Raw genomic sequence first — 144,179 nt, 5'->3', positions numbered from 1 at the left:
TGCTTGCAGTATTCAAGTACCAAATCATCAGAAATGCTTAACAGTTTGTATCCTGGTACCCATGCTTGTCTCATCACTCTTCCCATCAATATCTCATGGGGGCTCAGGCCTGTTTTTCGATCTGGAATGCTCCTGAGTCCCATCAGAACAAGAGGTAAGGCATTTACCCAGTTTACGCCAGTAGAGTTACACATCTTTGCCAATCTATTTTTTATGGTGCCATTGATTTGCTCTACCACTCCAGAAGCCTCTGGACGATGTGCACAGTGCAGCTTTTGTGTGACCCCAATTGCTTTGCAGAGTTGAGACAATATTTCATTCTGAAAATGTCCGCCTCTATCTGATTCAATAAAGACTGGAACCCCGAACCTAGGTATCAACTCTTTTAGTAACAGTTTGGCTACTGTTATGGCATCATTCTGTGTGGCAGGGTAAGCTTCCACCCATTTTGAAAATAGGCAGACAACTACAAGGACATATCTTTTCCCCTCACAACGAGGCATGGTGATGAAGTCAATCTGTATTCTCACAAAGGGACCCCCTGACTTCCCAATTTTCCCTAGTTCGACTACTGTCTTCTTGCCAGCGTTGAACTGCTGACATGTCAAGCACCTCTGACAAAGGGACTCTGCCACCTTCCTGAATTTCTTGTTGTACCAAGTCTGTTGAAACACCAGAACCATGGCATCCCTACCAATGTGTGACCCTTCATGTATCAATCGGGCCATAGGGGCAAGCAGGTGTCTGGGTAACACAGGCATACCATTTGGGCCCACAATGACACCATCCTCACGTCTCGGTCGACAACCTTGCTCCTTCCATTTCTCCTTCTCCCCCCATGGCGCAGCATGCTGCCACTCTCTCACTTCATCCCATGTAGGCACTTCTTCAAACATCATAAGTTGGCAGCTGTTTCCAGTCCCACCCAGTCTGATATTCATGGACATGCGATCCTTAGCACATTGTTTTGCTACCCGATCAGCAAAATCATTTCCCAATGACACAGGGTCAAGGCCCTTTTTATGAGCAACACATTTGACCACTGCCAATTCCTTTGGTAATTGAATTGCCTCTAGAAGGTCTTGGATAATATTCCCATTTCGAATGGGAGTACCCGATGAAGTCAGGAATTCCCTTTGTAGCCATAATTGGCCAAAGTCATGCACAACCCCATAACAGTACTGGCTGTCAGTATACACTGTTATTCTTTTGTCCTTTCCCAATTTACAAGCTCTTATCAGGGCAATCAATTCGGCTACTTGTGCAGACTTTACTCCGAATAAACAGGATGCTTCTGTATTTCTGTCTAAAGCAACCACAGCGTAGGCAGCACTTAGACCCACCTGTTCGTGTCTCATGCATGAACCATCCACAAACCATTCCTCATCATGTACAGGCAAGGGTGTTTCTTTAATGTCTGGACGGGGCTTGGTACTGAACTCTGTCAAATCAATGCAGTCATGTTCGTGGTCTCCCCCATCTTCCAAAATCATTGAATCAGGGAGTAGAGTGGCTGGGTTCAAGACATTACACCGAGTAATGGCTATATTTGCAGCACCCACGAGAATCCTCTCGTATTTAGTCAGCCGACTAGGGGTGAGGTACTGAGTCTTGGTTCGGGTCAACAGGATCACAACTGCATGTGGAACATACACAGTTACAGGATGTCCCATGACAATGGATTCACTCTGCTCTAAGCTTGTGCAAGTTGCAGCTACTGCTTTCAAACACCCAGGTAATCCAGCAGCCACTGGATCCAAAGTGGCAGAGAAATATGCCACAGGCCTTCTGGTCGTGCCATGTTCCTGAGTTAGGACTGACAATGCACAATTGTCACGAGTGTCACAGAACAGGGCAAACTCTTTGGAATAGTCTGGCATCCCTAGAGCAGGGGCTGTACACAGACAGTCTCGCAATTGAGTGAAGGCTGTTAAGCTCTCATCATTCCATTCCACTGTGTCCTGTGCTCCTTTCTTTGTCATTTTTATCAATGGCTTTGCAAGGACTGCGAATCCCACAATCCATTGCCTGCAGTATCCTACAACTCCAAGGAACATTCTGATTTCTTTCTGAGTACGGGGTAACTGCATATTTTGAATTATTCTGACTCTCTCTGAGGTGACTTTTCTGACGCCTTTTTCTATCTGGTGTCCCAGATATTTCACTGATTTTGAACAGAACTGCAATTTTTCAGGGGCCACTTTATGTCCCTTTTCACTCAGGTGATTCAGTAGGGCAATGGTGTCAGTCACGCAGTCCTTATGACTTTTGGACGCCACCAATAGGTCGTCAATGTACTGCACCAAAACAGATTTTCCAGGTAAGAGTAAAGATTCAAGGCATTTTTTCAAGATCTGATTAAAGATAGAGGGGCTTTCTGTGTACCCCTGGGGGACCCTATTCCAGACATACACGTGACTGTTGAAAGCAAATGAGAAAAGAAATTTGCTGTCTGGATGCAATGGAATTGAAAAGAATGCGTGACATAGGTCTATCACTGTGAACCACTCAGCATCCCAGGGAATCTGATACAGAATCACTGCTGGGTTCGGAACAATAGGGCAACAAGGAACCACTATCTTGTTTACCTTTCCCAGGTCCTGCACTACTCTGTACTTGCCATTAGGCTTTTGGATGCCCATAATGGGTGAGTTACAGGGGCTGCTCATTACTTCCTGTATGATGTTTGCTTCTAGTAATTTCTGTATTTCAACGGCAACTCCTGCTCTTACTTCGGCACTCATTCTGTAGGGCTTGGTATTGGGGTACACTGCGTTTTCTTTCATTGCTATTTGTATGGGGTCTACGTTTTTCATTAGTCCTACATCCTTTCCTGTAAAGTCCCATACTTCTGGTTTCACTGTCTTTTGGAGTTCTTCAGGTAAGTCCTGTATAGTCATTCGTTTGATTTCTGAGTCAGGTCTGATTAACATTAGCTTGTAAATTCCATCCTCGTCTGGGGTTTGAATTTCGACGCCCTTTGGTGTGCAAAAGATGGTACAGTTCATTTTGCACAACAAATCACGTCCCAGTAAGTTCACTGGACTAGTATCACAGACGACAAATCTGTGCATTTCTTTAAAGTTCCCTATTGAAATCTCCATGGGTTCTGTAACGGGGGTACTAATCAATTGATTAGATACCCCTACTACCTGGATTGCTTCTCCCGAGATGGGTAGGTTTGGAACGTCCACTGTTCTCACAGTAGAACGGGTAGCACCAGTGTCCAATAGAAAGGTGACATCATTTCCGTCGACCTTTCCTTCAATGTATGGCCCTGACTGGTCTACCGGCAAGGAGGCGCCAAGTACACACTCCTCGTCCTCCCCTCTCAGGCCCCGTCAGTACTGGTCGTCACAGAAGAAAGTGTCATTCAGTAGATACTGCGAAGTTGCTGTATTTCTATTTTCATTGCCTCCCCAGATCTCTATGTCGTCACCCTGCGGTGATTTACCCTTTAAAGTTGGCTTTGGCGCTCGGGGTACTTGAATTGTTTTTACCTGCTGCTGGGTCTTTCTTGGCTTTTCATTCTGCGTCTGTGGATTTAAATCAGGTGTTTGGGCATTATCAGACTGTAAATATGGACACTCGTCTCTCCAATGTCCAATTTCTCCGCACTGGTGGCAGGGAAATTTCTTTTTCGCTTCCTCTCTGCTCATTTTAGCTCGTGGTTTTCCTCCACCCCCACCCCCAGGGCCTTGGTTCTGAGTAGTTTTGTTTAACTTACTCAATTGCTTCTCCTGCTGTTCTGCAAGCTTTACTTGGGCCCACATCACCTTTTCCTTGAGAGCCTTTTTCTTCTCTGCCATCTCATCCTCACAGTACTTTGCGTACCGTAAGACCTCATCCATCTTTTTGGTATGCCAACAGATTTTATTATCTTTTATCCACTGACAAATTTCGGGTCTTAAACCGTTTACAAACCTGTAAATGAAGTGGGTCATGTCCTTCATCTCGATGTTATCTATACCACTGTATGTCTTAAATACCTGCAACAGCCTTTCATAAAAGGAGTGCACAGTCTCGTCCCTTTCCTGCGTTGTTCTATCTATCTTGGTCCAATCAGTTTCCTTTGCGGGCACTTTTAGCTTTAGATGCTGAATTACCTGTTCATATTTTCTCATCACTTCTTTAGAGGGTTCTCCTGTTTTAGAATCTCTCGGGTATTCCTCACTGGGCCAAGCTATGGCAATTTTACACTCGGTCCACAGATCTACAGGGACACTATGTCGAAGAACCCATCCAGGTCCTTCCACAGGCATTTCTGTACTTTTACAAACCTTTCTACCTGTCGGTACCAATCCACGGGCTTCTCGCGTAATTTTGGGAAGTCATTAGTAAAGGACACAATATCCTGTCTGGACCATGGAACGTGTACATATTTTCCACCTGGCACTTCGCGCATAGGGCATAACTGTTCTGGTTTGTCAGCTTCCTTTAGAACAAATTCGGGAGTTGCCTGCTTAGTCCTGGCCTCATCTTTTTTCCTAGCCCATCTGTCTTTCCATCTTTCTACATCTCCCCATTTCTGCAATACTGTCAATAGTTCTTTGACCTGTACTTTCTTTCCGGACACATTCAGGTTTTCTAAATCTTTGTCTGAAAAGTCTGCAATGTAGGGTTTCTGCAAAGGTTTCGATTTTGAAATATCTATTCCCATGCTAGCAGCCGTGTCTGTCAATTTTTCATGGAGTACTCGGGCATTTCGGGTAAGACTTTTGCAAATAAACAGCAGCTCTTCTTCAGAGTAGGTATTTAATCTGTCTAATCCTACATTTCCTGCCATCAGTTCTTCTATTTCTACTCTCAATTTGTAGAGATCTAGAGGTTTCGTCTGTGGAGTTTGTTTCTCTAATTCTTGACTCCATCTTTCGATTTCCTCAGGAGTCACCAACGTGACACTTTTAGTACCCGAAGTTTATTCCATTTGAATCTCCCTCGTGTTAAAAGGATTATGTCTTTTCGGCATCCTTCTCCCTGTATTTCTAATGGGCAGATCCAATAGTGAGACTTCAGATTCGCCCTCACTTGTCTGTTCATCTACAATTAGGGGTTCTGGTCTGGGCTGTGCTATGACGGGAGTAATGACTGGAGTTTTCGGACTCCCTTGACGGTCCCCATACAACGGAACCACCGGTCCGATAGTTACTGGGATTGTCAAGGCTTCAGGACTGGTATTTAACTGAGAGATTTTCTGAATGATCTCAGCTCTCTGTTTTGCTAGAACCTCCCGCTCCTTTTCTTCCAATATTCTCTCTAAGGTTTTGTCATGTAACACCTGCGGGGTCAGAGTGGGAGCATAACTCGGGGCAATGGGATGTGTTTCACTTGGTCCCTCACCATAATTAGGTCTTGGGAACAAACTTCCTGTGCCTAGGGATCTTGGTTCCTCCTCATGATGAGGGTGTAGGACGGCATCCCTGAACCTGAGGGTCTTGCTTCACCTCCGTAGGGAGGTCGAAAGCAAAAATCTTTTTCACGGGAGTATCTTGCCTCCCCACTAACGGGTATCTTTGGATAAATATCCCTCTTCTCTACAGGTCCTAGATTTTCGGGGTAGGGCGGTATGAAGCAACCCCCTCCTGCACTGGCAGATCTGGCCTCCTCCGGGGAGGAGGTCTTCGGAAAATTTCCCCCTCACTAGAAGGTCTACGGTCTTCATTATAAGGAGGTGGGCTTCTTGTAAATATATCATCTAACAATTCATCATCCGACTCTCCAATGGGCACCCAATGTTTAAATTTTTCTGTCTTTTTCTCCCCTGTAGGAGGGCCACATGCTGGCATCATTGGAAACAGCCCTTCTACAATCATATTCTGTCTCCACTGTTTCATCTTTTTGGCTCGGGCTTCCTGCTTCAATTTTGGATAAAATTTTGTTAACCCTTTATCCATCCGTGGCTTATCCCTTTCGAAAGCCTCGATTTCCCATTCCTCTAGTGCTTCGTACTGCTTTAATCTAGGTCTGGGATGTAAATCATTCATTCGGGTTCTCAAATTAAATAGAATTCTGCTGTTAAATGTTCCGTCTAACGGAAACGCCAATACTCCGTCATCTTTTGTGTATTCCGCCCAATTTTCCAACCATACACATGTGTTGTACCCTTTATCGAACATCATGAAAGAAGCGGGAGTATTTGGTGGTGGAATTACAAAACCTTCTCTAGTTTTAATTGGTTTGTCTTTTTTGAAAAAATTCTTTACTTTATTTACAAGGGATAATTTTCTCTTATTTCCGTACATAATGTCGGTTTTAACACCTTTCCACTGATCGTTTTCAAATCCCATATGCCGTGGATCGGGTCGAGTATGCGGTCTATACGAATGCCACATACGATTCCTACGAGTGACTTTGTTTACAAAATCACTTCCAATCAAAATGCGTCTTTTATTTTCGTGCGGCCAATAAAATGCACGAGTTCAAATATTTTCGACCAATGGGTGCGCGGCCCTTTCGCGAGAACAGTTCTCACGCTTCGGCGCTCACCCCTCCTTTACAATTCCAGCCCCGCTACCCGCCCGCTGCGTCTACCAATCCCAGCGTGGCACAGAGTGACGTCAGAGAAGCTTTGCGACTGACTCCCTCCTTTACAAGGTAACGGAAACTTTCTTACTTTCTAAAGTGCTTAGTGCTTGGTTATTTCACAACGAATACACATTCGCCACTGTGCTCAAGTGTCTAGACAGGAAAGAATTTTTCACTGCAAGTAAACTACTTCCATTTACTTTTCATACACTACGGGTAGATCTCTTCTGCCTACCCTTCACTCAAGCATTAGAGAACCTGTTACTTCCCTAGACTCATCCACCTTTCCGGGATATATCCGAGCCTAAAGTTTCCCCAGCGAACCCCTTTGCCTTCACCCGAGCTCCGATGAACCTGCTACTCTTCCGGTGTGACCCTCACTAGGTTATGCCACAATAGGAATTTTACCAATGAACCTCGTTGCTAACATTTATTCAAACATACATTCAGAAAAAAACCCTAGTTAGTGCTTCCAGTTCTGCCTAACCTGCACCAACTTTCCTAAAAGCCAGTGACCTCAAACGAATGGATTCTATTCACCACTCGCTATTCAATTCCCCGGGGATTCCTAACAACATAAAAAACGTTTTACGTACGAATGGATTAATACATATAACAGTATAATAACAAGAATAACAATTTTAAAACATTTCATAATTTTTTCAAAGTAAACAATTTTCAAGTGAGTGATCAATTCCCTTGAAGCGCCTACTCTTATAGCAGCATCCGACTTAGCTAGACTAACTAGATCTACCTAACCTTTAACTATTCCCTAACCATCCTCGATGCTACCAGAAAACTACTGATAGAGATCGCAGGTCACCCGACCAATAATTTCGCCACTCTGGCTTCGGGCCCATATACTCCAATTCACTATATATACATTGATCAGATGACCTTACAATCTACTACCAATAATCATTGAGTCCCTTTCGATTATTTCCAGTGTACCCAACTTACCATCCACCGTTATGGGTACTTATGACCACGATGGGTCAGGGAGCTAGCTGTAAAAGGAAAGGCAGCAAAATACAAAACCTCGCTTATTGTACTTTTAATTTTCATGAAATGACCACGAACAACTGGGAAGTTTTTAAAACCTTTATCTAAAGTTCAAATTCAGTGAGCATACAATTTATTGCGAGCAGACAATCAATAACTAAGATGACAAAAATAACATATCCATATAGGACAAATGCTAAAATAAACATTTATGAATGGAAATGTGAGAAGTGAAAAACAGCGATATACTAGGTAGATTCAGAAGTGAGATCTACTAATGGACATTCCTAAACTTATGTACGTACTAGGGTTATACTATTGGAGAAGTGTTTTATACTAAAGGAAAATTCAGGGATCCTATACATCTATAGGAAGAGCGAGAAAAGAAAAACACTATGCATCTAGGAACTATCTTAGTCAGATTTATATGAGAAAATTATAAACCACATCAGCGATTTGGAAAAAACAATGGAGAAAATGATTTCTAAAAAGTTAGGGTAACATAGGAACATGCTATGAAATGCAAATGTAAAAAGGACTTTAATGAGATGCAATGATTGCGGAGAAAAGCATGGAAAATTTACATATGCAAAGGGTATGTCTTTATTGAAGCAAAGACAGAAAATAGGAAGGTGCAGTTTCAGAGATTTCAGCAAGATATTTACCTAGACTGGTGTGAAAACCAACCCTGACCACGGGTCAGTTAAGGGCAGGAAATACCCCCAGGAAGGATAGACATCAACGGGACAGCAGGTGCAGAATGGACACCCCAGGACAGGACAGGAAACCCAGATTAGGATCAGGACAGGACCACCAGGACACGACCAGCACCCGCAGTTCGGAAGCAATGCCTGCGCTCCACCCTCTCTGCAGCTATCAGTCAGGACCCCGATTGGGTCAGCGAACTCCCAGCAAAAGTGCTCCGCCAGCACTTAAGGTTTAGTAAAAACCTTAGTCTATGGTCAATTTCGGACAGAGTGCTCCGCAGCGCTCTGTATCTTTAGTCACCTATTGAGTGCGTTGGGTCAGTGACAGGTCAGCTATTCGGACAAGTCGGACAAATTCCCTAGGTGAACCTAGGCTAGATATACTGTTTTGGGACGGGGTACCACCCCCCAAATGTAGCAAAGTATCAGAATCCCCAATTTCGATTGGTCCTAAGGTAGGATTTGGTTAACACACCAATCAGAACAGACTATTCTAAGGCCTATTTTGCATTCTAAGGTGTCGCCTAGCAAGATTGGGGTTCTCACGGAAAAGTGTCACAGAAAACAAGGCATATATACATTTGTTTCAACAAGGGAACACATTTTCCCATTCTCCTGGGTCAGAGGTGGCTTTCTCATGAGCATCTTGACTGTGGCTGCCAGCTGGCTGAGTTCCACTGTCCAAGGTTGTTTCTTGCCTCGCATCATGAGCATGCGCGGAAGGGACCTTCAAGATGGCTCACGACCCATTCGGACCCCCATTTCCCGCGATACATGAAAAGTAAGCGAAAACAAATTAAAACACAGGAAATAAACGAATGTATTACATGTCATGATTTCGTACTTCAGTTTTATCATTATAAAAATATACTATGCAATTAGATATTAGTACAATACTTAACGACACGAGAGCAAAGGCACGAACTTCAGCACATGGTTATGTTTGAGCAGCCTTTCTAGGCTATTACGCATGCGCACCCTTTCCCTCTCAAACTGTGACTGCATCATGTCACATGACTATGCCTAACGCATGCGCAGAAACAGAAATACAAGCAGCGGCCATTTTTAGGTACAACGGTTATTTATATTAGTAAAACACATAGGCAAGCTTCGCTACCACATACGCATTTTCAAAATAAAGATATTAGTAAAACGTACATCTTTGTTATGAGGTTACAACCGATTCGAGGTTCATGAATCGAGCAAGTCGCGATGCAAAATCTTGCTCTATCAGGTACACTGCCCATAGCGCAACAAAACCAAAGATGGGTACACTGCCCATAGCGCAAAAAACAAAGATGGGTACACTGCCCATAGCGCAACAAAACCAAAGATGGGTACACAGCCCATAGCGCAACAAAACAAAGATGGGAACACAGCCCATAGCGCAACAAAACAAAGATGGGAACACAGCCCATAGCGTGACAGAACCAAAAGTGGGTACACTGCCCATAGCGCAACAAAACCAGAGATAGGTACACTGCCTATAGCGCAAAATACAAGATTCACTGCCCATTGAGCACAACAATCTAATGAGTGAACTCAAAAACCGTAAAGAGAAACAAACAACTCGTACCGCTACATGAGCACATGTAAATGGTGATGTGAGAGAGAGTAGTAAGTAAGGCTTAAGCTGCTAGACACACAAAACTAAGGGGAATGAAATCAGTGAGAAGGGTGTGCACTACCCCCACTGAAAGAATAAAATAATTATAAGGAGACCAGCTCCTATAAAATAAATCCCCTAAGTAGAAGTCCTAGCACCAAGAAAATACTAGCCCTAACATAAACTAATTATGACAAACTCTCACTAAGGCACCACAGCTTGGAAAAAACATAGTACAAGTAAAAACTAACTCAGTACGCTTGACATAACACACAATGTACCTAAAGAACTATGCATGACTCTCATAACTGCAAGGTAACATGAGAAGTAACTCAGGTGCCAAATAACAAAACAGTAAGCAAGCTGTAAGTAACCCCTTAAACATTGTTTAGGAAGAAAACAATGTTTAAAACAATATTATGCAGTAAGTAAACACATATGTACATTATATTTGGTACTGTAAAGGAGAAATAGGTTCATATAGTACTCGGACAACAAAATAGTTAATGTCGAAATCATCTGAAGTTACTGTTCCACATGTCGAAATCATCTGCAGTAACTGTTCCACCTGTTGAACTCATTTGAAGTAACTGTTCCATATGTTGAAATCATCTGAAGTACCAGTTCTACACGAAAGCTAGAAGGTGCTGGCGAGCAGTGTCTCACTTGATCCAAAACGGAGGCAAAGGATCTTCGAAAAACGAAAAACTTTTATTTGTCAAAACCACTTTGATTCCTCACTCGCATACTGGACTGATGATTGTTTCTTAGTGACGAGATCGGGAACAGGCACAACAGCGAGTGAGAAAATTATGTGAAAATGATGCTCTCACCATGACACAGTGTGGTTGAGTCTGTCCGAATCTTCTGAAATACTTCAGGAATGCTGCTGTAAATAAAGATGACTGCGAGGCTGAAGGATCTCTCAGCTTCAAAACGGTAAGAAAACACGAGCACATAAGAACAGACAAACGTTTCTTCGAGTCAGGTTCTTTAGATCATGGCACTACTTCCAAATCAAATAAATGGTGTTAGCTGATCTTGTTGGTGATTATTGACAGCTGGGCTAAATATTTTCTACGAACGTTTCTCCGAATCAGGTTCTTTAAATCATGGCACGACTTCCAAAACAAATAAATGGTGTCAGCTGCATTATAAATCTAATTATTCTTTCAAGAGGTGAAGTTTGTCAGTCTTCATTGTAGCAAAGTACAGCTGGGTTAGCACCAAACAGGTAAATCGATATTACAGCAAGCAGGAAAATGTAGGCTTATAAAGGAACATGAATCGCCCTGGGCAGGCTGTCCAGGTGGTGGAGGACACTGGTGGGACTCGGGAGGGAGTTTTTTTCCTTGTTATTATTTCTATAATTGCTTTGTTTTGTTTCTTGTGCGAATAATGTTCAGTACAATTGTAGGTTTCCTCTCTCTTTTATTCCTTTGCCAAAACACGCATGGTTTCTTCAAGACTGTCGCCAACAATGTTGTATAGTGATTTGTACAGATGACTAGAGGTAGCCAGGAGGTATATTTTCATGTAGAGGGTTTATTCATAAGATGTTACAAGTTTCAATAGGTCAAAAGGGAATCCCACCAGGAGCAGCATCTTAGCCACTCAGCCCACTCAATCCAACTGTCATTCTCTCTAACCAGCAGGCACGTCAACATTCTACACACTCTCTCATCAGGCATTCTACATTCCACGCCTACACCACATCCATCTTGGCTGAGCAGCTAAGGGGAAGATACAATTAAGATAATTAAGTTACAACAGTATCCAAGAAGGCCCTTATGTAAAAATATAATTTTCCATTTCTCCCTCTGTTTTCAAAGCGTGCTCTGGGTGGCTTCCTGTCAGGCCTTGGCTTTGCTTTGCTTCCTTCTTTTTGGTGTCAAGTTGTAGCCACCTGACTGTATCTTCTGTAAGGTGGGTAAAGCTGGCCAAGCCACAGCTGTCTATTACAGACACTATGTAGTTCGCTTACATGCAGTTCCGACGCCGTTAATGCTGGATTTTGACATAAGCTATTTTGGATGTCTGAACGTGTATAATAAATTCTTTACTTCCGGGTGACTCGTTTTCCTGGGTATTAAGTCCTTTCATAATATCACTTGTGAAATCCCCACCAAGTCTGACGTGACTCCCCACTGTCCAGGAGCACCCCCGATCACCCATGCCTTGTGAGGGCTTTACTTATACATTTTTAGATCTAGAGCACAATATGAATGTTTTAACGCCTTAACTGCAGCGGTTTTTCCGCCGCGGTGCGGGCTTTCTAAAGGGTGGGCGGGGCTGTGTCGCCGTTGGTCTTACGTAGCACTGGGGAGGGAGTGCTCGCGACGGCCAACGTCCGACGGCAGCACATAACGGGTTAAGATACGAAATGTAATACAACATCTAGTTTAGATTGATCACACAAGTGGTCTCTGTTTTATTTTGAATAATTCCAATAGTCAATCGTGTAATTAGGAAAGATTTCACATGTGCCGTGTTAAGCAAACATTGTACATAGAAATGATCATGATGTTCGAGCCGTATTAAGCAGACATAATACATAGAGATGGCAATGATGTTCTTTATTTTTTAAAACCTCTTTTTATTGAACATAATACAGGCTTCGGCTCAACATCATTTTCAAATTGACAATGCAGGAGAGACATGTGTCACAGGTTTTGTAGTACATGGTGCGTAACTCATCACAGTTACAGGCTATTAGACAACCTCATTCTCTTGGAGTATACAATAACATCACCTCTCCCAAGCAAATGTGAAACATTCCTCATGGTGTCTACCAATGGCCTCTATACTTAGCTCAAGCACCCCATATCTTTTCAACTTTACGTGGGCAACCCAACTCTGATATATCACCTGTTCTGCCCCATAGCAGCAGTCTAGATATTTCTTCCAAGCTGCTAGTGTTGGGGCTGACACTGCCCCCCCATGCTCGGGCGATGTTTCTCTTGGCCACCCCTCCCGCAAAGGCCTGCCAAGTCTTGGCCCATTGCTGCCATGCCGTCTCTCCCGTCACTCCCAGGATGAGCCACCTCAGTTCTAGCAGGACACTCTCACTTACCACTGTCGTCATCACTCAGGTTATGCCGTCCCAGTACGTTTTAATCCTGGGCAAGTCCATGATATATGGAAGAAAGACCCTTTCTCACCACAGCCCTGCACACATTCGTCAGTCACACAGTTGCCCATGCGAACTTGAGCCATTGGGGAAGCATAGGATCTGTGGAGAATACGGAGCTGAATCAGCCTGAACCGTGCCCTTACAGCTACTTCCCAGGGAGTCTGTAGGGCTTCGGCCCAGTCGTCGTCCTCTAATAGGCCTATGTCAGATTCCCAAGCCTCTCGTAGAGGGCCCAAACAGTCTGGGGAGTTGTTAATCAGTTTCCGATAAGTCAGAGAGAGTGCCTTATCGATCATGGAGGAGACGATCCTCAAGTGGCGAGTATTCTGGTATTGTGGAACCCTCTTTCTGATGGCAATAAAGCACATGGCGTAGCAGTCGGTGGCAGAGATACTCCTCCCCCCCCATTTGGAACTGCTCCCGCAGGGTGTTGAAGTCCAACATTTTCTCGCCCTTCCAGACGTCCCCCAAGTGGTCAATCCCAATAAGGCTCCATTTCCGAAAGCCTGTTAGTCGTTTCAGCTCTCTCCAGTGAAGTCAAGTGAAACTCTGGATTTTCTTCAGTGCTATCCTGGGGTTACCTCTCCCCCCACAGCAATAGGCGCTGCTTGGCCTCGACAGATCGAAAAAATGTAATGATGTTCTTTCTTAGTCTGACTACGGTTGCACACTGACTGACAAGAGTCTTATCTTTAAGTAACTTTGAAGTAGTCTCGAAATACTGTATCGTCGCTGCGTTCATTTTGTGCGCAAACGAATGGTGCTATTTCCTCCTGTAAAACATTATAGTTGTCTATATGTATTTTGAATTACAGTTTTCTTTCCATTATGTGATATTACAAATGAAAGGCTCTGATAGACAATGCTTTTAAATTCCAAAAATGTTTTCTCCTTCAGCACATACACGAAAGTTAAGCAGTTTATTAAGGCCGATAACAACAAGGTAAGGCAGACTTTAATGTTCTTGTTTTTCTTTTTAATTCTTTGGGGTTGTCTGTTTACTGTGGTACTTCTTTATAGTGAAGATATGTGTGCTTTTCTTTCTAAAGATTATTCGTGAACATAATTATGCTGAATAATTTGTCCGAAGGCATTAGAGCACTTACCATAAGAATAGGGATTTGGGGGGGAGGCCGACCAGCAGGAGGCTCTCTCCCCCGGGGAAGTTTGGGGCACCAAGGGAGGGGGTGGGGGGGAGGGAGGAAGCTTGTCACCCTGGGCTCGCCGTAGCTGGTGTTATTGGGCTGGTTGGGCTGGTGGGCTATCTTTGGGCTCCTTTTGGGCTGGCTGGGTATTTAGCCGGCCATTTTGTGTCACTGCACACTGTTCGTGGTGCAGTGACACAGCAGCCAGGGCTCCAGTCATTTTCTTGGTGTTGTTTGGTTTCAGTGTTTGTAACCGCGCGTTTGCGAGAGTTTGGAGCTTTAATAGCTCAGTTGGGAGAGCGTTCGTCGTCGGAGGTGGTGGAACCGGTTTTGGCCCGGTCTGCGGCGCGTCTCCGGCTCTGAGGTGCTCGTTACGAAGGCAGCGTGGTGAGACAAGATGGCGGAGGGGGATGACCCGCGAGTGGCAGAGGCTTTGAGGCTCCTGCGCGAGGCGGGCCGCATGGACATCGTGCGGCCCGACCTCAAGGTAAGGCCGCAGCGGCGCGCTGCCAACGGCGTCGCTGCGGCTGTGGCGGCATGTGAGCCGCCTCGGTCGCGGCCGGCTCAGCGGGGGGTAAGGGGGGGCGGAGGAGCGCGGAGCGGAGGTCGGCGCTCAGAGGCTGGGCCGCGGGGGCGGGCACAGGGTGGCGCCAAGAAGGCTGGTAGGAAGGGGAAGAAGCGGCCTTTGGAATTCGTGGAGGCGGTGGGGGGAGGGGGGAGCGGGGACGGCCCATGAGGCAGTGGTTGGGTTGGGGGGACAGGGGGGGGGAGGGCGAGGGGCCCCAGGCAGTGCTGCAGGGGGAGGGGGGGCAGTGGGGCGCTGGGCAAGGGAGGGGCGGTCTCCCCGCTTTTGATTGAAAAAAATGAGGTGGACGAAGAAGTGGGAGGGGAGGACACAGAGCTTGACTGGGGTTCGTCGACATCGGAGGAGGGGGGGCGTGGGGGGCAGTGGGGGGTCGGCGCCGCCGGGGCTGCGGGGGAGGGGTGGGGGGAGGGGCCAGGCGGAGGGGCGTGCCAGACCTGAGACCCTGGGAGGAGTGCGCGGAGGCGTCGGGGCGGCGGGTCGGGGACGGGGGGAAGCAGGGGAAAGGGGGGGCAGTGGGAAGTGGCGGGCATTGGGGGGGTTGCGGTGAGGGGGGGGAGCGGCGTGTGGGGGGCCTGGGGTGCTGGACGTGGGGGGGGGTGGGGCCGGGTTGGGGTTCCGGGGTGTGGGGAGGGCTGGGCCGGGGAGGGGGGGTGGGACCTAGGGGGCGGGGGAGTACCGTCGCGGCACGGTGGTCATTCGGTGGGATGGGGGAGGGGAGCTGCTCTGGGATGGGGGAGTTGGGGGGGGAGCGGCACGTGGGGGGGAGACGGGGGGTTTTACCACCCTGGCATGCTGGACTCCACCTTTTTTCCTTGGCAGGAGCTGTTTGCGAGGCGCTCGGGGGAGCAGCATGCGGCTCCCACCCACCGAGAGGATGGGCCGGGTCTGTCTGGTGCGGGCGGCCGAGCTCCAACGAGGGACCTACATAGTGACCGCGGCGAATTGAGGCGCGATGCGTCTCCGACAGCCCCTCCCCGAAGGGTCTTTACGGCCGCCGGGGGTGGGGGAGTGAGGATGGATGTGAATAACTCTGCGTTGACTCCGAGTGTGGAGGAGGGGGGGCGAGTGTGGATTTGAGAGAGCGAGTTTGAGCCGGCTGGAACCCCAAGTGGGGGTCCGGGGTGGTGTGGAGCTGGCTGATGGAGAGTCAGAGGAAGAGGGTGAGATTCGGGAGGATGGGGGGGCTTGTAACGTTGTTGACAGTGTGTTACAGGTGCCAGCAAGGCAGGTTGAGCCCAGAGCGACGGCCCCCTCGGTTCCACTGGTTAGGCAGCGGGATCCAGCAAGGACGCCGACCTTGACGCCAGGTAAGACAGATGTTGGTGCGGGGAGTGGCAAGCGGCGTTGTGTGGAGGTTTCAGTGGGGACGGGGGGCGAAGGGGGGGAGGGGTGGCGGTTGGTGCGGGGACGATATGTACAGGATGCGGGAGTTGGCACGGACGGTGCGGCGCAGGGCAGTGATGGGTCGAGCGCGGGCGGCGGGGCAGCGGCGACTGGTGTGCCGGAGACGGCGGGGGGGAGGGAAGGAGAGTTGCGTGGTGCCGGTGCGTAAGTTACCGTACATGGGGCTGACCAAGCCGCTGGGGGCCCACCTTTCTGTTGCAACGAAGGAGAAGATCTGGAAAGGGGAGTATGTTGACATCTTGAAGCTTTTACACAGGGAGTTGACGTCCAAGGAAGGGTCGAAGGAAGAAGAGCAAGAGTTAGCTAGGCGCCCAAAGGTGCCCCTGACGTTAGACAACTGGTCAGCGGCGTTCCTCATATACGCGAGCGTGTATTGCGAGAAGTTCCCGGATCGGTGCGTCGTGCTGTTTAAATACATGGATGTGGTGCGGAGGGCTCAGGTGACTTACGGCAGTTATGCGTGGTCACACTATGACGAGGAATTCCGGGCGCGCATGGCGGCGGACCCGGAAGCGCAATGGGGGGAGCTGGATTCGGACCTGTACCAGCAAACGATGGGAGGGGCCAAGTTTGGCCGCACCATTTACACGGCGAGCGGTCTTCTGCTGGTGCCACACCCCTTTGCGGCCCGCCCCACCCGTGGGGGGGTGGGGCAGGGAGACTCTGGCAGTCAGGCCTCGGTTGGGGCCTGCTGGGACTTTAATAGAGGAGCCTGCGGGCGGGCGGCGGGCTGTTTCCGGCACGAGTGCTCGTCATGCGGTCGAAAGCACCCGGTGCTGCGCTGCTAGGGGCTCGGGGGTCCGCCGGGCCAACAACCCGGACAGAGCGGTGCCCCAGCCAGAGGGGGACAGAGTGGGGGGAGGGGAGGAGGTAGAGGGGGAGGAGCGGGGGCTCTGGGAAAAGGCTTGTACGCCGGTTAGGATTGACCGGATGGAGCCCTGGTTGGCGGCGTATCCGCGTGCGGAAGACGCTGCGGTGCTGCGTCGGGGTTTTCGAGAGGGTTTCAGGCAGGGGTACGAGGGCCCTCGGATTGCTCGCTGGGCGGACAATCTGAAGTCGGTGAACGCACATAAGGGCATTGTGCGAGAAAAGCTGTTCAAAGAGGTCAGAGAAGGCCAGATGGCGGGCCCCTTCACGGCGCCGCCGTTGCCGGGCTTGATCATTTCCCCCATCGGGGTGGTGCCCAAGAAGGAGGAGGGGCAATTCCGACTGATACAGCACTTGTCCTGGCCGGAGGGGGAGAAGGTCAATGCCTACATCTCGGCGGAGTTGGCGTTGGTGACTTACTCGTCGGTGGACGTCGCGGCGGCGGGACAGGGGGGCGTTGATGGCAAAATGCGATGTCAAGTCGGCGTTCCGTCTGCTTCCGGTGCACCCAGCGGATCACCAGTTGCTGGGGATCCAGTTTCAAGGTCTCATATTTGTGGACAAGGCGCTGCCAATGGGGTGCTCCATTTCCTGCGCGCTATTTGAGCGCTTCAGCTCCTTCTTACAGTGGGTTTTTTTCCAGGCGCACAGGCTCGGAGTCAGTGACGCACTATCTGGATTACTTTTTCCTGGTGGGGCGGCCCGGTGCGGAGGACTGTCAGCGGCAGCTGGATGGTTTGGCCGGGTTAATGGGGGACTTTGGGGTTCCCCTGGCGCCAGAGAAGACGTGCGGTCCCAGTACGGTGTTGTCCTTTCTCAGTATCGAGCTCGACTCGGTCGCCATGGAAGCGCGCCTACCGGAAGACAAGAGGTCAGCAATGTTGGTTTTGGTGGATGAACTGTTGTGAAAGAGAAAGGTGACGGTGCGAGAGGTACAGGTGTTGTTGGGGCATTTGAATTTTGCTTGCCGAGTGGTGCGGGCGGGGTGGACGTTTTGCCGGCGTTTGGGTTTGGCGTTGTCTGGTTTGACTTTGCCGCATCATCACGTGCGCCTCTCGGCGGGAATGAAGGAGGACCTGCGCATGTGGCGGGCGTTCTTGGAACGGTTCAATGGTGTGCCCATGGCGCCGGCGGAGGACTGGGAGTGGGACGTCACCATGTTCTAGGATGCGGCGGGCGTCGGCGGTTTCGGTCTGTACTGGGAGGGAAAATGGTGTGCGGAGCAGTGGCCGGAACATTGGCAGGCGGGCGGGAGGAGCATTGCGTTCTTGGAGTTGTTTCCTTTGGTGGTGGCGGTCACGGTGTGGGCGGGGGCTTTGGCTCACAAGCGCGTGCTGTTCCGCGTGGATAACATGGCTATAGTGCAGGTGGTGAACAGGCAGTCGGCTAGGGACCCGCAGGTTCTGAAGTTGATGAGGGTGTTTGTCTTGCGCTGCTTGGAGAATGACATACTGTTTCAGGCGCGCCACGTACCAGGAGTGGACAATGACATTGCCGATGCCCTGTCTCGTTCACAGTGGGAGAGGTTCCATGGGCTAGCCACGGAGGCGGAGGAAGTCAGGACGCCGGTGCTGGAGGAACTGTGGTCAGTGGGCGAGGTCGGGTCTTTCAGTTGGTGAAGACGTCGTTGGCGGTGTCTACGTGGAAGGCGTACGAACTAGCGTGGGAGGAGTTCCTGCAGTCAGGTGCGGTGAGGCAAGGGGACCGGTGGCGGCGCGAGGAACAGGTGGTAAGGTTCATGCTGGCGCTCATGGATAGGGGGTTGACGCGGGTGTCGATCGCGGGCAAGTTGTCGGCGGTGGCCTTCATGGGCAAGTTGTGGTGGGGTTACCCCCCGTCGGCGGGTGAGTTGGGGACCCGGCTGCTGGAAGGATGGGCGAGAGAGAAGGGGGCGGAGGTGCGGCTGCGCCGTCCCATCACGGTGGCTTTGCTGGAAGGAGTAATTAACGCGCTCCCGGCGGTGTGCAGGGACGAGGGCGAGGCAGTGCGTTTTTCTACTTTGATGTCTTGGCTTTTCTTTGGAGCGTTTCGAGTGTCGGAGTTGCTGGGTGCGAAGGGGAGGCAGGGGGTGTTGTGGGGGGAGGTGGAGGTGAGAACGCAGGAGGTGGCGGTGCGCCTGCGGCGATCGAAGACGGACCAGCGTGGGGTTGGGACTTGGGTGGTACTGGGACCGGGCGGCCGGGAGGGGGTGTGCCCGGCAGCGTGGGGTAGGAGGTTTATGGCAGGCAGGAGCGAGCAGGAGGGGGAGGTTTTCGGCCGGGGTGGGGGTGACGGCGTGACGGCGTCTCAAGCTTTGGGGGTTCTGCGGCGCGCCCTGCGGTACATGGGAGAGGACCCCCTGGCTTTCGGGACGCATTCCTTTCGGATCGGGGCGGCAACGGAGGCGGCACGGAGGGGTTGGGGTAAGGAGGAGATACAGAGGCTGGGTCGGTGGAAGTCCGATTGTTACAGGACGTACGTGCGGTTGAGGGAGGTGGAAGGGTTGTTGTAACGGTGATTCCCGATCTTGATATGTGTGTCTTTGCAGGTGCTGTGGCGGGGCCGGAAGCGGCTGTTCTGAATGTGTATATTGTGGGACATTCCTTCGTCAAGAGGGCTGAACAGGCGGAGTGGGACAGGACTCGGACACTCAATTTGGGATTGGATGTGGGACTGTATCGTTGTCATTGGAGGGGGAAAGGGGGTAGGCGTTGGCATGAGTTATTGCCTTTGTTGAACACAGTGGTGAGAGGGGGGGTGTGCCCTGACGTGGTGGTGATTCATCTGGGCGAGAATGATTTGGTGCAGTGCAAGGGTCTGGCGCTCCTCAAGCAGATGAAGAGGGACTTGAGGGAGATTAAGAAGCAATGGGCGGGCTGCCATGTCATCTGGTCTGAGTTTATTCCCAGGCGTGTGTGGAGGGGGGCGGAGCGCCCGGGAGCAATAGACAGGGCGCGGAGGAAAATTAACCGGGAGATGCGGGACTTCTGTGCCAGGGAGGGGGTTGGGAGGATGGAGCACCCGGAGTTGCGCTATGGCGCGATATATTTTTTCCGGGAGGACGGGGTTCACCTGTCCAGGTATGGCATGGAGTTGTACTTAGTCCAGCTTAGGGAGGCTTTGGATGGGGCTTTGGGGGTGCTCAGGTATCCCAGGAGGCAGGATTCCTGAGGGGGGGGGGGTCGAAAGGTGTAAGCGACTTTCGAGTGGCGCTTTCCTAAGGAGATCGGGTGGTTTTGCGGGAGGCCTGGGAATGTATGGTAGGCGGGGTGAGGTCATGTAGGTCACTGTGGCATTCAGTAGAGGGGTAGGTTGCTGAGCGGATGTGTGGTATTTCAGTTGTGATGTTGGGGTTAACTTTAGGGGTGGGGGGACTGTCAGGCAGTTGTTATTTAGTGAGCAGTAGTTTTGTTCGGCACAGGCCAGGTGGGATTGTTTTATAGGTGCACCTGATTCCAATAAAGCGGCCTTTTTCACACAATTTGGTTGCCTGTGTCTGTGCTTCCCCCCCCCCCTCACCTACTGGTGTGCCCCAAATTACGAGTGACAGTTAGGCGCAAAAACAGTTCCTTTTCGTAGAAGGGAGATGATGTCATTAACATCAGAAAGAAGGGCTCTCAGGCGGGGCCAGCAAGATGGGCGGACGGGTGGGGGGTTTCGCACGGGTGTGGGGGGAGTGTGGGACAATAATCAAAATTAAATTTAAAAATTACCTTCCTGCCACTGCTTCCTCTGGGTCACGCGCCGCCGCCTCAGCTCCTGCTGCTCCCAGCCGGACTGCGTTTAGCCTAGGCAGCCTCCCTCCCGCTCCCCTAAGCCAATCACAATGCTGCAATGGCAGTGTTGTGATTGGTGCGGCACAGCGGACGGCGCCCAGCCGGGCGCCTGTAGGCCAGGAAGCCATTTTCTGAGCCTGTGTGTGAGGTTTTAAAATGCAATTACGACTTGGCAAAGTAAACTTTTTGTCAGGCCAAACATAATACATATATGTCACCCCTAAGGTAGGCCCTGGACTGCCACCCTGGCCTCTTCAACCATGCACGACAAATATTGACGCTACTCACTTCCATCTCAAAAGTGCTTTGAGGCCCCATCAAAAAGAATGAAAACACCGTAGAAATACAACACAATACAAAGGGAACCGACTATGGCAAGGCAGCACACAGCTACAGCCTGCTAGGGACAAAATGCTTCCGTATTTTTGTGAGGTGTTGTGCCCTTAGACTTCGGGCTGGGCTGTTTTTTTAGTGCAGGAGTGACTTACCTATGTATGTTTCTTCTCCATTAGTGCGAGAGAGCTAATACCCATTGGTACAGATGTTACCCAGAGGAGTCACCAGTAATCAAGCATTGGCCCAAGCAGTTTATACCATCACTTTCTCATGTTTGAATTGTAAAAGCAGAGCAAATTCTGTACATTCATTTTAATCAATGTCTTGTAAAATACCAAAAGGAGCGGAGTGAAAACACTTGGGCAGAACTTTTCAAAGTTCTTAACAGAACAGAATAATGAACTTATCCCTGTCTATCTGTGCATACGCGATAAAATGGCGAGGGGGGCGAAGCGTACGATGAAGGTGAGAAACCATTAGGATGAGACCATCGCAAGACTCAATGTGAGCAGAAGTCGAACACCAAGAGGATGAAGGAACCACGTGAGATGAGGCTCGTCAAGCAAGGACGAATAGAAGCGGATAAGGCGGGTACACATTTCCTGGTTATAAACATTGAAGCTAGTCTCATAAAGTTTGGAAACACAATTGTGTATAACAGTAGGTACTGTCTTGAGTAAATGTATTCTGTATTAAGAAGGGGACCATGCAAACATGCATTTCCTTTACTTATTTCTGTAGTACAAATAAATAGATCCCAAAGGATTCATGATGCTACATGTTAAGAAGTGAAGTTGTTTTGTATACAAAAATAAGAGCAAACTCACCCAAATGACAAGGAGGAATATTCATTATTCAGAGAGGCGGAACAGAACTGATTCATGTGAATTAATTCCAGCTGTTAGTATTTTGATTATAGTAACTAAATTCATCTTACTTTTTACATTTTAGGAAATGTATTACACAAATGCATTATTTAGGCAGAGAAAGACCACTACACCAACCTTTTGTAAGGGATCAAAACGCATTGCTTCTTCAACATATGGTGTGTACGCGTCTTTGTGGAAAGAATTTGTTATATCACTTTGAGGTATAATTGATATAAATTCTGCTTTGAATTCAAATGGGGACTTCACATTTATGCTACTGTTTACCTTTGTTGTGCAAGAAAGTTGTCAAACAAAAAACGGAATAATTGTATTGCGCTTATAAAGGTTGAATGCAACTATCTTTCACCAGTATTTAGTAGTGGTAGTCTTTTAGTACTAATACAGCATTAGTGGTTTTTAAAGAATGGTTACCATGACACTGGGAACACAAGGAAAGTGAAGAGCATAAGCTTTCCATTGTTACCTATTTGTGCTTACGGGCCGATTGAATACAACTGAAAATAAAATAAAGGACTGGATGTACCAAAGTGTTTTGTGTCATACACGAATGACGGAGTAAAATATCTATCTATTGTTTCCACGACTCTGAAGATCAGTTTTATCTTGGGGAAACAAAGTTGTCATGTTTATGCGGTTGTCAGAAACGAATCCCTTCTTGTGAATTCGAGAAAGTTTCTAGTGACCTTTAAGATAGCTGGCACTCACAATTAAGTCTAATATATTTGATAGAGACCTAGTAGACACAAGTCCTACGTCACATCTATAGGATATATTATTCCAATGTGAAGAGCCTATTGGGAATATAGGAACTAAAGAGTATACACTTGCAGCAAACATTGTCTGTTTTTTTCTCATTTGATATTGTAAAAGCATGGTATGATTTCTAAGCCATAAAATACATACAAGAATAAATAAAGACTAAAAGTACTCAACTGGTGCTTCTAAAATACGCCTACCCCGATGTACCTAACCTAAGTCTAGTACGAGGGAAGAAGTAAGTGTGGTGTAGCATAAGTTTAGTATTCTTTTGCCAAGAATCTATCCAAGATTTCTCCTAGGGTCTAATCAGCTCCGTACCTTGGTTTAGAATGAAGGAGGTCTGGTCTCTCTGTCTCAGGACTCGATTTCCCAACACCCTGCAAGGGGAGCTTAGAAACACTGGAGCTGGATTTCTTGGCAGGAGAAAAGACAGCGTCTCTCCTAGTGCGTCTGCTGGAGGGTCGGCATCCTTCGGCACTTGCTGTAGCAGGATGCGTCGGGCAATTAGATAGTCGAACTGCTCCAAACCACCGCGTGTTTGCTAGGGCGAGTGTGGGCATATTTATACCTTGAAGGTGCCAAGTGTGACGTAAAGGTGGACATAATAACGCCATCAAAGAGTCTCCGTTCTTTGAAAACTCCATGAGTTCTTGGACAAATCAATATTCAAGCAAGGGGAAGTCCCTAACTGCTGAAGCTGAGTTTTCCAAGAAATCTTTGTGGATTTTCGGAACTAGTGGAAGTAGCCATGCCGTATTTGGACTGCATGAACTATGTCTATATATGGTTATGATTTCTATGCCTATATAAGGATATGGTGATTTATACCTATATAAGAGCATGAATCGGCAACATTACACTAGGGTCCTAAAATACTATACTGTGATGTATTCCTATAGGTTCTGTATCGATCCCCCTATTCCTGACCCTGTTCTGGTTAACAAGTTAACTAGCAGCCATCCCATGATGCAGAAACCGTTATCTGATTAAGCCACACCACGGCACAGGAACGTGTTATCTGATTAGGTCATAACGCTTGCCATCTAATTAGACAAGCAATATTCCTCCAGCCCCTGATAAGGCATACGGAGTTCTCAAAACAAATCAAACCTATGACCGAGAACTTCAGCAAAAGAATGTGCTAACGACCAGTTTGTATGACATCCTTATTGACGTATCTATGTCCATCCTTACGTCCATCTCGGCACCTTACAGGTATAAATATTACCGGTATTGCCTTAAGCAAACACACGCAGTGGTGACGAGATCGGAGCAGCCAGACTTGCCGAAGCCCAGAGCAGAGCAGACCCCGCTGGCGCAGCCCCGCCTTCCTGACGCGCTGAGAACGAGACGCTGCTTTCTCCTGCCGAGAAATCCAGCTCCGGCGCTTCCGAGCAGCCCTCGCAGGCAGCTTGGAATATCGAGACCAGAGACGAGAGATACCATCCCTCATTCATCCTAAATTCCAGGTACAGAACTGAATAACCCCTTGCAGAGAATTCTTGAGTCAGTCACTTGGCAAAACAAACTTAACTGCTACTTTCTATTCCCGCCCACGTATTAGGCTTAGGTCAGGTACACCGGGGTAGGCGTAGTTAGAAACACCAGTTGAGTACGATTAGTCAAATGTAAATGTGTATGTATCTATTTTATCCATTTTAAACCACCTTATGGCTTAGAAACCATATAAATGTTTTTACAGTATTATTTTATACTTCTGATTTTATTGTATGCACTTTACTTAACCATAAGTATTGCGATAATATCGATCCATTTCTCTTGTACGAGAAAAGAGACTGATCAATAAATACCATCTTTTATTGAACACGCCCGTCTCTTCCTTTTCTCTACAATCTGGTGAGACTAAGAATGCACGTACTGACTGAGTAAAATAAGTTGTCTTTTGTTTTCACACGACTCTAGAGATACACTCTTGATTAGGGGAGAGCAAAGTTGTCATGTTCTATGGTTGTCAGAAACTAAATCCCTTCTTGTCTATCCAGGGAGGTTCAACTCCTCCTTGCCTATTCGAGAAAGTTTCTAGTGAACTCTGAGCTAGCTGGCAAACCCAAAACTTTAAGTCTAATATCGACAATAGAAGACCTAGTTAACGTCTGGTCTAGGCCTATACTATTGAAGGTATTATTCCAATGTGCAGAGCCTATTGGGATAATAGGAACTACACTACATGGCGCCCAACGTTTGGAAAGGCGATAAAACTAACGCAAGACATTAGAGTAACTCAGTCGTGCTTTTTCACTCAGACCCTTTTTTTCCAATAATACTCCAAAGACGTCTGGAGTGGGTGAAAGGTAATATCCGCCAAACCTCGCAGGAGGAAACTCCTATGTATGGTTCTTGGTTTAGTCAACGTTGAAGGATACACTGTTCCAAAATATTGTGCATCTAATCTTTGTTTCCATAAGAAACCTGATCTGCAAACAAACGGAAAAACCTTCCTGTCGGTAAAATGGTAGACAGTGATGAAGAAAGAGAGACAGCTAGATTAGCAGCTGAACTCGTAGCAGCTGATAATACTATGCAAGAAGCAGACCCGGATATAATACTCATCCCGGTCAACAAAAGGAAATCTATAACTTTAAAACTTATAGAAAATGGACTGACACCTAGAGGTGGCACAGTCATATTCGTAATAGAGGCACACGAATATCGGCAGACAGAGGTATTCTATTCATGGATAAACTTTCCAGCAGCTAACACTGTAACAAAGCACTTCCACTATTACAAAACAGAGGAACCTCCTGATGAATACACTCCTTTCGAGGAGGTGGAAATACCACTTAAATTTCAAGAGCACGTGCTCTTGTTTGATGGCGCCCTAAAACACAATAATCACATCACCAGGCTCGGTCCATTAGGCAGACCAGGAGCAACGTGGCCGGTCCTAGCCGGATACACACCACATCCAGACATCGAAATAATGTCTGCAGCAGATCTTTTAATACAACTAAAACAATTAATAAAAGTACATAGACAATTAGTCCAATATGTAATGCGGACTTCAACAATCCAACCAGCAGTTAAAATTCCACAGCTGACCCCTCATCAGGGGAACACAAATAAAATTTCACCACAGAACATACAATCCTGCCTAGGTAAAGTACCAGCTAAACGGAAACAAATACCATTCTGGTTAGCACAAAAAATCACCCAAATAGAGGCGGTGTTTCCAGACACCACCCCGTTAGAAAAACACAGGATTCTGACTATCTGTCTTCCAATGGGAATCGCACCACACGTGGAGGACTGTGACACTTGGGGTACAGTCTTTGCTTCCATCTACACAAAAACGCATGGTGTTCCATCCATCTCGGTAATACCAGATGTGCTAAAACAAATTCAAGATGAATACGGTCCAGAACCCGCTTTAACTCTTGGTATGAAATTACTGAAAGACTTCAAGCAGGTCTCGGCTATATTACTAGCCAATATAAAGGGAGAAGCAGCAAACGTGGCGATCCGCCAAAGGTTAAAAGAAACAGATATAGCAGACCAACCAGCTGAAATTGCCAGAATTATAGAAAAATCCTATGAGGAACTAGGTAGAGATAGTTTAGGTGGAATACCAGTAAAACCCCAACTGATTGAAAGTCCTGAAAAAATATTTATTAAAAATAATCTAAACAGTCAAAAGAAGAACTGGGATGGAAACAAACAATCCAATCCAAAAGAAAAGAGATTCCAGTCCAGAGGAAGGTCTCCTCGGCGGAGAGAAAGATCTCCTGACCAAGGACGCAAGTCTCCCCAAAGGGAGCCCTCTGTGAAAAAATACAACCTTAGAAATAGGGATAACATAAAGAAACCGGATAGATATCAAGATTTTGATACACGTCCCTCTCAATCTTTTCAGACTTCCTCGCAGAAATCGGAAAGAAGAGGACGATCGGAACCCAGGGAAGGGCACGTCAAGTCCAAAGACAAGGAACCTGCTCATCCAAATAAAAAATTACAGTTTCCAAAGAAGAAGGTAGCCAGTATTAAAGTATTTAACAATGCCGAGAATACTGAGGACACAACTGAAGAACGGAGAGTGGGCTCAGACAATGCTAGACAGCGCAGCAGAAGTGAGCATAGCACGCAAAGTCCTTATGAATCATCTGGAGACAGTGGACACGAATGAATACCTTCAAGTGGAAACTGCAGACACCAGAGTTAGCAAACCTCACAAAATATATGAAATAACATTACGTATAGAGGGGGATAAGACTAGGAAAATAAGGGGACTATTTTGGGATAATCTCTCCAAGGGCTATGACATCCTTCTAGCTGAAAAAGACTGGCCACCAGAGGTTGTCAGGGACTGCCCTCATGGCGAAGAAATAATTATGCCTGCCTTCTCAAATCATATCGCAATTCATAAAAAATACACACTTGCTAGAAAGTGGGCAGTAGCTCAAGCTCCTGCTTTATATAAAAATCATGTAGGATGGGATGAGGACTCTCCTCCTCACAAAATCCAGTTAAAAACACAACCTACTGCACAAAGACAGTACCCAATTAAGCAAGAAGCTAAAAAACAGGTAAAAGAAATCCTAGATCAACTAGAATACCAGGGGGTGATTGAAACTTGCACCTCACAAATGAACAACCCTTTGTTTCCGGTTTCCAAACCAGACAATTCATATCGTCTAGTTTTGGATTACAGACACCTTAACTCATGTTGCAAAACTTTTGCAGTGCAAAACTCGCATAGTGCTGCACTAATGAATAACATAGTGCGCAAAAAATACAAAACAACATTAGACATCTCTAATGGATTCTTTTGTCAAAAAATAGCACCAGAGAGCAGATATTTATCCGCGTTCTCAATAAATGGCGCTCAAAAACAATTCTGTCGGTTACCCCAGGGGTTCAAGAACAGCCCTGGATTATTCTCAGCGAGGGTAACAGAGTTACTACAAACATATGATGACGAAGCATTATCTTATGTCGACGACATATACCTAACAGATGATGACTTGGATACTCACTTGAAGAGAGTGAACACCATAATACTTGGGTTCGCAGCAGAGGGTTACAAATTCAACTTTAAAAAATCTCGAATTGCCCATCTAACAGTCCTGTTCTTAGGATATGAATTATCAAGTGAAGGCAAAAGCCTGGCTGACAATTTCCTAGAGAAATGTGCCGTACTCCAAGCACCTAGAACACTAAAAAACCTACAGTCAATTCTAGGCTTCCTAAATTTCGGAAGAACTTACATTGCAGATTACGCAGAAAGGGTCAAACCCCTTTATGATCTAATAAAACCAGATTTTAAAAGAACCAATTGGACTCAAAAACACACAGAAATTTTGAGATCTTTACAAACAGATATGTTAATTAAAACAAAATTAGAAACACGTGATAACACACGCAACCTTGTGATTCGAGTCATCCCAGGAAGATGCGGATTCACATACCTGACCTCTAATGAGGGAGAAAAGGTACCAATTGCATTCAAATCACACTTGTACACAGAAGCTGAAAAAAAGTTCAGCATTAAAGAAAACATTGTTCATGCAGTTCAAACCGCAATAGCTAGAGAAAAAGATAAAGCTGACGGTAGACGTATCACAGTCAGAACAGCAGAATCAGCCTTTGAGGCATTAACAACACCGTGTAATTTACCAACAACAGCATTGAATCCGGAATGGATACAATGGGTGAATTCAATTACAACGGACAGAGTAAAATACTACTTTGATCCAGAATTAAAAGAATTGAAAAATCTAGAATATGAAAGAACATTCCCTCTGCCAATCGACATTCTGCTATTACGACAGTACGCATGTGTAATCTATACAGACGGACATGCTCAACCCTCTGTTTGAGGAGAACAAGCATACAACCCCACATGTGAGATTACAAAAGAAGTGTGGCGCGGAGGTAAACTAAGACCTCTATTAACAAAAACACACTCATTAGAAACTAATTCAGAACAACAGACTGAAATAATAGCATTGAAAATGGCGCTAGATAATGCAGATCGCGAATTCCCGACACTAATAGTGTCCGATTCATATTACTGCGTCAAATCATATAACAACGATTTGCAGAAATGGATTCAGAACGGTTACAAAGATGACACAGGTGCAACAATAAAGCAAAAAATGCTTTGGGAACAAATAGTTCTGTTACAAAAAGAACTACCAAAGACTCATGTGATACATACACTGAGTCATCAGCGTTATGGCGTTCACGTTGCAGGGAATTCATTGGCTGAGACAGCCACAGCGGTAGCAACTAAATCGGCTTCCGTAGCAAGAAAAAAGCGTACAGTGAAATACATTGACGGTGAAACAGTGCTGGCGGTGAAAACGTCATTAAAAAGGCGACTGCTCAGCGCTACCGATCAACTATCCACTCAATTATACATACATAATCAATGCAAACTCCGTCCCTTTTGCTCGAATCCCTGGAGTGGGGGATAGAGTAATTCCAAACATGGACAGGAGAACTTTGTTAATAGCAGACGCACATATGGGCGAGGGTCTCAGACACCTCAAACTAAAAGATTCTCTGGAAGAACTACAATCAGTGTACTGGTGGCCAGGCATGAGCCTGCATCATCACATTTTTGTAAAAAAATGCCCGGGCTGCAACAGAGATCGCAGCGGCGAGAGGAACGGGGTAATACCATGGCGTTTCACTCAATAAAGGCAAAACAATAATCAGTAATTCCAGTGTTAATAATGCGTCCGATTAACAAATAAAGACTAGTTTCCACTTATAAATGTAGACCCCAGCACTCGGCTGACGTCGGGACTGTTATACAAAGATTTGCGAGTCTAAATGGCATATACGCTAGGAGCATGCTACGTTTGATCAATGTTTTCACTTTAGCCCTCAAGCCTGTGGGGAAACATGGCCAAATGAGCATAGCACAGCGGGATTCTTCTCACTTCCTTCCTGAGGGATACGGGATGGTGTAAAGAAAAAACCAAGGCATAAAGCTATCTATAACGGAAAGGATATTAGGTTCGGGAGCTGGGTGGGTCAAACATCTAATAAGTGTCCAACGTAGTCTAAACAACCTGCCAAGAAATTCTCTGAAGGGATTCAGTCCGTACGAATTATTGTTTGGAACTAGGATGTTGGTCTTAGATCTTGACAGTCAGACTGCAGTGGTAAAGGAAAAAAGCTTTGATATCAAAGATCGTTTGGCTATTTTGCAGGACTTAAACGAAACAAGAAAAGACCTGAGCAACATAAAGTTGAAACGGCAGCCAACAACCACTGAAGAACCACCACCTGTCCCAGCAAGACCTGTCTGGATTCCAAAAGTCGGGGATCTAGTCAGAGAAAAGATCGCGGTAAAGAAGGAATTTGGGCCTTCTTACAGAAAAGCAGTTCCTGTCTTGTCTATCAACGGGACAAGATCAGTTGTACTACCGCCGCTTGCTGGTAAAAAGGAGAACCGAGTTGTATCCATCGACCTGGTAAAACCACAATCATGTGGCCGATAACAAACAGTAGGCCAAGTGGACTCCCGATAAGTAGTAGAACACCAAGGTTTGCTACCAATACAGAGGTCCTAACTAAGAGGCTAATCACATTCAAAACGCCTACAGAAGAACAACAAGGACTGTGCAACAATGCAATGGAACTTAAACCTCTGAAAACCCAAATAAAAACATTTAGTACAGACACACCAACCTACAATGAAGTAACAAACGAATATGCAAGAAACAGTAATCCTGAAGCAATTGGAACAATTGACAGAACTGCATCCGGCTACTTCATAAACTTCGATGATTCCTCTGAAGACCTCATTGAATCAAAAACACAGCCATCAACAAAAACCTTTAAAGATAAAGCTAAAGAACTTTTGAAACAACTTAAAGAAACCTATCTGATTTCTCCATGGATTGAATTTTGGGTGGCCTTTGGTGCATTTATCCTCATACTTTGGCTCATCATGGTACTATGCTTGGGACGCTTCATTGAGGGAAAATATGCTAAAATGGACACAGCAAGTCAGAAAATCAACTTGATCCTCAAGCCACACACATCTTCACACGTCGAGAAAAGAGAACTTTCTTCTGTCAACTTCACAGCCAATCCTATACCGGGTGGGGAAGCATGGGACAATACTGACTACGAAATTTATGGTCCGGTTGAGATCCTGAAATATCCACACCAAATCAAGATCTCGTTGAGTGACTTTGTAAAACCAAGCTCAATTGCTGATGATTGGGACTTTGAAAGCGTTAATAATATGATGTCTGACTTAGTGATGTCTGCTAAATTTACCAAACATGATTATTTGCAGGGTTCGACTAATTAGGATAGTATGTACTGTTACAACCACTATGGTAACCATTTTCTACATAAATCGGCACAACCTAGAAATGTTTTAAATTATAATCAATGGGAACATTGTGCAACCCCTCCAAAAGGAAACTCAAGAACCTTTTATAACAAATATTCATACTTTTCAGGGTTCAACACAAGTAATGCTGAAACATTTTATTTCAAATTGTCAAATAAGACAGGGACAAAGAACATGCTAACAAACACGAAATTGATATATTCAGACTCATTTTTTGAACAAATGAATACTTTTGGTTTTGACTATTGGGACAAAAATGTTGAAGTAAAAAATGTTTGGGGTACAAAAGAATGGCAAGTACAAGGTATAGAATCATTGTTTAGAGCCTGCATGATCCCAGAACAAATTATATTTTTGAATGACACTGTTCAACAAACTACCTGTCTTGGCCTAGCCAAAATCAAAGACTTAAAAAAACCGTCTATTCCAAAGCCAACAATGAACAGCAATAGCTCTACAGATGAAGAGATAGACGTAAACTATGTATTAAACCAAAACAGAACACATCCTGATTGGAAACAATGGTTAATCTGGCCCACAGATACTAATAACTGTCAAGACAGATTCCTGAACAAAACACAGGGGTTCACATTGACCAGGCCAGACCCTAGATATTCCCAAAGACAACACCCTGGGATAATCACCACCTACAGTGTGGGCAAACTCTGCCTTCAATGGCTACAAACTTCCACACTGGCAGATATTAAGCAACACCTAACCTTACTTACTGATGGTGCTGACTTGCGTGATTTCATTATGGGACCGCGCAAACAGCGTCAAAAACGTTTCATAGCAGCCTCTGTATATGCAGCTTACAACGAGGCCTGGAAGGTGACTCAAATTGAGACAGCAGAAAGTATACGGGAAATTGACCGTATTAATTTGGAAAAATCACTTTCTGTAGTGGACAATGGGTTAATGACTCTGTCCTCCAGAATTGTTTCTCTGGACAGCATTGTGTCTTCAGCAATCGACATAATATCGCAAGACTTACTGTTGTTACAACACGGTCAGTCTCAATTGCGTTCTATTGTACAGCTTGGCTGGACGTTACAAAATCTGCGTTCAGGCTATGTGCCTTGGCGTTTAATCAACACAACGTCACTATTCAATATTTTTAACCTTACTGATAAACAAGTCAGTATGGCACAGAAGGGTGCTGATTATACAATCCTGAGCATTGAGAAACTCGAGAGATTACCAGTGACAATGTCAGAACGACCTGTCAGTGAATGGATAATACATGGGATAATTAATATTCCAATATCAACCTTCAGGTTTCAATACTGCCAAGAATATATACAGGCTGGCATGTACGAAAAATTGGGAAAAGGGTACATTAAGTCAACTTGGAACTTGCCCTATTCACATGCATGTGTCAGTAATAAAGGACAGAAAGTGTTTCTTAGTGGCAATAATTGTGCGATGTCACTAAGCGGTACACTTCTGTGTAATGGAATTAGTTTGCATGGAGTCTGTGAAGGGAACTCAAATAACCTTTCATGTCACCAGCTAGGCGCACCTGCAACAGAGATAGAACCATTCTTTAAAAGACTCTATAATGGGAGTTACATTCTAATTGTGGATCGCAGATGTTGTAGTCTTCTACCCGGGATTCCTTATCTCATAACTACGACTGCGAAGGTCATGTGCTGTGGACACTCATTGTTCCCCAGCTCCTTTCCAGACAGGGAGGCAAGGGCATGGCCTAACTTGAAAATTACTTCTATACGAATAGATACTTTAAGCAGAATGAAAACAGTGCTTCTTCAGACGCCGACCAGACTCACGTCATCAAAAGAAACGTATGATCTCCTGGTCGCAAGGACGACTGCAGAGATTCACTCATTGTTATCAACTAATTCCCCCATACATTTCGCAGAAATCCTGAATGAAATCTTAAATATTTCTGATACCAGTGGAGTCTCAAAAGTATTTAAGACAGTATTTTCGATGGCATTAACACCATTCAAAGCCATACTGGGTATTTTTCCAGATTTCGTCCATTCGATTTTTGGCGGACTTCCCCTCATTTTGGGACTAATTGCAGGAATCCTATTCTTGGTCCTTATATTTCGTTATGGCAAACCATGTCACAGACAAAACATGGTTTTGTCTGTGACAAGGGAAGAAACAATCCGAGCCATTGGATACCGGGACCGGATATCAAAAATCCTGGGACTATCCCGGCTTAGAGACCTGAACATGACTTGGTTTCTTTCATTTCGACCAATGTGGCATCGATGTGTTTTACCTGTATTAAGGTGCTTGCTGTGCGGAGAAGAATGCGTGTTGGACACCTGTCTGACGCTACAATCGGATGCGCCAATGGATGCAGAAGCATTGTTGGGTCCGGTAACGGCCCATGCATTGTGCTGCCCTCAACGGCTGCCAATCCTGATGACGGCATTCGTGGAAACTTCACCACTACGATTAAGGGGTAGTGAAGTTCAAGATGAAAGCAGCATCGATCAGGTACGACCTTCTGTCAGCAATACTAATCAAAACGTCAATGGAGACAATCATGCACACGAATGCATGGTTACATCTTTTTCCGAGTTAGTGGAACTTTCACAGGAAGCTGTTGACAGCTTTTTCGACAGTCTCAATGATATGATGTTCTCACCAGAGCAGAAATAACGACTTTTGAGCAAGCTAGCACACGGCGTTCCCAACACCCTGATTTGGCCTTCAACTTTAATAATAAAGTAACATGAACAATTTTCCCTCCAGTTCAAGGACAGCAATTTTTTCAGCAGCCCCAAAATATTTTTACGATTTTTCGGGACACTTATCTTCTGCTTAAAGTAAGAACTATTCTTAGAGAACAAAATTTCTACTTTTAGAAACTTTATAGACATTAGCTGCCCGCTGGTATGTTCATAATTATTTTTATTCTGTGATGAAATGGTCTCGAACTTTTTCTTCTGTATTAAGAGCCATTTCATGTGTTATTCTCATATTCAAATAGTAATATTGCATACATGTGCATGATTACTTCAGCATTATTCTACAGCTTGAGTGCATATAGTACATGTGACTATTTTCGAAATGCATTATATGTATTTTGGGGTGGTAAGGTATACACGATACTCTACAGTATGTTTTACTATGCCTAGATTCGTAAACATGGCCATAGTTAGCGTGGAGTGGGTGTGATGTATTCCTATAGGTTCTGTATCGATCCCCCTATTCCTGACCCTGTTCTGGTTAACAAGTTAACTAGCAGCCATCCCATGATGCAGAAACCGTTATCTGATTAAGCCACACCACGGCACAGGAACGTGTTATCTGATTAGGTCATAGCGCTTGCCATCTAATTAGACAAGCAATATTCCTCCAGCCCCTGATAAGGCATAAGGAGTTCTCAAAACAAATCAAACCTATGAAAACCTGGGAAAAACCCTGCGGCCATTGTTTTGATTTCACCGAGAACTTCAGCAAAAGAATGTGCTAACGACCAGTTCGTATGACATCCTTATTGACGTATCTATGTCCATCCTTACGTCAATCCCGGCACCTTACAGGTATAAATATTACCGGTATTGCCTTAAGCAAACACACGCGGTGGTGACGAGATCGGAGCAGCCAGACTTGCCGAAGCCCAGAGCAGAGCAGACCCCGCTGGCGCAGCCCCGCCTTCCTGACGCGCTGAGAACGAGACGCTGCTTTCTCCTGCCGAGAAATCCAGCTCCGGCGCTTCTGAGCAGCCCTCGCAGGCAGCTTGGAATATCGAGACCAGAGACGAGAGATACCATCCCTCATTCATCCTAAATTCCAGGTACAAAACTGAATAACCCCTTGCAGAGAATTCTTGAGTCAGTCACTTGGCAAAACAAACTTAACTTAAACTGCTACTTTCTATTCCCGCCCACGTATTAGGCTGAGGTCAGGTACACCGGGGTAGGCGTAGTTAGAAACACCAGTTGAGTACGATTAGTCAAATGTAAATGTGTATGTATCTATTTTATCCATTTTAAACCACCTTATGGCTTAGAAACCATATAAATGTTTTTACAGTATTATTTTATACTTCTGCTTTTATTGTATGCACTTTACTTAACCATAAGTATTGCGATAATATCGATCCATTTCTCTTGTACGAGAAAAGAGACTGATCAATAAATACCATCTTTTATTGAACACGCCCGTCTCTTCCTTTTCTCTACAATCTGGTGAGACTAAGAATGCACGTACTGACTGAGTAAAATAAGTTGTCTTTTGTTTTCACACGACTCTAGAGATACACTCTTGATTAGGGGAGAGCAAAGTTGTCATGTTCTATGGTTGTCAGAAACTAAATCCCTTCTTGTCTATCCAGGGAGGTTCAACTCCTCCTTGCCTATTCGAGAAAGTTTCTAGTGAACTCTGAGCTAGCTGGCAAACCCAAAACTTTAAGTCTAATATCGACAGTAGTAGACCTAGTTAACGTCTGGTCTAGGCCTATACTATTGAAGGTATTATTCCAATGCGCAGAGCCTAATGGGATAATAGGAACTACACTACAATACAACAAAGACTCCTTTCATGACACACAACAGTGAATACTAAACAAGCATTAGTAAATGCATTAGGTTTCGCCTATGTGATTAATAATTAGTTTTTTTGTTGTAAGCTGTAACTTGCTCAGTTTCAGAAAGTCTGTTAAAGTGTTATGACTTATGTACAAAAGGGCAATATATTGTGATGTTATTAGTGGTATTATAAAATGGGAAGATGGTAAATGGTGGGGGACAAAGATTAAAACAAAACACATGTGCCTAAAATGTAGGCTGAAAGTGGTGCAGCTAAGGGAGAATAGGTAAAGGATGGATGAAAAACCATACAAGTACAGTGTAGACACTGTTTTTGCAAATTCAAAAAATCTAAATTACGATAGCTAAAGGAAACAGTGCTGTTTGGTTATTGTCTATGGTTAGGATAAACAAATACAAATGAACTTTACATTTTTCAAAAGAGCATTTGAGCAGTTGTGCAATATAAGTAAAAGAAACACACAAAGTGAGATTATTGTTTTATTGAGATAGGAACTTTTTTCATTACATATTTCTTACAAAGTCTTTTTTATTATTTTGCAGTGCACATTTGTTTTTTATAATTGTGAAAAAACTTAAGCATGAACATGAACTCTGAAACAATATTGAGATTTCTCATTGGCATTGTGTTACTTATGGTTTCACAATTTTATTTTTTTAAACAGTACACTGTGACATTTTCAATGATTGTGCTATATACTTTGAACTTTGCATGATGTAATAACTACTGTATTTGTTATAATAAGTGCCAGTGCCACTGCACTGACTTCACTATTGAAATCATTACCCTAGTGCATATTAGATAACTGCACTTTATCTGTTTTTGGAATGTGCAGTTGCAATACTCTATATTATATAACAACTAAATAACAGGAGGCTGTTTGAACTACTTCGGACAACTCAAACCCTTAACTACACGTTAAAAGTATGTAAAAAAATATGAATGCATTTTGCATCCACGGAAAGATGAAAGGCAACATTCTCACTATTAGGAAATAACTCCTGCTTCAGTTCACAGAATATTGCTAAATTACCACCTTGCTTATTTATATGGCCAAAGAACAATCCAGCAAATGATTTAACATGTTTCTGGTGCTAGAACAATACAATCTGCCCAGTAAAGTCCAGTTAAACAATAGGCCAGTCTCGCCACCTAACTGCTAGATGCTCGCTGTTAAAAAAGTGGACAACTCACACCAAAGAAGAAAAAAACAGTTTCTTTTTTTAAATTTAAAAGTATTCCAAAATAATAGATACCTTCAGCATAAGAACAGCAGCACAAATCCCATAAGGTCATCAACATTTCTTGCTCACAAAGACAATCTTTGACGCAATCGGACAACAATGCCCATCAGCTGGAATTTTCGAATTCACTGCTCTTGAAACTATACAGCCTCTCTTCCCGGCCAGTAGAAGGAACAGCTGTATTCACAAAACTTGAGGAATACTTTTAGAACAGGCACTAAACAGTGTTTACAATCCAAGTAATGTTATACAGAAACTGTTTCAATGGATAAAAGAGGTTAAAACATCCCTTCGAAGCACCACGGAGCGTGCTCATGTAAAGCACTGCAACCACTTCATTCGGATTTATGATATATGATTTTCCAACAACAAACACATATACCAGAAAAAAAGTTCATTTTATTAGCGACAACCATATGATATAGGAAAAAAAATGCTATTTTATTAGCAAAACAATATTATAAAGAATGTGAAAATGTGTTAAATGTTCCACCCACTAAAGCAGAGTTGAACAAGCACATTTTAAATGCATGCAGCCAGTAAATGCTGTGCAGCCTTAATGTAAGAAAAAAAGTTCCACAACTTTTAGGATGGTGCCACTGCACCTCTGCACCATTCAAATCATAACCCTACTGCCTGCACGATAATTGCACTAGTGACTGTCTATTTGTAAAATATAGCAATAATCAGTTTTTAGCGGGGTGTCTAGAGCTTTTGGTCACGGTGCCGCTGCACTTTTGAAATCATGGCCCTAGTGCCTGCTAGACAACAGCATTTATGACTGCCTGTTTAGTGGTAAAACATATCAATATTTGGTGTTTAGAGGAGTATTGGCACCTTTTGGCCCCGGTGCCACTGCACCTGCTACCCGATTCAAATCATGACCCTTTTGCCTGCAAGGTAACTACACTTGTGACTGTTTAGTAGTAAAATATAGCAATATTAAGTGTTTAGTGGTGTGCCTAGAGCTTTTGGTCCCGGTGTCACTGTGCCTGCTGCACCACTGTAATCAACCCTATTGCCTGCACAGTAACTGCACTTGTGACTGCCTGTTTAGTAGTAAAATACAGCAATATTTGGTGTACAGAGGAGTTTGACAAGTTTTGGCCCCGGTGCCACTGCATCTGCTACACCATTCAAATCATGACCCTAGAGCCTACAAGATAACATTATTTGTGACTGCCTGTTTAGTAGCACAATATAACAATATTTGGCGTTTAGAGGAGTTATGACAACGTTTGTCCCCAATGCCACTGCACCTGCTGCACCATTTCAATCATGACCTTATTGCCTGCTAGATAACTGCACTTTTGACTGTCTGTTTAGTAATAAAATTTAGCAATAATCTGTGTTTATTCAAGTCCCTAGAGATTTTGACCACGGTGCCACTGCATCTGCTGCACTATTCAAATAATGGCCCCTTTAAGTGCAAGATAATTGCGATTGTGACGGCAGGTTTGTAGTTAAATTTAGCAATATTAGGTGTTTAGAGGAGTTCTGACAATGTTTGGGCCCACTGCCACTGCACCTGCTGCACCACTTAAATCATGACCCTGTTTTCTGCAAGGTAACTGCACTTGTGACTGCCTGTTTAGTTGTAAAATATAGCAATAATCAGTGTTTAGTCGGGTGCCGAGACCTTTTAATCCCGGTGCCACAGCACCTGCTGCACCATTGAAATCATGACCCTATTGCCTACTAGATAAAAGCCTTTATGACAGCAACGATTGGTGTTTAGTAGAATACCTAGAGCTTTTGACCATGATGCTATTGAACCTGCTGCAGCATTCAAAACATGTCCCTATTAACTGCAATTGTGGCTGCCTGTATAGTACTAAAATATAGCAATATTAGGTGTTTGGAGGAGTCCTGAAAACATTTGGGCATTGTGCCCCTGCACATCTGCACCAGCCAAATCATGCCTGCAAGATAACTGCATTTGTGACTGCTGGTTTAGTAGTAAAACAGAGCAATATTTGTTATTTAGAGGAGTTATGACAACTTTTGGCCTTGGTGCCATTTCAATCATGACCCTAGTGCTTGCGAGACAACTGCACTTGTGAGCAGTTGGTGTTTAGAGGGGTTCTGTGAACGTTTGGCCCTGGTGCCACTGCACCTGCTGCACCATTCAAATCATCACCCTAGAGCCTGCAAGATAAGTTGCAATATGTCAATAATTGCTGTTTAGTGGGCTGCCTAGAGCTTTTGACTATGGTGCCACTGCACCTGCTGCACCATTCAAATCATGCCCCTTTTAACTGCACGGTAACTGCAATTGTGACTGCCTGTTTAGTACTAAAATATGACAATATCAGGTGTTTAGAGGAGTTCTGGCAACTTCTGCGCCGGGTGCCCCTGCACCTGCTGCACCATTGTTAATATGATCATACTGCCTGCAAGATAACTGCATTTGTGACTGTCTGTTTTGTAGTAAAATATAGACATATTTTGTATTTAGCAGAGTTTGACAACTTTTGGCACTGGTGCCACTGCACCTCCTGCACCATTCAAATCATGACCCTAGAGCCTGCGAGCTACCTGCACTTGTGACTCCCTGTTTGGTTGTAAAATATAGTAAATAATCAGTGTTTAGTGGGGTGCCTAGAGCTTTTGGTCCCAGTGCCACTGCACCTGCTGCACCCTTTGAAATCATGACCCTGGTGCCTGCCCTTATGACTGCCTGTTTAGTAGTAAACAATGATCGATGTTTAGTGGGATCCCCAGAGCTTTTGTCCGCGTTGCCACCAAACCTGGTGCACCATTCAAATCATGCCCCTTTCAACTGTGAGGCAATTGGAATTGTGACTACCGGTCTAGTAGTAAAATATTGCAATATTTGATGTTTAGAGGAGATATGACAACTTTTGGCACTGGTGCAAATGCACCTGCTGCACCATTTCAATCATGAACCTATTGCCTGCAAGGTAACTGCATTTGTGATTGCCTGTTTATTAGTGAAATATAGAAATATTAGGTGTTTATTGTTGTCCCTAGAGCTTTTGGTCCCGGTGTCACTACACCCGCTGCACAATTGTAATCATGACCTTCGTGCCTGCTAGATAACGGCACTTGTGAATGTCTGTGTATTAGAAAGGTTTAGAGGGGTCCCTCTTGCTTTTGGCCCCTGCACCACTGCACCATTTAAATCAAGCCCCCTTTAACTGAAAGGTAACTTCAATTCTGACTGCCTATTTAACAATAAAATATAGCAATATCAAGTGCTTACACTGAATGATAACAAAATGTTATCAGTAAACGGTATGCATCATAAGCCCCCCCCCCCCCCCCCCCAAAAAAAAGTTAGAACCTCCAACCCGGATGGGGATGATTAGTTAGGCCACGGGAATCTGATAGGAGAGACACAGAAGGGAGAACAGGCCACAGCCAATAGAAACGGAGGAAAGAAAACTGGCATGCAAACGAACCAATAAAAAGTGAACGCAGGATGTAAGTCCCTTTTAAGATATATTAAAAACAATAGATTTCACAAGCACAGCGCAAGAGGTGAAATCTAAAAAGGCTGAATTAATGGAAGTGTAAAGTCCAGCACGATTTCGGCTCCAACATCTGTCCTCTACATAAAGACGCGTACAGGAGATCAAACCTGCCAAAGTCTTATAGCGTCAGGGAGAGGAGACAGAATTTGTTATATCACTTTGTTGAATAATTATTATAAATTCTGCTTTGAATTCAAATGCCGACTTCCACATTTGTGCTACTGTTGACCTTTTCTGTGCATAAAAGTGGTATTGCGTTTTTCAAGAGTAAATGCAACTATCTTTCACCAGTATTTAGTAGTGGTAGTCTTTTAGCACTAATACATCATTAGTGGTTTTTAAAGAATGGTTACTATGACACTGGGAACACAAGGAAAGTGAAGAGCATAAGCTTTCCATTGTTACCTATTTGTGCATACGGGACGATCGATTACAACTGAAAACAAAATAAAGGACTGGATGTACCAAAGTATTTTGCGTCATACAAACTGCAATTTGCAAAAACACAGGGTTTGTGACCGCAAAATGACATCTGACTGGGAAACTCTTTTGTGACTAGGAAAAATCTTTTCTGAGTCGTGAAAGGCATTTTGCAAACTCGTTCTGAATTATGATAAAGAGGGCATGTGAAAGGGGCATCTCCTATTTTGGGTGAAGTGTAATAACATATAATAGTGGTTTACAACTGCAATTTCAGTAGCAAAACACAGAAATGCTACTGCATCCTTAAAAGAAATATGATGTGCATAGGGGAGGATTGTCCTCATTAGAAAAGGGAGACTTTTTTTTTTTTTTTACAACAGCATATGTTTAGGTCGAGCTGACGTTAGCATTCATGCGAAGCATGAATGCTGTCAGCTCGACAACTAATGTGATCCGTTTTCAGGAGAGTGGACACCAAAGTGTTACGAGCGTCGGATTTGACCTCGGGAGCGAGCGTCTGGTAGCTGCGCATGCGCAAAGCCGCTGCGCATGCGCAAAGCCCTTGCTCACACACAGGCAGCCCCCACCTCTCTGCATGCACGCACGCACACACACACACACAGGCGCGCGCATGCACACGCAGGCATACAGCACCCATACAGGCACACATACAGGCACACTATCCCCTACCTCGCATTCTCTCTCAATCACACACAGTCACGCATGTGCACACACGTTCCCTCGCGCACACACGCACACACTCCCCCCCCCCCACGCATACAAACAGGCACGCACGCACTTTACATCAGCCCTGGGCCCCACTCACCAACTGCGCTCTTCCGGCGGGGCTCCTCACGGCGCGTCTCCATCTAAATCGGGGCTCCCTCAGGTCAGAGGAGCCCCGCAACAGGCGCCACACTCCTCCTTCTCCCCGGCCCCCTCCTGGGGACCCGGGCTACACCGGACGGCAGGGCGCTCCATGCGCCGGCAGCTCGCGGACCTGGGGAGGCGGGACTTCCGGTCAGCCGCGAGCGGATTGGCCGGCCGGCCAAGAGCTTTCCGGGTGCTTGTGTTAAAAAGAGTAACCAATTGTAATTTTGCCTCCGAGATTTTTTTAAAATATGCATTACCCATATTTAATCATCTTCTTTAGGTTATGTTTCAAGTCAAGAAAAAACAACAAATATCTTGTTGAAAGAATGTCGATGATTGAATTTTAGATATTGCCTTTCTGTTTTGGTGAATGCTCCCTATAATAAGCTATGATGGCGTGATTTACGAGTCTGTACCGCTTTTATCAGACTGAATGAATATCGGCTGATCAGTACTTGCAGAAAGAATCATTTAGTCTTATTGGAAGCAGGAAAAAAAAAGTTTCGTTGATGCAATCTCCACATTGCTCAATAAGAGGAAAAAGATCTGACATTTAACTGGCACGCTAAGAACGTAGCGGGAGGACCACTGTAATGTGTCACCGGTTTCACAAATGGGAAATGCCAATCTTAAAGGGTCCGTAGAGTGAATGATGTTAAGTGGACCTCATAACCACCGCTGACATCATCAAAACAAGCAACATCTTAGACTTTTTGCTATTGGTCATTGATAAACCTGCAGGGCTTGGCAAAGAAACTGTTTCGCTCTACACTCGATGGCCCCTTTAAGAGCACTTTATCCATGTTCACGTGTGTTACGAAGAGGCCTTCGCCGAAATATAGAAAGCAGTCTCTCCATCACTAATTGGTCATTACAGTGGACAAAGGGCCTGCTTTAAGATTCTTATTTATAAAGCACAATGTGAAACCCAGAACAGAATCCATTGGGTGAATTTTCTCGACCATAAAGATTGCACGATCAAGGAAAATTTTCCAGGGTATTTACCTCCATATTTATTATTCTACTCAAGAAATGTTAAGAATTTTCAATATCAACAAAGGAAATCAAGCTCAAATTATTAAAATGTTACCATGCCGAATATATCTTCTGCTATCTTAAAGCACAACTGAAAGCAGCTGCCTTAAGAATGCAGGAACAAAATGCAGCAAATCAATAAAGCATGAAAAGCCAAAGCACAGTAGATACTGGATCCAAGAAATAGGAATGAGCCAGAAGCGGAACTAGTTAGTTAACCTGTGCCCTAGACCTGTCAATCTATTCACGCAGATGGTCCGGAACAGCATCAGTTGTGGCAAACATACATTTGGTAGGCTGTCCCGGAATTTTTTTTGGGTGGGAGAGGGTTGTTTAAGAAAAAATACAATGAATAACCAGATCTTCGTGAGTTCATTCACAATTATATTATTTACCTCCAACAGACATATCTGACGGGACCCAAGTATGTAGATGGATTTTAATGATTTGATCTCAAGACTAGCTAAAACTTGGGCCCAAGGTCCCCTTAAGGGGGCAGTTTTTTCCTTCATCGATACGAAAATGGAATTAAATACAGCACAGTAGTAAAGGAGGAGCTGTAATGTCCGGATATTGCAACTGGAAAATTAGGATATTACTGATAAGTCCACAATGTTATTATATAATTTATAATATTCCTCCCACATTGGAACTCAAAACAAACATGATACCATAATACTAGAATTAATCCAGAAGATGTCAGAGGAATTCCTTTGTGGTCACATGATAATAATAGATGATTTTGACTATAATATGTTATATGACCAAGCGAACAATGAATGGTGTGTCAGGCAAAACCATACCTGGGCTATCCCAGATACAAGTATTGGAAAGAACAAACTTAAGAGCCCTCAATGTCAGAAAAAAAATAGTATATACCAATAAAGTTTACTGCTCACTCAAGCTTTTGAGAGGCCGTCCAAGACTATTTGTTTGTTACTACACCTTTATTCCAACATTGTCTGGACTTGATGATACGGGGTAGCATAGAAAGCGATCATAGACCTCAAGTCATAACAAGCATTTACAATGCAATAGGTCTCGGGTTAATTAAGCTTAAGCTATTGGCATTGCTAAATATTGCAACACCAACTGCAACAAAAGCGATTGGTGTTGCATTATTTAGCAATGCCAATAGCTCAAACTTTAATAATGCGAGACCTATTGCATTGCAAATGCTTGTTTTGTTTAACCTGTTAGCACTGGTTGCATTAAAAAAAAACATCCCTTGTAGGTCGCCATACATGTAATTTTAGCCAATCCAAGGGGATGGCAAATCAACCTGCCTAATTAAAATTAATGTATTAATCATTAATATTCATTAAGTAGGTCGCAATGTCCTGTGACTGGAGATTTTACAACACAAATAGTTTTTCCAAATAGGCCTGGGGAAATTTTTTATTACATTGGAGCCATTTTTATTACATTAGAGTATTTGCTATAATAATGGTAACTTTGTGTAACAATATTTACAGAAATTACGGTGATTACGCCACATACTTGAATGCAAGAATCTATTCCGGTAAGTTTTTAATGCAAGTAGCACTTTAGGTACATGTTTTACCCGAGTAGACCGTTCAGGTCATTTTTTTAGCACAAAACTACAAATTCGAAAATAAGCAGGCTTGTTTTTAGTGCGATCAACCGGAAATGAACTCAAAATTGAATTTTCGAGTTGAATTTTTATCCAAACAGACCTTACTGGTAATTTGTCAGTGCTATATGCATCTTGGTACAATTGTATAATCACGCAACAATTCTTTTTACGATTTATGCCCACCCCTATTTGTAAACTGTCTCTCAGTACAAATCTGGCCATTTGACACAAAGTCCTTCGGTGTCAAATCCTGTTTGGAGAAAAGAAATGTAAGAGACACAGAGAACAACTCTAACAGAGCATCACAGCTGGGAGGAAAATTCTGGGCAGGTTATCCAAAATTCTTGATGAAACTGAAGCTGAATATGTTTATTTCAGATATTTTCCATGTTTTGTGCTTTCACTTATCAGAGTAAGGATTTTTCTCAAAAAAGAAATACCAGCAAGCTTCAGGGGGCTCCGCGCATTCAATTGAAGGAGAAAAGACAATGCTAGACACCTTCAAAGTTTTAGTGTAGATCAGTTTTCTATGAAGGAATTTCTGTTAAAACCCTGAGAAAGTCTTTCAGCAAAGAATTGAGGCAGGTGCAGTTAAGGCCCCACTGGTTACAGAAGAATTCATAATGGCTGACTATGTGTGGCTACTGCTCCTTGCCCGTGGTCCTCTGGACGAACTGTAGGTCAATCGGCCTGTCTGCTACCATGACGATGCGAGAGATGGCTTTCACATCCACCCCTTTGGGGTCAGGTCTCACCTCGAACATCTGTATTATCTGCAGGATGAAACAGACACAACAATGGTCAGCTGGAAGTGAACACTAGGGATTGCTCCAAATGTATGGCCTTCAGTTTCACATTGATAATAAAAAGACATACCTGGCAGTCTCTCAATCCTCCCAGAGCCAGCTTAACACTAGAGTTAATAAGTTCATATAGACATTCTCTCACTTTTATGTCTTTCCAGAAAATTGTGAAATGTATTTCAAACGCCCAATACTGGAGGAGAGATGAAAGATGTGTGGATGTTTGACACCCTGAAACAATAGCACACTGGCAGGTTTGAAGAATACCTTACAAGCTCTTGCTTCTGGTAGGCTGGTAAATTTGGAAATGCTCGGAATCTGTCAGACTACGTCAATTTGTGAATGAGTCAATCTGGGGAGAGGAGTTGGCTTAACAGCTAGGGCGGTCGACCTCGAATCTCGGGAACCGGTTTCGAGTCTCGGCAACGACGCTGAACATCCTGTGATTCTGGGCGAATCACTTAGGGCCAGATGTAGGTAATTCCAATTTACCTACTCTTAAATACCGAATCATACCGATTCGGTATTTAAGAGTAGGTAAATTGGAAGTAGGCAGATGTAGGTAATTTTTATTTTTCAATTACCGAATCTGTAAGATTCTGTATTTACCGATTCTGTAAATACCGAATTGGTATTTCCCATTGATTCCTATGGGCCTTGAAGCCCATAGGAATCAATGGGAAATACCGATTCGGTATTTACAGAATCGGTAAATACCGAATCCTGGCAGGGGGAACGGGGGTCACTTTGACACCCTGTAGCACCCCAATTGCAGGCTTGTGTGCCATGTGGCACACATACGTGCCCTAAGGGCATGCCTGTGTGTCACATGGCATAGGTGTACATGTACAGATGTGCATGTACACTGGAATTCGGTATTTTACCACCCAATAGGATTGGGTGGTAAATTAAGAAATCCTAAGGGCCTGTGGCACTGCAAACTGTGCCACCTACATATGTATTAACAGAATCGGTATATTTACCGATTCGGAAAAATACCGAAGTGGTAAATTTACCGAATCGGTAAATATACCGATTCTGTAAATTCCGAGCCACCTACATGTCAAAAGCCAAATACCGGTCGGTAATGGCCGAAATCGGCCGTTACCGACCGGTATTTGGCTACCTACATCTGGCCCTTAATCTCCCCGTGCCTAACAAAAAAAAATGAATGTGTCCTCGTGTAACGCAACTGGTGCTCCAGTAAAGTGCTCTGATACGAGATACCTTCGGGTGAAGTTCGCGCTATATAAAACTCTGTAAACTAAAAAAATAAATAAAAAATCTGCGTTTGGTTCTATGTACACAACGTATGCACCATGAGTTTATGTGGGGATCTGGTCAGTGTAAATACAACTGTAAATGTTTCACAGTGGAGCTGAGAGGATTGAGACTTAAAGGGATCAACAATTCTGGGAGCAAGTGTATCAATCGGGAGACATTTATAGGGTATAATTTGGGGAAAGGTGAAAATGAAGATATGGTCCTGGCAATTAATATTCTATAATAACAAGAGTGAAGGTAATGCTGGGGTCTAGCAAAAAGTGCACTAATAGCCCTTAACTAATTTGGCATGCATTTACTGAAGATACATTGAGGCTTTAATCATATCCAAAATCAAACTCTTGGAAATGGCATTTTATGGATAACTCTAGTTATCTAAAGGAAAACTAGTAACAATATGTGCTGTAGAAGGGCACATGCCACCTAGAAAATATCAGAATGGGTCAAAACCACCTCATCATATATTTTAGTCTGAGAAAACAACATTCCTGATGCCTCAGGCAATATGAAGATCCTTCAGATTCATTGTTTGGATGCGCCTGACACAGGTAATGAGAGTTTGATGGTTTAACTCACCCGCGAGAGGGCCAAGTGCATCTCCAGCTCCGCGATCCGCCGGCCAATGCAGGCTCGGACCCCGTACCCGAAGGGAATGGAGCTGAAGGCATGGTGCTTCATGCCACCATCCCGCAGCCAGCGCTGGGGCAGGAACCGGTCTGGATCTGGGAAGTTGGTTGCATCTCTAGAGAGGGCAAAGTGGCACAGGGTGAACATTGTCTGTGGAAAGAAAGAACAAAGTGAGAGGGAGAACCCAGGCTTCACATGGGCCCATTATGACTATTCCTTCTTGCAAACTATGCATTGAACTAACGCAGCCTTTGCCACTTCCCTGTCTCTTCATCAGTGTGTGCCTCAGACTGACCCAAATGATACCTTGCAGCTGGATTTAGAGTTTGACAGTTCTGAAAATACTCTAATTTGTGGACCAAGTGACATTTGAGGACTCTGTGTTACTGAGGACTATTCACTGAAAGAGCGGTCTCTACCAACAGAATAATATGTACAAGGTAAGTCCGCCAGCAGCTTCTTCAGACGAGAAGAAGCTTCCAGTGCATGTAGTAGCACTTGCTCCACAATTCAGATATTTTTACATTAAATACAACAACTATTCAAGCCTTTAGACCTTACACATTGCGGGTATCCTGGAAACTGAGTCACATTGGCCCACTGGAAGATCTGACCTTCTAACACATCATTACAGACGATAGACTAATAGATTGGGAGAGAGTCAGCTACACCTGATATTTACCACTAACTCTGTCCCACCCCTGCCCACTTTTTCATGTAAACGTTCAGAAATATTACTATCCATCCGTAGGCCCAAGCCGTTCTAGATATATAATAATATATACAGATTTAATTTTTCCTGGACATGTTTATCAGTGTTCTACCAAAAATATCAACTTTAAAATATCAACCTGCACAACAATGCTAAGATAAGCATATATAGAGTTAGAAAAATAGCTCTGAACCCCCTATGTATGCTTGCCACGACAATATTGGCGAGTGATATCTTGTAGTCGATGTTACTGCAGATCGATATGTTGACATGAAACCGGTTCAGGGCATACCCCAAAGCCCATTGGAAATGTTCTGATTTAGGCAAGAGATTCACTAAAGACGTGTGGTTTCAGCTGTAGTTAAAGACTGTTGCTTGCCCCATGTGACCAAGCAGTCATGTAATCTCTGGTTACTCCCACCATTGTTGGTGCAGGAGTTAGAGTTCACCTATTGTATTGTAATTAAGTTATCCTGGCTTCCCCAGTTATTAGTAGAACTCTGCTAAGCTTTACAAAGGTCCTAGGTTGCATTATAAGTAGTCCTTTGTGAGAGCTAGGTTAGCACATGCCACCCTGGCGCCCACCTAGGATATACCTGCTCCCGGTCCTTCAACCAGGCAAGGCCCTTTCAGACCCCACTCATCCCTGCTCAGTTTCACTCATCACTCTCACTCATTTCTGCCAGTTTGCCTATCACGTGTGCTCGCACTGTCACCAATTACCAGAGTTTTTTTGCCTCTTTGCTCTTTCTGCCCACTTCTCTGACCTCGTTTGCTCTTTTTCTTCCATTGCTGCCACTTTAGCTCTCTGTGGCCTCTTTTTTAGCCTCTTTAGTCCTTTGTCGGCCAAAATCTTTGTCTTGTTGCTCTTTCTACCAGTTTCCCTTACCTCATTTGCTCTTTTTCTACCTGGCACCTCCTAGGACCAACTTAATGAAGGCTGCACGCTGCAGACACACCAAAGGCAAGCGCATCTGCACCCATTCGCAACCTGCTCATGGCCAGCGCTAGGCACTCTGTTCTCCTCCGAACCACAGTGGGCCTTCATGTTCTCAACCCTGGCCGCCTCTCACCGCACTGCTGCTGCACTGTGCAACAATAAATGAGCATTCTCCTGCACCTCATGAAATTTCTCAGGTATCCCCAACACCCTATACTAGCCACGCCCACACCAGTAGCACCCTCTGCCCCGCTCTCACCTTCACATGGATCAGTCATCATCCACGTCACACTCCACAGTCTCATGCATGCTCTTCAACACCTGCTTACTTATCAAACATGCCACAGAGACATGGTACATGCACATCCCGGATCTGCTGTTCTTGACTGGAACCTGGCTGAATCTGGCATCAGCCCTTGACATTGCTACAACCATCACCACCAACTAAAAGAATGCCAGTTAGGACCATCAGTACATGTCCTGTGGCAAAGTCGCTATCATTTTCAAGGATGCCACCAGCTGCTTCCCATCCTCCAGCTAGGTGGCTCAATGGTTAGAGCGGCAGACCCTGATGCAGAGGTCTGGCCCGGGACCAGGGTTCCATTCCCGCCTCGGCGGCTCTTGGACTCAATTTCCCCGGACCTGATAATTCTCGCCTCGGTGCCTACTCTAATCATGGGTCCCACTCTGTGACTCTGGGCAATAGCTTGCTTAATCTCCACAACGGCCCCAGCAGCGCTTGGATGCCTGGCTTCACCTTGGGGGTGCCCAGGAGTGGACATTTCACAGGAAAGCCAGGATGGGTTCCACAGCGGTATGAATACAGCGCTACGAGACCTCTGGGTAGAAGTGCGCTATATAAATACAAACACATTTACATTCACATTTACATGACAAACAACTTCACCGTGCACTGAGACCTCATCCATAGATCACCAGGACCATGCACCAACTTCGCCAGTGCCATCACAGGTTATGCTGCGACCCTCAACATTGACTCCAGCCCCTTCATCCTTCTCAGAGAACTGAACATCCACAGATCCAAAGTCACAGCTCTGCTAGAAAACCTCTGAAATCTCGGCCTCATCCAACACGTGACTGCACCCACACACTCTACCAGACATCTTCTGGACCTGATTTTTACCTCTTTTAACAACATTGGAGTCGACAAGCTATCACTGATCAACTGGACAAGGTGTCCTTATCAGAGTCAGCATCCCCATCCCACTCCACTATAGACTAGCCACCACTGGACCTGCCCGCTGGAACAGGAACAGTATCCCAGAGAAAAACTGAATCACTGCTATCTCAAAAACCCTAGCCCAAACACACCAACAGCCTGCCGGAAACCATCAAAAGTGCCACAGTTAGATCACTAAATGAGCCGACACCTTGGCCGCCCTCAAATGCAGCAAAAGCAACAAAATCCAGACTGCAAGCCGGTTGGTACACAGAGGAACTCAGGATGAAAATGCATCATTTCAAACATCTAGAGCATATGAGAATGACTCTGGACATCGAATCTACCCTGAGATGCTACCGCCAACAGATCCAGAACCCCATGCACACCACACTTGCAGACCGAATGGGCACCAGCCCCAACAGCAGTAAAGAGATCTTCACCATTGTGAAAGATGTCCTCTCACCAACTACCACCTGCAACAACAACATCCCCTCACAGGACCTCTGCAACAAGCTCTCAGGATTCTTCAACAGTAAGATAACCTCCAAAAACAGCAACTTCATTCCTGAACAGGACCTCACAACTCAACTAGCCATCTCAACCAAAGAGGAAACCTTGACTGCATGGCTTGCCATCACCATGGACAAGATTGTCCTCATCATGAAGGCATTCCATTCTGGGGTCCTATCGGACCCATGCCCCATCATGCCTTCACCAGACGACACCAACACATCTGCGAAGCACTCCTACAGCTCCTCAAAGCTTAATTTCTAGAAAATGCCACAGTTCTCCTACTACTCAAGAAACTGTCCGCCAATGGGTCTACACTCACAAATTACAGACCTCACTGGCCAAAGTCTTAAAGAAACGTATCAACCGATGCCTCACCAACCACCTAAGCAACCACCAACACCACACAGTCAGACTTCAAACCCAACCACAGCACTGAAACAGCATTCATTGTCACTACAGATTAAATCCACATGAAACTGGGCTGGAGTAGCTGTGCGCTTTAGTACTTAATTTATTAATTCACAAGATACAACAGTCCTCATCCTCCTGGACCCCTCTGCACTGCAGCATTCAACACAGTCTCCCATGCCATCCTGATCTGACGCCTACACAAGATTGGAATCCAAGGACCTGCTCTTTGCTGGCTTTGCTCTTTCCTTACTGGTAAAACTCATAGCAGTAATCCTTGCCCCTTACTCTTACCTTTGCTCTTGGGACACCCACAACCTCATCTTTGGAGTTCCAAAAGGTTTGTCTCTCAGCCCTCTTAAATGTATACATGATCTCTCTAGCCAGTGTCATCCGCTCCTACGACATTGACATCCTCTCCTATGCCGACGACATGCAACATACTCTCCCTCTTGGATAAGACTCCCAACACACAGCACAAGTTAACGCCTGCATGACTAAAATCACCAACTGGACAAAGTCTAGCTGTCTCAAACTCAACAATGAAAAGACAGAAGTGATTTGCAACAAGAACACCGCACCACAGGACTCCAACTGGTGGCTGACTGAACTAGGAACCACCCCCAGTACCCTTGCCAGGAACATCAGGCTCATCATAGACAGAAAATTGGACATTACCACACATGCCATCGGTGCCACAGCATCCTGCTTCCACTCTCTGAAGATGCAGAGGAAAATATTCAAATCGCTCCTGAGCAACACCAACAAAACTCTTCAAATAACCACTCCTCAGCCTGCTCCTGACAAAGCTAGAATCACACAAATTCAGCACCACAATACCCTCCCAGGTAACAATGCACACTCAACATTACAAGACATTACATGACATGACAGGATATAACATAATCAGCAGTCTCTTCTACAGATGGAGGGCACAATTTGTGCTTGGCTGATGTTCAGGTGACTTTTCCATACCACTCATTCTTCAGCATTGTAGTTTATCACCACCCAATGGCATTATAAAACCATAGTACATGGGTACCCAATATATATTCTGCTTATTAAATAAGAACAACAGAGCTTTACCTGACGGTCATATAGTCCACAACTGATCCTTTCATAGTTCACATAAGGCTTTCACATAATCCATGAGAGAACTTCAACCAGCCTACAACAGATCATTGCACAGGCCTTTGCATAGTGCTAGATTCTTAAATGCCCTGACAGACTATTCCATATTCTTAAACACAACATATCTAAGTTAGGCCCTACAAGCCATGAAATATTCAGACCAATTCTCATATAACCCTCCCACAGCCACAGAGGTCTCATGTTTCCCTCAAGAGCACCTCACCTAATAAACAACAAACCATCAACTCATCTACCCTTCCAAACAAACATGCTAACACAAATCAATCCTCTAACATACAACACTTACAAAACTATCACAGATGCACCGACAGATTCTAATTTAGCCAACAAAAATACCGCATATTGTCCTTGCCAGACTCTCACATCGCTACAAAGGACTATCACATAGCTTCCAACAGAAGCTCACATATCACTGAAGATATCCTCATCCAGTCCCAACAGACCATCAAATATCCATCAACTAGTTGCTCAAGTAAGTCTCAACAGCTCATCGCATAATCACCAATGGACCCTAAACTCACATAATCACCAACTGACTCAACTACAGTCCTCACAAGATCATCACATTCCCACTGTCTGACTATCCTATAGATATAACAAAACAATAATCAGATAGCATTTAACATAACAAAATGCAATCTTACACTCAAATAGCCCTCAGCACAACATTCACTAATATAAAATCCAGCATACACTTACATATTCACTGACTAACTCTCATATTGCCCTCTCAAACCATCACTTAACCTCCTGACCTACAGCTCCTATGTCCCCCAGCAATATCCACTGATTGACTCTCAAATTTCCCCACAAGGCGTTCACATATGCAGTGAATATCTCTTTTAAAGCCCTAAGGAAGCCTTCACATACCCACCACTTGAGTATCATAATGAATTCAACAGACCACCAAACTTACACAGCTCGCAACACAATATTCTCTAAAACAACCCACAAACCATTACCACATATCCATTGACTGACTCTCACTTTGTCTATTCACCAAACAGCCACATATCCAGCCTCAGACACTCATGACCACCAAGGACTTTTACAAACCCACATAACAGAAAATGACAGATCTGCAAATAGGTCCTCAAACACACACCAAAACACTACCAAATATCAGCCAAATGACTGCTCATAGAACTGTCAACAAACCCTCACAGTCATAGCCTTTCAACTCTCACAGGCCTCAATGCAATCTACCCTAATTTAAGCACACCCTCCTTTGACACTTAAATGCCTCTCAACAGTAAGCCATTACAAACCCTCAACTCGTAGCCCTCCCCACAACCAGCCACGGTCCGTGCAGGTTACAGCGGTGGGGCTGTGTAAGGGGGGATTTCAAGGGACCGTGCAGAGGGAAAATGCATTATTTATTTAATTCTCCCTCTGCATCGTCCCTCGAAATCCCCCCTTATCCGGCCTCACCGATGTTACCTGTACGGACTGCAGCTGACAACAACATACTATCAATAGACCTATACATAGTCAACTTACTCTTATATAATCCACAAAACAGCCTTCCTAACCTACCCACCATCAAATACACTCCCTACCACTCATATAGCTCTCGATAAACCTTCAACACACATAGCCATCATCACACCTTACTCTAATATAACCCGCAACAGACCATCACATATCTACCCACTGACCGAGGTATAACCCTACATATATCATTCTCATCACTTAGCTCTCAGATAGTCGCAAATGACTCCTGAATCATCTCAAACAGATCTTCACATACCCCTTAAGATATCCTCAAATAGTCCTTATTTGTCCAAAGCTGAGCCTTACATGCCTGACAAGGCCTTCACATAACCACCACCAGACCCTCACCTAGGCCTCATAAGACCCCTTATATGCCTCAATAGGCAGTCATGTAACCCTCAAAAGACACACACCTATCCAACAACTTTCCATAGTCCTCAACAAATGCCCACATATCCCATATGTATTATGCTTCTGAGTCTAGCACCAAGAGTGAGTGGGAAAAGCAGACTTACGTTTTTGGGAAAATAATATTCTCCGATACTTATGTCTTTCTCAGTAGAAACCCTGGAATTAGTTGGAATAACAGGGTACAGCCTGGCAAAGCAAACAAAACATCATTATTGAACAGGAAAGATCATAGAGTTCAACTACATTACTTCTCATAGTGAGATTATTGCTTTTATATTGATTGTTTTCACAATAAATTATTTTGTTGTAGGTTCCTTTGTAGCAAATCATAAGAGTTAGTGGAGGAGCCAGGGAGCAGGCTGGCAAATGTTTCCAGTTAGAATATTAGGCATCCCCTTCAAATCTTGTTGTTGTTGTTACAGAAATAGCAACCAATGTTGTACAAAGACAAAAAGAGAATTTGCTGAAAAAGTGCCTACGCCCACCACAGATTCATGGGTTTGGTGGCTTAGTGTACTAATGCGTCCACTGCAGGGGCCTGTGTTTCACCTCATGGTAACAGGTTCAAATCCCGGCGGATCCACTCAGCCTTTCTTCCTTCTGAGGTCTATAAAATGAGTGCCAATGATTTGAGTAACAATGAACATCTGTCATTCAGCACCGAGATACCTTTCTGGGTGAACGTGTGCTTTACAAATACACGTTACGCACAATTTACATAGAAATATAGCTGGGCCTACTGCAGCTCCCGGTCAAAGGTGTAGTTTATGGGCCGAAGTGTGTTACTTTTGCATAATGGTTGGGACAAATGCATAACCTATATATATGATGTGCAAAGGTATGCAAAAGGTGGAACTGATCTTCTACACCTCCAAAGGGTGTAACTACATTACTTTTGACTGTATTTCTACACATGAGCAAATGTTACTATAAATTACCTGTACCAGCACAGATACACACACACACACACACACACCCACAGACAGAGAGAGAATGAATACATAATTAGTAACTGAGTAAGATTGTACATTACTGCCATCAATGGGTTCTAGTTACATCATAAATTACTAGGCCGAAGGTCCAGTGGTTATTAAATGTCATCAGCGCCCCAAGATCGCAACATAGGACCATATTATACATTCTACCATTATGTATTTTTTATATTACATGTTTGTTTTGGAGAAAAAAGCCTTAAAAGGTCAAAACAAATATATATATATTCACAGGAAAAAACTATTTTTACAGAGAAGATATAGTTAGGTTCACTTTTGACCCACACAAAACCATAGAAATTCAGCAGTTATAGTTATACTTACAGTTATACTTATGTTAAAAAACTATAACTTGTAGCCTAAAGTTACTTAACGACACAAGTTATAGTTTCTTTCGATTAGTTCAACTATAAGTATAACCATACCTGCTGAATTTCTATGGTTATATGTGGGTAAATCATGAAGCTAACTATAATGTCCTAGTAACCTCTGGGTTTTCAGTGAAGTTCTATTTTTTTTTACATAAAGTAATATATAATTACCATACATTAATAGAATAACTGCCATGCACAGCCTTTGCCCAGGTGCGGCGGGGTTTGGTTAACCCCATTGGATTACCCAACCACACACTGCGTACGGACTTCGGTGTGTGAGTGGGCGCACTTTTTTTCCATTCGGTTTCGGATCTGCTGATCCATCGCAGATTTACACTGGGGTCATGCTGAGCGCCGCTTTGGATCCACGGGTTGGCCCCAAAAAAAAGAATACGGACACTTTTTTGCCCATGAGAGGTCCCTCAGAGACTCTTTTAAGTGTCCAATGGGGTCAGGACTCCTTTATCCTCCTGAGCCCTTATGATTGTGTGTTTTTTAGGGTATCTCCTCAGTGGCCCAGCCAAGAAACAAAATGGCGGCTTCAACTTCCCTTGTAAGTTGCGTCCAGCCAAACGGGGCCTGGCTCTTGGATTTGGATCCGTAGATCCCCCATGAGTGGATCTGCTAAGGATTGCTGATTGATTGTGGATCTGCGTCACTAGATATAAACATTTCTTTTTTCTTTAATAACTCAGACTAATGAGCAGATTTGCAGCAAATTACAAAAAGCACTCTTTCTGGACCAAGATCGATCTTTCTCTCAAATTTGGTTTAAATCCATTCAGCAGTTTGGGCTGTAGTCAAATAAAAAAAATGCAAAATCCCCATGTACATTGCATTGGGAACCTCCGTTTTTATTGGCCCCCGCTTGACGAATCACCCTGAAACTTTACAGTCATCAAATGGTGCCAAATTTAATTGGAAAACAAAAATGCAAATTATGCAGCACATTATTATTTGTATCCATTTGAGATGTCATGAGCGTTGTAATATGTGAGGTCATAAGAAGTGCATTGCGGGGGCGTAAGTTATAGTGAGATCCGATAACTATAACTGCTGAATGTCACTGGTTTTGTACGAGTAAAATCTGAGCCTAACGTTAATTCTTAACTATAACATCCCTGTAACCTTTGGTTTTTTTGGGTGAATTTCGAAGGTTTTTTTATTATTTAGTTATTAACTGTGACCTGTAACCTTTAAGAGTGTGTGTGTGAGTGGCTGTACAGATCGGTGACTGGGTGTGTGAGTGGCTGTATGGGTCTGTGATGGGTGTGTGATTAGTTTTGTGGGCGTGAGTGGCTGTAATTGTCTGTGGGTGGGTGTGTGAGTGATGGTACGGGTCTTTGAGTGGGTGAGTGAGTGCATGAGTGTGTGAGTGGGTGTGAGAGTGTCCAAGTGGGTCTGTGAGTGGATGTGAGAGTGTCTGAGTGGGTTTGTGAATGCCAGAAGGAGTGGGTGAGTCAGTCTGTGAGTGAGTTTGTGAGTCTCTGAGTGGGTCTGTGAGTGGGTGTGTGTGTCTCTGGGTGAGTCTGTGAGTGGGTCTGTGAGTTGGTGTGTGAGTCTCTAAGTAGGTCTGTGAGTGGGTGTGAGAGAGTATGAGTTGTTCTGTCAGTGGGTGTCTGAGTGGCTGTAAGGGGTTGTGACTGGGTGTATGTGTGATTTTGTGGGTGTGAGTGGCTGTATGGGTTTGTGAGTGGGTGTGTCTGAATGGGCATGAAAGTTACTGTGCGAGTGTCTAAGTGGTTCTGTTATTGGGTGCAGGATTGCCCGAGTGGGTTTGTGAGTGGGTGGGACAGTGTCTGAGGGCATCTGTGCATGGGGCATTACTGTCCGAGTGGGTCTATGAGAGCATGTGAGAAGTTCTGTGAGTGGGCATGTGGGTGTCTGAGGGGATCTGTGAGTGGGTGTATCAGTATCTAAGTAGGTCTGTCAGTGGGTATGTGAGTGCCTGAGTGGATGTCTAACCGTCTATGTGGGTGTGTCAGTAGCTGTGAGTGACTCGGCCACAAAGGTACTGCACTTGCCTCTTTATCCAATAAGAGTCCACAGTTTTTAACAAAATAACTACCCAAGTGGAGAACTTTCTACTGGTTAATCACTAAGTGCTTCCTCCTTGGGTGAATGCTCAGTACTTAATCTACACTACAGCTGCGTAAAGGACCATGAGGAAATGTCTCCAGTGACCTTGTGTGCGTTCCTCATATGTCTTTATCCGGAAATATGTGATAACATGAACACTCCTGTAGAGAAGACAACGAGTCTACAAAAAGGCAAATCTCCAACAAACAAGGGTCTTTCTACTATATGAAGCTAGTGGTTCTTTGTTTGGAAGAGATGTCCTCATACTCCTCGGCATCAAGAATGCGTAACCAAAATCGGCGGGGAATGCACTGAGGGCTACTTGTTAAGCTGTTCATTATACTGGCAAAAGGAAGGAAGACCGTTGTATACTACTAAGGTGGGCAGGGCCAAACTTCGACACTTCCAAGTGATTTGTACATTTGAATACTCTTAGAATTTAAAGGGAGAGCCATGAACTCTGCTCTCACCAGGTAAGTACAAGCAGGGCCGGACTGGGAACCAAAACCAGCCCTGGCAAAGTGCTCGGTCGGCCCCCTCCCCCCCCGGGGGGTTGGGGGTGCCGCCGAGCTCTTTACCAGGGCCTGTTTTCGGCTGATTTTGTTACAGGGCTGATTTTGCAGCTATGCTGCAAAAACGACCCTGTAACAAAAACGGCCCCAGGGGCTCCAAACCGGCCCCCCACCTGTGCGGCGCACCGGGGGATTGCCCGGTGCCCGCTACGGCCAGTCTGGCCCGGAGTACAAGAAGGACTCTCTTGTCTCAGTCACTATGGATTGCACTCCAATACAATGATGCATTCACCTCCACAAATTATTTCAGATCATCTTTCAATATGGAAATTCTGAGAAAGCATACTCGCTTTACCCTCGCCAAGCCAGGGAGTTAGGATCATTTGTCCTGTACAGTAGTGGAGGTTCAGCTGGGGCACCTGCTATGTTTATATTTGTACGTGCTTCGTGTTGAGGTTTAATTTCTGTGAAATGAACATCAGGGCCAGAACGGTCCATCGGACCCCATCCACAAGGGCCCGGCTAAAAGTCAATGAGGGGAGGGGGCCACATGGGCCCCCTCTCCTTGCCGATTTCAGCCCCACAATTCTATCCTCCAGAGCCTGGCCACATCTACCTAGGTGCCCTGGCCCCACCCTGAATGCCAGCTCCTCACCTCCAGCGGGAGCCGGCATTACTGCCGCTCGTATGGCGCTGCTAATTATGCAGCTTCCCGCATGTGGGAGCAGTCTTTCATCTGCTTCGATACCCACTTCACAGCGGGCAGGGAAGCAGATGAAAACTCCGCTCCCAGCAAGAAGACTTAGTTTGACAGCTATCCCTTGCTGGGAGTGGAGCTCATGCTTGCTATCGCATGGCGGGAAGCGAAAGCATATTGCCATCTCCTGAGGGTGGTCACCTCTGGCGATAGCAGGAGCCAGCCTTGGGGGGTGGCGGTCCCCAGGGCCTTGAATGACTCCAGGAGGGGAGCTGCGAGGCACCTCTCATTTATTTTGCATGGGCCAGCCCCTGGGAGGCGGTGGTCCTCGGGCCGTATATGGCCCGGAGGGGGTTCTGCGGGGTACTCCCCCTGCATGTTTACATTTTAAATTTGGCCCTGGGAAGGTAGTGTTCCCCGGGGCTTCTAAAAGCCCAAGGAAGGGGATCCATGCAGCCTCCTTTTTTTTTAATAAGCCCCTGGGAGGTGGTGATCCCTAGGTCCCGCGGGGGGTCCACGTGGCCCTTGCATATGTAGCCCTGTGGAGGTGGCTGTCCCCGGGGCATTAAAATGCCATTGGAGGGGTGCCACATGTGCCCCCCTACATTATTTTAGTTAAAATATGCATGTCACCGAGACCTGGCCCACCCCGGGTGCTTCACTGAAACACAAGCATGGGAGACCATGCTTTCTTTTCAAAATTCACTGTGATATTTAAGATTATATTTTGAACAACGCCATGGATTTAAAAAAATGCTGTTTTGCCCTGGTGGAGTCCCTGGGCGACTCCAAGACCAATGTTAAGGGCTTAGGGTATTCGTACCTGGCCCCCATTACTTTTTTCTTGCCTTTTGTTTTGAGACTCGGCTGCCAACACTTCCTGGTTGAAGTGTTGACAGCCAATCAGAGCTCTGCAGATCTCTGCACAAACTCGTCATTATTCGCGAAGGCTTCGCGACCCTAGATATATGAATTTGGATTTCCTTTAAAATCTCGAAAACTGCTAAATGGTTTTACACCAAAAAAGTATACATGATACTTGAAACTGTTTATTTCAAGGATGGGAGAGACAATCGCAAATACCTCTTACAGTGAGAACTTTATTGGATTAAAAAAAGGGATTCTTTGATGCTACATGGATTAAATGACCGTGTTGAATATACTTGTTTTATATAATTTTTATAATTGCATACTTTTGTTGCATGGACTACGTTTTTCGTTGTCCTCTACTTTTGAATACTGTTTTATGCCTTCATTTTTTTGAGCTGTCGGTTTTCTATTCATATTACTATGACTTCTTCACTCATTCTAATCTACTCATTCTCGACATGACTATTAATTTCTAGAGCAACAAGGGAACAGCCAACCTATACAAAAACTCCCTAGTTTTTGTGAAGCACCTCCCTCCTTAGATAGCATCCTCAATAATTTAAACCTAACACAGAGCCTGATGCTCGCACTGTGTGCAACTCTGCTGCCCCAGCCGTTCCACTAGGGGCGGTTAGAATAACCAAATATACACTTGTAACTGCAGGTTGCACCACCTTACAGGGAAGTCCATAAAAAAGTAGATATACGAATGTCCGTCCAGTGTTGAGAGAAATCAAAAAAATCTTTATTCTTCTTTACAATATTGACAAATGTACAGCAAACAGCCAACGCCTTTAGTTCTATACCAAGAACTTCATCAGGGCAAGTCTATTAGATGTTTTCAAATGTTGAAATGTTGTAATAAAAGTGAATGCCTTAAAAAAATGTTTTATTAAAAAAAATTTCTAAGTCTATTAAAAAAAAAAAATTAAGCTTCAAAAGCAGCCATAGCATCAACCACAAGGGGGTTCTGCACTCCAGATGAAGAGCATAGAGCTTCAGGTAGGAGTGCCTTAAACAAATAGGGTGAGCTCTCCTGGGGTCATAGATTTAACGACCCTGGAGATTTACAGTATTTCTTTAATGTTCCTGAGGGGCAGCTACACTCCCTGCAGCCCCCCATAGCATTAAGCAAGCTCCCCAAAAATAAACAAAATGCCCTCGCAAGGCATTACGGGGCCCCCCGTAGCGGAGCAGTAAATAATAAACAAACAGCTCCTGAGCCACTCATTTATTATTCACCTTTTTTTAAACATTATAAAAATTTTTGGGTGCTGTTGTGCTCACCCGGGGCACCCAATTCTTTTTTTTAATGTTGTGGGTCATGGGGGAGCTAGAGGGCCCCTGCGGCCCTGGCTGGCTCCACAGATACCTCAGTCATTTTTTAGTTGCTGCCGGGTGCCCACATGGGGCACCCATAAGCTAAATTGTGTTGAGGGCTGTGGAGGGAGCCCCAGTACCCAGCTTCCCCAGCTGGCTTCCCTGGCGGGTGCGAGCCATTTTTTGATGGTAGGTGGGTTCCCCGGTGCCCACTCAGGGCATCCACAGTGCTGCCTACATTCATGCCACGGGGGAGCCCCAAAGCCACTGTAGCCCCTACTGCCTCCCTGGCCAGCACCATCCTACACCAGAACCTTTCCTTCTCTCTAGCCTAGATGAGAGCAACATTTTTTAGTTCTGTACCTGTTAGACTTGGCATCTTTTGGCGTGTTTCACCTGAGTTTTTGCTTTCTGACATCCCAGTTTTGACCTGTTTTTGCTGGTGTAACGTTTCTGCGCACTTTTCGCACTCCCGATGAGTAGCAAAGTGCAGGCGCTCTCTATGTCAATTGTGGTATTGATTGGTGTTTCCATGATTGGATATTTGATTTACCTGTTAGCCCCTTGTAAAGTGCACTGCGTGTGCCAGGGCCGGTGAATCAAATGTTACCCGGGGGCCTGCAGCACTGGTTGTGCCACCCCTGTGAGTAGCCCTGAAAACGATAACTCAGACCTGCCATTGCAGAGTCTGCACACAGTTTGTAACTGTCATGTCTACTAGGCCAGTTCACACACTGGCCGGTCCCGAACCTTCCCTTTTTTTTACATGTCAGACATCCCTCAGGGAGGCCCAAGGTACCCCTGTGGGCAGGGTGCAATGCATGTGAAAGGGTGGACATGCCCTGGTGTGTGTGGCATGTCCTAATAGTGAATTACAGCTAATTTCGTTTTTTACTATTGCAAGGCTACCAGTTCCCCATAGGATAGAATGGGAGGGTTGTTTATAACATCTTATAAACATAACTGGCCCAGGGAATTTGGTAAGAAAAGAACATTTAGTATGCCTGAACTCAGAATCTAAAGATGCATCTTTTAGTGAAGGTGATTTTTACATTCTGCTTGTGAAAATACCACTTTTAGAAAGTGTGTATTTTCTTGCTCCGTCATCCTGTGTGCCTCTGCTGGAATGTGGTTTGCCTGTCTGGGTTTTAGATGACAGACGGCTGTGGGGCCTGAGGGGCTCCAGATAGTCTAGGTAGGTCAGGAAAGGTCTGAATAGAACTGGGCTACGATGGGGGAAGGGTGAGGAGTTTTCCTTGCACCTCAAAGGGTCTGGTCTGCCTCTGACAAATGTCGTTTCCACCTCCTGCCAGGAATTCACAACAGAGAAAGCCCAAATGGTTCTGGCCAGGCACAGACACCCTCTTCCTGAAAGAACAAAGGATATTTGGACATAAATACTGGGTCCCAGACCCCTGAACTTTAGAACTCATCTGGATCAAGAAGACTGCCAAGAATAAGAGCTGGAGGAGGAACTACCACTTTGCTGGGCTGACCTGCAGTGGCTGCTTCTCTCTTGGGTAATGAAAGGCCTGGACTGGACTTTCTGCAACCTAATTTCTGAGACTTGAATCTCTTCTGCCCGCAGCACTGGGGACTGTGTGTTTTGTGATGGATCAGAGGAACAGCAACTCAACAGCAACTCAACGACATCTAGGACACTGCTGCCGACTCCGTGTCCTGAAAGCACCGCAGAGGGCACCGCCGCAACACCGCACCGCAACCTTGGTTTCACTGACGCCGCCTGTTGATGCCGCCACCAAGCCACTGCTTGCACCGCGACCTGTGGGCACCGCACTCCGCACCGCTTCATGCCGAAGCCTTAGCATCGCCGCAACGCCGCCTGGTCTCACCGATGCCACCTGCTGATGCTGTCACCGAGCTGCTACTCGCACCGCGACCTGTGGGCACCGCACTCTGCACCACCTTGCTTCACGAGGACGCCTTGGCCTCCTTAACGCCGCCACTCCACGCCGAAATAGACGTGGCTGCTTGCACCGTGGTTCAAGGGCGCCGCTCATAAGTCATACGAAGCACCGCCCTCATCCCGCACCGCAGCCTTGGCCCACCGACACCGGCACCATCGACTCCCGCTCGTCAGCCAACGACAGCGCTTCAGTAACGTCGACGCCGCTGTTTGCACATGACCTGCAAGCACCATGACGAGCACCGCCTTCATCTCGCACCGCGACCCTGGTCTCACCGACGACGCCATCTGACCCCGCCACCGAGCTACTGCTCGTACCGCAACCTGGGGCGACGCACGCTGCACCACTGCACTTTGCACAGCAGCACCCGACGCCTGCCGACGCCAGTCAAGTCAAGTCAAGTCAAGTCAGAGAAATTTATATAGCGCACTACATACCCAGAGGGTCTCAAGGCGCTTAGAAAGGGGAGGGGGATTACTTGTCAAATATCCACGTTTTAAGTTGCTTTCTGAATGCTAGGTGGTTCTGGGTAAGGCGAAGGTAAGCGGGGAGTGAGTTCCATGTTTTAGCAGCTAGATATGAGAAGGATCTGCCTCCCATGGTGGTCTTGTTGATGCGAGGTACCGTGGCGAGGGCTTGGCTGGAAGAACGTAGTTGGCGGGAGGGGGTGTAGAAGGACAGTCGTGAGTTGAGGCATTCTGGTCCGATGTCGTAGAGTGATTTGTGTGCGTGGGTTAGCAGTCGGAAAGTGATCCTCTTATTGACGGGTAGCCAATGGAGGTCTTTAAGGTGACCAGAGATGTGTTCGTTGCGTGGGATGTCTAATATGATCCTGGCTGAGGCGTTTTGGATTCGTTGGAGTTTCCTCTGGAGTATAGCGGTAGTGCCTGCGTAGAGGGTGTTTCCGTAGTCCAGTCGGCTCGTGACCAGAGCATGGGTGACTGTTTTCCTTGTTTCGGAGGGGATCCAGCGAAATGTTTTTCTGAGCATGCGAAGAATGTTGAAGCAGGAAGAGGATACGGCGCTGACTTGTCTGTTCATAGATAGTGAAGAATCCAGGATGACGCCTAGGTTCCGTGCGTGGTCTGTCGGGATGGGTGCTTTTCCGAGGGCTTCCGGCCACCAGGAGTCGTCCCATGCAGAGGGGGATGTACCTAAGATGAGGACTTCTGTTTTATCTGAGTTCAGTTTCAGACGGCTTTGTTTCATCCATTCGGCAACTTCTTTCATTCCTGCGTGTAGGTTAGTTTTGGCGGTGCTGGGGTCTTTGGTGAGAGAAAGGATTAGTTGAGTGTCATCCGCGTAAGAGATGATGTTGAGGTTGTGTTGGCGGGCGATGGCCGCGAGGGGGCTCATGTATACGTTGAAGAGGGTGGGGCTGAGTGAGGATCCTTGTGGTACGCCACAGATGACTTCAGTGGCCTCGGACTTGAAAGGTGGGAGGCGGACTCTCTGGGTTCTTCCGTAGAGGAACGAGGTGATCCATTCAAGTGCTTTTCCTTGGATTCCGATGTTATTGAGGCGTTGTAAAAGGGTGCTGTGGCAGACTGTGTCGAAGGCTGCGGAGAGGTCGAGGAGGATGAGGGCGACTGTGTCTCCATTGTCCAGTAGAGTTCGAATGTCGTCTGTTGCTGTGATGAGGGCGGTCTCAGTGCTGTGTTTTGCTCGGAAGCCGGATTGTGAGGAGTCGAGGGATTTGTTGGCTTCGAGGAAGGCGGCGAGCTGGTTGTTGACAGCTTTCTCGATGACTTTGGCCGGGAATGGAAGGAGCGAGATGGGGCGGTAGTTTTTGAGTTCGGTGGGGTCCGCTGTGGGTTTTTTCAGCAGGGCGGTGAGTTCAGCGTGTTTCCAGTCTTCCGGGAAGGTGGCGGAGTTGAAGGAGCAGTTGATGACGTCTCGGAGGTGCGGTGCTATGACGGAGTCTGCTTTGTTGAAGATGTGGTGAGGACATGGGTCTGTGGGGGATCCTGAGTGGATGGAATTCATCAGGCGGATTGTGTCTTCAGTGGAGATTGGGTTCCAGTTGTTAAGGGTATTCACGGGGGGAGAATGTTCAGCAAATTGTAGGGTGGGTTGGTTTCCGGGTAGGTTGTCGAAGCTGTTGTGGATGTCTGCAATCTTGTTGTGGAAGAATGAGGCTAGGGAGTCGCAGAGGGCTTGAGAGGGGGTGATGTCGTTGGAGTTGGCCGAGGGATTGGAAAATTCCTTGACGATGTTGAAAAGTTCCTTGCTGTTGTGGGCGTTGTTGTCAAGTCGATCCTTGAATGCTGTTTTCTTGGCCTTTCGGATTAGTTGGTGGTGAGTGCGGGTGGCGTTTTTGAAGGCGTCCTTGGTGCTAGTGGTTGGGTCTTTTTTCCAGGCCTTTTCGAGGGAGCGGCAGAGTTTCTTGGACTTCTTAAGATCATCGTTGAACCATGAGGCCTTTTTGCTGCCAGGTTTGCTTTGACGTTTTTTCAGTGGTGCTGAGGTGTCGGCGGTGTTGGACAACCATAGGGTGAGGTTGGTGGCGGCTTGGTCGGGGTTTGAGGAGTGGGCTGGGGCGTTAAGAAGGAGTGAGGCGGTAATCTGGTCCGTGGTGATTTTGTTCCAGTTTCTTTGCAGAGTTGGTTGGAGGTGGTTGGTGGGTGTCGGCTTGTTGTAGGTGAAGTGAACGCAGCTATGGTCAGTCCAGAGGAGATCCGTAGTGTGGCTGAAGGAGACATGATTGCTGGAGGTGAAGACGGGGTCGAGTGTGTGACCTGCGATGTGGGTGGGGGAATTGACTAGTTGTTTAAGTCCGAGGTTGGCGAGGTTGTCTAAGAGGGTGGCGGTGTTGCGGTCGTTGATCTTTTCGAGGTGAAAGTTGAGGTCTCCCAGAAGGATGTAGTCTTTAGAGGGGAGCGCGTGCGGAGTGATGAAGTCCGTGATGTCTTCACTGAATTTTGCGCGGGGTCCTGGTGGTCTGTAGAGGAGGGTGCCTCTGAGTGTGGTCTTGGGGTCGATGTGGATCTGGAAGTGAAGGTGTTCGGAGTTGGCGAGATTGGCGTCAGAGCTGGTTGATATGCGGATTGATTTCTTATGGACGATAGCGATTCCTCCTCCTGTGCCGGTACGGTCCTTGCGAGTGATCTTATAGTCTTCGGGGATGGCAATGGTGATGTCTGGGGCGGAGGAGGCGTTCATCCAAGTTTCTGTTAGGAAGGCGACGTCTGGAGAGATGGTATCTAGTAGATTCCATAGGTCAATGGCGTGTCTGTGGACCGATCGGGTGTTGAGAAGGATGCACTGTAGGTGGTTGGGCTCGAGAGTCTGTGGTGGGATCGTAGCGGAGATGTTGTCGGTGCCGCTGAATTTGCAGGAGTAGCATGAGAAAGGTCCATGGGTGTGACCAGGAGCGGCTTGGACGCAGTTGGGGGCGCGACCAGGGTCAAGGGCTAGGAGGTTCGCCAGCGCTCCTGATTCCATCAGCGAGGAGCTTGACCTGCAACGCAAGTGACTTCAAGGGCCTCATCACCCTGCATTTTTCAAAGGTACTGTTTGCAGGTCTTCCCGACACCGTAGTTGGCCCGCAACCCCGCGACCAACCAGAACTGTTGGATTTGTTATTCACGACGCCGTGGTAGCCCCGGATGGAGATACCGACATTGAGGAACTTTGTTTTAAACTTATTTTGGTAACTAAAAGCTTTTTTTCATATAGTACTGTGGATTTTTGTCGTTTTTGGTCTTGTTTTAATTATATAAAAATATTGGATATTTTTCTAAACTGGCGTGGTGTCCGTCGTTTGTAGTGCGTACACTGTATTACTGTGGGTTCTGGGCACATGCTTTACACACTGCCTCTAAGATAAGCCTGACTACTCGTGCCAAGCTACCAAGGGGGTGAGCAGAGGTTATTTTAGGAGTGTAACTCCCTTATCCTGACTAAAGTGGAGATTTTTGCCTGGCTTCGGCCCGTGCTCTAGACTACCAGAAATCCCATTTCTAACAGTACCCTTCCCAGGAAAGTCTGGGCAGGGTGTGCTCACCCTCTCCCGGGTAGGGAATCTCAGTGTCCCTGGGGGGAGCGCCCAGGAACAATGAAAAGTATTGGTCCCCAGGACCGAACTCGGGAGAACAGCAGGATTTTGGGGAAATAAATCTTTTTTTTACTTTTGGCTATCAGGGCATCCCTACCCTGCCCCAATATATTCTTTTTGTTAGACTTTTTCAGGACAGGAGACTAAGGGCCTGATTATGACTTTGGCAGTCCTCCTCCTGAGCGCCATGCCATTGCCCTGCAGGAGGACTGCCAAAGCCATTCTGACACTACCCACCGGATTACAAGTGTAATACTTGGCAGGCGGACATGCTGCAGCAGTCCCATGACGGTGCCTGTCTAAAGGCTCATAGAAGAGACGTCAGCAGTCACTGGTGTGCCTGCAGAGGAAGGAATGCACTATGTCATGCATTCCTTCCCATACAGGAACTGGGGGTGCAATATACAAGGGGGCACAAAATGTGCCCCCCTGCATGCACACAGAGGCACAAAGGGGGCTTAGCATGGATACATTTTTAGAAAACACTCACTCTCACTGGAGGATGTCATCAGTGATGTCATTTGAGAAATCATCAGTGATGTCACGGACCATGTCATGAGTGATGTACTATGTGAGGTCAGAAGCAGTGCATAACGGGAGCGCAACGTATAGTTAGTTTGGGTACTTATAACTTTGTACAAGTGAAATGTGCAACTAACTATAATGTCTCTGTACCATTTGGCCTTTCAATGAATTTCTAAGTTTTTAAAATTCTTTTTCCTAACTATAATGTCCCTGTAACCTTTGTTTATTTCTAGGCCTGGGTGTAATATTTGGCTCCGCTTTCGGAATTTGGCAACTCTGCGTTCCGCTAAGAAAGCGGAGTTACATTTAAACTCCGCACTCCGCAACGGAGTGGAATCTCTTTTTCCATTGACGCACTAGTCACATCACTTTGTGTGCGTGAGATTTGACAAGCACTCGCCAGAGGCCGGGCAACCCTCAGAATCCAAGGGGAGTTCATCCCCCAAACAGTAGAGTGCAAGCAGGCCCATTGCAGAGTGGCTGAGAAAGGGTGTGGGCCTCCGACGAGGTTTCAGTAATTCTCAGCAAGGTCGCCTCTAACCTTTATTCTGCCTTTTCTGCTCATTACTGACCTTTATTCTACCTTATTCTGCTCGCTTCTGACCTCTATTCTGCTATTCTGCCTCTTGCTGATCGTTTCTCACCACTATTTAACCTCCTCCTGCTCATTGCGGACCTTAATTCTCTCTCTTTTTGCTCATTTCAGACCTTTATTCTTCCTCTTGCTGCTCATTTCTGTCCTTTATTCTGCCTCTTTCTGCTGTTCCCTGGGACTACGGGGGAAGTCTTAAGGCAGTTCCATGTGTGTGAAAGCAATTAGTCTGTTTCCCTGTTCGCTTCACAGCGGGCAGGAAAGCAGAAGAATGTTCCACTTCCAGCAAGCGAGATCTGGAAGCGGAGTGTTTGCTGTAGCTTGGAAGAAATGGTTAAAGCTCCCGCCAAGCCACAGCAAACAGCTATGTACAGAAGTGGGCACCCCATTACATATCCTGAGCCTGCCCTGGGGAGTGGTGGTCCCCAGGGCCATCTAAGGCTCCAAGAGGGCCCCCTTCCTTTCTTAAGAATGGGCCACCCTTCCTTTTTAAAATACAGAAAGCCCCGGTGGTGGTGTGGGGGTTGTCCCCAGGGTGCGGGGTGCACAAGTCTCCCGCTAAATTTAACAAATACTGAGGGGGTGGGCATCCATACAATGGGCCCTCGTAATTCCCAGGCACCCCTAGGATCAGGGTAGGCCTCTATGTTGTTCAAGCATAGATGCCAAGGCTTTTAATCATAGCCGTTTCTCCTCCTGCCATCTTGAGATAGGCCTTTGTTTGGATCCTTATACTTCTGCGAGGACATACTAGCGTTCATCACCCCGGTAGTTTCTGGCTTTTTAACTACACAGACAGTGAGGCTTGTTCAGGTTACTTATTCGTGGTTTGATCGCAAGTGCTCGCAAGGTTAAAGGTTGCACTGAAGCAGGTGCCCCGGTAGAAAGATAGAATGACTCTGTGCTGGCGCCTTTACAAAGAGTCGGTGAAAGTGCGCAGGCGCCATTTGCAAGAGCAGGCCTGGGAGGATTTATCCAAAGTGTGGGAGTTGAGGGATTCAGCCTTATTCTGGAAGCTCATTAATAGTCCCTGCTTTGCGGAACCAGCGAGACCGACCATGTGCCATCATATTACGTCAGACCAGTGGGTTTCCCATTTTAAAAAGTTGTATATTGTAGGCTCCTTGGTGGAGCAATGGGTAGATATACCTCCTATTCTGGATATAATCCCCATTAGCTTCTCTCTGGATGAGGTACACTCAAGCATAGAGCTGCTATTGCTAAATAAGGCCCCGGGTCGCGACGGAACACCCCCAGATCTCTTTCACGATAATATTGAGGTCTGGGCCCCTCTATTAACTCAAGTCCTAAATGCAGCAGCCTTATTGGGGATGTTGCCTTCCTGGTCTACCACTACAATAATCCCAATTTACAAAAAAGGGGGAAAGGACAATCCGCAATCTTATTGTCCGATCTCCCTTATTGATGCTGTAGTATGGTCCTGGGTCAGGTTCTTTCATCCAGATTGTCTTTGTGGGCAATAGACAGTCAGATTTTATCAGACGTTCAATTTGGTTTCCATAAAGGCAGGTCAACTACAGACCAATGCCTTAATCTTTATCTTTTGACAGCCAAATACACACTGATACAACCTGGTGTTTTGTATCTAGCCTTCATGGACCTTACATCCGCTTTTGACCGAGTTAACCGGACTAAGTTGTGGGAAATTTTAATTTCTTTGGACCATTCTATTGTCCATTTACTTACATCACTCCATGGCCAGACGACAGCTGCAGTGAGATATACACATGAGGGGGCACTTACAAATCATTTTAACTGTACGAAGGGTTTGCACCAAGATTTATTTTAGCTCCATATTTATTCTCGGTTTACATTAATGGTCTTGAAGCAACCTTATTGGCACTTTAGCCGGATTCCCCTAGAGTGGGGATGAGCGCCTTGCCAGTTTTACTCTACGCCCGCCGATGATGCAGTGCCTATGGCCCGCCCAGCCCACGGCCTGCAGATTTTAATAGATGGCTTTGTTTTTTATATAGACAGGCTAGAACTGTCTGTTAATTTTACTAAGTCGTATGTATTAGTTGCCGGTCGCCGGGGGTTTAGTACGAAAAGTTTTAAAGCTGGTCACCATACTCTTGCTAAGGTTCTGGTCTTCCCCTATCTAGGAGTGCTATCTGATGATAGTTTACAGTGGAAAGCCCTCTTAGATGGAAATAACCCCCACAAATCCGTGGGGGCTATTTTCAGCTTTGCTAGCAGACTGAGCTAATGGGCACCGGAGGTCATTTTAAAACTGTACGAATCTAAGGCAACTGTGAAAATTTTATATGGTAGTGAGATCTGAGTGTACAACCCTTCTCATAGATTACAGGTGGTGGAAAATACGTTTTTGCATCGAATCCTTCGAGTCCCTCCAGGCATGCCAGCTTCGTCTGTGCATGAAGAGTTAGAGGATGGTTATCTGGTGGACCAAGTGGCAGTTAAACCCTTAGTTTGCTGGATAAAGATATGAACATGTGAAGATAAGTGTTTAAACTCCTTGATCCTAGCAGATTGTCTGGATTTGGATCATGGTAATAAAATCCCTTGGATACGTAATATAAACGAATCCTTCCAGGCCATAGGAAAGACAGACCTTTTTCTCGCAAATGACAGTTTAAGCCCAGGCTGTTAATATCACAAAAGAGTTACACCATAAATTTGCCACTGCCCAGCGTCCCCGGCTGAATTACTTTCTTTATCACATAGAGGCCCTGGTGGCTGCGATCTCAGTTCTCCAAAGGAAATGATGGAGGGTATGCCTCCTTTGGTTTTTCTTTGTTCGCCATAAGTTGGCAGGGTATGCTCAGATGTGAGTCCCTTGCTCACTTTGGTACTGGATTCAAGCTTATCGGGCTGAAGACGGCTGAAATGCCAGAAACCGGTCCTCGGTAGCTTGTTTCCGGTCTAGGGAAGGCATGGTTTGGCAGTTCGGGCTGGACTGTTCCCATCAGGCACAGGGTCAGACTGATTTGCATATGGCCATGTCTGAACTGGGGTGGCAGAGTGGGCTAAAGAACGGTGATGGATTAAACCCAGATCAGTTGACTGGGGGTGAGTGCTTGTATTGTCAACGCTCCGTTCATCATTTCCTTGGGTTTTTATCGTCGGTCAACACTCACCGAAGGCAGCCGGTGGTCCCAGCTGGACGGTGAGTCTGGGGTGGGCTCAACAGCGGTCCTGCACACGGGCCCGCATCTGGGGTAGGCCCCCACTTTCAGCGCTCGCTGGCGCTCACACAGCTTTCTCCGCTCAGCCGCGGACCTATAATTCTTCACCGCTGGCCCTGTAAACTTCGGCGGCGGTTTCGTTTTCTTGGGCACTTGAGTTTCAGGGCTCACAGTGCTACCACAATTCTGCGCCACGCGGCGGACCAGCCACGGAGCTGCACGCACTCACCACTAGCCTCTGCAATCTCGGCGGCGGCGTGACTCGGGACACACGTGTCGCGACGGCGACTTCTTCCACGTGCTCCACGGGACGGGGCTACTCATTTCCAGGGGTCCGGGCATGGCACAGCATGCCATCCCACCCTCGTCGCCAGCTGTAGGGTCTTGCTACAAATAAGGACACTGCACACTATATCCTATTAACGAGCTCTTTATTATGGCTCTGTCCTGTTCCCCATCCCTACTCTAACTGCCCCCAGTTCCTGTCCCCTGCTCCTCCCTTTCCTACTCCTCCGACGACTCCACCCCCGACCACTAGACTGCTGCACACAATCCTACAGGCAACTCACGGATCTAAGCTTTTTTGTATTCAAGAGGTCATTCTTGGCGCAATGGGGCGTATCCTTAGAGTTTTAGTAACTTGTTCTGTTTTAACCAACTGCGTGTTTTGTCTGATTATAATGACCTTGTTATTGTATGATTGTATTATTGTATCTTTTATGGATGTGTTTCCATCCAAATAAAGAAAGAAATTAATTGAATCATCAAACAATGCCAAAGTTATTGCAAATGAAAAAACGCTCTAGGTCCTAACTATACTGGCGACCGCCAGTAGGAGATATATATATATATATATATATATCCAAATACATATTATAGAGTCACTGAAAAACAAGGTTAAAGTTGCATTATAGTTAGGTATAGAAGACATTCACTTACATTAAATAAAAACTAGAAATTTACTTTAAAAAAAGGTTATTTTCCCAGTCATAGTTCAGTGAGCTAACTGTAAATGGTCCCCATGCAGTGCTTATGACCTCACATATTACATCAGTTATGACATGTGCAATGACAATCAATGATATCACTCATGACATCATTGATGACAAAAAAAAATCTAAATGAGGTGGCAAATTTCTATTTTTTAATGACTGGTGGGAGGGGGCCATGAGTCAGCCCCCCCCCCCTTTCCCAGGGAATGTTTGGCTTTAGGGGCCCCATCGCCCAGGTCTGATGTGAGTCAATATGTAAAAACAAAATATGCCGGGGAGGAATGTGTGTGTGGGTGTGTGTGCCTGAGAATGCGTGAGCCCTCCCACCCAGACCCACAGTTGAGTTAATTAGTGCTGCTTCCCACAAGGGTTAGGGGGTCAGGGTCTCTCTACCATGGTCCCTTATGTCCTTTTTAAAAATCATTTCAGACGCTGCAGTGGCCGGAAAGGGTGGAGCCTCCAGTAGCACACACACATAGCATGTGAGTCTAGAGTAAAACAGAACGCACCAGAGAACACAAGATGGAGAGGCGCCAACGCCATGAGCTAGAAAGAGCATGATGGGTTGTAGTCTCATGTCTTGAATTTCACGCTCACACATTACATATGATATTCAGCGCTTGGAGCCCTGCATTACTCACCTGATGAAAGTCTCTACATTACTGCAGAGTCTCTTTGGCAGCTTGCTGCAAAGTCTTTCTCACCGTGTGCAAGTCGCATGCCGTGTAGATAAGTCTGACCCATTGGCTGTTACTTTTTGAAGCAGAATGCGATCCAGTGAATGAGAGTCTTACATCTTGGAGCACAAACCCACTAAATAGGTGAGAATCTCACCTCTTGGATCAGACTTGCTTATTGCTTTAAAGCCTTGCTTCGCGGAGCCTAGCCTCAATCAATTAGTGTGATTGATACAGTCTCATTCAATTGGTGGGAGTCACACCCCATGGCTCTCAGTGTCACTCATTTAGTTTGAATCACACACTATGGGGTACAGTCTCGTTCACTGGTTGTGAGCCATAATGCGTGACACAAAGTCTCACTCTTGGCCATTGTTAGTGGTTTCACTGATTGTAGCAGAGTGGTGCAACAGAGATTTTTTCCTATGACTCCTCAAATCACATTCCTGTGGACTTGTGCCCTTGAGATCTCTTTTGAGGCCCTGCTTAGATCCTGTGTTGCCATACATTTTATTGTACAATTGGAAGAAGTGGGCTCCTAAAAAGCTTCTGTCAGAAACTATCAATACAAACATTTGGGGGCTCTCTTGAGAAAATGTGGGTGTGTATAATCATGTCTTCTGCTGCAGCCTTCTTCAGGGGTGAGAACAATTGGTTAAATGGACCCATGGGTGGAGGAAGATAGAGAACAGAAGGAGACAACACAAGGGGGGGAGTGGTGACTGAAAAGAGATAGTATGGAAGCACAGGCATGGAAAGGAGCAGTGAAATATAATATTAGGGTTATGAGACAAGGGTGGCGAGATTTAAAAAAAATAATTGGGGATGAGGTGAATTGAAACAAATAGCGGGAGAGAAAAGCAGAAGAATGGCTAGCGATAGTGTGGAAAACTGAGGGGCAGAGAATGAAAAGAGACAGATTCATTATCACATTTTTACATCAACACAGTATGTTTTACAAATGGTCTTGCTTCAAGTGCTAGGGAGGATTAATAAGACCATTACACCATCCCAAGTCCAAACTTAGAGCCTCACTTAGAACTTGGTGGCCTGGTCACTGAATCTTTCTGGGAAAAAGTCAGTGCTATTGCCATGTTGGTGGCAGTCAGGTTAGCATATTCAGAGTTCTATGATGTTTACATGGATATTTTTCCCTGTAGTAGTGCCTGCATCCATGGAAGGAGCTTTCTGGGAGACAAATAATCCTTGACGGCATGCTGGCATGGTGTACCAGTTGTCGCTTATGTACTGCCAGTAGACACCCAGAGCAGGGGTTTGGAGGCAAGTTTAGGGTTGACATAACAAATGTCCTTGACGGTGTGTGACAATTCTAGCTCCTAAATATTTTCACATAACCATTTCTATTAATGTACCCAGTAAATATGTAAACAACATTGTGTGCACTCTGTAAACATGAATACTCCGCTCATACGGTCTCTACCAAACTCTCAATCTTTTTTGTGTACCCATCCGATTCATATACACCCAGCACTATGAAAGCATCCTCATGAACACCTTATAATCCTGCATGCCTACCTTGTATCCTTGTTACCCTACTAACCCCTAGGCTGAATTTGGTAATCTCGTCTGCACTATGTAACTACAGCCGTTTCAGCTAAATATAAAATATAGCAAATATAAACAAATGAAAATTGGTAGTACTACAGTGTCCAGCCTGTTGTCTAATGTGGTGGGGAAGCTATGCTAGTAGGGCACATAGAATCAATTTTCTGGGGCATGCCTCATTAGAAGCTGGTCACTGGCGTGTTCTTCGAGGCACCACAGAAGCACCCAGGTCTTACCGGTCCTATGCACCTTCGGTCAGCAGCGACCTCACCATCACTTCTGTAACTGGGCCAGAGGATGTACAGATATTACCTTCTGGAGCCCATCAAGGCATTAGTGACTGACCCCTCACCCTGACCACACAGAAAACATGTGCAACTTCCGATGTCCCACACCTGGGACTCCTGGCCTTAGCTCAAGGGTTTTACCTTAGCGTCTCCTTGATCACAGCCTTCAGCAGCGGCATTTCTGCAATATGTTCTGTGGTTGGGATCTGGTCTTCCGGGATGGCGCGGATCACTTCCTGGTAAAGGGCTTTTTGGATCTCAGGTTCCTTCGCCAGATGATACAGGGTCCAAGACAATGTGTTGGAAGTCTGCACAGACAGGAAGGAAGGACTTACAGGGGCTTTGTTTGGTACACTTTAATACCTACATCAATATAGTTTTCTATTGAAGTAATTTGTGATAGAAACACTTGCAGATAGGCCTCAAAGAAGAGAGAAAACATTTCATACCATCCTTTACCCATGACCACCTTAATAATGATACAAGAAATAGGCATGGAGATGCAGTTTTCATTGATTAATGCCTTATTTTCGCAATTATTTCAAATGGACAACTGCTTTTATTTCTGCTTGAGTACAGGCGCACCTCAGCAAGGTTTTAATAACTCTAATTTAAACAGTGTTTGGGGGTCATATGGAGTTTGATGGAGTGGCAGCATTGATTCTTTTTATGTAAATTTATCAGGTAGATGGATTGCAATTCTGAAATGGATCTTATCTTCCAGTGCTGGGGACCTACCTATAGTTCTTTTTAACTATCAATAACATTCAAAAGAAAGAGTAACAGAGAATTTGGTGGAACGAGATGTCCGCCATATATCAGCAGTGATCCCACCTCACCAAACTCACAGTTCCTTTCCTCGTTTACAAGTGGGGAACTGCATGGCTTGCGACAACTGGGCCTCAGCGGGCTCTGCCATCAGAATCCTTTGACCTGATGGTTCTTCTGCCACAGAGAAGATCGCCCTGCCCTACGTAAGGTGGGCTGACAACAGTCACTCGAATTTCCTGACCTCCATTGCCATTTGAGGCTTGGCAATGCTGGGTAGGCCCGACGCACAAACAAATAATCAGTAAGCTCCCGGACTATTGTTTTTTGTTTTTCCAGAACAAACTCCCACTTTGGCAGTGTATTCTTAAAAAAAAAAGAAAATTTACCTGGCAGATTGCACAAACCTGGCACCCACTCAGAAAACCTTTCTGCTTTCGTTGGGTTGTTCTGAAGGCTTAGAGATCCCCCTGTACGCCGGTGACACCTAGCTGATTCTCTCCCTCACTGACGAACCCACAGCCACTAAGAGCAACTTTCACAATGGATTAAGGCAGTAGCCACCTGGATGAAGGAGAGCGGTCTTAAACTCAAAAACTCAATATCAACAAAACCAAAGTCCTCCTCCTGGGTACAACAACTCTACCTGGGACGACTCCTGATAGCCTGCAGCGCTCAGAACTCCCCCACACCCACCGACCACACACATAACCGCAGCATCATCCTCGACTCCTCGTTCTCAATGAACCCCCAAACCAACACTGCCTCATCCTCCTGCTTCCACACGCTCCGCATGCTACGGAAGATCTTCAAGTGGATCCCCACTGAATCCAGGAGAACTGTCACCCAGGTGCTTCTAAGCAGCAAGATAGACTATGACAATGCACTCAATGCCATCGCCACCCAAAAACAACAAAGGAAACTGCAGCACATCCAGAACGCCTCAGCCAGACTTATCCTGGACATCCCCCGCCGCAGCCACATAAAAGGTGACCAGACAGACCTTCACTGGCTCCAGATCTACAATGGAATCACATTCAAACTCCTCACACATGCCTACAAAGCCCTTCACAACACTGGACCTGCATAACTAAACCACCGGCTCTCCTAAACACCCACCAAACATCTCTGCTCCGCTCCACCTGGTGATTACCTGCTGCTGCACTCATTTTTCTTTCATTCACCTTGGGCTTTGTGCATGTTTGCCCTTATAGTCGCTATTGCCACACACTGCCCACATTAAAATGTGCGCACATACAAGTGTCTTTGAAAAGCTAGTGATGTCGCTTTTTTGTTGCAGATTTTTCTGTGAATGCATCACACCATGTCTAAGAAGGTCACGGAGCTTTAAAAATACTTCAGGGAAGGCGCTATGAGGGCACACACTGTATAACAATGTATTTTTACAACTGGTTTAAAAGAGCGGCAGCAAGTGTAGTCAGTGGGCAGCAGACATCAGTCGCTGCTTGCACAGAGCCCTATGCTCCAGCCAATGGTAGCTCTCCTCGCCCTCCAAATCAGGAAGTGAGGGTGCTCACTGCTGGTGCTGCCAAGATGTGTTTCTGCGTGGGCGGTATCATGAAGGCCCAGCCGCAGTATGTGGCAGCCCTACCACCAGGCCCCCCTTGAATGAAGGGGTGTCATACAAGAGCATCACTACTCCCTTCACCCACCCAGGAGCTCATGCATGCTGGAACAGATCCTGTCCAGAACCAGTGAGAGGGAGAGACACAGACACGCACAAGTGGAGGCCTGGTAGGGGTGGGGGAGGGGGATTAGTACAGCAGTGGCCTCACTGGCACCAAAAGAAGCCTCACCTCTCCAGCCTGCTGGGCCAATGCCCAGTACCTGGTAGGTCTAGTCCTGGCCTAGTCCCTCTAAATGCTACTCTACCAGTCAAAATATGCATCTTTCAATAAAGTTCAACAATCACAGTCACAATGATCCCTATTTTCAAGTTTGTGGTTCACCAGTGCTAGCAGTCCCCATGCTATATTATGGTAGATTTAGGCGGCACACTGTACCCGTCTCAGAGCCCCTTACACAACCCCCATCATCCCACTCCAAGTAACTGCCAAGTTTGGAATCAAATGGCGCAACCGGTGTAGGAAAGCCACTAATCAAGCAATTTCGCACCCTGTTTTTGAATTTCTGTGTTTTGTTTTAATGCAAGCACACATGTTTTTATTCCTGTGCTATTTTCTTACTCCATATGGAGTATTCTGATTTTAATATTACATTGCGTCTAAACAGGCGTGTGGTTTTATGGACATTAGGCGGAACGACATGGGTCATTTCAAACACTGTGCAATTTGCTCAGCATTGAACGCCCTTTTGCTGAAAAATAATCTAGACATAGTAAACTTTGGTATCCCTCTTTATGGGGAGTTGTGGCAACAGTAACACCGACCACTTTCTTATTTCAGAGAGTGATAGAATGACTCCAAAGGAGTTACAGGTGGGAGTAACCTGCATCAGTGATCATAATCTAGTCAGGTTAACTTATATTTAGTCCCTGGAACTGGTCCAATTGTTAAAGTAACCCTTGTTTGTTTGATTGGCATAAAAATGAAATGGGTTGGTGTTGATCCCTTTAGTTTTTTAAACAAGCTGGAAGCCAGGATCATGGGGTCTTTTATGACAGGTCTGGCTTTAGAAAGTAATCATGAGAAGCCATTGGAGGCTCACATCTCCAAAACTAATTCAATGAGCCAAATATGGACTGTGAGGTCTAAGGGCAAAAGGAGGGAAAACCGAGGTTCGTTTCACCACCCATGCTCCCAGGCGCGACCTTATAAAACAATTAAATTTGAAACCTAGGGACCTTGTGTCTGCTCAGGAAGCTAGTAGTAGATATAAGAATACAAAAGGTAAAAGAAAGAAAGAGTTGCAAGTGGAAGCCTGGGAGAGTCTAGGTCAAGCTGGAGAAACTAAAGAGAGCAGCTGATTCTGGTTTAAGGTGCATTAGCTCCCCAAGGGGCAGGACCTGAGCTGGTATCCTCTATCACCCCTGCTGCCTTCTTGGTGAATGATGGCCGACATGTCCTTGGTTCCTTGGGTCTCCAGTCACCAGCCGGAGTGGTCTGTTAGCTGGCGGAGAATCACCCTTCCTCTCCCTTGTTAGACCAGACTTCCCTTCTCTACATGAAACCCACCATTTCCCTTTTCCTGTCTTGTTAGGGGCATCACAGAGCATCAGTGGAAACATGGCTCAGTACAACTGCTCTGGCCCAATTCACAAGGGTAAATATACACATGTGGGTTTACTCACATGCATATTTGCTCCTATACCTAGCTGTAACTCCACTTTTTTTGCTATGCACCATTTTCGAGTGAAAAATCTACGGTAAACATCGTTTACCACAAATCCTTTTTCCCGCAGGCAATTACAACGCGGTCGTTACAACGACTGCATTGTAACAACGCATACCATTAATCCGCAAGTCAGAACAATGATTTGCGGAGGGGTCAGAAGGTGTTGGATTTAAAAATCCAACACCTTCCCTACTGGAGCACAGGCTGGAGTTGGAATAGTAAATTATACCTTTCCAACATCCAGCGCCGCCCGCTAGAGCAAGTCGTTGTTACGACTTGCGACTTAATGGAATGCGTTGTTACAACGCGGTCGTTGTAACGACCGCGTTGTAATTGCCTCCGGGGAAAAAGAATGCGTAGTAAGGTAGCATATTCGAGATATACACCTAGATGTAGACTTGCATGTCTCTAACCCCTCAAACGAGGGGGTGGAGTCTCCTACAACATAATTTAGAACTGTAAAGTTACTACTATTAGTTTTTCACCTCTTGGTGGAGATTCTAGCCACCTGGGTGGAGCTCCTCTTATGGGAAAGTATTGGGACCTTTTAATATATTTACTATGAAAAAAAGAACAATTATTGCATAATATAAATCAAAAATATTTTGAAGTATTTATTATTAACCTGGAAATAATAAAAGGACATTTTACAGCATATTAGCAGATCAAATTAAAGGTGAAATGTGCATTTAGTAATAACATTACTTAAAATATTTAATTGAATTTATAATTCACACTTTTTAAACAATAGTTTAAATATTTTACTCATCACCACTAATATTTTTGTTTTTATTGGATATTTAGTAAATGCAGTTATAACTTGGTAAATGTAATATATATAGTTAATTTTAAAACTTTTTTAAATAATTAAAAAAGTTTTTTAATTATTTGCATTATTAAATAACAACAACGTTTACCATTAGATCTTATAGGAAGCTACTTTAATTCCTTGCCTCCATTGTTGCAGTATCAGTGGTTGATCATGTGCTGTGCATAATTACTAGACGGCTGTGCTGGAGTACAGTTGCGAATGTTTTGACACCTTTAGGGCTGTTGTTACATTAGCAGGTATTTTGTGATTTTTAATTGTGTTACTGTTTGTGGGTGTGTGTCTTGTATAAGCAACTCCTCCCAAACCCCTCCTTAAATTTCACTACATTTCACTATATTCCTCCCAGTTTATAGTAATTATTCCCCACTGTCCCGCAACTATTTCAGCAGTGCTTAAAACTGTCAAATAAGCTGGCACTTTGCTTGGGTCTGGATTTCTGCAAGTGTGATAAATATTGGCTTTTGAGCCAGGAATTCTTCTGGACTTTGAGAAGAGACCCTCACAGCCCCAGCACAGAGAAGCACAGCACAGAGAAGCCTCACCGAGGCCCTCTTTGTGTCTACACTCCCCTGATAAGAAGACCTAGAGTTTGGGAGAAGGTCTGCTGCTGGGTCCTGAACACGAATAATGAGGAGCCTGGACTGCCCGGAGAGAGGAGAGGTGCAGGCATCTGACCAAGAGATCAGCAAGGGGAGTGAGATGCTGGAAGGTATGAGGAACTTGCACCCCACTGTCCACAAGTTGCAATCAATCTGTTGTGTGAGCAGAGGTGAAAGTAGATGCAGAGACAATTCCCAGAGCTACAGTGTTAAAAGTCTGCACCATCCCAATCCGCTCAGTACTGTTATGGAAGACTTTTCCCTCTACACTACCAGATGACTACAAGCGAACAGGCTTGATCCCTCGCTTGGGATGCAAGACCGACATTAGGCATTACGTACAGTGTCTACTCCGGCCAACAGCAGCTCGGCCATGCTTCCGGTCACCTCCTCTAGTGTCAGCTTTCCACTGGAAACCAGATAAGTCAGGTACTCGCCTTCCACCTCGGTGCCCTGCGCCAGGCGCTCCTGGATCAGTTTCATCTTCTTGTCAATGAGTTTCTTCCCTGTGTACAACACAAGAGAACAACCGTCAGCAATATCATTAACAAGAAGAACGTTCATTCCACGAAGGACTAGAATTTGTTTCCAATTCACTGTCAAAGGATTAGAAAAAGACAGATTTGTTGGCACATTCAACCATAAACATGATCATTAATGCTCGCTCCTTGCTTTTTCTGCTCTTGTAGCTGATTGTCTTGAGCCCTCCTCCAAAATGGAAGCACCAGCAGAACTTAGTTGAGACAGCATCTCTTCTTTATATTTCTTTTTGAGATGCAAACCTGTAACATATGGGCAGAAGCTGTTGTGTGAACAATCTCATGTTCAGCCCCTATTTTACTTACTCCTATAACTAGGTGTGACGCCACTCTTTTGCTATTCACCATTTCTGAGAGAAGATTTACACATAGGTGTAGACTTACATGTTTCCAACCTTTCAAATATGGGGAAGGTGATTCTCAAAACAGAATTTACAAGTGTAACGTTACTACTAGTCGTTTTTCACCTCTTTTAAAAAAAAATTAGACACATTGCTGAGTTTAACACATTTTGCGGGAAAATATTAATCTAAGGCTAATGGAAACTCACAATATAATGGGGTATCATATACAATTATTCTGTATAGAAGAAAAAAGAAATATACTGAGAATCAGGCGACAAAGATCACTTTAAGAAAACCTGACATTGCACAGACAGAAACAGTTAGATATCAAATACAGGAAGTGATGGGATTATTTTTGTAAATAGATGCTATGCGTGCACAAATCAGTTGCAGCCTCAGAGAGAAAATGGCTACACACATATTAGAGACATAATACGGAAACTTCAACAATTCTATCAAGAATCATATACTGGTGACTTAACTAGCTCTGAAGAAGATGTAATCAATTCATATCTCAAATACAGCTGACTCGACTCAGGTAAGATCATTGAATACGTTTAAAAATGGATATTACAATTGAGAAGGGTAATAAAGCTATTGAATCTCTTACTATTTAAAGGCTACGGGTGAGGATGTTATGCTCGTTGAATTCTACAAGAGTTATTAGGGGAAAAGTTTTCAAAGTGCTCCCAATGAGCACCCGGGTAAACTGTGCAAGCCTTCGTCACAACCAAGCTGGACTACTGGAACACCTGCAATTCCGGGAACAGCAAAAAACTAACCAGGAGGCTGCAGACCATTCAGAACTCAGGGGCCAGAATCACGGTCAGCCTCCCATGTCAAACTCACATCACACCTGAAGGTGCTCCACTGGCCTCCTATATACAAACTAGCACAATTCAGATTCCTCACCCACACTTTCAATGCACTGCATAACACTGGCCCAACATACCTCAAGAATTGCATCTGCTTTCATAAACCTTCCAGAAACCACCACTGCTCCGGACTTCTACATGCACACATCCCATACATTCAGAAAAAAATCGGGCGACCAAGCCTTCTCGTGATCACTCCTAAAGAGTGGAACAACCTGCTGCTGCAAATAAGAGCTTTCTCCTCACTTCTTTTTTTTTTTTTAAGACCTTTATTATGCAGTTTTAAAAGACACAGTTATACGCCTACATCCCAGGGGCCGGCAGCAGTCTGCACATTGATGATAAATAAACACAGCCGTTTAGCCGACAACCCTGGGGTCCGGCGGCATATTGCAGTAAGGCACACACAAAACTACAATATCATTGTAAGACAGGAGTGATGGTCTGTTTTCTTTTATAAAAATGAACAGGTGAACAAACAATAAAAGCGGAGTCAAAAAGCAGTCATGAGTACTGCAGTATAGCGCTAGGTTAAAATATAGATCAAACCAGTCGTTATCTACCGTATATTCCCACCCGTAGGTCCGATAAGGGACATAGCCAGTTCAGCTGTAGGAGAGTCACATATGTCCCCTCGGTAAGCATTCCAATGCCCCCACTTCTTGTCCCACAGTTTGGGGCACCCTCTAATTTTGTATACTGTCTTTTCCTCTCCTCACTTCTTGAATTCCACAAAAAACAAGACTTCGCTTTCAAGTAGTCCCACAAGGTCTATCTTTGGCTAGACTCCCACCTGCTCAGCAACAGGATACTCTCCTGGGTGAGTGTGCTCTACAAATCTGCATAACATAACAAAACAGAACACAACATTTTCGAAGTCACTGTTCTTACAAGTTATTAAGACCATTGAGACAGGTATGGAAAAATCAAGAGCTTGGTATAATATCTGTATTGCAGCATTCTTGAAAAAAGATAAACCGGCGGAGGATTGTGTCCATATCCAGCAATCCCACTTTATCAATTCTTATTCCACAATTTACTCAAACATAATCAGATCAGTTAGTTTGTCACAGCAACACAGTTTCATACCTGGCTGGGATACTAACACTCATATAAATAATGGTAGCTCCCTGTTTGAGGCTGCTAAATAAAGTCTTATCCAAACGGGCTGCTATGGTACTACTGAATGCATAAAAGGCATTTGTTCCCGTCTCATGTCGTTTTCTATGGACAGTTATGAACAAAATGATATTCAATGGTAAGAGCACCCGACGCACGAGTGTTACATTACTAACCAATAGCCCTGGTTATTGTTATGGGACAGATTTCAGTATATACTTTTATAAACCGGGGTACGCGTACGGATTGTCCTATTTCTTCATTACTATTTGCACTGTATTTGGAACCTATTATACTCAACAAACTTAGAAGCCAATTAACAATGGGTGAATGGTATTCAATTTCAGCTGTCGGATTATGTGGGTGATATCAATGAAAACAGCAATGACTGCAACTTGTATAAAAGAGACTGAAGCTAAAAAGGTCGGTGACATCTCGGGGGTACGGACTTAATGAAACTAAAATACAAACTATTCTGAATTATAATAATACAGTGGGTGATCATTGTATTTGTTGGAAGTGGGGGTTCTTATCGCTTACCCCCACCACCAAATGCTGGAGGCAGGAGTCCTCAACCCCTCGCTCCAACGTAAGGCTAAGTAAGGACACCGTCTGAGATCGCCCTGCTCGCCCCCTTAGTAGCTTAGCATGAACAGCCCGGCTTATCTCCAAGGCACGAGTGTACAGTATGTGCAACCACGCTCACAGTAACCCTATGATGTCACCACAAAAATACTCCACACAAGTTTTTGTAAAATGAGTATAAACTTTGTATAAGAGGTTATACGATGTGACCACGCAATACAAAATCAACATACAAGAATGGGTTGTATTCTTTCCGGTTGGTTGGTGGGTTCTAATCCCAACCACCGCTTCTAACCAACAGTTAAGCTCACTTCTAACCGTTTCCAAAAAGTTAGGCCAGTCGTATTGCTAGAATCACACACGTTGCAAAAGAAAACAAATACTGCAATGCGTAACGATATTCTCTTGTACTGTGCAACAAAGAAACAATGCAATACGTAGTGCCACAGTCATGTACTTTGCAATAGAAGGAATAATGAAATGCGTATATATACCAGCATGCTCTGTACCAGCAAGAAACAAAGCAATGCCTCACGCTACAATCCTGTACTGTGCAATGAAGAAATAATGCACTGCGCCACGTTATAATCAGATATTGTGCAATGAAGAATTAATGCAATGCACCACGTTACAATCAAGTAATCTGCAAGGGAAAAATAACGCGGTGCGTAGCGCACCAAGCATGTAGTTCGTCAGGCACAAAGGAGGTCAGACGTCATACAACAGTTCGATAGTTCCTAAGCAGCAATAACACAAAGTGTAATACGACAGTTTAGGTGCTCCTTTATAGTGCCCCCAAAATGGATCAATGATGACACAAAAGTACTGCTTTCCACTCCAGCCCCAGTACTGGCCCTCTTTGGGTCAGCACGGGTTGAAATCCGAGCCGAAGCAACAGGCTTGCGCAGCTGACAGAAGCGAGAGGTCAAGAGAGTATCCCTCTGGGCCCGCACCCCACCCCAGGTGGTGATCCACGTTACCTGGGGGGCGCAACCCACTCTCCACGCAACTTGGGACTTGATCCAGAACTCCATCACAGGGTGTGTCGAGCTCGGGCCGGCGGCTCAGCTCCTCCGGGGCTGCTAGTCCGCTACTGTTTTCCTCCGAGGGCCCAATGACTTGGCCCTCCTTCCGGCGGTCTCGGTGAACACCGAGACCCCGCCCTCAGCACTATGGAGACTTTACTTCAAATTCGGTGCACACCTTACCCAGGCACTCCTCATTAGTGCCTCAGGTTGCACCTCGACACTCACACTGCGCGTCCGAGACTCGCCTCTTCTCTGGTGATCACAATGACCCGATGCTCTTCACCAGCGCCTTTGCTTGCACCTCAACACGCACCCTGCGCGTCCGAGTCTCTTCTCTTCTCCCGGTGCACACGATGTCCAGGCACTCCTCACTAACACCCTGGCTGCACCACAATATGCACTCCGAGTGTCCGAGTCTCACCTCTTCTCCCGGTGCACACGATGACCAGGCGCTCCTCACCGACACCCTGGCTGCACCACGACATGCACGCTGCGCGTCCGAGACTCACTTCTTCTTTCGGTGCACATGATGTCCAGGCGCTCCTCACCAACGCCCTGGCCTGCACCACGACATGCACTCTGCGCGTCCGAGTCTTACTTCGTCTCCCCGTGCACACCACGACCAGGCGCTCCTCACCAATGCCTTGGCCTGCAACACGACACACTCTACGCATCAGAGACTCAGCTTACTCCTTCGTGCCCACGATCACAAGGCACAACTTCTGAAGGTCTCAAGCTGCAAAAGCACTCGCGCACTGCGTTTCTTGGGACTTCTCCGGAAGCTTTTATGATCCTGTATTTCCAAACAGAGAGCCAGCTCACCTCGGGCCCTTGGAGTTACAAGACACAGCACAAAGCACAGTCTTCTTCAGGTAGGGGGACCCAGCATCTCTAAGCACAGTCCCAACAGCCTCTCCCTTGGTTAGAACAGCTAACTGCAGACCAGCCCCAGATCACGAAGTAAGAACTGGTCTTTCCACAGCAGTCTCTTCAGTTGCTCCTCCTTTAGCAGAGGTTCCTCTTGACCACAGAATGGGTCCAAGCCTTTTTAGTCTCAATCTCAACTCCTCCCTGGGTCAAGACCTCTCCCAACTCCTCTCACCTTTCAGATCCAGACAGACAATCCACATTTCAGCAGAGATACACAGAAATACCTAGAGCACAAAGCTCAGCCACTTTCTAAAAGAGTGGTTTCTGAACTCAGTGACAAAACAACCTTCACAGAAAGATGTGTTATGGCACTGTGAGTTTATACATACTAAACTTCACCTCTCCATTATAAACTTACAGGAAACTAGGCTAACAAACACAACACCCAGCCTCCCCCATTCTGTCCTATGGGCAGGATAGCCTTTCAGCAGTGAAAAACTAAATGGAGTGTTCACTGTCAGAACATAACACATACCTTAGGATATGTCCTGCCTTTTACCTACACTGCACCCGGCCCGGGGATTACCGGGGACGTACCACAGGGGTGTGCAATGTGTATGCAAAAGGGAAAGTCAGGCCTGACAAGTGTAGCATTCTGCGCGCAGGCCCTACACTGCAGGCCTGAGTTCCCTTCTCCACGCGCCTTGCATTACTAGCCCTGGCACACACAGTGCACATCACAAGGGACTTTACTAGTAAGGCAAACATACCAATCATGGCCAACCAATAACCATTACACTTTACATAGGGAACACTTGCAGTGGCAAAGTATCCAAAGCATCTATGTCAGGAAAATGGTCTAGGGTAAAAGCAAAAAGTTTAGGGAACTTTAGCCAAAAAGGCCAAATCCTACAGTGTTGTTAATACACCTACAAACTTGGGAGTTTCTTTAAACCCAGATATATCAAAGCCAGTTTAAGCTTCCCAGGATCAAATTACCTACAAAAAGAAATCTTTTCTCACTGTTGGAAGTGGAAAATCTTTACGAAGATGCCCAAGAGGAGGAAGTTTCCACCCTCAGACACGGTCTCCCTAGGTTCCTGCTTTCAATGGGGTGTGGTACTACATATAGGTGCCAAAAACAAGTACAGATAAACAACATTAACAAAGAAGAAAGTGCGTCCCTCATACTTTACTTTTGTTTTTGCACACTGGATTCACGCTGCTGCAAACTGTGAAGGACCAGAAAGAAACCGTTGTCAAGACAAAAATGCCTTGCCAGGATCTATCTGCATACCCTGGATCCCAAGGTAGCTCTTTTCTTCCTCCTTTCAATTGCAGATGACGTATTTGAAAAATAAGAGTGGGCAAGGCCGTGCAGCTTGTAATCTAAATGCCACCCTGTGGGTGAAGTACTTTGAAACTAAAGCATTCGATGCCACACTGTTCAACTGCTATGCTATGGGATTTATAGAGCGCATGGCGACCCGGAGGCAGCCTAGAGCTAGTAGTGAGAGGCTATTCCACAGAGGACAGAGGATATGCTGTGGTAAAGTGAGACTCTTTCTCCACTTACAACTGCAAAATGTATAAGTGCACAATACTCCAATGGCCGATACAAAATGTGAAAGGAACTTTAAAGAAGCAATTGTTGATTGGGGGGGTGACCAAAGCAAGCAAGCAGCTGAAGGTGGCTGACCTAAAGCCCACTCTCTATGTACTTGTGTGTGCTGGCAAAACGAGTCTGGAAACAGCAGACTCTCTCTCTATACAAAGTTACCCAGCCTGGCTGGGATTAATCTAGGGTCTGAAATGGAAAACTCTCCCTGCAACGAAAGTGAAGAATTTTTATCTGAGGGGAAAAGAAAAAAAAAGAGGTGAAAGAAGGATTTTATCTATCTATAACTGTATCTCTTTCAACAAATCTATATTTTTCAGGCTGATGAATTTGAGCTTCCAACGCTTGAGGCGATGCATAAGTGCACCAGTTGTAGGCTCACTGTAATTGGTGGTTTTGAATGCAGTTTGAATGACGCTGGCCAATTACACCTTACCAATGTTGAAGATGGTATCCCAGCCCTCAAGGTAGCGGTTCCAGAAGGGCAGAACGCCCCGCGTCCAGGTGGGCAGTACTGTGGCGAACACAGAGTTTTTAAACATGTATCCGATGGAGTCGATGAATTTCTGCGTCTCAGGCGGGATCCGCTCCTCCAAGCAGCCCAGCCGCGTTTCAAAGAGGATGGCGGAGATTCCTGTAAAGGGGGGTGATGCACACCAGCTACAGAATTAACTTCATGTTACAAGACAAGGAACTAGCATTTTCTTAAAGGATTTAATCACACAGTTTTGGAAAATAATACAACAAAAAACTTTTCAAAAAAAGTTCTAAGTTATTGGTCAGCCATAGCAGTATGCCACCATATAAATACAAGCATTCACAACATCAAAAAAATCCTTACATAAAATATATAGAAAAGTGCAGAATAAATTACTACATCTAAAATACGCCCAGAAGGACATTTAAATAAACAGTCACATTACTACATTAAAAAAACTGCATTTAAAAACACACGTGATGCAATAAGCTCTTGTTTGGTTCGGCTGGAAACAACACCACCAACAGTTCAGATTTATTAATATCAGGAACAAGAGATTGTCCACGTCAGCATGCTCCTCAAATTAAGCAGCTTTAAGAAAACTGGATCCTGGGCTAAAGTACCTCAACTCTTACTGAGGGCAAGCTGTATATTCCTTACTGCAGAGGATACTAAGGTTGGTTTTTACCCCAGCCACAATTATTGACAGTGAATTTCATATTCAGTCACACATTCTTGAATCAGTAATCTGAACAAACAATCCGCCTGTCACTTCTTCCAACCTGACACATGCTCTTTGGTGTCATTGTAATCTATAAAATGGGAAGCTAATCTTTCAAGTCTTGCACAGGTCTTTGTAGCTCCCGGGTTGCAATATTCGAATTAAAAGCTTGTGATCCATGTGCAGCAAAAGAATCATTCCCCAAATGTAGGTCCTACAATGTTCCAGTGGCCAAGCTGCCACCGATGCCTCTCTCTCTGTGACGGAATATCTACTGTCAGTGTGCGACAAAGTGAGAGACAAAAGCAATTGAGAGTGTGAGACAAAAGCAATTGTCTTTTCATCGCCTGCCATCGTTTGCGACAACACCACATCAATACCCACAGCGATGGCACCTACTGTAATAAGTGTTTTGCAATTCAAGCCAAATGGTGTCAAAGTTTCTGCAAATGCAATCTCATTCTTGACACTTTCAAATGCTGATACTTTCCCAAATTCCTATCAACCTTCACCTCCTTTGACAACAAGAATTTTAAAGGTTCTGTTTTTTCTGAAAAGTTCTTGACAAATTTTGCATATTACTCCACAAGACCCAAATAGGACCTCAACTCTTCATTGTCTCATGGCTGGGGGTATCGTTTATGGCCTTTATCAAATCAGGTTTGGGCCTAACACCTAGCACACATAATGAATAGCTTAGGTATTCAACTTTACCTTTAAAAATCGGCATTTATCCTTGCACAGAGTTAACCTTGCTTTTTCTACCTTAGCCAACACTTGCTTCAGAACCAAGTTGTATTTCTCCACAGATTCGCCAAATATCATGATGTCATCTTGAAAGAAGGCAACTTGTTTCTAACCCTTAAGGATCTGTGTCATGACCCGTTTTAATATGCTGGTTGTCAAAGCCAATGCAAAAGAAAGGGATTTGAATTGAAATACTCCCTTAGTAGTTATAAAGGCGGTCAGGTTTCTTAACCTGGGGTGTAGGTACTGTGAAGGTCCAGTTTCAAACACACTTTCCACCATTTAACATCAGAACCATCTCCCCTATATGTGTCAAAGGAAACCTGTCCATTACGATGTTCTGGTGAGGGTGTGGAGATTGACACAAAACCTCAACTTGTCATTGGGTTTCTTTGTGATTACCTTGGAACAAACCCACTCAGCAAAGTTCCTCTGGCTCTATTAGCTTTTCCTTTATTATGCTGTTCAACATTTTTTTTACCTCGTCTTTAAAGGCGATCAGTATTCTCCTGGGTTTATGCTCAACAGGCTGAGCATCGGGTTTTAGGATGATTTTTTTTATATACCCCTTAAGAGCCCATAAATTAATTAAATTATCTTCGGCGTTGTCTATAATCTTCTCCATGCTTGTGTCCTCTACCACTATCATCTGACTGTTTGAGGATTAATAGTAATAATATGGAGATCATATTGGTGGACCAACCCAAACACAAGGGCCAAGTTTGTGCAATATTAAACATGCCTCATATTTTCCTTCCTTGATAGACAATATCAGCTTACATATAACCCAACACATCAATATTTACACTCTCATACCCTGTGGGTCTGACGTCGTTGGGATACAATGTAGATCTGCACCATTTTTCCATCTACGGGGCTTCAGGCACACTGGTGAACATTGAGCCTGAATCAACCATGAGTTCTATGTGCTTCTTATTTATTTAACTATACCTCATGGTCGTCTGTCGACTCGCCCCCACCCCACCCCACCCCACCGCTCTTACCAGCAAGGGCCGCTCCTGTGCACTTCCACATCTGCTACATAACTCTTCTCCATCATATTGTCGGTTTCTCGTTTGAGCTTGTTTGGTTCAAGAAGGTCTAACAGTGGAAAACATATTTATTTAATTACCACTGCTATATCCTCCCTGTCATAGTGCTTTGTCTGCAAATCAGCAGTCTTTGCTATTTCTTGCTTCATCATGAAGTCTTTGAGGTCCATTTCCTTCATGAATGAGCAGTATTGCTTGGCAATCTTGGCTATATCAGTTGCCTCTTGGAGGGTTGGATTCTTGGCAGCCCAAAGCCTTTCATGCATGTTTTTAGAAGAACGCTGGGCTATGAATTGGTCTTTTATTAGTTGATCCATCATTTCACCAAATTGGCATTTGATCTGGAGCTCTTTTAGGTGAGCCACACATTCCTCTACGTATTCATCTTGTCGTTGTGGTTCTGTGTAAAATGTGTGTTTAGTATTTGAAGATATGTTGTCCTTCTTTACCCAACCCGTTATCAAAAGTGCCTTTTTTCCTGTTAGGACTGAGGTTTTGACCATCCAAAGCTATCGAGTAAATCTCCAATGTGTCTAAACACTGCTCCCATTCAGTAAGGGGTGGGCCAGGGGTCCCTAGTTTGCTTCCAAGTTATACACACTGTAATGCCACTTGTAATTTTCACTAAGGACAGTCCGTGGATGCGTTGTTCAGTTTAAAGTGCTGAGTCCTTCTTAGATAAAGTCCCCCAATCATAAATAATGCTGTTTTCCAACATCTTCCTCCTAGCTGTGGAATTAAACCACGTATTGCGAGGACAGTGGTGAGTCTAAACTATCTTCATTAATGTCACTCCACACTGATAGACGCTGTGGCTGGTTGGAGAGCGTGTGGAGTGTGGCTGTGCTCTGCCTCGGAGGCTTTGCTCAGCTCCCAGATGTTATTGACATCTGTACACCCTCGAGCGCCGGGCAAAGGGAATTCTGTGCATGCCATGGGCCTCACGCGCTGACAGCTGCGGCGCGCCCGTACTTGTCTGTCCATTAAAACGGACAGATGTGAATAAGTAATGTTGTGCTTCTTCCATCTTTCTATCCCAGCGGTGTTCCCCCCCCCCCCCGCCGACGCAAGCAATGCTGATGGAAAGACGTTTTGTCCTGGTTTTCCTCTCGCTTGTTGTGCTCTGGATAGGTCATTTCTGCTTCTCGCTTTGAGGTGATGGTCTGGGTGTCCTGGTGGCTCTTCGTCCACACCGGGTGTTCTGCTCTTCATCCTGGTTTATTTGTGCACAGACCTTAACAGCAGCGGCGCCCCAGGCCAGCCAGCAGCCCCTCGACTGGCTCGAAGGCCCTGGTAACGGAGCCTCTGATGCCACTGTTCCTCACGGCATCCTGGCACAAAGTTAACCACAACAGAATGCAAAGTAAAAGTAAATTATACAAGAACAACCCCTTTTAAACAGCAAAGAGGTGTATCTGCGGTGTTACCTTAGTTTTCCCAACTCTATTCGACTTTAATACACAATCTTGCAAACACTTTAGATTATTATCTGGAATTATGCTGGGGATTATGTTAGAAAATACAAAGATTTGGTGCTTGCTCTGTCCTTTATGTCTCAGTGCACAAGCAAAGGTTATGACCTTTGTGGGCTGCACATTCAGGGCCTCATTTACAAAGAACTGGCGTAGGGCAGCGCCGCAAGTCATTGTGCTGCGCTGCCCTATGCCAAATCGAAAGGGTAGGAATGCACCTTTTGATGGGGGGCATTTCTGTCCTTTCAGCGGGCACACGATTTGCAGCCAACGCAGGCACCCTTGCACCATGGTGCAAGTGTGTCAGTGTTGTTGGCAGGATTGTTTTTGTTTTGGAAGGGACACCAAACAAACAATTACGAGAGGCGTTTCGCTCTTTCTTTGTGTGCTGCAGAATGCAGTACATGTGGAAAGAGCAAAAAACCGAGGAGGAATGTAAACATCTCTCCTCGTTACACCTGCTCTGGGCAGGCGCAAGGTTTTGGAGCTGCCCCAGGTTTAGATGATTTTGTAAATCTGGAGCAGCATCAAAATCCATGGGTGTTCGTGGGAACAACCACTGCAACGCCCATGGAACGTCGCATTGATGCAGAGTAAGGCAACGCAGCGATTTGTGCTGCTTTGCCTTACTCCTTATCTATGACGACATGCAGAGCCACGCAGGGTGGCTTTGCGACAAGCACACCGTTGACCCAAAAGGAGAGACCAGCAGCGGCAGGACGACGGCTTTGGTGCGGGTCCCAATCTTGAAACCAGGTAAAGTGGGGATGACGCGAAAAGGTGGAACAGGTGGTTTTGGGAAGTTGAGGTTCAAGCCGCAGGCTACGAGGCAAAGGCACAAAGGGAGGGTGGTCTGCGGCTGTGTAGGGGTAAGTATGTGCAGGACCATGGTACGGGTATGGACATAATAGGAGACGCGGCGCAAGCCAGAGAGACCACCAAAACTGGGGGAAAAGAAGGAGACAGCGGAAAAAAGGAAAGCAAAGACCTGAAAAGGAAAAAGACGCCATACATGGGGATCACTAAACCTTTGGGCACACATTTGATGGCTTCTACTGAAGAGTAGATTTAGAAAGGGGAATTTGTGGAGTTATTTAAGTTACTTCAGGGTAGATACGGGCAAAAGAAGGATCGAAGGAGGACGAGCATGAGCTGTCACGCAGGCCCAAGGTGCGTGTTAATATTGAAAACTGGACAACGGCTGTACTCATCTACGTAAGCTTGCAGTATCCAGAGAGGTGCATCGCTCTTTTTATATATCTGGACATAGTGCAGAAGGAGCAGGTGACTTTTGGAGGTTCGGCGTGGGTACAGAACGAAGAATTTCGGGCACGTTTGGGAGAGAAAGAGGATGGGGTGTGGGGGATATTGGATTATGAGTTGTTCTTGCTTATACTTATACGGCGAGCAGCTGGCCAGTCATCTACAGGTCTTTTCGAGGGTGTTCCACCCAGACAGGGGTGGGTACGGCAGGACGGAGACAGGCAGGGAAGGCTGGAGCATGCTGGTCATTCAATAGGGGGCAGTGCTTCTGGGAATATTGCAAATACCACCACAAGTGTTCAAAATGTGGTGGCAAACGCATGCCAACCTAGTGTGGCGTCCAGGGGGTGGGGGGGTCGCTGGGTCACAAGGGGGTGTCAGGGTACAGTGGACTGGATATAATGACTAGTAACAGGGTAGAGGAGGTCAGGGTTCTATGTGCAAAGACACGTACGGCGGTTAAGTTGGACTGCTTGGATGGAGGGCTGGTCATGCTGGGGTCCAAAACAGGAGAGGGAGTTGTTGATGACAGGTTTCCAGTTTGGTTTTTGTTATGAGGGTCCCAGGGTTCGACAGTGGGCGGAAAATTTGAGATCAGTCAGAGGCCACGAGGCGTTGGTTTGGATAAAGTTAATGAAGCAGGTGTCGGTGGACAGAATGGAGGGGCCTTTTTCAGACTGGCCACAAGTGAATTTGAGGATTTCGCCCATTGGGGTGATGCCCAAGAAGGAGGCGGTGAGTTTCGCCTTATTCATCACCTTTCATGGCCTGCAGGGCTGTCGGTCAATGATTTCATTCCTGAGGGGTGTAGGAAAGTGCAATATGCCTCAGTGGGCTCGGCGGTCCAGTTGGTCAAGAAGGTAGGAAAGGGTGCCCTTATGGCAAACTGTGAAATCAAATCAGCTTTTCGGCTGCTTCCTGTTCCCCCAGCGGACCATGAGTTGTTGGACACTCAGTTTGGAGGGCAGTTTTTTTGTGGACAAGGCTTTGCAGATGAGATGTTCAGTTTCCAGTTCTTTGTTTGAGGCTTTTAGTTACTTTTTGCAAAACATATTTGTCCACGTGGCTGGAAAGGATATGACAACACATTATTTTGATGATTTTTCCATGGTTGGGGCTTCACATTCCAGGGATGGTCAGGAGAGTTTGCGGTTGTTCCAAGGTTTAATGCAGGATTTGGGGGTCACTTTAGCACCAGAGAAGATGGTGGGGCCTGTTCAGGTGATTACCTTTTTGAGTGTGGAGCTGGATTCAGACACGATGGAGATTCATCTGTCTGATGATAAGAGTCGTTGCTTGGAGCCCTTTGATGCAGTTTTAGCCAGGTCGAAAGTGCAGGTGAAGGACGTGTAGATTCTGTTGGGGCACCTGAACTTTGCTTGTAAGGCGGTCAGAGCCAGCAACACATTTTGTAGAAGATTGCGTTGAACACTGTCCGGAACTTCAATGCCGCATCATAGGGTGAGAATCACAGCAGGGGTCCGGGAGGATTTGAGGCTTTGGCGTATTTTCTGCTCGAGTGCAATGGCATTCCAATGTCGGGGCTTCGAGAGCCGATGGAGTGGTCTTTGGGGATGTTTTCAAATGCCGCTGGCAGACACGGTTTTGGCCTTTTCTGGCAAAGGCGGTGGTGCGCCGAGGAATGGCCAGAGTCGTGGAAGTGGGGAGAGCGTAGCATCGCTTTCCTAGATTTCTGTCCTCTGGTGGTGGCAGTGTGCTTGTGGGGGAGCTACTTTACGAACAGGACAGTCCATTTAAATGTGGATAACATGGCAGTAGACCACATGGTCAATCGACAGTCAGCAAAGGAGACAATGGTGTGGCAGTAGTTGAGAGTATTTGTGATGGAATGTTTATGGCACAACATTACTTACAGGGCGCGACAAATTCCAGGAATACACAATGAATTTGCTGATGCTCACTCTCGATTTCAGCGGACAAGGTTCTGTGGGCTGGCCCCAGGGGCGGACAACAGGAAGACTGTGATGCCGGACCACTTGGGGGAAGTAGGCAAAAGTGTGTGATGCAACTGATCCTGGGTTTGCTATCGGATTCGACAAGGAAAGCTCATGGGCTGGCGTGGGAGGAGTTTCTGCAGTCCGGGACGTTCCCTGGGGAATTTTGGATAGAGGTCGAGCTCGGCGGGTTGATATGGTAAATTTGATCATATCCTTGATTGACAAGGGTTTGTTGGCGGTCACAATAGCTGGTAAGTCGCCGGGCATAGCCTTTTTCGTAAAACTGTGGTGGGGATACGAGCCATCGGCGGGTGACATGGGGAAGCGCATCCTGGAGGGGTGGCCCAGGGAGAGGGGGCAAGTGATTGCAGCTCTGCCAAGAGTGTGTCGGGATGCATGGGAGAAGCTGCGTTTTTCAGTAATTGTGGTGCAGCTGTTTTTTTAGCTTTTCGGGTTACAGAAATGGTTGGCTCTGCGACGCATGAGGGATGCTTTGGTGTGAGGTCTGTATGCAGGGGGGCAGTGCAGGTTTGGATACTCACGTCCAAGGCGATTCGTGGAATGAGAGGACAACAGTGGTGGAAGAAGGCGGATGGATGTGGGGAGTATGAGTGGTGAGGTGATCATTTTTTGATTGGTTTGGTTTTAAAAGGGGGTTGAAATGTATACTGAGGCAAGGCTATGACTAGTCTGTATGGCGTAGAGCTAGGTTAATTGGGTTTTACTGCCGTGTTGTGCACCTGTTTCATTAAAGCGGCCTTTTCCACACTACAATAGTAGTCCGTAGTTATTGGAGACGCCACCCCGCTCGATGATGGCTCTGGGGGGTTGGGCAGAAGCCCTACTCTCCATGAATTTTCAGGCAGGTAGTAGGGTCAGAGAGCGTAGGGCATAGAGATTGGCCAGGGGACCAGGAGCGATGCTTAGATTGGGTGACGGGTAACAGGGTCTAGGTGCCATTTTGAATTAGCGCACCCCGGTTGGCACGGGCCAGAGTTAGCATTTTCCCAACCACCCATCCCCGTTTTGTTGTTTCAGCATTTTTAGATGAGGTTGGTGAACCAGACAGGGTGGAAGGTTGGTGTTTTTTGTCGCTTTATGTGCAGGTGTCTGGCGGTTATTCCTACATCAGTTAAAAAGGTCCGCAAAGAAAGCACGGGTCATTGCTCAGACCCAGTTGAATTCTGGGGGGAGGGGAAGGGGATTTGTGGAATGAGAGGACAACAGTGATGGATGCAAGACGGATCGATGCGGTGGGTGCGAGTGATGAGGTGTGACTGGTTTTATGTTTGTTTGGTTTTAAATTGGGGTTTATTAGGAGAGAGGGAGGGAAGGTTTTGTTAGTTAATGAAATGTATAGTGAGGCCATAGCTATGAGTAGTCTGTATGGCATAGAGCCAGGTTAATTGGGTTTTACCGCCGTTTTGTGCAACTGTTTTATTGAGCGGCCTTTTCAACGCTATGACATTAGTCCGTAGTTCTTAGAGCCACCATCCCGCTGATATACCAAGACTGTGAGATTTATGTAACATTTCATTTTTTAACGCTGCCCATACAAATGGTATCTAAACATAAAACATGACTGTAACTCAGTTTGGAAGAGTGGAGTAGTGTGGCTCACTGGTTAGAGGTGGCAGACCCGAGAGCAGAAGTCGGCCCGGGACCAGGGTTCGATTCCCGACGCGGCAGGGTCGTGGACCTTGGTCAGTGGACTCGATAATTTTCGCTTCGGTGCTTACTCTAATCAGAGATCACACTCGGCAACTCTGGGCATTAGCTTGCCTAATCTCCACAACGGCCCCACCAATTCTGGGGATGCCTGGCTCCACCTTGGGGATTCCCAGCAGGGACCATCCCACAGGGAAAGCCAGGACGGGTTCCCCAAAGTTATACACAGCGCCGGGACGCCCCGTTGCTGGGGCAGCTGTGCGCTTTACAAGTATACTACATTATTACTACATTATAAGAGAGAACCAGGTAACAGTTCCCCCCTTCAGCCTATTCAGAGCACATTTTAAGAAAGTAGAATGACAAAAAAGAACAAGTTTCATAGCAGGATGTAAACTGACCCATTCCAAAATTTGGCCAGAATGGTTACAGCCACCATATCTGGATTTCTTGCTTGCAATGGAGATACAAGACTTCACCAGAGAACACGATACAGTATCAGGACTGCCCCAGCCAGTTTTACTGCACCCAAGTACCACCGCCCTCGAAATGGAGACGAGATAGGGTTTTTACACTACTTGTCTCCTGGCACTGGGAACTCATGACACCATAGATTGTCCAAACAGCTTTGCTAGCATGTAAAATGCAGTCAAGGACTAAGTCAATTTAGTTTTTAGTTAGGAAACATTTCAGCACTTGGCTGGGATTAACTTATTTTGAAAAAGAAAAATTTTAAAAAAGAGCATTTAGCATTTTTCTTATTGATGTTCCTTTAATTCAGGGGATAGAGGCTAGGGTCACATTGCTAAGTGAGGGAAAGCAGTGCAAACGAACCTATTCCCCTGGAGGCACACAGGAGACACTGATTTGGCCCATGGATGAGTTACTGTGGTCACCACTCTTGAGATGGCCTGGAACCTTCACAGCCACAAGTTGGTTCACTTAGATCTGTAAGGTGCCAGAGACCCCAAAGGACAGACTACATCGATAGGTAATCTAGCAGTGCTAACCTCACTTATAATTAACCCATAGCTGTTTCTATTCAGGCAAGTCAGGCTACGTATTTAGGATAAAAAAAGCCAAGACAAAACTCACAGTACAACATAACAAGACATGACAATACACAAGACAACGCAACAAAGCACAATATAATCAAATCAGGGTCATATTGCCCCTTACAATTCACACCCGTCACTATTCATTTTGAAGCTTATATTAGTGTTTTATCCATTTCTTTTTATTCGCTCGCTTAGATATGTATAAAATAAGTTTCTCACACACCTTTGCTCCTTCCCAATACACCTCACCCTTGCTGCCCAATTGTCTTCCAAAAATTAGGACAATGTGAATAGTCTGCAAAGGCTCCGACAACGAGGAACCCAAAGTACAGAACAATTCTGAGGTTTTGCCAGAATGACGCAGTCTACATATACTGCGGGCCATGATGTCTCACCTTCAAAAGAGAACCTATAGAGGACATTGGCCATATCGCACACCATCACACCCGAGGCGCTTGTGCTCCTCATCTTCTGGAGCCTGGTGAGAAGGTCAGTCACCACCTCGTTTACGACCCCCGTGTAGCGCACCGCCTCCATCGGCTTCAGCATCCTCTTATTCAGAACCGTGCGCAGTTGGTACCACCTCTTACCTTCTCTGTGAAAAAAATCAAAAGTGTCCAGGTGAGATTCTGTGCCTCAATTACTACATGAGTCTTTGACAGGAAACACTGTAACCTGGTACTGAACTCAAACAACACTTCCATGAAAAACTGTGCAGTGAAATCTCTGGAGTTAAGGTGAAGACATCTGTAGGGTGAACAAACGCAGAGCTGTGTGGGTGCTGTGTGGGTGCTGAATCTGCATCAGTTTAGCAGTGGGTTGGAAGCTTCATTTGTGCACAGAAGCACAAATGAAGCTTCCAACCCACTGCTAAACTGATGCAGATTATTAATGTCTCAAAAGTCAAATGAGAGCCCATTTTTACCACTTAACACCCATTATTAGCAACAATTTCATACCTTACTCCCTTTTAAGTGCTTCTTCCGATCCTGGGAATGTACAGCCATCCCCTGTCCAAGAGTATTTATTTAATGATTTTTGGCTCTTTCAGTGGATTTCTAAATACTGTATGTTCTTTTTTTTAAGTTTTAAATTGATCATTCAGAAGATGTTTTCTTATTTGATATGTATATCACATTTTGTTCTACTTTTATGGTTTTTATTTCAAAAGCTGAATAAAGTTTACATTGATTAATTGACACAATCAACTCCTGTCCAAGAGTTAGAGGGGCCAATGAGGTGACTACGTTTTTATGATTTCTTTCACATGCAATTTCCCATCTTGATGGACCACCTTCAAGATCATAGTCAGGGGGCAGATCTTTTCTGGCTCATCCACCAAAAGCCACTGGAGTGCTCACAAGGCGGCGGCAACCAGGTCATCCTGAATATCTCCTGTTTTCCCCAAGGAGCAAGGAGAGGTGATTGAAGCCGCAGATGAGATGGAGGCTTCGTGTGGAAAAGTGACTGATGTGGTGATCGGGATTGGACGGAACTGGTCCTGGTTAGGTGAAGTCACAGAGAAGCTGTGATTTGATATTGGAGAACTAGATGTCATTGTAGATTCTCTGTCACATTATATGTAAGTGTGGCACAATTAAAAGGAACAGACATTAATCCTGTGTTATGGGGAATAGTTCATCTTAATTTTAGGTCGTTTTGGGTGGTGGGCCACAATGGCGAACGGTAATAGATTGAGGAAGTGGACGCTCTGTTTGATGGCTTATTATGAGCCCTTAAGAATGGTGGTGAAATGAGGAACGGTTCAGCTGGTCTGTGCTTTATTGGAAACTTCTATCCGTGATGACGCGGTGCGAAGTTTTATCCTGGTTTTCGGAGATCAACTAGACAAAGGGAAGTGCTTTTACCATTCGATCACTCTCAATGAATCAATCTCCTTTTCCAGCACTATACTCATTGTGGCGAGGGAGCTGGAACGGATGCCGTATTTGTTGCTGTAAGGGAGCAGGTTTGACGGGTGATAGAGAGGAGTCTGATTTATTGAAAATGTGTGCCTATCATTATAAATATGTTTGCGCTAAAACGAAACACAGCACTTTGCATTAAAAACACACAAACACCGTACGTCTCCTGGGTCAATGAATCCATGCCCCAAGGAGAGCCCAGCATATGTGGTTAAAGTACTCTGAGCTCTATGCTCGTCACCTGGCGTGCGGGACCCCTTGTGGTTGCTTCTACGGCTGCACTTGGTGGCCGGAAAAATGTAAAATAATTATTCTGAGACATATTTAATATTTTTTTATGTTTATTTAAATATTTTGTGATAATCACAATAATTAAACATTGCAATGTGTGACTTTACAAAATACATATTTGATTCTAGTTATTGGTGACTTTATGAAAAAGCCAATAGCTCTGCTTTATACTGGATGTGATAACCCCTTGATAAACAAGTAGGCCCTTGCTTTTTATATTTTGCTGTGCTGACCATATGACATCTAGTAGGTCGACTTTGATTAAAGTGACACCCTTTATATTGTTATATGACATAGTCACCCATGCAGGGCTGAGCAGGGCTGTTCTTTGTCAAGAACCGGAAAGCCCCTACATACCATACCTGGGAACCGCACACTACATATAAGACCAATACTTCCACCGATACTCTGCTAACAGCCCGCAGACTGCATCTAAGGCCAGGAAATGCTTGTGTACTGTGTCAAGGTCTAGGAATATCTTCCATGGCATGTTGAGGGTTGCTGGTTACACCCAAGAACAGGAATCTCTTTTGTCCTGAGTTAGAGATATGTAGACTACACCCAAGACCAGGAACACGTTACACACCCGAGTAGTCATCTGTAGGATCCACCCAAGACCAGGGTTACATTACAGACACTGTCAGGGGTCTGCAGACCACACCCAAGGCAAATACTCCCTACTTTACTCTAAGGGGCTGTAGACTACACCTAGGATCAAGAGCCATTTCTTACTCTCTTAAAGGTCTGTAGACACTTCATTTCAGGATTCCCTTCTTTACTCTAAGGACCGGTCGACTACAATTAAAAACAGAAATTCCTTCCTCACTGTGTTAAGGATTTGTTGATTACAGTCAAGACAAGGGATCTCTTCCATACTATATCAAGAGCCTGCAGACTACACCTAAAACCAGGACTCTCTTCCTCCATGTGTTAAGGGTCTGTGGACTCCATTTAAACCAGGAATCTCTTTCTCACTCTGACATGGGCACATAGCCTTCACCTGAGTCCAGGAATTCCTTACATACTCTGCTAACTACACCTAAAACAAATATTTGTATGTATTCTGTCAGGCTACATCTTAGACTGGGCATTCCCTACATATTGTGCTACTGGCGAGATAAGTGAACATAACACTATGAATTCACATTATATACCTGTAGGCTACACTTAAGATGAGGAATATATTGTGTACTCTGTAAGGGACCTGTAGATTACACATAAGAACAGGAATTCCCTACTTACTCTATAGAGGACTAGTAGATTACATATAACCCTTAAAATATTCTCTTAGGGACAGGTGATCTACAATGAAGATCAATTCTACTGGTCCCTAGCAGAATACAGAAAGGGTTCCTGGTCTAAGACCAGGCATCCCTTTGTCAGGGACCTGTAAACTACACCATGAATCCCTTAAGTACTCTGTTGGAGCCCTTCATACTACATCTTAGGCCAGAAATCCCTTCGGTGCCCTGTTAGGGACCGGTACACCATTTCTATTGAAAGATTTCCTCAATGTGGGACCAGCAGACTACACCCAAGTCCAGAAAACATGTACATGTTAGCGGCTGTGCATTATAGATCAGCAATTTAATCACAGTATGAGAAAAACAAAGAACCATTTTCTTACTCAGTCAGGGGTCCATATGCGAAATCTCTCAGGTCTCGGTGTTCTTTCCAGAGCGCCATGTCACATCTCATGGGGTATTTCCCCTCTTGCCTCAGCACCATCTCCAAAATCTCCGGTGAGGCAATGTTCATGTTCTTGTATGGCCCAAATGTGGATTTCCACATGGGTCCATACATTTTTTTGAAAATCAGCTGCAAGACACAAGCCACAGATACAAGACATCTTTGAAACAGATCTTGGTTTGGTATCATTTTAGCTGTGCAGACACAGCCAGTGTGTTAAACAGCAGTGGTTATATTCTAAAGGAACATTTTAAGGCCTTTCTCTTAAGAATAACAACCACTTTTAATGGACAGGAATAGTATTTCTTAGCAAGACAGTGGACATTCTGTGGGATAGGATTAGCCAACATAGTTGTGAAATGCCCTAACTGAACAACTCTGATTGTAGATGAATTAAGTGGCAGTTTCCTGGATGACTCTTCCAAATTATTTATCCAAGACAATGCCTTGTAATGACTTTCGCTCAAGAAGGAGTGGAATTTATTCCTTGTGTCCCTTGCCTTATTGCTTTTAGGAACCCCTGTGTCCTAAATGTTCCTGACCACTCACATATCCCTGAAACTAGCATGAGCTGTGCCATAACGCTTAAGAGTGAGTGGTGCATAAGGAGGTGTGATATCTTGACACACAGACGTAAGAGACAGAATTGGGAATAACGACCTGTTGAAAAGAATGCAGTTATTTTACATGTTCGACCTAACAGCTAGTCACATACAGGACATGGTCAGTTACAACAGCTAGGAATTACAACTACTATCCCTAATCTGCTGCTCCCGACCTATGTACTGCTTTCCAACCAATGTAGTATAACGAACATGACTACTCATCTACTTTAAGTGGTGCACTCTACTGCCACATCCAATTAGTCAGTAATCAGTGCTGGCCAAACAAACATGCGATGCTTGTCACTGCGTGATGTCACTTCCTGCGATGTCACTCCTGTTAGTCCTATAATTTTGATGACATATATAAAGCTACTAACAGCTCATATCTCTGAACATATGACTTCGCGGGTAGCACCACCATTCAGCCACGTTTTGTAAACTAATTTATTTGATATTTCCAAAGGCGGCTCATCCATATGGGTGTTTGGGGCATGGCCCTACCAGCCCATGAAGAGGAGGGATACAGAGATGGTCTGCTGTTTTCCTACTGCAAAGTCCTGAAGTAGAAGTTCAGCTGAGCAGGTGGTACAAATCCATTCATGGCTTTCTCTAGTATTATAGCCAGAAGAGGTAGGCACAACATGGGCCTATAATTTTTCACTTCCAAATGGTCAAGGGTGAGGGTTGGAATAATAAAAATAATAAGGAAATATGTTTTTGTTCCAGTTCACGTAAAGTTAGCATTCGCTGCACCATTTTATGTACAGCCGCCGTTTTCAGTCATGATCGAAACCAATCCTTTGCCTTTTCTGAGAACTGGCCTTCCTTAGGTTATGTTTCCTCAGAGCAGAGTTTTGCTACATTAAAGAATACACTGCTCTTATTAGCGCATACCTTTTTTGTTAGATGTAGACTTTCTCCCACGTAGCTAGTGGCGGGCACAGGCAGGATGACCTTGACCAACAGATAATGTGTGCCCGACCTCAGAATCGAAACCTACTCTTTGTAATTTACTGTTCAGCTGCCTCTGCTTGGAAAATTCCATTGTAGTCTTCTGTTTCTGAAATGTACATAATGTATCGTTATGCTTGCTGATGTCAGTCCCTCTGCAATACTCCTAAGCGACAGGGCAGATCGGGCTCCACTCTGAGTGTATTTGAATAAACGATTATTGGTTTGTATTCTCTACTGTCTGACCGACTCTTCACTTGCTATGGAAGACTGAGAAGTGGTCGTGAGTGACCCGGGTGACCGGATTTGGGTCATTTCCTTCAGTTGGTGCCTTCGGGTGAGTGACCCATCCCCTTCACCCCATCACTCATTTCCTTTTCTTCCCTTCAGTCTCTGACTTGGATTCCTTTCTCCAGGCCCCCCAGTAAAGCAGCATCTTTACCCCAAAGAAAACAAACCTGTTGTCGCTGAAATCCAGGTAAGTCTGTTTCGCAGTTTATACCCAATGACTAGACTGGGCACATATGGTACAGACTCCAGCAATGGGCAGTAGGTATTTTTTCACATGTGTCATGCATATGTGTACATTCGACACCTGTGCAGTCAAAATATATGCACATGCATCGACAAATATGAAGAAACACTCACCGTCGTCAGAAAGACTGTGACGGCCCACCGGGACCATCGCAATACGGCAGGCTTGAGACCGCCGCCGCAGCCATCTTCTTGGGACCAGCGTTACGGCAGTAAAACGTATGAACTAGTAATCAGGCCCTACGTGTCTGACTCATGATGAGTACTGGCAGCTCAATAGGACGCCTGAAAATGGCAAAGTGTCTCCTATGACAAAAAGAGAAAAAATGTGTGATATCGTAGTGTCTTTATTATGTGGGCAAGTCTTAGTTTAAGTCTTAGTTTGTAGGAACTCAGAAAGTGGAATGTGGAACCCTGCTCTGAGAAGATTGCTAGGGTTGCAATGTCAGTGTGTGAGTTATCAGTTGGCCGCCGTCGTAATGGAACATCTCTCTGTGTACCTCTGTATTAAATAAACTATTGTGGTACATCTACTGCTGCCTCCAGTCCTTCTCTACAATGGCGACGATCTTGGTGTAATTCATTATGCGATACAGATTTTCAGTGTTCCTCCCATGGTGTAACAAGGTAATATTTTGGGAAAAGATTGTTTTAACCGTGTGCTGCGCCTCATACTTATCTACTGCATAAGCGAGCTCTCTGATAAGCGGAAGCGCTATTTTAAAACGCGCTGTTTATTTTTACTCGTTTTTACTAAAATCGATTTAATTTACCTTAGTTGACTCCACATTCTTTTAGGACCATTGCCCAAACACTAGCACTGTAATTGTGCCTTCACCGCTCTTTTAGCGGGTCGAGTGGACAGGGGAATATTTGTGTAGCCGCCATATTGGTTGTAGCTGGGGAGCTCTGCCTGTGTATTCACGCTGAGCGCTTCAGTGCTCAGACGCCCAGGTCAGGTGAGCCCTACTTAAGGCAAGCATTTGTGTGAGCTCAGCCTTGGGAAAAGATTGTTTTAACCGTGTGCTGCGCCTCATACTTATCTACTGCATAAGCGAGCTCTCTGATAAGCGGAAGCGCTATTTTAAAACGCTCTGTTTATTTTTACTCGTTTTTACTAAAATGGATTTAATTTACCTTAGTTGACTCCACATTCTTTTAGGACCATTGCCCACACACTAGCACTGTAATTGTGCCTTCACCGCTCTTTTAGCGGGTCGAGTGGACAGGGGAATATTTGTGTAGCCGCCATATTGGTTGTAGCTGGGGAGCTCTGCCTGTGTATTCACGCTGAGCGCTTCAGTGCTCAGACGCCCAAGTCAGGTGAGCCCTACTTAAGGCAAGCATTTGTGTGAGCTCAGCCTTGGGAAAAGATTGTTTTAACCGTGTGATGCGCCTCATACTTAGCTACTGCATAAGCGAGCTCTCTGATAAGCGGAAGCGCTATTTTAAAACGCTCTGTTTATTTTTACTCGTTTTTACTAAAATCGATTTAATTTAGCTTAGTTGACTCCACATTCTTTTAGGACCATTGCCCACACACTAGCACTGTAATTGTGCCTTCACCGCTCTTTTAGCGGGTCGAGTGGACAGGGGAATATTTGTGTAGCCGCCATATTGGTTGTAGCTGGGGAGCTCTGCCTGTGTATTCACGCTGAGCGCTTCAGTGCTCAGACGCCCAGGTCAGGTGAGCCCTACTTAAACCAACCATGTATACGCGCAGCGGTCGCGCCTGACTCGCGCCGGAGTCGAGCCAGAGTCCAGCCCGTCTGCGCCCGTCCGCGCTAAGGCGGCGCTGGAGGCGGAGGATATCTTGCCACACCTGGTTCCTTGTAAAGCCTTAATAGGTATGTCCAGGGAGTTGTTATACTCCTATAACACCACTGACTCATACTGCCATGGGACTCTAGCCCCTGACAAATGGGTTGGACCCATTTGCTGTGGTCAATGTAAGCTCACGCTGACCCCAGTGCCTGCCTTGGAAGTTCCCTCTCACGATATCGTGCTGCGAGGAGGACTTATCAATGCCCGTTCACTATGCAAAAACGCTCAGAACATAAATGATCTGATTGTCGAGTCTGACTTGGACTGGCTCCTGGTTACTGAGACATGGTTAAGACCGTGGTCCAATCCGGATTTAGCCATAGCTCTCCCTCACGACTATTGGATACAGCGCTTGGATAGGAGTGAACAACGAGGAGGAGGGTTGGCAATAATTTACCATAACTCACTCAAATGCTCCATCCACGCATTGGCAACTATTAAAGGTGCTGAAGCATTAGCTTTTTGTCTAGGCATCCATGATTCCCTTACTTTTTCTGGTGCCCTTATTTACCGCCCCCCTGGCTCTCCCACTGAGTTTCTTGAGACCGTGGGGGATGCACTGAGTGATCTAGTGCTTAGATATTCACATTTTATGGTGCTAGGAGATCTAAATTTGCACTTAGACTCCCTCACGGAACCAGGAGTAGGTAGTTTTATGGATACCATTGACATTCTTGGTCTTACTCTCCGAAACCGAGAGCCGACCCATGTAGCCGGCCACCTGCTGGACTGTATCTGCTCTAACTCAGCTAGGTTAATGGTTAGGCAGCCGCGCCCTCAAATCTGGTCCGACCACTTTTTTATTCCATTTGATATTGTGTCAAATAATAAGGTTCCTGCTGCTATTATGATGAATAAGGAAATACGTAATAACACGCCTAAACCGAATTGGAAGACATTTCCCAGCAGACCAGACGTAATAGGAATATTAAAAGAAAGTACGCCTGCACTAACAGGCAACACTATAATAGATAATCAGAAATTCTGTGACTGGATAGGTTCGGCTGGTGATCTATTAGGACCAGCCGGTATGAAAAATCCATCTGCCATCAAGAGCAAAGGGAACGCCCCGTGGTTCTCGCCGGCCCTGAAGTTGGAGCTGGGAGAAGTGAGAGCACTCGAACGGAGATGGTGCAGGAATTACGAGGGGGCTGCTCGTAATATCTATAAAACAGCTAGAAGGCACTATCATGCTGGGATTAAACTAGCTAAGAAAGCCCACTACTTACAGGCCATATCCATAGTGGGCTCTCGACAAAAGGAAATCTTTAAAATAGTAAAGGATTTTACCAACCCATCAGCCCTGTCACAAGAGATTCCCCCTTCACAGGACCTCTGTAACTTAATTGCCGATTATTTCGACAATAAGATTGCCGACATTGTGAAGACTTTTCCTCTGCCGTCTTCTTCTCCATGCAGCTTAGAGCGGGCTGAGGGAGTTGAAACAGTTAGGAGGACTTCATGCTTTGAGTCTTTTACACCTGTTTCCCTTGAGGAGACTTCTAAAGCCATCTTGGCCAGTAAATCTGGATCTCCTTTTGATCTATGCCCTCCTTTGGTTTTGCAGGCGTCGGTGGAGGTTGTTAATCCTATTATTAATGACCTCATAAATTCATCGCTAGCCACAGCAGTAATCTCCCCTGAGTGGAAGCTTGCAGCAGTTAAGCCCCTCCATAAAAAGACCCTCGCTGACCCAACGATCCTCTCCAATATGCGACCTATTTCCCTGCTCCCCGTGGTATTCAAACTGGTGGAAAAGTTCGTTAATAGCCAACTTACGAACTATCTGGAGGAGAATAACATCTTACATCCCAACCAGTCTGGGTTCTGGTCGAAACACTCTACCGAGTCTGCCCTACTGTTCACGGCAGAGACCCTACGAATGGCTGTAGACCAGGGTAAGAAGGCTGTCTTGATATTATTAGATCTGTCAGCAGCCTTCGACACGGTCTCACATAACATCTTAGTGGACCGGTTGGTGGCCGCAGGAATAGGAGGGACAGTCTTGGGTTGGCTTAGGAACTTTTTGAACAACAGACGCCAAATTACAGTCCTGGGCAAATACCAGTCAGAAGCTAAGGTCATCAGCTCCGGGGTTCCTCAGGGGTCGAGGTTAAGCCCGGTCCGGTTCAACCTATATATGGTACCCCTGCTTGAGCTAATTGCATCATTTAACATCAGTACAATATCATATGCAGATGACACTCAGCTAATTCTGGTACTGGATGGAGAACTGCTGGGGGCGGAGGAAAACCTGAAGAATTGCTTAACAGCTACATTTAAATGGATGACTGATAATCATCTTAAATGCAATTCTGGCAAGACGGAGATCTTGCCGTTTGGAAACCGAAATCTGTTTTCCCCAAAAAATTGGTGGCCGGATGACGCTGAATCTCCCCCTGAGACTATTTCATCTGCTCGAAATCTGGGCATTAAATTTGACGACCAATTGTGCTTTAAACAGCAAGCGGTGGCCGTAGCCGGTATGTGTTTTCACACAATTAAATCTTTGAGGAAGTTCTTCGATCTCCTTCCCCTGTCAGCCAGGAAATCAGTCGCAGTAGCCTTAATAAGTTCAAGGCTGGATTACTGTAACAGCCTATATGCTGGAGTCAACAAGTCCGTACTCCATAGGCTACAGATGATCAAACATGCTGCTGCCCGGCTGGTGCTACGTTGGCCTCAGAAATCATCTGCGTCAGCTGCGTTAAAAGCGTTGCATTGGTTGTCAGTTGGCAAAAGGATCCTATTCAAAATCTTGCTGATCACATTTAGAGCCTTTCTACAGCAAGGGCCTAAATATTTGTGTAATGGCTTTAAACGATACTATCCTACTCGCTGCTTGAGGTCTGCTAATCAGAATCTGTTAACCATCCCCATATTTAGATTGGCTACCAAAGGAGGAAAATCTCTTTTTGTCCTGGGATCTAGAGCCTGGAACAAGCTCCCACCTCACCTCAGGTCACGGTCTCATGAAACTCAGTTTAGGAAAGCACTAAAGACCTGGGTGTTTTCTCTTACAGATGCAGCCTGCATAGCACTGGTGTAAAGTGTAGGCGCCTCCATTGGTCAATCCTTCCTTAAACCGTTCCATCTGGTTTGAGCGCCAAGATACTCCATGGAGTGATAGATGCGCTATAAAAGTGTCCCCTACATTTACATTTACATATTGTACAATTTTACTTTATTTATTTTTGTTTCAAAAAGCTTCAACTTCTCGCTGCGCTGCCACCACGCAAGCAACGGCTCCCTTGTGAACCCGCGGGCAAAGTCCTCGCAGACAGGGAGCTGCTGGGACTTACATCACAATAGCTTGCCTCCTCACCTTCAAGCCTGCGTCACAGTTACTCATGTCCGTGCCTTCCCATTGGCTGGGAGGCCCTGGGTTTCATCTTTGTTGATATCATGAGGGTCTGTTTTTTCTGGCTTTCTATGTGTTAAGACGCAGTGTGTTACTTCACTGGTTGCTTTGACAACGTAAAGAGGCCGCGCCTGTCATTATGACTCTCAGTGACAGGCACACTTTCCTCATGATCTCTTGCTTGTTATCTGCATGTAACATCAGTGACAGGTGTACTTGTGTTGTACTTTTGTTGTACTTCTGCTGCAATCACTTGCTTGTTATTTTAACCTCAGTGATAAGCACACTATTCTCATGGTCACTCGCTAGTCATGTGCATTTAAACCTCAGTGACAGGCATACTTTCCTCACTAGCTCTTGCTTGCCATTTGCATATAACCACAGTGACAGGTGCACTCTTGTCCCTGGCTGCTGGTCCTGGAATCATGCAAAATATTACACCACCACCTTTCTTTTTGTTTTCTGTTGGCGAGCCAACTATCAATTGGTCAAAGTGGAAAACTTTTTTTTTTACATTACCCCTGTACTTGTGGTGTGTTGCTAAGTGCGGAGAGAAAAGCCTTGTTGCTGTTGCATTGTTTAGGGCCCAATGGCCAAGAAGTCTTTAAACATTTGCCTGAGCTCAGGTTGTGAATCAGAGGATTTGAATGACTTTGAAGTGTGTTGGTGCAAGCTAGACAAACATCTACCACAGGTGGACACGATATTGGAATGTTACCATTTCAGTAATAGCGTTCAGAAACCGCTGTAGTCAGTGGAATTATATGTCACTGATCTGCAAAAATTAGAGGTGTCTTGCAAATTTGCAGGTGCTCTTGAAGAGAAAATACATGATCAATTTATGCTTGGGTGCAGTATTGAGAAGGTCAAAAACTAGCTTTGGTAGAAAGATGACCCAAAACTTGACGAGATCTCGTTGGAGGCCAAATGCACCGAGCACTCCCTAGCATGTGTGGAAGTCTTAAAAAAGGAAAATGTCACTGTGGTAGGTGAGAAAGTGCAGTCTGAACAAAACAGTTAATAAACACTCTGAGGATCCGTCTGCGATATATGCGAAGAAAACTTTCAAAGGGAAGTGTTTCAGATGTGGAAGCAATTCGCATCTAACTGCCAACAAGACTTGCCCTGCTATTTCTGTTAAATGTCACAGTTGCGGAAAGATGGGACACTTTACTAAATACTGCAAGACCAAACAGAAAACTAAGCAGGTGAAGAAAGTGAACTAGGAGGAAGATGAAAGTGATTGTAATTATGATGATCAGCATTGCGTGAAGGTAGTTTCCCGGGAAGAAGACAACAAGGGTATAGGTCCCATTGACAGTGTCCTAGTCAATGGTGAGTCTATTCAGATGCTTTTTGATTCCAGGGCCAAGATTTTGTTAGTTCCAAAGTACTTTTACCGGGAAAAGTTAGCGGGCAAAGTTAAAATGTTCAAGCCAGATATCAGGCTGCTGGCTTATGGTGGCCGACCCATAAACCTATTAGAATATTTTTTGGGTGGATTCGATTAACGGTCGCTTGGCAGCAGGGAAAATGTATGTCCTATGCAAAGGGGGCAGTATAATAGGCTGGTTCCATCAGAAAGGTCTCAATGCTATGCTTGACCCTAACAACGGACTTAGTATTGTCTTAAAAGAAATGATGCCACACAAATAGGAGAAGCTTATTGCGAGGCATATTGATGGGAAGTGTGTGGTAGATGTGTGCCCCTTGAGTAAAGATGTGAATCATTTGATAGAGTGTTTGGGGAAGGAATTCAGGAAAGTCTTCAGCGACAAATTTCGGTGTCTCTCTGATTATTCTCATAAGATTGTGCTTAACGACAACGCCACACCCGTAGCATGTAAAATGATAGGGGTGCTGTTGGCTTTGAGGGAGTCCATGCGCTCAGAAAATGGTAAGTCGATAAAGGAGGGTATTATAGTAGAAACAGAAGCGACCGAGTGGCTTTGCCCGGTCATACTTACGAGCAAGGCGTCCAGAGAGATAAGGCTCTGTGTAGATTTGAGGGGTCTTTACAGATGTATGGTTGTTGACAAGTACCTTCTCCCTAATATCTCCAAGATGTTGACTCAGCTGGATGGGTCTGTGAGGTTTTCTACTTTGGACCTTAGTGCAGCCTACCACCAGATTAAGTTAGATAGCTTGTCCGCAAATTTAACCACATTTATCACTCCTTTTGGGTTATTCAAGGTCATGAGATTATCATTTGGGTTCAATTTAGCTGCTTCTATTTTTCAAAGAGCCATGGAGGATGTCTTAGGGGGCAATAAATGGTGTTAAAACCTACCAAGATGACGCGTTGGTTTATGGCTCTTACCAAGAGGAATATGATTGCAGGGTGAGACTACTCTTAATAAAATTTAAGGAAAGAGGACTTACTTTAAGAGACAATAAAGTATAAATTTAACCTTAGTGAGATTGACTATTTGGGACACAGATTGACTAAGGATGGAAATAAACACAAGGAACAGCTTGTGAAATTAATTGACAATCTAACAACTCCGAAGAGTAGGGATGATTTGGTAACTTTCCTTGGGATGGCCGAGCATTACAATGCATTTGTACCAGGGTTTGCTCTCCGCACCCATATGTTAAGCACACTGTTGGAAGAGAGGTGTTAGATTCCAGGGATCTCCTAAATGTGACTCAGTTTCATGACGTGAAGGACGCTTTGAGAAATGCTCCTTTGCTGCAAAGTTTTGAATCTAAACGTAAATTAATTCTGGTCATGGATGCCAGCGCGAAAGTTTTGGGGGCAGTGTTGAAATAAGTGAGTGGAGGGAATCAACAGACTATTATGTTTCTTTCTAGGTCATTAGTAGGACCTGAGAACCACTACTCGGTCACGGAGAAAGAAGCTTTGTACATTTATTGGGCGATTAAAAAACGTAGGACATTTCTGTGGGCAGGGTCATCTGTGATCACGCCGGACCATAAACCATTAAAGGATATATTTTTAAAGAAGAAGTTGGATGTATTTCCACTAGAATTTGTAAATGGGTGGTTGCCAGTCTGATTTAATTTTAGTGTTGAATATTATCCCTGGTACAGAGAATAGAGTAGCTGACTGCTTGTCCCGGTTGGTGTCTGTACAAGCTGGAAATGATGATAACTTTGGAGAATGATATTGGAAGCATGGATGATTTTACTATGTGTGAGATCACTGAAGGTGCTGTTGGAGAAAGAGAATGGAAGGATTTGTTGCCCAATGTTGTTGTACTACACAATGTTATTCGGATGACCTCTAATGGGTGGTCAAGGAAAAGCAAATTGAGAGAGGATATTATTATTATTATTTATGTTCAGAAGTATTGGAATGCAAAAGATAAAGTGTCTGTGATGAGCTTTTATGGAGGGGTATAAAACTAGTACTGCCTTTTGTGTTTAGAAAGAAACTTGTTTGGTTAGCACACCAAGGCCATCAGGAAGTTTCTAAAACAGAGAGAGGATCAGGTGGTACTTTTGGTGGCCAGAGATTGACATGAAAGTGGAAAGAGCTGTAAGAGATTGTGTGGAATGTTGTACAAGCGGCAGAGTGTGCATGACCAGAATTCAACCCATGGTCATAAGAGAAACTCCGGTGAGGCAAGATATCTCTTTAGATATATTAGGACCCGTGGCATGCAAGACGGGCCAATACTATGTCCTTGTTTTAATGGATATATGTTTTCAGTAGGGAAGGGCTTCCTGAATAGATTTTAACAGATAACTATTAGCGAAGAAAATGGAGTTTTTGTCATCCTTGGAATCAAACACAAGAAATGCTCTCTCCATCATCCCAAGACTAACTGGATGTTAGAGATGTTCAACAGGGTGTTAAAAGAGTCCATTCAAATAGCCAGGTCATAGAACAAGGATTGGCCAAGTGCGATTGTGGAGAGTGAAGCTCTATTGACTTACTCCTCATTCTACCACTAACCGGATTGCTTTCGAGTTGTTCCAGGGCACAAAACTGGTTGGATGAATTGTAGGAATTTTGGGATCTCTGCCGGTGGAGGAGGGTGGGAAGGAGCTAAAAATCAGAAAGTAACAAAAAGGAAACTTAATTTTGATCTTAGACATGCCACCTCAATAACTAAAGAGAAGGTGGGGATACAGTGAAGGTAAAACACCCTAAAAAATGCTGGCATCACGAAATTCTCCTCACTGTACAAGGTTGTCAAGTTGTTTTGCAATGCAGTTAAACTGGCATGAGGACAACCGCATTTAGAATCTAAGCAAGATATCTGTAATTTCTCCTTGTTCCACTTGTCACCGCATTCCTGAACGAGAGAATGGGCATCGCCCTGATCTACGGAGAAGTAAAAGGGTGGTGATGCGTCCTAGTTTTATGAAGGATATTGTTCAGATATGTATAATGCACAGCTTTTCAGTATATATCTCTTTGGGTGTATGTTTACTATTGGGGGAAGGTGTGTGATATCCTAATGTTTTATTGTGTAGGCAACTCTTAGTTTAAGCCTCAGTTTGTAGAGACTCAGAATGTAGAACCCTGCTTTAAGAAGGCTGCTAGGGTCAGAATCAGTTGGCAGCCTTTATTGATGGGAGGTTAGCTCTGTGTACCTCTGTATTACTTTTTTTAATAAATCTTTTTATTGAATATTAAACATAAATCAATGTAAAACAAAACAGGTGCAGCCTCAAGCCATAGAAGAAGTACTGAAGCAAACAGAAAGTACATTTCAAGCAGTTCAATACTTTGGGCAAAGGGAAGTCAATTCAATCATCGCTCCATGTAACAAGGAAAAGCTTACTGTGTCTCATTCTCCGCATTAACACAGGACGCATTATCAAATGGGGTACAAATAAAACCTCTACTTTTGTTCCAGGGGCCCCATATTTTAGTCCATTTATTAGGGCATCCCCTGCTTTCATATACTGCTCTTTCCACTTGCATGCACCAATCCATGTCGGCTTCTCAGTCAGTGTGCCGCAGTTCAATCCCTCCCTTACATGTTCTGCCGATATTACGTTTTGCCTCCATGGCTTCCCAAATATTTAAAAGACAGAGACGTGGGGGGGGGGGGGGGTTCAATCGTTTAGTGACAAACCTTGAACATGGCTGGAAACATACTTCCCCAGTATTTCCGAATGCTGGGGCATTGATGTAAAAAAGTGCCCGTGTGCCCACAGCCGCGGGGACAGGCAGGGGAAGCAAGACGACCCATCTTAACGAGTGCTGAGCTGGTGTAGTACGCTCTGTGAAGTATTTTAAGTTGTATAAACTTAAAGCGGAAGCGAATAGCCACCTCCCGGGGTGACGCCAGATACTCACCGTCGAGATCTCCAACCTCCTCAGCCAATTTTATACGAATTTTATCATGGGTCTCGGGTAAGTTGTTAAGAAGTTTGTGATACGTTAATGAAATCGCTTTTATACAGTTCTCTAAGGAAATTACCAGAGGACATATTGTACCTATCCAATCTATATGCCGGGTCAGTGATGGGTCAGTGCATCCAGTGGTTGAGAACCACCAGTTGTGAAGCCCAGTAATAGGATCTAATGGCTGGCAGAGCAACTCCACCATCATACCAGCTTTTGGTAAATTTGGCCAGGGCAATGCGAGGTGTACCATTATTCCACCAGTAGGGAGCAAACCTAGGAGTCGATAGATATAAAATACTGAGGTGGGACCAAAAAAGGCGTGTTTTGCAGAGCATAAAGAAAACGGGGTACTGTCATCATTTTATAAAGAGCATCTCTTCCCAGGAGTGTTAGAGGTAGTGATTTCCAGTGCTGCACATCAGCACGGAGACGGTGGAGAGGAGGAACGAGATTTTGTTGGTGGAAGACCCCTGCGTCTCTAGTAATATATATGCCAAGGTATCGAAAGCCATCTGTGACTATCTGGGCCTCACAACCTAAGGAAAGGATCCGACGCTCTCCACTCAAGACATAGACCAGGGATTTCTCCCAATTGATAGTGTAGCCAGAGTATTTTTGGGAGAGGGCGAAGATATGAAGTACCCTATGGATCAAAAACCTGGGTGAGGCCATGTAGAGCAAGATGTCGTCGGCATAGAGGGAGATTCTATCTGTGCACTCCAGTGACCAGTTGAGTCTATGAATCAAGGGGTCACCTTTAATCCATATGGCCAAAGATTCAAGGGCCAGGGCAAAAAAGAAGGGGGGACAGGGGACCTTGCCTCGTGCCTTTACCCAGCTTGAAAATTGCAGATCGACCGCCATTTTCCGTGATCCGGACCAGGGGGCTCGAGTAAAGCAGACGCACCCAGGATAAGAAGGGTTCACCACTTTGTGTCCAAGGACATGATCACCGAATCTTCCTGGATGGTAGAAGCCCAGCCCAACACTCCGAACAGGCGGCGAAGATATAGCGCAGTGTTTCTGGCTGGAATAAAGCCGGATTGATCTGGGTGAATCAATTTATGGAGATAGGGAGAAAGACGAAGGGCCAGAAGTTTAGCCAGGATCTTTACCTCAGGGTCTAAGAGGGAGATAGGTCAATACGAGGAGCAATGATCCGGGGGTTTGTCCTTTTTATGGATGATGACAATATTAGCTAATCTCTGTGTTTTAGGCAGAGTACCCCGGGTCACACTCTAGTCACACATACATACTAAAAAAATACGTACTAAAAATGGTGCGATAACTGAGGCAGTAGTTTTGTAGAGCTCGATTGGGAGTCCACTTGGGCCCATAGCTTTCACAGATTGCAATGCGCGTATTGCCTTAGACACCTCTTCAGGAGTCCGAGCAGCATCAAGAGCTGTCGCGTCTTGGGTAGATGTGGGAGACGGGGCGTACATGGTTTTAAAATGACTGGCAAATGCTTCCACAATTCCGACTATCAGGATGACGGGTGCCCTGCAGGTCCGAAACCTCCGCTACCCAAATGTTGGCCAACTCTCTCTTATCTAAACCATGCCAACAACTTCCTGGCTTTATCACCGACGTCATATATGCGGTGCTGAGTGGCACGATACTGAGTCCTAGCAGCATCTTCTCTATATTCTTTTTGCTTTATGGCCAATCTATGTGAGGTGTCTAAGGATGTAGATGTGACCATGTCGGCATCAAGTAACACCACCTCCCTCTCTATATCTTCAAGCTGTTTGCGCTTCTCTTTCTTGTGCCTGCCACTGCTGCCACTTCGCAACCTCGATTTACAGCCTTGTATGCCTCCCACAATGTTACATCAGAGTCTACCGAGCCATCATTGTCAGTAAAAACAATTTGGGTGGCCTCTGTCAATTTATCTCACACCGTCAGCACGCGAAGGTACCATGGATTGAGCACCATTTCGCGGCTAGTATGGGGCAGTATACCACTGCAATAGGTCATGTTCGGAGAGTGGTCAGAAATACCCCTGGGGAGAAAGTTGGGTAGCCTTGCAGAAGAGATAATCAATAGGGGACATACTCCCATGCGCCCCAGAATGAAAGGCATATTGTCTAGCTGTAGAATTGCACATACGCTATATATCGATCAGTCCCATGGCCTCTAGAAAGTCTGTCAGAAGCTTAACAGGTGCCTCCCCATGCTTAGACTGTAGACGATCAAGGTCACCATTAAGGGCGGCATTACAATCTTCCCCCCTCAAGCATGTCGCCCTCGAGCAAGCTAAGCAGATGCAGACCGAAGTCGATCAGGGTAGAGGAGTGGAGTTTGGGGGGCACATAGAGAGAGATTATATTCAGGGACCTTCCCTCCCATTGCCCAGATACTGTGACAAATCTACAGAGGGGATCTCTTGTAACCTTATGCACCTGAAGCAAGAGGGAGGTACGCACCAGGATGACCACTCCTCTGGACCCTCGAGTGTAGCCCGCATGAGCAATCCTTTTATATCCCCTTCTGTTGAGTGCACAGTAGGAATTGTCATTTATATGTCGCTCCTGGAGCAAGGCTAAATCGGGGGATTGGGGTTTTAAATATTGCAGCACTATGCCCCTCTTGATTCGATCGCCCAACCCATTTACGTTCCACGAGAGTAGCTTAAGGCGACTCAATGGTGGATCAGAGTTACAATCAACACTCTTTAAACATATGATTCGGAGGCCTCCTTCCCCTAGCAAACAGGGAACAATCGTAACGCAATCGACCCCAGCTTATATAACACCGTAATGAATAGAATGCACATTCGATCATGGGAAAATACAGAAACAGCATTTTGACGACCCACTTGGCGTTGTAGCAGACACTGCCTGTTAGACAGCACCAAAGAGAACAATAAAATAAAAAAAATAACAAGCAAGAAAAAGAAAGTCCCAACAAACTCCCTGGAAACCCTCTCACTCCCTGCCTCCCTGCAACATGGACGTAGAACTGCCCCTCCACCCCCCAAATTTGCAGAGCACCTTCATACCCAAACCAGTGTATTATTCCGAGGGGAACGCGACACATTCGAAACAACGCAGAAATGTAGCTTTTTCCCCCCTACCAATCTAATGTTAGTGCCCCGTAATATTACACATTTGTTGCATGAGATACAATTGAGCATTATAATTTCTGAAACAACAGCCATACCAGCACTTCCCACAGTAGAACAAACTGTCTGGATCCAATTGTAACCAACCTTAATTTAGACCTATGTCTGCTGGATAATGAAAAATAAATGTTTATAAGATAGACAATCATGTTAAGTGACCGGACATAGTCCCTATCGCTCTGGCGAGCCACAAGGCGCAGTGAAAACTCCGAATCATCAGAAGTTCAACAGTTCGTTAGAGGTGGAGCAGGTCCCCACCACTGTGCGCCATCTCCAAGAAGAGTCAAAAATCAAACTCCTTCCTCCTAGTTGTCTGGATCCAAGGGTCCCCCTGATCTATATTGATGAGTAATGGAAGATTGTCTCTGCGACTCTACGGAACGCCAGCCCTCCAACCAGTCCCAAGTGTCCTCCAGTGACTGGGAGAACCATGATTTTCCATCTGCTAGCACTCAGAGCTTCGCTGGAAAGAGCACCGATTATTTCAGGTTGTGGCTTCTGAGCACGCGTTTCACCTCCAGAAAGCATCTACGTTTCAGTTGCACTTCATGAGTAAAGTCCGGAAAAAAGGTGATTGTCGAGTTCTCGAATTTAAGCAGTGGAGTGGCCCTGTTCCTATCTCAGAAGTTGAAGATCTGATTCAGGATCGGGCAAGCCGGAGCCCCTGGCTTGGGGGTGCCCCCCGGAACTCTATGGGCTTGTTCCACTGGAAAATACTGTGAGAGAGACCGGGGTTGCAGGTGTTTTGTAATCAAGTCTTCAATGAATAGATCTGTGGCCTGTCCCTCCGATCTTTCTAGAACCCCCTAAAATTCTCACATTGTTTCTGCGTGCTCAGCCTTCATAACCTTCCAGCCTGGCTTCGATATCCGACGTCTGTGCTTGTAGTCATTTGACGGTGGTCTCCAGTAATTATGTAGATTGTTGGAGGGTGGAAACAGCATCCTCAGTCGCCTTGACCCTATCGCCCATGTTGCGTAGATCAGCTCTGATGAGTGACTTCCGTAGTTACTGTATCAATTTTATGCTCCAGGGCTGTGCAAACCCTGTATATAGCTGCCATGACATCTACCAATGTCGGGTCCTCGTCTTCAGTTTGCTGCTTGGAACCAGACATGTCCTGTTGCCCATCCATGGCTTCTGACTTGGAGTGAGCGAATTTTGCCAGCTTTGTGACGCGAGTCTGTTTTAAGTCTTTAGCAGTGGTCATAATGTGCAGCTCAGCTGTGGGATGAAATGAAATGAAATGAAAAAGAGACTTGATTAAGCGCACTGCGGCCAAGCGGCTTCCTGGCACTAGAACTAGGCCTGACTCTGCGGAGGATCCGAGGGAACTAACAGGGGAATGCCTGGGAAAATAAAAGCGTTTTCAGGGCTTTACGAAAGTGGGAATAGTTGGGAATAGAGCGAATGGAAAGAGGAAGACTGATGAGAATTCAAGGCTCAGGAAACGAAACAAGCCTAGTTTTTAGGGTAGAAAGCAGCGTGGAATAATAGCATCCGTTGTGAAATGCCAGCTTGACAGGAAGTCCGCCTGGGCCCCTGGGGTAGGTGAGCTATAGTGGTGTTACGGGTATGATGTCCACCGTCCTAGGACAATCTAATCTCTGGGGCAGCATCGCAGTGCATGGAGACCTTGGCTGACGTAGCGTAGGCAGATGAAGCAGGGAACCTGCGCTTATGGAGAACGTGCCACACCCTCAATGCGACTGACGCCAAACCCAATGCACAGGAGAGGAGACTGTCCCCCACTGATTCCAAAGAGAGTCACCCTACACTGTGGGAAATTTGCTCCCCGAGGCTGGCAATCAGTCGGCACCCTCCGATCGCTTGTGCAGTCCACTGCGGTTGCGGAGGAGATCCCTTCACAAGGTGGGGGAGGGACACAGCGAAGACATGCAATACTTGACCCCGGCGCCGGCCAGCCCCTGTGCTGACTACCTTCTAGCACACACATATGGGGGATCCGTCTCCCCATTCCCGGCCCCCACTCACTGTGCGGTGAGTTCTTCCTACCTTAGATTAGGTAGAGAGCCGGGGGCTCCCTGTGGCAGGGGTGCCAACGACGCCTCTTCTCTCGTCGTCGCTGGCCCCGCGGCGATAACGAATATGGCGCCGGCAGCTCCGGACATGGCCTGAGCGAAGCTGCGTCACTGATTCCCGGTCTGGAGTCAGACCCGGATATCAATGAGCAGGCTTGATCAATCTTCGTCGTTGATCGACCAGGTGCCTCCACAGCTCAGTAAGCACCCGATTGTTGTCTTTAGAAGGGGAGATGGATGTTTTTATCGGAGTTTGGGGGAAATTACGGAGTTAGGGCTCGGAGCCACACATCAGTGCGGCCATCTTGGGTGTCGGCTAGGCACGCCCCCCCTGTGTACCTTTGTATTGAATAAACTATTGTGTGTGTACATCTAGTGTTGCCTCCAGTCATGCTTCTATACAAGAAGCTCACGGAAAGTGCATGGGTCAAAATAATAATCATCTTCCCCAAATACAAGAACTCGGAAGGTTTTATAGCAAAACCACAGAGATTCTGCAAATTCAACATAGCATGATCAGAAATAACAATGTGATAATTAAAACTATGCAATTATTTAAACACTAACCCATTTCTTAATGTACGAGTAATCTTCCATTGCTTCTCCAGGAACTGCCCTCTGGAGAAGTATAACACAAATTAAACATTTCTTCAACAATGGCTCATAGAACTCACACGTCTTCTGCGGAACTTCGAGCATAGGTCCTTGAAAATGATACTTTGGGTTCATCGTGGAAGCCTCATTCACGATACATACTTTCAACATGATATGCAAGAACTAATTCATTCATGTCATCTGCTTGATTCTCTGCTCAACAAGAGGAGAGATGGCTCTGCAGCAGGACAGTGATTGTGAGAAGAATGAGCAGGAGGAAGTGGAATATCCATTCAAGCATCCATCCGTTTAAAAATAAATGGTGCATCACATGAAAATGTGGCCTAACTATTTATAGCATATATTTGTACATTCTATAAAATTAGAAAAACGCAACAATAGATTTATTACTGGAAAACAAGCACTCCATTCTGGCACTTGACTCAAACAGGGTAGCAAAGCAGAACAGTCCAAGGTGGACTCTGGGGAGGTGGTGTAGGGTACCAAACCCAATACACTGGCACGCAACAACATTACTCAAATTATTGGTAAAGGTAAAGGTAAGTATACTTGTAAAGCGCACTGTTACTCCATCTCGGAGTGTCCTGGCGCTGTATACCGCTGGGGAACCCGTCCTGGCTTTCCCTGTGAGATGGTCCCTCCTGGGCACCTCCAAGGTGAAGCCAGGCATCCCCGGCACTGATGGGCCGTTGTGGAGATTAAGCAAGCTATTGCCCAGAGTTGCAGAGTGGGAACCATGGTTAGCGTAGGCACCTCGGCGAAAATTATCGAGTCCGCAGACATTGACTCAAGACCCTGCCGTGTCGGGAATTGAACCCTGGTCCCGGGCCGATCTCTGCTTCAGGGTCTGCCGCTTCTAACCAGTGAGCCACACTTCTCCAGTCAGTGCTTTTTTCTTTTAAAAAGGAAAAGTAAACCCATGACTAAATATTACACATTAATTTACAAATATATAAATCAGGTAGATGGAAATACCTTTAGTGACACCAGCATATCACATTACACCCCTAGTGAGTCTTAAACTCCGCAGTCACAATACCCACCACTTATACCAGATACATCATCACAATATAAAGTAATGTAATTTAAAATAAGACAGGCCTAATGGCTTTGTCTGGGGGTCACCACCTTAATAGCAATAACTAGATGTTATACTAGGTCATGGTAACACATCATGAGGGGTGCCAGTATATGCAAAGCAGGCCTACCAGCTTAGCGTAGCTCCACATAAAAAAATTTAAAAACACATCCATGTTATGTCTCACCCTTGCACCACCATTTAAATCAATGGAATCAATTCTGTTAGTCATCGCATTCATTATAATTGAAAACATTCAGAGTCCGATTCACAAAGTTTCGCTGCAGTCATGGCGGACGCTCCACAATCATAGCAGAATCTCCGCCACGACTGCGGGGACTCTTTGTGAATAGGGCCTTCATTGTTCAGTTACTATATTGTCCATAAAACATTTGAATTCAAATCAAGGTGTGTCTGAAGCCTTTCTTCACATTCTCTAGGACTCAAAATGCAGCCATAGGACTCCACGATCCAGAGCCGAAGAGCGAAAGCTCCAGGATGCTTCAAATGATCAGAAACTGTCTTGAGGACATGCTCATGAGGCCCTAGGAGACTTTATCCATGTTTTCTAACTAGGTTCTGGGGTGCTGCTGGTCTCCTGCAGTCCCCAACACTCTCACTCGCCATTGGTGGTGCTGGTGCCCCTCCTTGGACCACCACAAGCAACATTAATGACATTTCAGCCCCATTGTGTGGCATAATGGAGAGCTCCTTGACATGTTTATCCTGATCTCAACACCTCACCTAACAGAACAAAGTAGTCAGAGCACCCAGGGAGCTTGTGACTTACATTACAGTGTTCCAGGGAGACTCAGGCAATGTATAGGCAAGCTTCAGAGCTATGCTCTGTCTGCCACTGTTTAATTTCCAGTTTCCACTTAGAAAACAAGAGGGTTATTGTCCCATGTGTCTCCTCCCACTCCAAAATCTGAGTATTCTGAATTCCTATACCCATGGTGAAACCATACGTAGCCAGAGATTAGCAAAGGGAACTGTTGGAACTGGCACTTTCTGGTTGGCTAAGTCGATGCCGCAGCCAGGCAGAACCTACCACTTCAGACACGGGCAGGCGATTGCACTTACTGTATAACATGCGCTCACCCTTGGGTAGCTTGGCACTGAGCAGTCAGGCTTACCACAGAGGCAACGTGTAAAGCATTGGCACAGCACCCATTCATGATAAATACATTGAGCGTCACAAAAGAGACTTCACACATGATCTATGTAAATAAAGTTTGCATTCAAAACACATAATCATCAACACAACATTGTCCGGCCCACCCTAGCAAATAAACACAGTTATAAGGTGCACCCCAGGTATTGTATTGTATTGTATTTAATATTTATACCGCGCATCCGTCACCCTACGGGTATCCTGGCGCCAGAAAGGAAAAGTCAGATGGAAAAAACAATACAGAAATGTTTGTGTCAGGTGGAAACGACAGTCAATACTGTTTGATGAGCCTGAAGTAGGTCTTTAGGTTTTAGCAAAGAGCCATGTCTTTAGACTCTTTCTAAATTCTAGCAGGGTATCGGTCAGTCTAATATTTTGAGGCAGTTTGTTCCACAGCCTTGATGCCGAAGTACAGAAAGCTCTACCACCTAGCCTTGACTTCCTAATCCTGGTGGTTACTGCCAGCCCCAAGCTGGCGGAACGCAGAGACCTGGCTGGTTTGTACCAGGTGAGCCTTTCCTGTAATGGGATAGGTCCTGTGTTGTGTAGTGCTCTGTAGACAATGCAGAGAGATTTATAAGCAACTCTGCTCCCAATTGGCAACCAGTGTAGTTCTCTAAGTGCCAATGTGGTGGAAGAACTACGGGGTCTGTTTAGAGCTAGCTTGGCCGCCATGGACTGGACTCTCTGGAGCCCCTGTAAGATGTAAAGAGAAGCTCCCAGGTATAGGGAATTACAGTAGTCCAGTATTGCCATGATCACACTTCTGACCACTAGTGGTCTAGTTGCATCGGGCAGAAGAGGCAAGATCTGTCCGAGCGCTCTCAGTAGGCCGCAAAGACACTGATGGTTTTGTTTGTCTGTGAGGTCAATTGGAGATCGTCATCCAGCATAACTCCCAGGTTACGCACGGTCTTCACTGGGATACAAGGCTCTGCTCCCGGTGCGAGCCTGATCTCACAGGACGGCTGCTGGCTCATTTTCGGTGTTTGGCAACAAAGATTTAAAAAATATGAACAGACAACAAGTTATAACACTTTTTAGAAGCAGCGAGGCCGCGCGGGTAAAACCAATATCACATGTAATGCTATTCTGGCAAGGAATCAACGTATCAGGCAATCCGCTATGCAGTGTAGTGAATCATGGGCGGTTCCCTACTGTCACTCACACTACACCGCTACGCGGGGCAATAGATATCAGACAAGTGCGTACGGAAGCACTCGCACAAATAAGCACTCAGCACCCTAATGCGGTGCAACAGATATCCAGCAGGTCAACTAGCTACACTCTGCAGACCCCATGCCCCCAAGCCTCCCACCACCCTCTCTCTCACCCCAACTATCCTACGCCTACAGATTGGAGACCCCCTCGTCCATCCCCCCCCAGGCACTAGGCCACATGCGGCTGAAGTCACTCTTAAGTCAGGGTTCCAGGAAGCAGATGGGGGTAGGCAGCAAGGTCATTTAGGAGGCAAGCAGCAAAGGGGGGTTGGCAGCTTCTCTGGGAGTTCAACCACAGGATACGGAGCAGACATGGACCGAAAGCAATAGATGATCACTTCAAAGATGTCCCTAAGGGCCTTTCGGCACCAGCCAAGGTTCTGAGAAGCACAAGGGGTTGGGGGGCACACAGTCTCTTGACCCGCTTCTGATCATTCACAGAAGTGTTCCTCAGCCCAGTCAGTCACTCTCACCACCCTGGCCCAAGCTGGGCAACACTACTTGGCAACATGGGGTCTTTGTGAAAGGCCAGGAGAGGGAAATGGTCCGCTGAGCTGAGGATCAAGTAAGGGAACAGTGGATGAATGGAGGATTAAGCAGTGGTTGCCAGTGGGGGGCCATTAGCACTCATTTTTTGGGGACCGCCATTTTCTTTTCTCCTAAGACCCCTATTGGTCAGGGAACCCCTATCTGTGAAGGGAGCTGCAACAGATATGACTATGCCTGAAGGGCAGGATGGTAAATGCAGGACTTCCCTTATAATGAACATTGGGGACAGAAAGGTTTCAGCTCTTTCATGAAGAAGAGACTGGAAGGAGAACAGTGAAGGGGATGAAAAAGGGCTCAGTATTGTCGAGGTAAGAAACGCTTCAAAGGAACAGAAGAGAAAAAGATCTACATATACACACAGTTTTTAAATCACATAATGTCAATGTTGAGTAAAAGGAAAGAATAGTGCTTGATGCAGTCAAATGTGGTTTGTGAGAGGCAAAGCTCCAGCAACAGTCACAAACCACTGCCTTGTGCTAACTTAACCAATCCATATCTCTCTGTCTTGGTCGGACAGGCCGGAAGGGCAATCAGGCAGTGTCTGATGGGCTGCTCTGACAGGTGGGACCTTTTTTTTGACAGTTTGTGGGCCTTTTTTATGGTTGGCTAGCTTGAAGCAAGCTCAAAGCCAAGCAGTCTTCCTGAGCTTACAAAACACTTATACAACACTTATAGGAGCTCTATTTCTATCTGCCTGAACTTGAGACTTTGTCCCCGTCCAGCGCAACCAGATATCAACGTTAGGTAGGGACTTTGTACTTTTTGGCTCTATTTTCACTTTTATCTTGAAAATTTCCTATCTCCGGTTTTACTGATTAGATTTTGTCATTTGGTCTTGTTTTATTCATTACATTTTTTTCTATTTTTCTAATCTGGTGTGGGATCCTTTTTTGGGGTGTGTTTTTACTTTGTTACTGTTTGAGGTGTTGCACAAATACTTTACACACCGCCCACCCGCCCTCCCGCAACCAAACCCTTCTGATTTCTCGCAGTGCGAGAAGCAGAAACATAAAATGGTATTCATAATACTCACACTCCGCCCACATGGAGGAGCCACCCCTGGCAAATACTCCAGTAACATGCCGGAATTATTTAGTTTGACTGTGTTATTTTAGCATGAAAATGATTTTGCTATCTCAGAGAAAAAAAAAACTCACACCGATGAAGAAAAAGTGGCAATCTTTGACACACATCTTAGTCTTTTATTCGACAACCGTTGCAAGCTGAAGTTTTTCTCTTATTCATCCAGCATCTTGTTTGAGGGGAACATTTGATACAAAACACATTCTGTTTTCTGAACCTTAATTACTACCTCCAACCCAATTTTATTAGTCTTTACATTCCATAACGCCTTAACCGCGGCGGTTTTTCCGCCGCTGTGCGGGCGTTCTAAAGGGTGGGCGGGGTTGCGTTGGCTGTTGGACGTGCGCAGCACTGGGGAGGGAGTGCCCACGACGGCCTACGGCCGATGGCAGCCGGGAAGGGGTTAATATGAGTATGTTGTTTTTTTATCACAACACATATCACTATTAATTTGTTTTAGGATTTTGTCTAAGGCAACTTTTGCATCAAAGCATAGGACGCCTGTGCCACAGTCAAAATTCTTATTCATCTGAATAAATGGCCCAACCATTTACACAAACTGTATGTACATCATCTAAGCCAATCAAAATTTGTCATAACAGGTGCCACCAAAAGGTTCACCCCTACACTTCAACCGACGCATTCCTATACAATTAGGTCTGAATAAGTCATCATAGTTGTCTTACAGGAAATTATGATACTATTCCTCAAACACACCACATCCCTGTACAACAGTGATACTCAAAGTACGGCCCGGGGGCTGTATAAGGCCCTCCTGACCTTTACATGGGCCCCCACAAGCAGAAGCCTTCATGGGCAGTTGGACACTCATTACGTATAAGAAGTGAAGGGATTGTCTTGTTTAAATTCTTCATTACCATGGAGAGGGTGGTGTTCACAGTGGACCCCAACAGCAGGCCGTAGGCATCAGATCAATGAAGGGGTGGCAGAGGACGAGGAGCAACAACACACGAACCCGTCAAATGCAAAAAGGAAGTTTGTGGAGCAACATCGAGACATGGGAGGGTGATGGAGAGAGAGAGAGAGAGGGCAGGCAAGAAGAATGGAAGGCGAGATGGATTATTAAAGAAACACCTCTGGAAGTATGCACAGAAAAACCAATGTTCCCCCACCCAAAAAAAAGTCCAACTAAGAAAATGATCGACTCCATAAACGCACGTGTTGTCATTGCTTGCATGAAGTTGAGAGCATGAGTGAGTAACTAACACAACAATTCATGCTTTGCCTTTCCCAAGATAGTTTCTGTTCCAAGGTCTGTTGTTGGCACCGCAAAGTTATTTGTGCTATAGCACTGGTTAACAACTCGCCTTTACAACGGAACAAAGAAAGGAAGATAAAACTAGAGGTAAAAAGCACCACTCCTGTTGAGCCTGCGCCGTTTTTATGCACTCCCAGGCAAGGTGCACGGAGAGGCTACATGCAGCGCTATGTCTTTAGGTCGAGTCTAGCGGCTGCGCGCGTGCTCTGCTCGCTATGCAAGGCATGCTGTATAAGGGCATGCACTGGAAACCCCGCCCACTCTCCACCCATATATGTCATTGGCTTGTGTATTTGTCCTTCCTAAATGCTGGCTTCTGATTCGGAAATAGGCTTGCTAGTCCCTCCTTTGTAACGCCCTTTCTTCATTTGTTAGCTTCCATAACGACTGGACCTTTTACTTTGGTTGTTACACAGTATATGTTATATAGTTTGTAAGCACTATTTTCCTTAATTAGTTTCTCCTACTGGAAGCACAACATGCGCTGCTGCAGCTGGCTTTTAATGATGTACCACAACATCGCAGCGCGCCGCACGCTTTTAGTAATGTATTTATTTTAATTACAGAGCGGTCCACTTCAACTATAGAGGCCGCGCTTATACACAAAAAAGCTGCACCAACCAAACAAGTCGTCAGAAGAGGTGAGCTTCACAAGAAATTCATTAAGTTGCGGGAGATGCCTGTCAGCTGTGATTTCATATCAATACAAATTTTTTAAACTCGTCCCATTCAGCGATTGCAAACAGAGGGTGAGGCACTGGCTCCCCCGGCCCACCCCACTGCTGCCCGAGCCAAACATTCAGGGCACCTCTTCCTGCCTCTAGTATTCACACATAAACCCTACCACCACACCGGCTGCCCGCTGCATTCCTATGTACATGCCCAACCGATGCACAGCATACGCCCAACCAAAATATAGTTCAGACACCGATGATAAGAGTTATTACCCAATTCAATAGTACCCATTTTAGACATCAGAAGAACGAACTGCTGAGCGACGTGCCGGATGGGAGCGTGTGATGCCCAGCTTATGCAGCCAGTACCAGCCCCTAAAGCAGCACCTCACCTCCTTGATATCATAGATCCCATCGTGCACAACACATTCCCTTCACCAGGAGAGACCCCGTTCTACTCCAACATCCGCCAAATCACGTTAGACCACGATTCCCCTAATGCCGCACACACTAGTACTTGCTTCCCAACCATTCCACTGCCTCTACACAGCTACAGGTGACCTCTTTACAGCATTTCCGCTCGAGATGCCTACAATGCATACATACTAAATCTAAACATAAAATACTAAATCTGTGCGTGCTGCCTACATGTGAGGGGAAGTGGTCTATTTTTAGGTCTCGCCTATTCCATTCCGCAAGAATAAATATGCGAGTCTAATGCTGCTAAACCACCGCTAAACCAAGACTTAAACCCAAGGCTCTCAAAAGGCTCCCAAAAGCGGATTTCCAGATGTGCACGTCCTCGTGCACGAGCTTGCCCGAGCCTTCCAGCAGCATTTCTCCTCCCCTTACCTCCTGTGCTTCCCCGCCCACTGCTTCACACTTCACGGCCGCCAGGCCGCGACTCGCATTCAAAGCTGGCCTAAAAAAAAAAACGCTCTGCTCCCCGCCCCACCCACCCCCCTGCTCCACTCTCCTACTGTGCTGGCAGCCAAAACCCCGAGGACATCTCCCCTGGCCGCAGACCGTCGTTGCCCAAACTTCATGCATAATTGCCAAAGAGGCATTACTTCATTGGAACATGAGCATTTGGACACTAACTACATAATCGAGACATTTCTCTGTAGTCTCGATTTTACTTCAACAGTGACCTACCTCTCGTCTATACCATCCTGCAATGAACCCCAAACTCGCCGGCTTTTTAGATACACCAGATTGTCTAGAAATCTACTGACATCTCCAGCATGCTAGAGAAGAAACATGTAGGGGTGCAGAGGTCAGTCGAAAGAGGCAGCCTCTTACCAATCAGTTTAGAGAAGTTGAGGAATCCCCTTCATAGATTATTGCAAACAGCACTTTGAGCAACTGCTTCTGAATATGGCGACTCTTGCTGTCACTCTACCGCCCTCACTCTACTACTCTACCACCCTCACTCTACCGCCCTCAATCTACCACACTCACTCGACCGCTCTCACGCCCTCACTCTACCTCACACACTCTACTGCCCTCACGCTCTCACTCTACCGCCCTCACTCTACAACTCTACCACCCTTCCTCTACCACTCTACCGCCCTCACTCTACTGCCCTAACTCTACCACTCCAGTGCTCTCACTCTACTGCCCTCACTCTAAAACTCTACCTCCATCACGCCCTCACTCTACCGCCCTCACTCTACCGCACTCACTATACCACTCTACCGCCATCACACACTCACTCTACCTCACACACTCTACTGCCCTCACTCTACCGCCCTCACTCTACAACTCTACCACCCTCACTCTACCGCCCTCAATCTACCACTCTACCGCACTCACTCGACCGCTCTCACGCCCTCACTCTACCTCACACACTCTACTGCCCTCACGCCCTCACTCTACCGCCCTCACTCTACAACTCTACCACCCTTCCTCTACCACTCTACCGCCCTCACTCTACTGCCCTAACTCTACCACTCTAGTGCTCTCACTCTACCACCCTCACTCTAACACTCTACCTCCCTCACGCCCTCACTCTACCGCCCTCACTCTACAACTCTACCACCCTTCCTCTACCACTCTACCGCCCTCACTCTACTGCCCTAACTCTACCACTCTAGTGCTCTCACTCTACCACCCTCACTCTAACACTCTACCTCCCTCACGCCCTCACTCTACCGCCCTCACTCTACCGCCCTCACTCTACCGCCCTCACTTTACCACTCTACCGCCCTCACTCCCTCACTCTACCGCACTCACTATACCACTCTACCTCCCTCACACACTCACTCTACCTCACACACTCTACAGCCCTCACTCTACAGCCCTCACTCTACCGCCCTCACTCTACCGCCCTCACTCTACCGCCCTCACTCTACCGCCCTCACTCTACAACTCTACCGCCCTTCCTCTACCACTCTACCGCCCTCACTCTACCGCCCTAACTGTACCACTCAGGCGCTCTCACTCTACCTCCCTCACGCCCTCACTCTACCGCCCTCACTCTACCGCCCTCACTTTACCACTCTACCGCCCTCACTCTACCGCACCCACTATACCACTCTACCGCCCTCACACACTTACTCTACTGCCCTCACTCTACCACTCTACCGCACTCACTCTACCGCCCTCACGGCCTTCACTCTACCATCCTCACTCTACCACTCTACCGCCCTCACTCTACCACTATGCCGCCCTCACTCTACCACTATGCCGCCCTCACTCTACCACTCTACCGCCCTCACTCTACCACTCTACCGCCCTCACCCTACCACTCTACCGCCCTCACTCTACCGCCCTCACTCTACCACTATACCGCCATCACCCTAACACTCTACCGCCCTCACTCAACTGCCCACACTCAACCGCCCACACTCAACCGCCCACACTCTACCGCCCTCATTCTACCGCACTCACTCTACCGCCCTCACTCACTCTATCGCCCTCCCTCACTCTATCGCCCTCCATCACTCTATCGCCCTCCATCACTCTATCGCCCTCCATCACTCTATCGCCCTCCATCACTCTATCGCCCTCCATCACTCTATCGCCCTCCATCACTCTATCGCCCTCCATCACTCTATCGCCCTCCATCACTCTATCGCCCTCCATCACTCTACCGCCCTCCATCACTCTACCGCCCTCCATCACTCTACCGCCCTCCATCCATCTATCGCCCTCCCTCTATCGCCCTCCCTCTATCGCCCTCCCTCTATCGCCCTCCCTCTATCGCCCTCCCTCTATCGCCCTCCCTCTATCGCCCTCCCTCTATTGCCCTCCCTCTATCTATCACCCTCCCTCTATCTATCTATCGCACTCACTCTATCTATTGCATCACCATAGCATCACTCAGCACCACCACAGCATCACTCAGTGGCACCACAACATTCAACAACAACTGATTCAAATATTTTCTGTCAATGTTTCAAGCTTTATTACAAATGTCATAAAAAGATGTTAAATGTTTTCACTTCCGTTCTTGTTAAAACATTGTGATTTGTCAGATCAATACATGTAAGACAGGGGAAAACTAAACATGTACCTTTACTAATGCTATAGATGTAACATTTGCTAATTTTATAACTATTGGCATTTCTAATAACAAAATTAATACTTTTATATTTTGAAAAACATAAACAAAAAAATATTTACATTTTCCACACCAAAAGAAGACATTGTTATTTGCAATATCAATACATCTAAGTCACGTAAATACAAAACATATTGCATTGCAAATGCTATAGGTGTCATATTTGCGAAAGTTAAAACTATTGGCATTGTAAATGACAAAGCTATTAATTTCTCGATTTTCAAAACCAACACATAAATAAAATAATTGTCATTTACAATACCAATAGATCAAACTTTCCTAATGCGAGACCTATAGCATTGCAAATGCTTGTTACATATGGGATTATTTGGTTTCATTACTGTGCCAGAAGTCCTTCCTACAAAAACAGACAACAAAGAAAAGAAAGGAAAAACCAAAAGGCAGTTGCAATGCAGCAGGTCTCGCATTTAGGCAAGTTTGAGCAATTAGCATTGTAACGGACAATGCCTTCTATTTATGTTTTGTTTTTAAAACATAAATAAAAACCATTGTCATTTACAAAGCTAATAGCTTCTAATAGCTTAAACTCTCACAAATGTAAGACCTATTGCATTGCAAATGCTTATTGATATAAGCTGCAAGCAATGTGCCCTCTGTTCTTCACCCATTGCTTCACCCATTGAGGCGCGGGTTATCATGCTTCTTTAATATTCATAATGTCAGGAATGGTGTGTGCGCCTCAGTGCACACAGCAGCAAGCGCTGTGGCTTCGGTCTGCAAAGGACAGCAGCGCTCCACCTCTGTGGTAAAGTTTCCCTGTTTAACCCCTTCCATGCTCATGACGGAACGGTTCCGTCATGAGCGTCGGTTGAGCTGTGCTCATGACGGAACCGTTCCGTCATGGTTCCATAAGCCCAATGGAACATTCAGCACAGCGCAGGAATCTGCGCCGCGCTGAAGCGGTTAATAACAATTGGTTAAGTAAGGTTAGGGGGATTTGTACCATGCAGTCTTTTCTCAATCTAAAGCACTGGAATGCCTAATACGCTCCACAGAAATCTGGTCAAACAGAGAGGGAGGGTGTAGCATAACAACGAGAGCTGCCAACTATGGAACTGGGGAACCGGATTAAAGTCTTAGTGTTGGCTCAACATCCTATGATTCTGGGTAAATCAATTAATTTCTCTGCGCCCACAAAAACTGAATATGTCCTTGTATAATGTAAGTGGGGCTTCCAATACCTTTCGGTGGATTGCAAACTTAAAATTAGCTGCACAGGGGGAGGATGGGTGAAGCTGCGAATCACTAGGGAGTTGTGCAGTGTGTCGATCGAAGACAGCAGTAAAGACTATAACTAGAGAGATGCACAGAGGCAGGGCGGGACTGGGAACCACAACCGGCCCTGGCAGAGTGCTCGGCCACTCGGGGGGAGGGTAAGGGTGGTTTGGAGGTGCCACCGAGCTCTTTGCCGGGGCCGGTTTTCGGCCGATTTTGGTACAGGGCCACCCGTGCGGCGCACCGGGGAATTGCCCAGTGCCCGCTATGGCCAGTCCGGCCCTGCACAGAGGTTACAGGAAAGCATGTTGTGCCTGCAGTAGGAGAAGCGCATTAAAGAAAATAGTGCTTACAGACTAAATAAGACATTCTGTGGAGCAACCGAACTAAAAGGGCGAGCCCATGGGAGGTTACAAATGAAGACAAGGCGGTACTAAGGAGGGACTAACACGCATATTTATGAATCAGAAGCCAGCATTTATAGAGGACAATGACACAAGCCAATGGAAAATATGGGCAGAGTGGGCGGAGCTTAAATTGCATACTCCAATACAGCATGCCTTGCAGAGCAGAGCTTGCGCTGCCCAGGCTCAACCTAAAACAAGCATTTACAATGCAATAGGTCTCGGGATAATTAAGTTTGAGTTATCGGCATTGCTAAATATTGCAACACCAACTGCAACAAAAGTCTATAAATTGTTGGCCAAAAAAATTTGTATTTATTTTGTAGCAATGGTGGCATGCTGCGCTTTAGATGAATATGTTTAAAAGTAAAGTGCGCCATACTGCGATTGCTACAATAGTTAATTGTGGATGCGTTAACCACTGATGTGTGCACTGATGGCTGGTGTGTGTGTGTCTGTAGAAATTGTGCACTGATGGCTGGTAGTGTGTGTGCCTGGTGGAAGTGTGCACTGCTGGCTGGTGGTGTGTGCGCTTGAAGAAATTGTGCACTGATGGCTGGTGGTGTGTGTTCCTGTAGAAATTGTGCACTGATGGCTGGTAATGTGTGTGCCTGTAGAAATTGTGCACTGTTGGCTGGTGGTGTGTGTGCCTGGTGGAAGTGTGCACTGCCGGCTGGTGGTGTGTGTGTGCCTGGTGGAAGCGTGCACCGATGGCTGGTGGTGTGTGTGCCTGGTGAAAGCGTGCACTGACGGCTGGTAGTGTGTGTGCCTGGTGGAAGCGTGCACTGACGTCTGGTGGTGTGTGCCTGGTGGAAGCGTGCACTGACGTCTGGTGGTGTTTGTGCCTGGTGAAATCGTGCACTGACGGCTGGTGGTGTTTGTGCCCGGTGAAAGCATGCACTGACAACTGGTGGTGTGTATGTCTGGTGAAAGCGTGCAGTGACGGATAGTGGTGTGTGCCTGGTAAAAGTGTGCACTGACCAAGACCTAGGCCAAGACCTAAAAACTGCAAAAAAGAGGATAAAAGAAACGGAGAGGTGTTAGTGTCTCTGAGCGCAGGGAAGAGACAATGAGTTAACTGATAGTGAACCTACAGGAAAGACACAGCTCTTAGGGAGGATACAGGAACGAGAGAGTCTTCAGTGTGTGGCAGCCACAATTAGAGACGGCTATCAGTGAGGACAGAAAAAGCCGTTAGAGTACAGAGTACTGAAAAAGGAGAGCTCTAAACGAGGACGCAGAGAAGTGAGGGAGGGTGTGGGGGCGATGGGCTTCCTGCAGGACGCAGAAAAGACAAAGCTGTCAATGTGGGCATGACGGAAGAGACAGCTCTCTGTGAGGACACGAGAAAGAGACAGCTGATAGTGAAAGCATAAGAACACAAGCCGCTGTCAGTGAGGGCAGCTGTCATGGACAGCTTAGGAAGGCAGCTCTCGCGGAGGGCTTAGGAAAAGACACGTACCAGCAAGTGACAACCTAGCAAAGAGCTAGCTTTCAGAGACGGCGTGAGAAAGAAAAGAGAAAAGAAACAGAAAGAGTTTAGTGCCAAAAAGTGCACAGTGACGCCGGGGGCTACCTCGGACGCAGCGCATTAGCCGGGCTTAACATGATTCTTCACTGCACCTGCCTCTTTGAAGCAGACCCGTAAAGTAGACGTAAGCTGACATGGAAAGCTATCCCCATCCTTAGCAGGGAGGTGCTGGTCATGTGACCCACCAGTGTTGGAATTGACAGGCATGGGCCATTCTGAGCGAGCCATCTCCGGGGAGGCAACAGTCTTGCCTCACTAAAAGCATGCACCCTCTCCCATGTGACCCGAGCTGGCCCTGCACCTCCCAGAAGACCCCCGATCCCGCCACCCCATCTCCCACCCACTGAGCAGCGCGCCCCTGAGGCTGGGCTTGGTGCTGCGCTGTAGGTGAGAGCGTTTTCAGGTGATATTTAACCACTGTGTCATTTATAGCAATGCAAATCTCCAGGCGTGTGTATTCATTGTAGAGCTCTGCGTCACCCGGCCTCTACATGTGCCATGTAAAATACAGGCATGTCAAAAACGGGTAAAATGTTGGGGGGTACCCACGCTGCACGCTACCGCTAGTTAGAATATGCTTAACATTTCCAGTAACGTGTGTGCGCCTTTATATAATATTTATTGGCCTCGTCGAGCAATGCAGAAAAATATTACGCTGCAAAGTGCCAAACCCTTCCTCCTTTCAGCCTTAAGAAGCAGTTACGTTTAAGCAGCATTTCCAGCAGGACTTTTGCATCTGAGAAATGCTCCGTTTGTAATTTGAATCCAGCCGCATTCCACGCTCAGAGAGGGGACGAAAAAAAAAAAAAGCATGGCTGTTTATAAGCTCCGCACGCCTCTCTGCAGACTCCCCCTGCATTCCAGAGAGGCGCGCGTCGCAATCCGGTCTGCCATGCCATGCTGTGGAGACAAGACCTGGCCGCGCGCACAACGTTATCCTATGGGGAAACGCTGCGCGCGGCCAGGTCTTGTCTCACTTCGTCGTTCTCAGACTGCTGAGATGCCCACTATAGTTCTCTGGCGAGAACGTGCTTTTAGCGCGTTTCTAGCCGAGACCTAAAAACAAGGGCCAGGGGTACCACACACACCAGCGTAGGTACAGCAAAATTGGCATTAGCCACCCTCCTCCAATGAGTCACAAACTGAACTTCACCAAATAACTCTAAAGGTTCCCAGGCCCATGCCTGGGTAGTCAACATGGAAAGCTGCAGCTGGGCTTGAGTGTGAAAAGCTGGCACTAGTGGGCAGTATGATAAGCTGGTACGGGGTCTGTGTAAGTGAATGACAGTGGTGGGCAGAAACATGAGCTGGAGCTGGGCATGTGCGTGTAAAACTGACACCGGTGGGCAGTATGAGTAACTAGAGCTGGGGGGTCAGTGTGAGAAGCTGGCACCGGAGGGGAGTATGAGGAGCAGGGTGAGAGTGTGAGAACCTAACATCTGTGGGCAGTATGGGAAACATGCACTGGTCGTTGTGGGGCGTTGAAGCCGGCAATAGTATGAGGAACTTGCTCTGTGAGCAGTCCAAGGAACAGGCACTGATGGGTAATTCATTTCGCTAGTAAGAGTGGGCAGTGTGCTTAACAAAGAACACAAATCCCCCTCTCTCTTCTGCGCCACTGTTAACCCTCGGAGGATCTGGATAATGTCCTTAGTCGATAGTAGGTCTTCAAGGCGCTCTTTCACTTGTCTGGAGCAACATAAAAGTTTATAGAACCTCGCATATACTTTTCTGACATACCTAAAATCAGCCAAAATCTAACAGAAAACAAATACCTAAATTCTTAATGGCAATGATTACAATTTACCACACGCCTCGGATGCTTAGTGCAATGATGAAAGAGGGAAACAAAAATAATATAACCGAGAGTGCTGTCCCTAAAGCAGGCGCTGCACTCCGTATTAAAGTAAAAAAATAAAAAATAATAATAATAAACAGAGAGTGGTGTCCCTGAAGCGTGCACCGCGCTCAACATCAAACTTTTCAAAATAAAATATAAACTGAGTGTGGTGTCCTAAAGCGGGCGCCATGCTCAGCATGCAAATACAAAAAAAAAAAAAAAGCAGTCACCATTAGAGTTAATAAACAAAATAATGCTCACCCACTAGATAAAGCAGACCGTGTAAAGAGCCACGTAAAAGGTCCAGTCCTTATGGGCAGTAACAAATGGAGACAAGGTGGTACCAAGGAGGGACTAACAAGCCTCAAAATGAATCAGAAGCCAGTTAAAAATATGGGTGGAGAGTGGGCGGGGCTTCCACTGCATACTCTATTACAGCATGCCTCGCATAGAGAGCAGCGAATGCGCGTTGCCACTAGGCTCGACCTAAAAACGGGGGGAGATTGAAATAAAACCATCACACAGGGTCACACAATTTTCGTCAAGTGGAGAAGCCGAGATTCAACCCAGGTTTTCTGGTTTCACATTGTGCAACTGAGTTCAGCCAGTGTATAGACAAGCTTTGCTTCTCATACACCCACTTTACACCTGACTCTTCCCTGCTGGCATCAGTGCGCCCTCGGTCACACCAAAGACTAAATGTTGCAACCACCGGGAAAATGTTTGCGAGTACCCATGCTATATAAGATCCATGAGGATTTAGCCCTAACTAAGCAACATTTCCACGAAAACATTAGTCCACTGTGCCATCCTTAAGCCAATGCATTCCTACGGAGTTATAAACAAATAAGTGACCATCCTTTCTCCCATGAAGATGAACCTTGCTCACCAATTTTCATATTGGTCCAAATAAACGAAGCATCCGTTGCCAGTACATATATGCTAATTGTCTGAGCCAACAAAATTTGTCCGAATAAACAATCCCACTTGTCATCTAGGAAAAACCAACAAAATGACATATATATATTTTTTTTGTAAACACATCATATAACTCTACAAGGTTCATGAGGATTTAGCCTAAGCCATGCAAGATTTCCACCAACATGAGCTCACCATGCTACCCTTCAACTAAATTATTCCTCTGAAGGCTCTATTGGCTCACCAATATTGGCTCACCAATAGTCACATTGATGCTAATAACAGGAATATCCCTCTACACTATTTTTATGTAAATTGTGTGAACTGATCAATATTTGTAACAACAGGTGGCACCAAATAGGTCATCCCCACACCTCCATATTCCTATGTAGTTATGTCCGAATAAGTAATTATGGTTGTCTTATAGGAAAACTACATTGGCTCAAAAATATTTATATTGCTCTTCAAACACACCACATCCCTCTACAAGATCCATGAGTATTTAGCCAGCGCCAAGCAAAGTTTCCACCAAACATGGGCCCAATGTGCCACGCTTAGGCCAATGTATTCTAAGGAGTTAAACACGAATAAGTAACCATTCTTTCATTTATGAAGAAGAAACCTGGCTCACCAATGTTCACATTGATACAAATAAAGGCAGCATCCCTCTACAGAACCTGTATGTAAACTGTCTGAGTCAAGCAAAATTTGTCACAAGAGGTGGCACCAAACCGGTTGCCCGTGCCTCAACACATTCCTAGACAGTTACATGGGAATAAGCAATGATAATTCTCTTATAGAAAAATCGCATTGACCCTTGAATATTTATGGTATTTTTCAAACCCACCACATCCCTCTACAAGACACATGAGGATTTGGCCTGAATCAAGCAATGTTTCCATGAAACCATGAGTCCACTGTGTCACCCTCCAGTCAATGCATTGCTGTGGGGTTGTAGGTGAACGAGTAACCATCCCCTCTCTCATGAGGATCAATGTGGCTCGCTAGTATTTATATTGATCCAAATTAAAAGACCATCCCTTTACACTATCTGTATTTAAAATGTTTGAGCTGATCAAAATGTGTCACAACATGTGGTACCAAACAAGCCGCCCCCACACCGTAATATCGAGCGCCTAGATACACGTAGGGTGATAGCTGCGCTATATAAGAACCCAACTCACCTCAACTCAACATTCATATTCAATTACATGTGAGAAAGTAATCCTAGTCATCTAATGGGAAAATCACTTTGGCTTTAAAATATTTATGTTGATTTATAAAACACACTACATCCCCCAAAAGGGGTATAAGACGTTGCTAGCCCGAAAGGGACGTCTCTGTTTCTTATCAATTTCTTTGAATACTTTTGTTTAGGGAAGCATATAGGGGATTTAGGAGATTATGTGCTAAAGCGGTTTTTGAAAGTTACTCCATAACAAAAATCTCATGTAGAGGTTTTAGTTAAGGATTTCATTATTCTTCTCCAACAATGTAGGGTCAACTGAATCTAGCATAGATCTACATAGGGCCAATACTCATTATATGATCTAACACAACTAGGAGTACTTTTTCAAACGTAACTACTTAGGAACGCACGGAGGTGAGGCCGTCTCATTTGGTGCCACCTGTTCTAACAAATGTATTATGCACAGACGTTTTACAGACAAGTAGTGTGGAGGGGGACTCCCTATATTTGGTTTAGTATGAATACTGGTGTGCTAAGTTGATCTTCACGAGGGAAGCAATGGTTACTTATTCAGCTATAACTCAATAGGAATGCCTTGGTTGGACGGTGGCACAGTGGGTCCATGTTCTGGTGGAATTGCTGCTACGCTCAGGCTAACTACTCACAGACCTTGTAGAGGGAAGTAGTGGGTTTGAAAAACAACATAAACATTTGTGAGCCAATGTGACTTTCCTACAAGACATGTATGATTCATTATTCGGACAAACCTGCATTGGAAGGTATTCAGGCAAGGGCGTCCCATCAAACGATTTACATACAGTTGGGTTAGGGGGGTGCTCCCTTTAACCTCTTTCGTGCGTCGGACAGCCCCCGGCTGTCTGACGTCACGGTGGGCTTGTGCGGAGGATGGCCGGGGGCGGTCTGAACCCCGCACGCGTGGAATTCTCCAGCACCTGCGGGGGAATTCTGACCGCAGCGAAGCGGTTATTAGGATTGATATGAAAATTGGTGAGCAAGTGGATCTCCATCAGATGAAGGATGTTTACTGGTTAGTCTAAAACTCCACAGCAATGCATTTGCTGGAGGGTGGTGCGGTGGTTGCTGCAGCCTATACCCTCACAGACCTTGTAGGGGGGTGTGGTGTGTTTGAAAAACAAATATTTAAGGCAAGTATGATTCCTTATTAAGGCGTAACTGTTTAGGAATGCATTGAGGTGTGGGCACGATCCATTTGGCGACACCGACTGTGACAAATTTTGACAGCCTCACAAAGATTGTGTAAAGGGGTGCACCCTTTATTATGATCGATATGAAAACTGGCGAGCCAAGTTGGGCTTTATTGGAGAAAGGATGGTTACTAGTTTGTGTAAAACCCGGTAACAATGCATTGGTTGGAGAGTGGTACGGTGGGCCCATATTTTGGTGGAAATGTTGCTTGGGTCAGGCTAAGTCCTCATGGGCTTGCGGGGGATGAGGTGTGTTTGAAAATATTTGTCAGCAATCAGGCGTGCAACACTCATTGGGCTCACGGGGCTTCAGGCCCCCCCCTGCCCCCCGTCGTGTGTGTCAGCCCGGGCTGACACAGTTTCGCGGGCCGGCGACCATCTAATTGCAGCCGCACACGAGTACTTAACAGGTCTTTAAAAGTCCATTTACTTGTAAATTAGGCTTTTGTTGTGTTTTCACCCCTTCTTTCAGTCACTCTGTCTATGGTTGGAAGAATTAGCCCCCCCCCCCCCCGAAATTTGGTTCTAGTTGCCCGCGTGTCAGCAATGGGATTTTCCTATAGGACAGGTATAATTACTTATAGCCTGAATTAGAACCTGGCGGATGGGTTGCTCTGTCACCACGGTGACTGATATCCCGCCCGCTGAAATATAAATCACATCACACCCAATGGGATATATATATTTTGGCGGACGGATATATCCGTCACCGTTGTAACCCGTCTGCTGAAAAAGATACTAACTTGTTACACACAAGACATGAGATCACAGAAAAGCAACTGTGGTCTGAAGCAAACCTTGTTTTTACTGGAAAGTTTTTGTTCTCGAGATATCAATGCTCGTAAGGACTTGAATTCGAGATCCAAGCTTGGTTGATGACGCGGTCTTGTGCGTGGAAATGATATTTCTAAACTTTACTTTTATTTTCTTCCGTATAAAACATAGATGTCACTTGAAAGTGACAAATGGCTTCTCCCTCTCTCCTGCACGTGAAAAAGTGTGCACATCAAATGGGAGCAGGGCTTCTAGGCGCACGTAGCACAAGCATTGGTATGTAAGAGGCGCGCTTACATTATGTAAGTTTTTTGATTTAGCGAAGAAGGAGGCGTCCCTGGGACCCCAGGCTCGAAAAACCTCCCCAGAAGGCACGCCACACGCCCTCCTCCCGCAATGCTCGGTTTTCTGTGCGCTTCATTCTATGCGCTATATTCGATAGCGCTGTTTGTAAACATTAGACAACACGAATGGGCTGAACTGACCTGCAGCTCGTGGGTGCGCAGGAGGTAGCCCTTGGCGAAGAGCCAGTGCAGGTTCTGCAGGAGGGAGGGGCCCGGCAGGTCCTCGTAGCCCTTCATCCTCGCGGGGACAGCGACCCCCGCGGGGGCGGCCTTGGTCCTCCGGGGGCTGAGCCCTGTCCAGCAGGCCGTGGGCAGTAACAGGGGCCGGGGGCCCGAGAGGAGGCGGCGGGCGCCCAGGGCGGCCATGGCTTGGACTCTGTACAGTGACCGGGCGGGCGCTGCCACCACCGAGCCCTGCGGGTTACACAACGCTGCAGCCGGTGATTCACTTTCATCTACATCCTGGAAGTGGCGATGTGGCGTAAACACTCGGCATCGGAGGCATAGTTAAACCCCCTGCCCTGCGGAGCTGTCTATTGGACCGCTCGAGGAGCTACACTGCAGCCCGCCCACAACAGCGAGGCCCCCTTCTGCGCCGCGCCCTCCAGCGGCAGGATTGCGTAAAGAGAAGAACGCTTCAAGCTAGAATTCCTCGAATGCTGACTAAACTTGAACAAGCACTGGCAACGCCAAAAGGTCGGACGTTCACTGACAGCTTTCTTGCGCTGCCAAGGCTTGGTCTGCTCAGTCACGTTTTTTGTACACCTTTATTTTTCGGTGATCTGCTAGTCCCTCACCATTATAAAAGAATAAAAAACTGTGTTTAAAAGCAAAGATTTTACTTTGGTTACAAAAAGCATGCATGTGGTCCTTGTGAAAGAGCACAAGCCATCACTTAAAGTGAAGTTGTCCAAAGGCTGAAGTAGACTAGCCTACTGTCCCACACTCTATGCTGCAGTGGGCGGAAAAAATATGTGAATAAAACAATGAGTGAAAAGTGGTAGCTGCAAGCCCTTATAAATAAGTGTGTGTGTGTGTGTAAATATATATATATATATTTTTTTTTTTCACTGACAACCAAGGGTTGCAGGGACATTATAGTTAAGCTCACATATTACTCATATAAAACCAGTGAAATACAGCCGTAATAGTTACCTGAGAAAGCTATAACTTACGCCTCCACAATGCACTGCTTGAGTGACACTGCTTCTAACATATATTATGTGAGTGGCTGTGTAACTGTGTATCAGGGTGTGAGTGGGGGTCTGAATGGCTCCATGGGTGTGTGAGTGGCTGTGTAACTGTATGTATCCTTGAGTATATGGGTGTGTGAGTGGCTGTATGGGTTTATAGGTGGGTGTGTGAGTAGCTGTGTGGGTGAGTGAGTTGCTGTGTGAGTGGCTTTATTGGTGAGTGAGTAGGTGTGTCAGTGGTTGTATGAGTACGTGAGTGTCAGTGTGAGTGGCTCTATGGGTGGGTAAGTGAGTATGTAGTGACTATATAGGTGAGTGAGTGGGTGTCTGAATGGCAGTATGAGTGAGTGACTCGGTTTGTAAGTGGCTGAATGAGTTAGTGAGTGGCTGTTTGGTTAGGTGAGTGGCTGTATTAGAGAGTGAGTGTCCATGTGAATGACTGTATGGGTGAGTGAGCGGATGTGTGAGTGCTTGTATGGACGTGTGAATGGGTATACAAGTGAGTGTGTGAGTGCTTGCATGAGTGAGTGAGTGTCTGTGTTGAGAGGTTGAATGGGTGAGTGAATTACTTATAGCCTGAATTAGAACCTGGCGGATGGGTTGCTCTGTCACCACGGTGACTGATATCCCGCCCGCTGAAATATAAATCACATCACACCCAATGGGATATATATTTCGGCGGACGGATATATCCGTCACCGTTGTAACTAACCCGTCTGCTGAAATCTAAATTAGGCCCTTAGTCTGACGTAACTAACACAATGCACTGAGATGAGGGTAACCTGTTTGGTGTCACCTGTTGTGATGAATTTTGATTGGCTCAGACAATTTACATACAGGTAGTGTCAAGATCAGTAGCACAGCTGTCCCATGCTCTAGTGGAAAAGTTGCTTTCTTGGCTCAGACTAAATTGCATTGGATGTATTAGGAGTGTGTGTTGTGATCGAAAAACAACATACTCATAGTATGAAACCCAAAGTCTGAAGAAATGGAGATGGCTGAATTATTTAAGGTTCAGAAAATGGAATGAGTTGTATATCAAATGTGCCTGCAAACACGACGCAGGCTGAATAAGCTACTAACTTCTGCCTGTGAACAAGATGCAGGCCGAAAAAAAGATACTAACTTGTTACACACAAGACATGAGATCACAGAAAAGCAACTGTGGTCTGAAGCAAACCTTGTTTTTACTGGAATGTTTTTGTTCTCGAGAAATCAATGCTCGCAAGGACTTGAATTCGAGGTCCAAGCTTGGTTGATGACGCGGTCTTGTGCGTGGAAATGATATTTCTAAACTTTATTTTTATTTTCTTCCGCATAAAACATAGATGTCACTTGAAAGTGGCAAATGGCTTCTCCCTCTCTCCTGCACGTGAAAAAGTGAACACTACAAATGGGGGCACGACTTCTAGGCGCACGTAGCACAAGCATTGCTATGTAAGAGGCGCGCTTACATTATGTAAGTTTTTTAATTTAGCGAAGAAGGAGGCATTCCGGGGACCCCAGGCTGGAGAAACCTCCCCAGAAGGCACGCCACACTCGCTCCTCCCGCAACGCTCGGTTTTCTGTGCGCTGTCATTCTAAGCGCTATATTCGATAGCGCTGTTTGTAAACATTAGAATAGACGAATGGGCTGAACTGACCTGCAGCTCGTGGGTGCGCAGGAGGTAGCCCTTGGCGAAGAGCCAGTGGAGGTTCTGTATGGGTGAGTGAGTGGGTATACAAGTGAGTGTGTGAGTGCTTGCATGAGTGAGTGAGTGTCTGTGTTGAGAGGTTGTATGGGTGAGTGAGTGGGTGTGTGAGTGACTGTGTGACTGTGTAGGTAAATAAGTGGGTGTATGAGTAGATATATGGGTGAGTGTGTGGCTATGTGACTGGCTGTATGGGTGAGTGACTGATTGTATGAGTGGCTGTAAGGGTGAGTGGATGGTTGTGTGAGTGTGTAGGTGGGCATACGAAATGTTGTACGGGGTGTGAAGGGTTTTGTGGATGTCATCAGTGATGTAATTTGAGATGTTATCAGTTATGTCACTGACCATGTCATGAGTGATGTAATATGTGAGTTAATAAGCAGTGTATTGCGGGGGTGTAAGTTAGAGTTAGCTCAGGTAACTATAACTGCTGAATTTCACTGATTTTGTACAAGTAAAATGTGAGCCTAAATATAAAGTTCCCGTAACCTTTGTTTTTTTTAAGTGAATTTCTATGGGTTTTCAAATTCTATTTCCTAACTCTAACGTCCCTGTAAACATTGGTTTTTTTAACTAGTAGTCATGTTTGCAGAGTGGTGAAGAAAGGGGACAGAGCCTCCGACCAGCTCTCGGAAATCCCACTTTGTCAGATTTAGTGGAGGCAACAGGAGGGCTTGTTGGCCTCCAAGGACCCTCAACTGGAAATTATTAAAACAGGACAGTAAAAACAGTGATATACATCATAGTGGGGGGACAAAGGAAGGGAGACCACAACAAAGAAGGTAGAGTGAAAAGGTTATTTTTTGTAAGTAGTTATAACAGCACTACAGTGCAATTTAATATACAATGACCATAACACACAAAGTGAGCACTGGGCATGCTAGTGATAGTGAGCAGCAGCGCAGTGACACAGGGGTGAAGAGAACAGCGTGAAAGGCGTCAAGGGGTAAGAATAATAATAATGTGGTCAAAATTGCAAAAAATATATATAAAAGTTGATGTTTAGGATTCAGGATAAATAAATTGATCACAACAGTGCTCAAGTTCTATGCTGGGTATTTAAAGGCGTTTCAACCTGATTGATTTCAGGTCATCATCAGGACAATGGTCATTAGTATAAAGTAGTGCTGTATAGGGGGGAAAAGGGAGAGCAGAGTAGAAAAGCAACTGAGAGTCCCAAGAATAAAGCAAAAGAGAAAGAAGGTCCAGGTGGTTGGCAATTACCTTAACTGGACAAGGGCTGGGTCCAGCGTCCGGGTATGAGCAATCAGGGTGTAGTAAAGATGGCGGGGCATCAGGTATCCGCATGTGCATTGAAAGGGGAATTGTCATGGGTAAATACGGCCCCTCAAATGGTGTTGGAGGCAAGAATGTGGCAAGCGCTGTAAGCGTACTCAAATTAATTACCCAAATTAGTTAAGTGCCTCAGCGGGATGAATCGGAGTGGGGTCCTGCGATCCACGTTAAGTTTCCGGGTCGCCTGGTGATCAAGAAAGGTCTGTATGGCACGGAGGAGTGAAACTATATATTAGTGAGGATCAGCGTCAAGAAAAGTAAAAGTAAAATAAATTAGTCGTCCGGGTGGGGGC

At 45.7% G+C, this 144,179-nt stretch overlaps 1 protein-coding gene across 1 annotated transcript; it reads right to left on the bottom strand.

Annotated features, from left to right (window-relative positions):
• Positions 1-43,840: 43,840 nt before the first annotated feature.
• On the bottom strand, positions 43,841-140,266 carry LOC144822105 (sterol 26-hydroxylase, mitochondrial-like). Its single transcript, XM_078679230.1, has 9 exons — positions 139,848-140,266; positions 101,173-101,363; positions 97,725-97,924; positions 87,349-87,546; positions 80,277-80,440; positions 74,562-74,728; positions 53,887-53,968; positions 46,919-47,119; positions 43,841-45,028 (listed from the first exon to the last, which is right to left on the bottom strand). The coding sequence occupies exons 1-9, from the start codon at positions 140,070-140,072 to the stop codon at positions 44,897-44,899; spliced, it is 1,560 nt and encodes a 519-aa protein (XP_078535356.1). The 5' UTR covers positions 140,073-140,266; the 3' UTR covers positions 43,841-44,896.
• Between the last annotated feature and the right edge of the window lie 3,913 nt (positions 140,267-144,179).

The sequence above is a fragment of the Lissotriton helveticus genome, chromosome 3_1 (genome assembly GCF_964261635.1).
Source record: "Lissotriton helveticus chromosome 3_1, aLisHel1.1, whole genome shotgun sequence".
Classification (NCBI taxonomy): domain Eukaryota; kingdom Metazoa; phylum Chordata; class Amphibia; order Caudata; family Salamandridae; genus Lissotriton; species Lissotriton helveticus.
Note: the sequence above shows the minus strand (reverse complement) of the source record. Positions and strands in the feature narration are given on the sequence as shown.

Bases quoted from the DNA above. Each gene is read 5' to 3' on its own strand.
- LOC144822105 (XM_078679230.1), bottom strand. From the start codon at position 140,072: ATGGCCGCCCTGGGCGCCCGCCGCCTCCTCTCGGGCCCCCGGCCCCTG. The intron at 53,969-74,561 runs GTAAAACCCTTG...TTGCTTTGCCAG, and splicing joins GTGATCAAGGAGACGCTAAG to GCTGTACCCTGTTATTCCAA. The intron at 47,120-53,886 runs GTAAGTCTGCTT...TTCTTTCCACAG, and splicing joins AATATTATTTTCCCAAAAAC to ACAATGTTCACCCTGTGCCA.